The following is a 144,179-nucleotide window of genomic DNA, read 5'->3' on the forward strand; positions in this document are numbered from 1 at the left end:
TAACATTGGCACAATTCTGGATGCCACCTCTATAAAAAGGTGTCACCTCATTGAGGCATTCCACTATCAATCAACTCCCACCTAATGTGCTAGCTGGCTAGCTAGCATGACTGAACCCCAAGTAACCAAGTGATTCATCCGGTCCCGTCCCTCCCAGATGCACCAACAGTGGTCTACTCTGAAATGAATAGCTGGACTGTCACGGATCTGTGAGATAGTGACTGGGCCAAAAGTGAACCATTTGGAGAATCAGGTTTACAAAAACAGGTTTCAAGGACACTTGCCTTGCTGTAAAAATGCTGAAAATCTGCAGTTTATTCTTTTAATAAGCCACAGCCATTGGCTGCAAGTCCAACTTCCTTCCTATATTCCTCAGCCTCTAGATAAAGAGGCTCCTCTGTGCTATGAACACTTGTTTTTATATTTGTGTTTGTCTGTAATATACCAGTGAATCAAACACTGATGTGTGAGTGTTGTGCTTCCATGCTGGCTTGCTTATGTGTGTGCGTCTGTGTTGCCTCCTGTGGCTGAGAAACCAAGGGCCCCATTACTAGTTTTGCGCACACCAGCAATGGAGTGCCATCTTTCCCAGAAGGAGGTGGCGGTAGAAGTAGCAACCAAGCAGGAATGTGAGTGATGAAGGACAAGACTGTCATTCACGTTTGCAGTTCACTGGTGTACTAGAAACAGAGGTTAATATGAAAAACAGAGCTCATAGTGTTCATAGTGTAGCAAGCCCTTTATATGGATTACAGTAATGCCTCAGATAGTGCAGGGATATACTCCCCAAAAGTCAAGCACTATGTGAAACAGTCTATCAACATAGACACTGTGGTTCCAATAGGCAGGAAATGGTTACTGATGGGCCCCAGAATGCACTGGTCCCATTAGTTAGAATGGCGGTCAGTAACACCAGGAAAAATAGCACTGTAACAACTCAGCACGAAACATATCTACAATATCAGAGGTACGACTTTTACCTTCAACCTTAGCTGGTTCCATTCTATACTTTTGAGCAACTCTTTGTAAAGTGGTTTTAACTGGTAGAGTACTTTCCGGTAACATAATTATCTTAAAAGTTGTGTTCTTTGTGGTATATTGCTGCAGTCATCCATAAGGGGAACCCCAAACATACACACTGACGTCTCCCTCCCTTCATCTCTTGATTGTCACCACTAGTATCATTTAATGCTGTGCGAGAAGTCACCAATTCAAGATCAGTACTAGAGTCTGAAGTGGCCGCAAGACCATTCTAAATCTTAAATATCTTTTTAGTTTCTTGTTGGCAGAATGTGGCTTTAGAATGAGCTACATCTTTCCCATTCCTTTTACTCTAATAGTTACACTAAGCCACAACACTTCCTTACAGTGGGGTATTTCAATATATAATCTACAGAAAACATGTCTGAGCTGAATAATTAAAATACAGTAAGAATATTTGGTGAACTATACCAGTACGATAATCCAATTCACAAGATAAAGCGGAACAAGTTAAAACTATTATTCCCTTTCTCTTGCTCCTGATTTCCCCTCCCATTGTGCCTGCCTAGGTAAACAGTATGCACTAAAAAGTAAAAAAAAAAAATTTCCCATTATTTGCCTCTTGGAAGCTGAAAATTGTATTTGGGGGGAAAATGACATTGGATCCACAAAGACTGCAGTCACAGAAACAGTTTGAACTGATAGAATAGAGAAACTTTTCAAAGAATTGTGGATAAATAGAAAGAAATAGCAACGTCACACATCTCAATGCTGTTTCTTGGAAATGAAAAAGGCAACATATTAAGAGTCTTTATCGCTGTCCACTCCACCATACATGTCGGCCAACTTTTTAAACCGCGGTCCCCAATCACTGAGGTAATCATAGTCCTGGTCTCCATCTGTAGTCACCGACTCCAAGGAACTGAGGGACTCTGCCACAGAGCCATTGCCTTCGTACGCATAGGTTGCTAATGAGTCATAAGGGGGTGCTGTCGGATCTGTATCATTCTCCTTCAACCTTTGGCTAATGAAATCTCTGACATCAGTGTTATCTCGGACCACTGGAGTCCGGCGCGGCACAAAAAGTGTTTCCGGCACAATGTCTCGGCGCAATTTATTGTCTTCTATGGCTTCAGGGTTCCGCAGCGTGCCAATATCGAATGCTTGTGTGTCTTCCTCTCCGCCACCCTCGTCATTGTAACTGACAATGTTGTCGCGGATGTCCTCTTTGGAAATGATCAAAGGCTCTTTCTTCCGCTGCCGCCTCAGAGCTGCAAACAGCACTACTGTAACTGAAAAGAAAAAAAGAAAGTCGAATTGGGGGAGACAGATGGGAGGGGCAGGGAGTTAAGTTGCTGCTCCATTAGAAAAAAAAAATAAAACCTCTACTGCTTGAACTTTGTCTTTTACGAGAAGCCCTGATATATAGCATACTTCACATTCTCATGCTGTAGCCAGTCTCACTATGATCACTGTGTGAGTCAAAAATATGATAAATGTTAGGAGAAAAGAGGATTTCCAGTTTCCAGGATTTCTGAAGCACATTTTTTATCAGCAGCATTTTTTCCCCTTTACTTTTTTTCATGGCAACTATCCTTTTGAAATCGCAAATGTACTTTTCAAGGCAGACAAAGAAAAAAACAACCCTCCAGTCTTTTAAAGCGACTGATGCCAGATGTAGGGGAGAGCACCAGGATGAGGTCTCTTGTTATCTGGTGTGCTCCCTGGGGCATTTGGTGGGCTGCTGTGAGATACAGGAAGCTGGACTAGATGGGCCTATGGCCTGATCCAGTGGGGCTGTTCTTATGTTCTTATGACTGAAGTCTAATGCTGAACTCCTAAACTGCTGCTTCCCCTCAAAATTATCTTTTGTCAATATTCTGACTCCGCTTCATTATTGTAGGGATAACTAGAAATTATGCAAATGCTCAGGAAACTATTGATTTGGAGTGATTCTTGTAGTTTTCAGAAAAGAAGGATCTCCTTAACACAGACATGGAGAGTTTCAAAGGAACTGTACAAAAATTTACATTACGAAAACCACATATTGTGTTTCACTTTCTCTTATGATCATTAATATGGCTGTGTGTGACTTGATACATACAGAAGTGGCTGCAGCAATTAATTCTGAGTTAATTAATTGAGTGGGGCTCTTTGCACTGATGGGAAGTAGAAAATGGAGCATGTGGGCACAGTGCTGTGCCACCAACCTGCTGGTAGTTTAGTGGCTATAGGTTCTACCAGTCCAGTTTGACAAGGAGCACATTACATTATAAAGGGGTAGAAGTGACAACACAATGGGGAGACCTCTCAGTCGGACAGTTTTATTTGGCAACCTGAGAGTTAAATTAAAAGTTCAAGTTTGTTGCATTTTCAGATACCGAAATAGAGTATCCTAAAAATCCTTCAGTGGACTTCATGGTGGCAGCCACAAATCTTAAGAATCTTTGTGACATCAAAAACATAAACAACTTACCCCTTAGTCTGTGGAACAATATTTATTCAAATACTTTTTTTCTCTCCAAACATCTGACTCAGAACCTAATCCTATTCCCCCTGCCGCTGGTGGAATGTGTGTTTTGCCAGTGGAAGGAGGACACCAGTGCAATGTCACTTCCACTGGCAAGCAGAGTGAGGCCACCACTGCAATTGCCTCTTTGTCCGTGATGTATATGGGTAGGCGAGGTTATTCAGCCAATAAGCCAGAATAAGACAAAACAAAGCAAAACTGAAGAACTAACTAGGGATGACTTACATTGGCCAACCGGTTAATTGTTGACCAATTTAAGTTCTATCATGGACAGAACTCACAGAAAGAATTTCCATGTCACCCAATAACTACAACATGCTACTTTTTCACCACTTCTTCACCAAGGGAGCTCCAATCACTGTTCCACTAACAGAGATTGTTTTTTCAAAGGCCAAGATGCTGAGTAAGGAACGATGTGGGTAAAGCCCAAGGCCTGGATTCACAGAGCAGCACCTAAGGGCACTGGTCAAGGCCCAAAGCCCACCACTCTTCAGAGCACCCTGGAATTTCTACCAGATGACAGAAGCTAACCCTGCACATTTTGTGGCTTGTACCATGGCCATGCCAGCTCCATTTCTTGCCCTCTCCCTCTCTGATTGCTTTGTCTTATTCAGTAGACTAAGGAAAAGGAGCAGCAGCAACCACTGTTGACCATGTATTGGTCTCTCTCTCTTTGGGTCCAATGGAATGGTGATTGCTGCTATCACCAACTCCCCCTCCTTCCCTCTACCCATGCCTTTTCTTCCAATCCAATTTAGTCACAGTGAGAAGGAGATGGAGCAGATGGTGATAGCAGCACCTGCGAAGACAAAGAACAGTAGCCGTGGCCAGCACGCAGGGTGAGGGAGGAAGGTGCTCAACACATGGTGTGTGCGAGGAGGACCACTGAAGTTCTTTTGCCCTGGGCCCACCAAACGCTGGAGCCAGCCCTGATTAGCCCTCAAATGTATGTAGGAAAGTTAATCATACATGGTGGGAAAAGCTGAATCTGACTGTTAAAGATTCATCAAAGCTGCTTTGGCCGTTTTGTGATTCAGAGCATATCTACCGCAAGAACTGAAACTGTTTTAACAGTTTTTGTGAGGCTGGCTCCAGTGTATTTCTCCACAACCTCATCAAGCCACGATCTCCAGGATTCTTTGAAGGAAGCCTATTAAACAAATTGATGTATGTTTAGAATAGGCCTCCCCTAACTGAGTTTTTGGGTGTTTTTAAAATGCTTCCCTAAACACATTTTTAAATACTTGAACATGGCAAAGGAAAGCTAAACTTGAGGTTCATCTTCATTGGTACGTGAAAAACAGGAGTTCCTCTGCAGAGTCCTACTGACAAAAAAATTGAAGTGATGGATGTTGGTTCCAAGATGGAGTCACCTGGGCAAACCAACTTCATGTCCTGCCCCCAGCCTGCAGAGAATTAAAACTGAGAATTCTCTTGCAAGCTGCTGACTTTTCTTTTCAAAATTCTCTAACGTCAGTCTGGATGAGATTTCCCTGAAATAAATGAATATTCAAATCGGATTTGTGCAAATCGCTAAGTGACTTGGTGCACAGTATAACTGCGTTCTTGAGACTCGGTTTTTCTTTTAAAGTCAACTCATAAAGTAAGCCTTCCTAATGCTCCACAAAATGCTAAAATAAATACCGTCAAGTTGCTGCCTTTTTTCTTCTACCCTCAGCAGTTCTCAGTATTATCTGGGATTTTGCAATAAGTAGGCTAGTCTTTCTTGGGCTAGAAAGTGAAATTCTCCACACGGCCAAAAGCGAGCAAATAAACAAACAAAAGAGCCCACAAAAACCTTATCTGCCTTTGTGACTGCTCAAAATGGAAATTGCACTTCAATCCTCTCGGCGCCTTTGTATCACACTGTGTCGAGATTGCATATACAAAGCTTGAAAGCAGATCACAAAAAGAGACAATGATGTGGCAGCAGTTAATTGAAAACCAGCTTATGCTGCAAATTTCCTCCACTTCAGTGGTGGCTGGAAACCAAACCATTCCTGAAGTTTCTGAACCCGCGTTATGCATAACAGCCCTTCTGCACAGCCCAACAAGCTGGTCCTGAAGCTCAGGACACCTTCAACAGCACCTTCTAAGCCGAAAGGGACTGTTGCCATTTAAAACACACATGCACACACACATTGTAACAAGCCCCTACTGGATACACACTGAAGCCCTTGCATGCACCTTCAGAGCTTAGCCTAGATCTCACTGGGTAATGGTGCATTGAGTAAGGAGCAGGACCTTGGTGGCTGGTGCTAAAAGGTAGTATAGTAACTTGAGTGAGCAGCAAATGCCTTGATGCGATCAAGGAGCTGGCAAGAGCCTAGTTTGTGAGCATGTGACTACATGGACCTAACCGGGGCTTTCTACAGTTGTGTCAGTGCACACTTGCAGAATATGCTTATGATTAGCGATTCTAGGAGTTAGTGTTTTTTTGTAAGCACACGTATGTTTGTATAGTTAAAATTCAGCAGACATGTGTCTAAGGATATGACATATATGTGGTGGCTGGCTGCATATGTACATTTCAAATATGTGGTTGTTTGCTGTGGGTTCTGATTGCGATTGACATCTGAGTGACCAAGGCCAATGGGTAGAGCTGAGATGCTTGTAGCGGCTTGTGCATCAGTCAGCAATGATCAAATAGTACCTACCTCCTTATGAATTTCCAAGAAAGGGAGAAATTGTGGGAAAATGGGCAAAATGTAACATATGCTAAAGACAGCAATTCTTCCAGTGGTAATGGAAAATTGTAGTATTACATCCCTGTTTTCACACACACCCACACCCACACCCACACACACATTCCATGGGAACTACATCACCCTCGACTCATGCAAGTCCTTTACCTAGCAGTATAATGATGCAGAGGAGAATTGCAACCAGAGCTCCTGTACTAAGGCCCGTAGGGTGGATTAGTGCTTCAGCATTACAGGACAGCATTTTGCCTCTCTGGTCACAGGCACATACTCGAATCATCACAGTCTCTGTACTGCTTTGAATTGGGTAATCGTCATCTGATATGACCACAGGCAGGAGGTACACACTCATTTCGTGTCTGTTATATCTAGTTCTCCTGGTGAAGATCCCGGCTGTGTTATCTGGAAAGAAATGCCAACACATACTATAACGTATTCCTTTTGAATGCCAAAATTCAAAGCAGATGGAAGGACAAAAAAGGGGAGAAGTGTGTATACCTCTGTTGTCCTGCAGGGTAAAATTGGAGCTACTGGCTACTTCAGGGGCCAACGAGAATGCAAATTTGTGTCCGCCGAAAGAGTCATCTTTGTCAACAGCACTTAGGGTCTGTATGAGCTAAAAATGGACAGAATTATTATTATACCTTCACTTTGGAGTTTGGATTCTTTGACACCAATAACTTGTTCATATCATATCAATGAAAATGAATAATATTGGAGCAATCGGTTCACCACAGTGCCCCAAAGGAGCAACTAAACCCTCAAAATAGGGTTTGCTGAGAGTGGCTTCCATTATACAGGGAAGTGATGAGAGAAGAAGAGAAATGGCACAATCCTAAGAGCATCCTGGACTGGCGCAAGTCTCTTGTGCCAGCCCGGGAGGGTCGCAAACATGCTATAAAGCATGCTTGTGCCTTCCTCCATATAAGCTGCACCGGCGCATGGAGGTGTGCCAATCTGCGGGGGCCAGACCCAGCCTCTGTGGCTGTGGCGGCAACAGCAGATGTGTTCGCACCAGCTGACCTTGGATGGCGCAGGGGTCTGGGGAGCAGGTGGAGAGAGGAGAGGAGGTGTTTCGGGGTGGGGGGAAGGTGGATGGTGGGTGGGCGGGCCCATGGGCGGATGGGCAGGAGCAAGAGGCGGGGCCACGACCCAGCAATTATGCCGGATCCTAGCCCCTGTTCCCAGGCAGTGTGGAGTGGCTCTTGACTGCTCCATTCTGCTTGCATCTGCACCACATCATTAGGTGGCGCAGATCCAAGTAGACTTATTGGGGCTGCTAATGCTCTCCCCGGGGTTTCCCCTTGCCTTGGGCTGAGCCTCAGCCAGCCCCAAACTTGCCCTGGATATAGCGCAGACCCACCGGCCTGCCTGTTGCGGCGCAAGTTAGGATTGTGCTGCTTGTGACTTTTACTTCTTCTCCCCACGTTTCTGGGTTTTCTCCATTTGGTTCATATGTGTATAACTGCTGTGATGTGATGTGCATTTTTCCATTCTAAGGACAAAGTGCACAGATCCTCATGGAGGATCCTCATATGGGATATGCACATCTCCATGCTTCAGAGACGCTTATGAAGATGGGAGGAAAGAGAAGGTAAATTATTCTTCCTTTCTGGAAGGAAAGGAAGGGTGCTTCTCTAGAATGCCAGAAGTGGCTCTCATGTTTCCCAGTAATGCGGAGCTGCAAAAGCAAATGTGAACTGAATTCTATGCATGGATCAACTACTTTTTAACACATGTGCAAGCAGCACGTGAGAAAACAGGCATGCACATGAATGTAGACATACATATGAACACAAAACAATGATACTGTATTTCTTCCTACAGAAGCCTTTAAGTGCCTTTCTGTATTGAGATATTGACACAATGGGCCCTCCTTATCCACAGGCTTGGCATCCACCAATTGGAGCATCTGTAGATGCTGACCCCGTGTCTCAGCGGGCCTCAAAGGGCCTCCTGGACGCAACTGGAAGTAACTTCTAATTTGCACCAGTGACTTTTGGTCATGTCTGGGAGGTGTTCTGAGGTGCAGCAAGGTTGCGCGCTGCCTCCCCACATTGCAGAACACCTCCCAGATGTAACCGGAAGTTGCCACTGAGATGGAAGCGATTTCCAGTTGCATTCAGGAAGCCTTCTCAGAAGGCTGGGAGGTAAGTGTGACCTCTGGAGGGCCTGGCACAACCTCCAGGTAAGTTTTTGTGGCACTGACCTCCTGACCCTCATGGATTTCAGTATCTGCAGATTTCGGTATCTGAGTGTGTGTGTGTGTGTGTGTGCGTGTGTGTGTGTGTGTCCGTGTCCTGGAACCGATCGCATGTGGATACTGAGGCCTAACTGTACTTCAGAAAAATCATGTCATGATAATTGTCTTTATCATACTCCGATTAATACTCCTCTTTTTTTCTGGACGAGGGTTCTTTCTCAAAGGCAGCCCAGAAGTAAAGAATTATCTTGCTCCAAATCATCTAAAGGGGTGCTAGTTTGTCCCCTCTTTCTTTTCAATAAGACTGGGAGACAAGATATTAGAAGACTGTGAGGTTGTAAGGAACAGGTTGGGGTTTGTAGTTTATGTAATGGTTACTATTGAATCACATGGGGGTGTGCAGCCCCAAAAGTTGGGAGCCGCTGGAACATATCTAACATGAATGATGAGGCAAAAAAATGTTATATATATTTGGGTTCATTTAGCAAGCAGATCTTGCAGAGATTAATGATCTGATGGCCCGGTGCCAATTTACACTGCAGGTCATTTCTCCAGACTAGGAACTGATGCATCAAGAGCAGTGCTATGTGGAATGGATGCAATATTGATGTATATATTTATTTAAAAGATTTATGTCCAACCCTTCTGTCCCCATGGGAGCCACCAAATTGGCTTGCAAAAGTAATAAAACTCGTTCAGATCTACAACTAGAACAAAGAAAGATCTAGCTCACATCTAGAACAAAGGTTTAAAAACACTTTGTCAAAGTCAAAGCCAGAGAGGCGATAAACAAGTTTAAGAAGCAGGTGCACAATGCGAAATCAGTATCACACCCACTGCAAACAGAATACCAGCTGTAACCAGAAGCAATGGAGCCATACTTTGATTTCACTTCATAAAACTGTATTGGCAGCTCCGTGTAATGCAAATAGGGTTGCCAACCCTCCAGGGTTGGCCTGGAGTCACCAGGAATCAATATCCATCTCCAGGTGTCTACTGAAAATGCTCATGGAGATATTAACAGGGCCTAAAAACAGGGAAAGAAAAATCTCCAGAAACAGCTTTAGGCTTCAATCCTATAAACACTTACCTGGGAGTAAATTCCATTGAACTCAATTGGATTTACTTCTAAGTAAACATGTATAGAATTGTGCTCAAAATTCAAATTGGCAATCCTAAACGTAAATGGAAGCTCTGGAACATAATTCTGATGGACCCATTTGTATTTATTTATGGTGTGCCAATGGCATACCTGCTCAGCCTTGGCATTTTCACAGACAAAGGTTTCGTAAAACATGGCAAACTCTGGGGCGTTGTCGTTCACATCCAGGACTTTGATAAATACTGGGACCCGGCTGCTTTCCTTTGGATTGTCTGCAATGATACAAAAAGAGGCAGTTGTTTAATACTTTGTATGTTTTTGGATGAAGATTTTTTTTTTTTTTTTGAGGTTAGTGCAAGCCATCTGTGGGGCTAACGGAAGCTTTGAGTTAGGTTTAACTAACAGAATGAGTTAGGTACAATCAGAATACAGCATTGTTAATGACCAACATAGCACAGTTAGCCCTTGGCATCTACAGGGGGTTCCATTCCTGGAACCCCCGCAGATACCAAACTCCAAGATGTGGATAATGGGATCTGGGGATGGGCCCATGTTGGACCTCTGAATACACATTTCCTTTACGATGGTTTTCCCACCCTTTTTTTATAGTCTAAAGCAGGGGTGCTCAATAGGTGGATCGTGATTTACCGGTAGATCGCGAGGCAAAATGAGTAGATCGCGGAGTGCCGATCCCCCCCCCTTCAGGTGGCTCTGGGAGGAAACGCCGGGAGTAAGGCCCATGGTACTCAATGGGGCTTACTCCCAGGTAAGTGTGGCTAGGATTGCAGCCTCCCAGCCTAATCCTAGGCATGTCTACTCAGGAGTAAGTCCTGTTATACTCAGTGGGGCTCAAGGTACACCAACATACATTGTACACATAAATGTTATATGTTATGATGGCGCGAACATTGTAAAAAAAACCTCTGGTAGATCTCCGGGCCTTGCTGGGTTTCAAAGTAGCTCTTGAGCCAAAAAAGTGTGAGCACCCCTGGTCTAAAGGCTGTGAATCTGAAAGTTGCAACGTTTTAAAACCTAGCAACAGGGGAAACTTGTGAAATGGATAATCAGCATTCTCTCCTGCACCCAAGCAATCTGTCCCTGGGTGATGAGATCTATCAGGAATACCACTTTCCAATATGCTTACATCAATTCAACTTTGGACTCTTTAATGCAGCCCAACTGTCACCTGGCTCTTCTGCAAAGATGTGTTACTCTGTGGAGCAGGCAGCTCCTTCCTCGCAATGCATAATGTAAACATGCCTTTCTTAGTTATTCATGTAGCATCTATCAAGTCAGGTCTGAATTCCTAAATTTCTCTTGATCTTGGCTTTGAAGTGCTTTCTGAGGTGCGGTGGCTGTTTCACCTTTCATAGCTTTCAGGCATAGAAAATTCATCATTCAAAACAACTTCAGAACTCCCATCAGGAAGACAACTGCAGACTTCAAGACTTGAATTCCATTTCTGCTTCTGTCATTGACTTTTTGGGACTTGTGAGTAGGTCACAGAAGTCTAAATGTCAAAGAACAGTGAGGGCTCTTCACTAACTTCGTCGGGTGCTTATTTGTCAGAGCTGGAGCATGGAAAACTGCTATCCTTCAGTGAACAATTGGTATGTGGCTTGTACCATTAAAAAATACTTTGCACATGGAGCTCAGCCATCATATTACGGCACACAGCCTCACAACACAGCAGCTGATCTCTATGCAGTGGCTGGTTTCAGATGAAACATGAAACCAACAGCCCAATTCTGTTGCGCCAGTGGAAGGCATGTTTTGCTGGCATGTGCTGTCACAAAAGTGCCATAAAGCACTTTGTGACAACACAGAGAGCTGGAGCCTGCAGTACAGAGGTTGGAGACCTCTTGTGCATGCTGACATTTGTCAGGACACCAGCCGGAACAGTTAAGTCCTCTGCGTGGAGCAGAGGGAGGGAGAATTTACTAGGAAATTCCCAGGAAAGACAGAATGACTGTTAAAACTGACCCAAGTCTGCAATCTGTATATATTCTCAGCACTGCAGTTAAAAAGTATTCCACAGCAAGTTTATACTTGTACTCAAACAAAGCAGCCAACCTATCACTAGCTGCATAGCTACTTGATTAGCAAACAAGGCCTAACTGAGGTTTCCCCCAAATTCCAGCTTGGACTAAACAAGACCATGAAGTCTGCTAGCAATTGTGGCCATTTTTTTTTCCCAAAAGCAACCAACTTGTTTTTAACTTGCAATCTGAATGCCTTAAGGTTCCACCTCTGAAAATAGGCAAATAGTGCTGGATTTTGAATTAGATTTGGTTCCAGTGAAATTAAGAGCATAATCCTATGCTTGTCTACTCAGAAGTGCCTTCAATGCGGCTAACTCTTGGAAAGCAAGCCGAAGGAAGTGACTTTAAGATTGTGGCCTTTTTAATATCCTGGTCAATGGCATGCTACAAGACTGAATTTGGATGGCACATGAAAAGTGATAGAGGATTTTCATCCTCTTTCCCTTTCAGAACCTATATTCAGTCTATGCAGCTTTTCACAAATCAGCAATTCCTGTCCTAATTAACCAATGGCCAGGAGGATTTCTCCAGTCTATTTGATCTGAAAAGAGGAACGTGTTAATTCTTTTTCCGTTCAGTCTCAAAGTTGCCTCTTCATAATCTGTAGCCCGGGGAAAGAACAGGAAAAAAAACAACACACAGCCAATTTCTCAGGTTTACTTCCTCGATTAACAGCATGTAACCCAAGCATGGAGCCTGACTTCCTTTCAGTCATTCTCAGCTGGAAGGCTGCATTTGTTCCAGCAATGGCCTTTATGGACAACTTACTGATCTCAGCAGCTATTACAGTAATGTTGTGCCACAATAATGTTTCCCGGTCAAGAGGTTTGGAAGTAAATATTGAACCGTTTCCAGAATCAATGTTGAATATTCTGTCCATGTCGGTATGCCGATCTACAGAATACCTGTGGAAAAAAAAGAAACACAGGCAATTAGGGACCTATTTGCATTTCACAATTGTTTTAAATTTTACAGAGCTTTCTAGGCAGCAACAATCAGTACAGAAATTGCATTTGTTGCACTGGTACTACAAATGGCAACATCTTCATATGTTCTTGTGAAAAGACCCCTCCCCCTTTTTTGGCAGCATGCATAGTTCTGAGGCACTGTTGATGATTTCTTCCTGAGATATCATGGGGGAGGGAACATGCTGTTGTATTTTATCTTTTTTTGGCTAATTGATGATTAATGGATCTTGTGTTTTTACCTGCTCTAAGCTCTTCTGAGTATCAGAAAGGTAGACTAATAAATAGGGAACTTTACGGCATCATCGTAATGAATCTTCATAAGAATCTTCATAATGAATCATAACGAATCTTCATAAGAACAACCAAATGTTTGGCTTGTGGAATGAAGGAAGTTAAAAGTCACCTCAGGACATTCAATAGTTAATTTAAATCTCCAAAGATATGAATCAGTGTATTATTAGATTTATATAATACTTTTCAACAAAAAGTAGTTCACAAAGCAAAACAACTGGTTCCCTGTCCCCAAAGGGACAGTAAAAGAGAAAGAGAGAGAGAGAGAGATTAGCAGCAGCCATTGGAAAAGCTTCTAGAAAGGTGAGATGCTATGATCATGTGGTATCTTAGAGCTCATTCACACACTGCCATCCTAAGGACAGCACACATAGAACTCTCTTTTTGGGCACCTGGAAGGGGTGAGCAGGTTTTGTTCTTCCATAGTCAGTACAGCTAGTGAAGGCTGGGGATTCTTCACAGTGGTCCACCCTTCTCATCTGTAGTTTGATTATCTATGGATGTGACTCAACCTGGATGGCCACCAGGGACTAGAAGGACCCTGCCAGGCCCCAACAAAAAAAAGTGTCCCTTTAAAATCACAGTTTAAAAACAGCTTTTTTAAACTTTACAGAGCGGCAGGCAGGCAGTCTTCAACTATTAGAATGGCTATTTCTGGGTTGCACTGAAGTCTTTTTCCAAAAAGTAATTTTTAAACTGCAGTGTAAAAGGGATGCTTTTTATTGCGGATTTGATTATTCACAGTTTTTTGGCTTCCAAGGGGTTCCAGGAATGGGCCCTATGGATGACAAGGGCAGAGTGTATTACTTGCCTTCTCCTAGCCAGAGTATCAGGAGCCCTTTCCAAGCACTACCAGCTGGTGGGAGCACACACAGAGAGAAAGTGTATTCCAGGGAAAAAGTGAAGAAAGAGAACGGTTTCTTCCTTCTCACATTATGTATAAGTTTCAGGGTTAGTACAGAACCCAGGGTAAATTTGCAGGCCTGAATAAGGTAGGGCCTAATGTGAAGTGCTGAGTCACCAGGACTCAGGTGTAAAGTGAACTAGCTGATGAGACAGGTGATGAGCTAGCATCACGAGGCAGGGTGTGGCAGGAGGAGGAGACACCACCCATCCTGATTTGTGCACAGAGCTTTATGAGAAACTGTGAGAGCCCTCATGTGTGGGTCATTGATGGTCATGTGTGTTATATATTTTGCTGTCTCTGCTTTGTTTTGCTATGCTGCTGCTATTATTGTAAATTTGTAAATACGCACTGAAATGGTGATGGATTTCCTTGTGCCTGTGTACTCTCTACGTTGTGGGCTGTGTCCTTGAAGCTGCATTCCACTGGACAACCAGATAAGGAGCTACTCCCTCCTCGACAATAAGGGCAAGGAGCCAGCTTTGTAGTCATAAAGAGACCTCTCCAGTCACTGTTGTTATCACCTCATTCACCTGCTCATTATTATGGGGCAGGACAACTTGTAAGCATAACCAAAGGGCTGGCTCTTGCATAGAGTAGTGCTACTTCTGCTTTGACACTGCCCTTAGTACATAAAGTAGCTGGGATGTTTGCAAGTACTATGAAGACTCTCCAGAAGTAACTGATTGTCCAGGCCTCTGAAATACAGGCTGTAGAAAGTTCGATTCAACTCATTCCCCCTCTGAGGGCAAGCTGCGAAGTGGCTGCTTGAATCTTGTCGTCTTGCCCTCATGTAGGCATTGCTGCATCCCATTCTAAGCACATTGAGGGAAAGGTACGTGTGGGCTTCCTGTTGTATGCTTGCAAGCACTTGTTTGTTTTAGGGAGCTTCCATAAATATGATCTATCACCTCTAGCTAGAAGTGTTTGTTTCCAGTGAGTAAGATAGGATTACAGCTTAAGTCTTACTGAGCACAATGGGTTTGTTTCTGAGTAAAATAAATAAAACCATTTTCAGACACCTCTACCTACAGGCTGAAGTGGTAGAGCTCATTTTATCACCACAGAATTCTACCATCTAATTAATTCTGTTGCAGGCCTAAGAACATTTCCATGAGATGCTGGTCATGCAGGGCCAAGCCTGAGGTGGCAAGCTGCCCCTGCCCATGATAAGCCAGCCTCTGTTCCTCCTACTTTCCAATGTCCTAGCTTAGCACTCTCCTCCCCTCCACACTTCCTCTTTCTCCCTGTCACCCTCTTCCTTTTCTAATCCAGGGAGTGGAAGGAGGCACAGTGGAGGCAAGTAGGTGGACAGAGATGGGCGTCCCATTCCCCCCCACCCTGACTAATCTGGTGCCTGAGGCAACAGCTTCAGTTACAATCATGGACGGTCTGATCTTGTGGTCCTGTAGAGCTCCCATTAGGTTAGGACTTTACAGTAGTTCTGTAGGTGACCATTGTGACATTTGATGAATGGATTAAAGTGAATTAGGGATCATGAGAGAGTTGTTTTTTTTAACTGCGAAAGAAAAGAACTTCTGCCAGTGACCTTTTTAAAGCCTGGAACTTGAGGAGTTTGTGTTCATCAACTTCAAAGGCCGTACACTAGCAACAATTCTCATGAAATTATATGAGTTTCAAAACCTTGGACCTCAAGCTGGGGTAGCAATTAATACCTCTCAGACATACTCAAAGTTGGCAGTAGCAACACAGGATGGATTTGGCAAGTTATTCAGTGAGATTTAAGCATACATCCTTCACGTGTTCAGATAACTGGGGATTAGCGATGTTGGGTTTTCAAATTGGAGTCTGATATCCAGAAATCCAAATGTCATGGATTTAGTAGACTGTGTGTCACATTGTTATCAGAAGCAATGGCAAAAAAATCTTAATTTACAGCCTGATGCTAAACTATTTCATTTAGCGGTGGGGCGCTCAGGAAACACTGGAGATGTACATCATTTAGGCCAGTAGGCTTCAAACCACAGCCTGCGGGCCAGATTCAGAAAAAAGGCATCCCTGCGCGGTGCAGCGCTTTCTGTTCCATGCTGCAGTGACTTATCTTTCCAGCCGATCTGCTCAGAAAACTTGTGCTGGGCAGTCGCTTCCACCCAGAAATTGAGGCAGAGACTGCTGAGGTGAAGGGCAGCAGAAGCGGCTGCCCGGCATGAGGTTCTGAGCACATTGGCTGGAAAAACAAGACACTGAAGCACTGCGCAGGGATGCCTTTTTCTGAATGCAGTGGTCCATGGTTTGGAGACAACTGATTTAGGCTTTAGGGGAAGGACAGAGAATGTCCCAGCAGCAACAATACAAACTTCTCTGTAGGTCAGGGGTGTCCGAAGTTTTTGGCAGGAGGGCCACATCTTCTCTCTGACACTGTGTCGGGGGCCAGGGGAAAAAATAAATAATTTACATTTAAAATTTGAATAAATTTACATACATTTACATAAGTGATTATATTAAAGATGAACTTATATGAATGATTGAAGTTCTTGAAATAGCTCAAGGCCTGTAAAAGGCCTTGCACAAAGCAAGACTGGCCTTTCCTTTGCTGCCGTTACTGCATCACAGAGTGAAACAGCAAGCAGTGGAGGAAGCCCTCATCCTACAGCTCATGTGAGAGGTCAAACAGTCGCCCTCATGCTGAGAGCAGATGCATCAGGCCAGTACAGGCTCCAACAAATCTCCAGAGGGCCAGAGGCTCATTGGAGATGGGGGGCTCCCTGAGGGCCGCATTGAGAGGCCTCGAGGGCTGCAAGTGGCCCCAGGGCCGGGGTTTGGGCACCCCTGGTGTAGGTGTTTGGGGAGCGATGCCCTAGAGAAATGACAGTGCCCTGGCACTTCACAGGCACACTCCAGGGTGATAACAGTGAAAATCAGTGCCTGAACTTTCATCTCAAGTGGGATGGGAGCTAAGAGCTTGCTCTTCTTTTTTCTTCCCTGCAAAAGTGGAATAATGGGCAGCAGTATGTGACACCTTCCAGCAGTTTCACAGCTAAAACCAGCTCCCTCCTTTCTCTCTAGAGCCAGTGCTATCTCAGATCTGATAATCTGTAAGGTGGTGGGAGCTCGGGGGGAGAAGTCGGAAACTTCCCCTATTCCCCCACACTATCAACCAACTCTTTCCTCTTCAGAAAGCCAAAGTGCTCAAGGATTCTATCCATTTGGTCTTTCTCCTGCCAACCGACCAGAGAGGGGGCTAAGGGTCATTTGTGACCCTTCTGGGTGATGCAGTGGGGGTCCTGATCTTCATCCACCATCTGCAGGGACAGAATGAAGATAGCTTAGACCTCTTTTTGCTTGAAAGCCAACGGGATTTTAGCTAAGCTCTCATCCTTGCATTCTGCAATTTTTTTTAAGGTCTCTATTTGAATATTAATACCGATTGGGCATCCCTTATTCAAAGTGCTTGGAACCAGAATATCAGATTTCCCCATATCTTGGAATACTTGTATATACCTAATGAGATCTTGGGGGTGGGGCCCAAGTCTAAACATGAAATTCATTTACGTTTTATATATACCAGTGGTTCTCAAACTTTTTGGGAAATTTACCCCCAAAGTAAGTCTTTGCGGGGGAGGGGGGATGGCAGTGACGTGATCCCCAGGATCATGTGGCTAAGGAGGATTGTGGGGTGCTTTTACACGCTGTGGGTATGTGCAAACAGCAACAGGTGCGGAGTGCCCCACGCAGCCCTCTGTAGGGCTCCCCAAGACTTGGAATGTCAAAAAAAAAAAGCAAGCACAAACCACATCCTGGCTGCGTTCACAAACTGGAAGTAGTTTGTGTTTGCTTTTTTTCAACATCCTAAGCCTCAAGGAGCCCTGCGGAGAGATGCGTGGAACTCCACGCACCTCCTGCTGCTTGCATAAGTCCACAGTGAATAAAAGCACCTTCTGTTGCTCCCATTAGTAATGTGATCCTGGAGATCATGTTGCTGCCTCTCCTTTTTCCCTGCCCCATGAAGGGATGGGGGAAGTTTTACACCAGGGGTGCCCAAACCCCGGCCCTGGGGCCACATCCGGCCCTCGAGGCCTCTCAATGCGGCCCTCAGGAAGCCCCCAGTCTCCAATGAGCCTCTGGCCCTCCAAAGATGTGTTGGAACCCGCACTGGCCCGACGCAACTGCTCACAGTGTGAGGGCAACTGTTTGACCTCTCGCGTGAGCTGTGGGATGAGGACTCCCTCCACTGCTTGCTGTTTCACATCTGTGATGCAGCAGCGGCAGCAAAGGAAAGGCCAGCCTTGCTTTGTGCAAGGCCTTTGCTAGGCCTTGAGCTATTGCAAGACCTTCATTCATTCATATAAGTTCGTCTTTAATCTATTCATTTATGTAAACGTATGTAAATTTATTCAAATTTTAAATGTAAATTAATTCTTTTTTCCCCCGGCCCCTGACACAGTGTCAGAGAGCTGATGTGGCCCTCCTGCCTAAAACTTTGGACACCCCTGTTTTACACAAACTGGTGGGTCATAACCCACCAGTTTGAGAACTACTGCCTAATAGACTGAAGGTAATTTTATATAATATTTTAAACAATTTTGCTTGACCCATCACATGAGGTCAGATATAGAATTTTCCACTTGTGGTGTCATGTCGGCACTCAAAAAAGTTGTGGTTTCCAGAATACTTTGGATTTCAGAATTCCAGATAAGGGATGCCCAACCTGTATTACAGGAAAACAAAACTTCTTAGATTAGAAAGTTCTGATTTCTGATGGAGGAGCTCTTGCAAAATAGAAGGTTCAGCTCGACATAGCACTAATGAACTTTTCACTGTGGCTTGGCAAAATGTTAATTTTATATAATTTTTTCCTATTCAGGAAAAAAAAGAATGCATGTCAAGGTTAGGAAAGCACATTCTAATTATATCATTAACCCTGACCTAGAAGGATGCTTTTAATAGGCTACCCTGTAATTGCGTTCATTCCATTTAAATAATCCAAGGTCTCATTTGATCAAGGGCTGCTAACTCTGTTGAATTGGTGGTGACTTTGATTTACAGATCATAGCCGATTTAGAATTGAGTTGACAACATCAAACTCATTTTTACATTTTTAAATGAAATTACTGGTGCGAGTATGTCAGATTTGGGGATTTTATTCCTTCCAAATCCTGGGAAATTAAGAAGCTAGAAGGATAATAAATACATATAGATGCCAATGAAACCATATGCATAAATAATATTAAATATAAGATGGGTAGAGTGGGAATGCAAAAGTCTGAGTAGCATTTAGTCCAGGGGTGTCAAACTCGTTTTATACTGAAGGCCTAATAGCATTCATGATGCCTGCTGAGAGCTGGAAGGGCTGGAAGTGATGTCATTAGGCAGGAAGTGATGTCATTACAAAAAATAAGCACTTTTTCTCACTTAGGAACTCATTAGCTGCAAATGACAGAAGAGAAAACACACAAATCTTGATCATATTTCAAGATATGGGAGAGCCCAATTTTCATGTGGGCTGCCCTTTCAGCAGTAACATCTCAGCACTGCTCAGCAGATGAGAGCCTAAGGGTCAGATAAAAAGCTTCCACAGGACACATCCAGCCCCCAGGCCTTATATTTGACTCCCCTGATCTAGTCCATATGTTCCAGAAATTTAAATATTTTTTTTGGCAGATTGTTTTTCTGCTGTTCCTTATTTATGTTTTTAAAGAGATACATGAATTACAAATTTTTCAGAAACCAGAAAACATCTACTTGGCCCACATCCTTCAGTTTTGAGTTTCAATTTTGACATTTTTGAATCACTTTCCATAGAGCTCAATGCATTTTTCTTGTCAGCTTGTGGGGGGAGGACTTTTTCTCCATAATTTTTGGGGGCCTGTGTTCACGGGATCAGGACAATTCTGGTGGCGTTGCATTCCTCTCGGTCTGCCCTTTGAAGTGGTTTGAGGCATGATCACCTACATGTGAGTAAATGCACACATGTAGCTCAGTTTCAATTTCCGTTGGGCTCAATACATTTTCCTAGTCAACTTTCAGCATGTCAGTTTCAGTTTTGCAGCCCACCAACAATTAGGTCATGACCCACTGGTGGGTCTTGAATCATCTTTTGGGAAACACTGATATACTATCAAATGATTATGAAGTCCACTGATCAGAGACAATCACTGTACTACTGTTTGCACAATCACTTATGGAGCAAAAGAGAAAAAAAGAAGACAAGAGATCCTGATCTAGTTTGGAATTTCTGCACACCCTTTGAACATGTAGAGAATTTAGAGCAGCCATTTTCAACTTTTTTCAGCTCACAGCACACTAACAAGGCTGAAAAGTTGTCAAGGCACACTACTAGTTTTTAATTACATTATGTTACAATTAATTTAATTAATACAACTAAGGGTACAAGCCTAATCAGGTCTACCCAGAAGTAAGTCCTATTTTCTTCAATGGGGCTTACTCTCAGGAAAGTGTGGTTAGGATGGCAGCCTTACATGACAATGAAAGAAATTCCCAAGAAGCTTGGAGAGGGAGGTGTATGTGGTTTCTGGAAAGGTTTTGAAGCAGGTCTGTTCAAACTGTTATCAAGTGACATGCTCTGATATGCCAAAAAGTGTTGGCAAACAGCGATGAGACTGAGCACACAGGAGAAATAGAAATGTGCTGTGAGGGACAGTGAGGAGATGTGGCTGAAACAAGTGCAGAATTCACTGGGGTGGGGGAAGAGAGAGAGAGAGAGAATGGGAGGCACCCTCAGAACTTTGGAAGGTGGGGAAGAGGGAGGGGAGGGGCAGAAAGAGAGGGTTTAACTGCAGTTATGATGGGGGATATGTATGCAGGAGGGGAGGAGGTGGGGGGGAAGAAAAGCATCACTTGCCTGCTCATTCATTCAAGAAAGAGTGTGACCAAGCCTCTGTACGTCTACTCAGAAGTAAGCCCCATCATAGTCAATGGGGCTTACTCCTAGGTAAGTGTGGATAGGATTGTGGCCCAGTGCCCTTCCTGCCAAAACCCTGCCAGGGGAGGCAATGCAGGCAGGGTCACTTTGGGTCATTGCAGACAAGGAAAAGGGTCTCTCCAATCCTTTCCAGCCAGCTGCTTCTGGCTCCTACCTGCGTCCACCTTCAGGCTCGCTCTCACTCTCACTCCCTCCTCGCCCTCACTCCCTCCACGTTCCGCCTGCTGGGAGCTCTTCTAGGCTTCTCTAGCTGCCTGGCTGGCTGCCCAATCAGCGCTGGGGGCAGGCACCAGCAACAGCAGGAGTGTTCAAGCCCCTACGCAGCTGCTCCTTTTTCTCCTGCTGCTGTGCAAAGCTCCAAGCCGCCGCTTCTCCCATGTGCGCAGCAGCTGCTGCTGCCGCCTGACTCCTTGGATCCGCGACACACCTGAGGCAGCCTCACGGCACACTAGTGTGCCGTGTCACAGCGGTTGAAAACCGCTGATTTAGAGGTTGAACTGTGCTAAAAGATAAATGTACTATGCCAGGGTAAATGATTTATTTGTGCTTTGAAATGGACCAGTACAGCTCTTTGAACTATCACAGCAGCTTCAGCAGGTGAGATACTAGTGACCAAGTTGGATCTAAGAACACATTGAAAATCTGATCTTTTGGGAAAATACAACTTCTTTTATTTATATCCCACCTTTCTTCTATGAACTCAGGGTGCCCTACATGAGGTTCAAAAGAGGTCTCCCACTCAGGCACTAAGAAATTCCCGACCTGCTTAGCTTCAACAAGGTAGCTGCATCATGTGTATACAGACCATGCCCAGGGACACTGTAGCACTTACTGTAATGAGCAATTACTGTTCTTTCTGTAGTACTTGCTGTAAGCTTCTTTGCCAAATAGCAGGTTGCTAATCATTTTGGGGCAATTCCTTGGTATTCTCTCTCTCTGGCTGTATACAGCTGAATTTCGGGGCCTAATGGTGCCTGTGGTGGGGTGATGCAGTGAGGCAGCACTGTGACCCTTCCCTGCATCATCAAGTTGCCCCTGCACTTGTGTGCTACACCTCGCTCCCAGAAGTGCTCCGTTTTGGAGCCAAAGGGACCCTTGGGAGGGTGGGGGGGGCACCTGCAGGCAATGAGCGCCCCTCCACTGAGAGGCCAGAACCACCCAGAGTGCCATGGATGGGGGGGCATGCTACTGCCACTGCTTGCTGCCCTGGTAAGTCCTCACCCAGTGCCCCCCTTCAGTACCACCCAGGGAAAATGGCCTGGCTTGCCATACCTTAGATACGCCCATAGCTGCACATTGCAATGGAATGTGGCAATGCTGCTTGGGTCGAATATTGTCTAGCTCTCCCCTACCACAAGATTTTAAGAGGGCTGGAGTTTCAATGAAGCCAGGACTGGAAACTATCAAGTCTAATATGATGGTTGTATATCACTGTGTGAAATGAAAGCATTTATTCACCTGAATTGTAATTCAGGACCCAGGCAGGGAAGGGAAATCACCTACTAAAATGGTATTCTATTGACAAAAAGTATACGTCAGTCAATTGGCTCGTGCCAACGGCAGATTTTTACAAACTCCACACCTCAGAGACCTTCTCCTAATTGCTTTCTTAAATACAGCATCTTCGTGTTTTATGCATCTACAAGTCAAGAAGATATGTGGGCCACCAAGGGATGTGTGTTAATTTTTCCCCGCACTAAGCATTTTCATAATGATATTATGAAGTATTCTTTAATGGGAGTTCAAAGGGTTTTCAAACTGACAGTGCTCTGTGCTTAGGTTGTATTTTTTTCTTTTTCCTTTTTAAAGCTACAGTCAAGTGGAAAAAATTGAGGGTTTTCAACGTAACATCAAATGTCTGAAGGTTTCATTTCTAACTGTCAGGGAAACCTGACAAGTAAGTGACAAGTAGTACATATAATGGTCTAATTGCATCCTCCCCCAAACTCAGAGGGAAAGTCAGAGTTAGCATTTACGCTTATGATGATGTGTGGAGCTGGGGGTGGGGAGAATCACTGTCAAGATGCTGCTGCTCTCATTTCTCCTCAAAGATCTTAGCAGACACTCAGAAAAATTGCACCAGAAAAGGCTCTTGAGGATCACATCTTCCTTACAGGTGTGAATGGCAGCACAGACCCCCTAGCTTTGTTTTTCTTTCTGCGTATTATTTTACCCTGAGCATTCCTTACTTTATTTCTTGGTGTTATGTCTAGAGAAACCTAAGCACCTCTATTTGCATCCAGCACAAGCATCCTGGTTCTTGCCTATCCAGTTGTCATTTTCCTCTGTGCCCCACCTTTATGTAATTCCCACGCATCCACCCAGTCACCCCAGAAACCTCACAATTTTTCTGCAAGTGCATTGTTTTTGCTGTAGAGAGGGAGGCTTTTTCTGACCTTGCAGAACCTCAATTCCTCCATAGTTCTGCAGAGAAACTTCAGTGTTCTGCTATCCTTTATTATTTTTTTTTTGATATCACTATAAACCACACCCCTCATCATCAAAACCACAGTTCTAAGACAAGGTAGCACATATGTGCCACGCAGGAAGAACAACTCAGAGACAATCACAAAGATTGGACATAATGTGTGCAGAGGACTGTCCCACCACTTGAATATAGTCTTGGACATGCCTGAGAGATTAATAAGTGCACGGTCAGGTACATGGCTGGTACACATTATCTCTCACAGTCTGTATTTGCTAAATCATCCTTTTCTTTCCTATCCAAATTTCAGGCACAGGGTGTGAGACCTATCTGGCCTGAGTACATGACAGCGCAATCCTGTCTTTCAGTTCCGCCAGCACAGTGGTCCCTGCACTGGTGGAAGATGTTGCAAAGGTGCTATAAAGCGCTCCACAACACCTGGTGAGTAAGAGGCACCAGCAGAGTGGCCTCCGCCACACCACCAGTGCTGCCTTTAGCCCGATGGCCGCCGGCACAGGCAGGTAAGGTGCAGAGCACAGCAGGGATTGGGAAAGGGTGCGGGGAGGGTGTTTCTGGGTGGGGGAGGGCAGAACAGGGGTGGTATCAGCTGAGGCCCTGAGGCCTCTGACGTATCCTAACTCCCCTCCTGGGACAGCCAGCATTATACCAGACCACTTAAGAGTTATATAGCTGGCACTATATAGCTGGCAGAGATCCGAGTAACCCCATAAAGTTGGCTGGGGTGTTACTCTTCGTAAAGGGAAAAATATCCCCTTACCCTGAAGAGACCTCCAGCCACCTCCTAACTTGCACTACATACTGCGCAGTGTGTGCAGCCTGGTTGTGCCAGCACAGGTTAAAATTCAGCTTCCCCTCTGTCTTTTATTGGGTCAGGAGATTGACCCATCTAGCTTGGTACTGTGCACACTGGACTAGCCAAGAGTCTTTCCCAGTCATGCCAGCAGTCTGAACTGGAGATCTCTTCCATGTGCACACTATGTGCTCAACCACTAAACTACAGCTCCATCCCCAGCATGAGGCACAGTGTGACAGAGTGAAAAAGCAACTGCAGTTTGAAGGGACCTGTTTTGCTGGCTTCCTGCCCTTCTGCCCTTCTGGAGAAGTGCCACTGAACTCAATGAGACTTGAGCATTTAAACATCTGTTCTCTTGATTTTAGTGACACATAAGCATCGCCAAACTCCATCTGGATTCCCTCCTTCGTTTAGGGCTTGACCTCTTTCATTCAATCTCAGATGAACAATATCTCATTGATATCTGCATTCCAATATGCTGTTCCAAAATTTACATTTGAAAATATGTCGGAAATGTTCCCTTTACAGATACGGTTATATTTACTTCTAAGCCAATGATGTACAGGTTGAGTTTCATTATTCGAGAGGGTTCCATTTCCAGAACTCATGATGATGGCAAAAAATGCATGAAAGCAAATCAATTTAAAAAATGAAGTCCCTTTGCTCCAGTGATTTAAAGACAGCCTTGCTGACCTTTTGAAATGTACACAGAGGCAATCAGTCTCTCTGCAGGTGCTTACATAGGCTTCACTAGGAGGCAGCAATTCACCTTCACCAGGAGCCACAGTGAGGGGGAAAGAATGGAGGTTATTATCACTGCCATTTAGCTTTCTTTCACATGCTCAGGGGCAAGGGAGGGGTTTGCCTTGTGCCTGGAGAGAGAATGATTGATGGATTGTCAGCCCTCTCTCGTATTAATGAGGCTATTGTTAAAAGATTATTTTCCTTTAATTTAAAGGGTACTTCTCATCAGGTTGAGATAGAAAAATCTGTGGATAATTAGGTTATACCTGCAATCACTTGCATGACTGTCTCTCTACAACAGTAAAAAGCAATTTTTTAAACTGTGATTTTAAAGGGATGCATTTTTCCCCTTCTCCGGGATCAGCACATTCCTTCTCATTTGCAGGGGCCATTCGTGTTGAGTCAAATCCGTGTATAAAAAAAGCATTGTATAACAAGGTTGGACCTGTATATACTCTATGATAAAAGAATCGTAATGACTCATGAGGAGGTCTAGAAGTGACATCCATTTCTCTACCCAGAGGTCAGTAATAAAAACTGAAATGATTGATAGTTGGCAACCTTCAGTCTCGAAAGACTATGGTATAAGCCTACAGCACCAGGTATTCCCAGGTGGTCTCCCATCCAAATACTAACCAGGCCTGACCCTGTTTAGCTTCCAAGATCAGCTAAGATCAGGCATGTGCAAGGCAACGGTTGATATGCTTACTTTATAGGATTCTTGGCAATGTCAGGATCCTGGGCCGTTACAGCTCCTATGACCGTGTTTATGTGGACATCTTCCTTCACTTCCAGTACATATGCTGGTCTGCTGAACACTGGTGGCTCGTCTACATCTTCAACCAGAATGCGAACAGTTGCAACATCTTTGAATGGCCCAAGATACAGGAATCTGGAATCCACATGAGGGTTGGCAGCTTCCACTTTCAGAGTAAACTGTCTTTTCTTTTCAAAATCCAGAGCCTATGAGGGGAAAATATACATGTTAACGGAAAAACCGATAAAAGGTTTGCAGGATGACTTGTCATTTAAAGAGGCACTGAGATGTTTGGGGGCTCTGTTGTATGATTCCAAGCACTCCTTTTGGGGGATGTAAATGGCACTTCTCGAATATCCCTTAAGATTTTGCCATCAACTGACTGGAAGATGTTCCGTGCCAGTCTGCACAACAGGATCTGACCCTAATGAAAATGGCATATGAACCTGTGCTCAGGTTCTTGCTTCCTCTTCTCAAGTCAGACTCGGAGATGGGAGGCCTCGTGCTGTCAAATATGTGCTGAGCCTTCTGGTCTGGTCTTCAGTAATTAGTAATTGTCTGTGCTCCTGGGGTGGAGTTGTTTCCTAATATTGAATCCTAATATTGTTGTGCCAGGGCAGACCTCCCTGTGCTGGCTCCGAGTGTTGCAAATGTGCTGTAATGTGAGTTTCATGTCAACTGGCAAAAAAGCTGGGAGAAGGTGATGGGAGGGTGTTTCAGAGGTGGGGAGGGGGAGTTTCTGGGCAGGAGAGGGTGGAATGGGGGGTCTCCCTTCTGGGCCAGGCAGTTTTACAAAGGGCCACTTGGACTTTCTCCAGCTAAATAGCTGGCAGAGATCAGAGTATTCCCCTGGGGTGACTGGGGTGTTACTTAGGGTAAGGGGAAAATATCCCCTTATTTCGAGGAGACTTCCAGCTGCGTCCTAACCTGTGCTGGATATACTGCAGGCTATGTGACCAGTGCAGGTTAGAATTGGGCTGCTGATTACATAAGAATATACTAACCGAAGGCTTGTTTCACACTCAGCTCTGTCAGAAAATATGTTTGCCTTGCCAGATGATGCTGCCTTCCCACACTGTTCCTGCCATAATAGAACATTTCCGTGCAAATGAGAAAATGAATTGCTCACTTGGAATGGTCTTTCCTTTTCTCTAAAAGCATCTTATCAGAGAATGGCTTATATTTTTGAGGAAGTCATGTGTTAAATATTGGTTGTTCCTCACTAGAAAGGCAATGGAGTACGTTAAGCACAGTCAAAAGCAATCTAGTGTCACATTCAGTAAAATACTGTAATGAGAGTGCGAATTCATAGGAAGAGAGAGTAAGGAGTTTGTTAAGGAGTACTAACAGTCAGTTGATATTCTGGAACTAGCTAAAGATGCTTGCTCAATGACTTTTGATGGCTAGAAGATTTTTCTTTAAAAGCATTGATAGTTGGTGGTCACAGCTTAAGGTACACTTGGGGGGGGAGGCTGAATAAGCTATTAGCTGTTGAAGTGCTATCAATTAAAGAGAAATGGGTCTGTAACTGGCTGAAAGGAGGTGGTTTGGGAACAGGGAGGGCTTCATTTAGATGCTGTTTGCTTCTGTGGAAACTTGTTGATTTATAGACTAGCAAAATCTATCCGTGGCCTTGTCTACTCCTCCTTCCTCATTGTGTATATTTGTAAATAAAAAGATATAACAAAAATGTTACACACTTCCAATCCACTCTACTCACAAAGAAACAGACCCCTGTAAAGGTTGCCTCTGGAACTTTCACTTGCCAAGGAGCAATATCATGTCACAATTAGACTCGACTACATAGTGCAGTCTCGAGGGTATGTAAGAAACATCACAAGCACTTAGAGCGATTTAGGTGGAAAGGAGCCACCCCACATTTTATTCTTTTGGCTTTATGAAACTGGCCAGAGTCTTATTTCAGAAGCAGCGGCTAGTGTGAACAGCAATGGACTGATATCGTGATCAAGTCCCATGAGGCATTTATGTATGAACAAGTCATGACGGGTGTCATACTGATATCTACAAGGAAAAGTGCATGCTTGGAAATCTAAATAATGTCTCTTTCGGGTTGAGGAAGCTTGGGCTGATGCAGCCTGATATCTGTAACCTTATCAAGCTTGCCAGATAAGCTGCTTGTAAATGAAATTACTGGAACTCCTTCTGACAACAAAGTTGTCATATAATCAGATGATGTCCACCATGATCTAATAAGGCACTGTTCTTCAAAAAAAAAAAAAACGAAGGAGAGAGAGACAGAGAGAGATTGCACACTAATAGAATTATCAGCTGCCATTACATGGAAAACTGTAGTGACACAGGTCTCTGAAGTGCTTTTACAGACAAGATTTAATCAACATTATGTTGCATTCAAAGGTAATGTCTAGTATGCACAATGGCACAAAGACGATGATGATTTCTGGCTAGTAGTGGAGCAATTTCCTAATAATTTATTAGAAACTATATCCCTCCCAGTAATATCCCTCCCTGTATTAAGGAGGCCAAACTCCAATGTCATACAATGAATGTAATTTAATACAATTTAATTCAGCACACTTGCTGCACTACAGATGATACACCACTGTGTAGTAGTAGCAGCAGCAGCAGCAGCAGCAGCATTAGTAGTGCAGTAGCAGCATTTTCACATATTCATAAGTGCAAACAGAAAGTTAAAGACATAAGAACTCTTAAGCCCCAACAGCACCATTACTATAGTTACAGTTTATTTTTTAAAAAATCACTATAGTATCAGGTCTGGGGAAGGAAAAAAACACAAAAAACCAAAACAAAACAGGACCCAGAGATGCACTGGGTTAGAATGACTTGAAAATGATGTCATCTGGATGTGCAATAAAAAGCAAATGAACAAAAGATGGCAGAGAAAAGAGCTAGTATGGAATTGACCCTGAGCAGAAGGCGGTTATTTTCAGAAGAGGTGTACCTGGAGGGCTGGAACTGTGCTGGAGAATCAGAAGGGTAGAGCAGCTGAGTGCAGTTGTGATATCTGGGCTGTCTCTGGCCACACAAGTGCATCTGGACAGCCTTGCCAGTGAGTGACAAGGACCCTCAAGTATTGGATTGCTAAACGTATGACTGTTCTGCACTCTTTGCAGAAGACTTTGGGTATCTGGTTAACAAGGCATTAGTTAGTTTGTGAGAAGTAGAATGCATTGGCACAGAGCATGCAAAAACCACCAGCTTAAATGAAGTCCCTTACAATGCATACCTTTTTGACGGTTATGATGCCTTCTTGGGTCTCCTTGTCAGTGACGACACCAAACATTTCGGAGCCATCCCCTTCAATGATGCTGTATTCCATCTCGGCATTTTGACCCACATCGGCATCACTAGCTTTTATTCTTCCGACGGGTGCATCAGGTGGTGTGGACTCTGGTATTCTGAATTGGTAAGCACCTACAAGTAAAAAAATTGAAACTACAGGTAGACAACCAGAAGGATTTGAGAATTTTTTTCTTCCCCAAACCATGTACAGTATTTTCTTGCTATAACTATTTTCTGCCAGTGTCCACACTGGTAAAGTTAATGCTAGATTGCTGCATCTCCAGGCTGTTAGTGAGACAGCCTTCCTTCTAGTCACCTAGTGTCATAATGATATCTATATTTACATGAGATGCTGGGTGTCTACAAAGCACTCACCCTTTCTACACTTCATGTGGCCTGGTGTTACATTAAAGGATCCTTAACCTCTACATTGTCCTTTACACATGCATTGTTTATGCACCAGAAGGGTTTCCCTCTGGGTCAGTCACCGACTGCTGGCATGCAAGTGCCATGCATTTATGAGCTGGCACCTGGGTTAAGAACTCTTTCCACCTGTTAGTATGTCTACCCAGTATTAAGCCCCATTGAATTCAATAGGACTTATTCCCATTGCAGCCTTAGCCTCTGAGGTGTCAAAATGGAGACTTGGATGGAAGGTCACAGGAATCTTATTCCTTGAACCTCTGTGGGTGGTCCTGTGGCTATCAGATCCAAAGGATCAGGTGACACAAGGAGCCAATATGATGTAGCGTGGCCCTTTACACAACTATCTCCAGTTGATGGGTTAGCCCTGCGGTTTTCAAACTCTCAGGGAGTTTAAAAACCGCAGTAAGGGGGAAGGCAGCGATGTGATCCCCAGGATCGCGTTGTTAAGGGAGGCTGCAGGGACTGGGATGCCCTGTGCAAGGGTCTGCAGGGCTCCCCAGACTTCAAAAAGTGAAAGTGGAGCGATTGTGCTCCACTTCTGGTTTTGCGGAGGTGGAGTGCAATCGCTCCACTTTCACTTCTGACAAGCTGGGGAGCCCTGCATACACTTACGCAGAGCTCCCCGCACCCCAGGACCGCTGCTGCAGGAACTGGTGAGTGCATCCCAGTTCCTGAAGCCCCATTAGCAGCCACTCCACTCTGCCTCCTTGCTGCCCCCGCCCCTTAAGGGGCAGAGGCCAGGGCCTTCAGGCTGGGGCGTTGCAATGCCTCAGTTTGAAAACCACTGGATTAGCCTATGCACCTTGTTACTTTGGGGCAAAATGAGCTCCTCATCCCTGGCTAACCTGCCCTTAGGCTACCAGTCATGACAGGCATCAAGCTGCATGGAACCCGCCCTATATTGCATGCTCATCTTTTTAAAACAAGAATGGCTTCATTCTATATAGTAAACTCTTACAAGGGATTTCTCTCCCCCCTCCCACCCCTGCAATGAATTATAGTAATTTATCCTTCAGTAATAAGGAGGGGGCACATTTCTGCCAGACCAAGAGGGCAAGTGAGAAGCCTATACATGCCAACTGGGAGAATAAAATACAGTGAACTACCATTGTCCAAATGTGACATACTGACATAAAGACCTAGCAAAGCCAAAACTCTGCTTGCAAACTTGCTGCACTGCAAATGACCCAAAGGTATTGTTTTGGGGGCCTTTGATCGTTGTGTTTCTGCATCATCGTCTCACAATAAGCAAGAATTCTGTGGTCCAAGTTGAGTCATTCTCTTTAGGGCACAGAGCTGCATTTCACATTATGGCCTACTCATGTCAACAGCAGTTTCCTGCTACTCTTTCCCAGAGGCAAATGTTTGCCCTATATTGTGAGTTATACCAGAATTGGGGGGGGGGGGGAGGGAATGAAATAAAAACTTAGCATGTAAAGCTTGACATTGATTTCTACCCAGAATTGTTTCTGGGTAGAAAGCAAAACATACAGTTCTCCTGCCTTGCACTCTTTCAGAATCCAACAAGTCACTGCCTGTGGAAAGTCAGTATTTCAAGGAGAAGAGTCCTAACCTAAAAATTTTTTCTGATGTGCAAGTTTTCCACAAGCAGGGAGGGTTTTTAAATACAAATTTGTTTTGCGTTTTAAAAAACAGATAGTGGTGGCTGGATTCCATGGTACATGACAACATTTTTGAATATAGGATTGGATAAACCAACCAATACTAGATACTACTGGTGGGCCCTTTATATCTGCAGGCTCAGAATCCATGGATTTGACTCACTGAGGTTTCCGAACACATGGTGGATGGTCCCACCTGACCTCCCAGACATGACCAGAAGTACCTTCCCATGCTGCCCTATCCCTTTTCTCTCCTCAGACTATGCTAGCAGAATGGCACGTTGGTACAAGGAGAACCATAGGTCCGTGGTTCTCAAACCAGGGCGTCGTGACACTCCAGCCAGAGAGCTCTGGCCTCTGCCCCCTTAAGGCGTGGGAAAGGCAGCAACACGATCGCCAGGATCACGTCACTTTGCAGGGGTGCAGGGGCTTGGCTGGACTAATCACAACCTGCTGCAGCCTCCAGGGGGTGTGGGGAGCCCCACACCAGCCTCCACAGGGCTCCCCAACATGCGGAGACTGTGAAAATAACAATCGAGGCCCACTACAGGTTTGCAATCGTGATTGCATGTCTCTGCATGTTGGGGAGCCCTGCGGAGGCTGGTGTGGGACTCCCCGCACCCCCGGGAGGCTTCTGCAGGCTGTGGTAAGTCTCAGCAAGCCCCTACGCCCCTCCAAAGTGATGTGATCCTGGCATTTGCGTTGCTGCCTTCCCCCCTCCCCCGCAAGGACTTACAGCAGGGCTTGAACTCCCTGGGATTTTGAGAACTGCTGCCATAGGTGATTGAACTGCCTACTGGGGGGAGGAGCTAAGTAAAAATTATTTACCTCTGCTGGCTGTTCGATTGCCTCCCTCCCTGCCAATAGTGAGGGAAAGGATTGGGCAGTAACTCTTACAGAGTTCTTAATTAATAAAATAAAGTAGCCAAAAATTATTTGTGTTTATATGATGGGAAGAACACAGACTAACAGCTGAACTAAATGTTTTTCCCCTTTTAATCTCAATTGATTTCAGCATAATTTCTTTTGACCCTTTTGAATAGCCTGTTACAATAGCACAGGCACAAAGCAAAGGAGAAAGTTCCTTAGAAGTAATTGCCAATAGCCCACAGCAACAAGCTTATGTGAACTGATCAGTCTTTAATGAGAATTTAAAAAATATCACATATGTTTAAAAGTAAGAGAGTAAACTGAAAGAGCTCTCTCTTTTTTTTTTCCAAACACAAGGGGAAGGGATGAATCCAAATTTTCACCAAAGTAATCCAAATTCTGAACCAAGGATAAATGAATTTTCCACCTTGCATAAATTACAAAGGTATTTATCTTGCTTGGCACAGTTGTACTCTTCTTACCATTAGGAAGTGCAAGAAACAATGCAGGTTACCAACATTCAACGCTAACCCCTTGAAATCTTAATTGGCATCCCTTTGGAGGAATTGATGTTCAAGCACATGTGCAACTGTAAGGACTACAAACTTAAAAAAAAAAAAAAGCTCAGATTCTAGGAAGCTGAATTCTGCACTCACCATTATTGCACTAAGTGCTTCTTTCCTGCTTCCACAGATTCATGACATGCCCAGATAATAGTCTCCACCCCCCTACTTTTCATTTCCATTAGCTTTTGTTCTCTGGCTCAGAAGGTTCGGAGTATCTGACTGCAGAACCAATCACTGGGAACCAATCTCCAATAAATGATGAGTGAATAATTAAATTTTCCATACTCTGGGGAAAGCGAGGTGGGTTGTCATTGACATCAGTCAGCGTGATGTTCACTGTTGTGGTTCCCGATAATCCACCCATCTGTCCTCCCATGTCCTTGGCTTGGATGACCACTTGGTACTGCTCTCTGTTTTCTCGATCCATGTTCAGCAAAGCTGTTTTGATGATGCCTGAGAACGAGAACAATATGGACATCATTGAGGATACGCTTTTGTTTCAGATGCTTCAACTCTTAGGAAGGTGAGATCTAGTGGCGCTCTGAGGGGATCCTTTAGTGGAGCTGCAACTGTAAAATCCCCATCCAATGTTAGGTGCGTCTTCCACCTTTGCTACGTAACTCCCAATAAGGCTGAGAACCCAATCCTATGCATGTACCTACTCAGAAGTAAGTCCCATTATAGTCAAGGGGGCTTACTTCCAAGTAAGCGTGGACAGGATTGTAGTCTTGTTTAAACAAGTCTTTTCAAACTGCAGGTTTTCCAATTCGAGCATCCCCCCTGATTTCAACAGCACACTGCTGTTTTATACTGCTTGGGTGGTCTTTCACATTTTTTGTTTTCTTTGTACACCCCATTGTGTCTTAACTAGAAAAGCAGTCTAGGAACTTTTACAACACAGACAATGAATGGAAAGCTCTACCTCATACTCTTGAGAATAGTCACAGTGCATTGACGGGACATTCTCCAGCGTGAATAGAGAACTGCTTCCAAGTTGCCCCACAAAATTATAGCCTTGCCAAATTGTACCCCATCTGCTTGTCTATGACTGTCCCCCTGTCACCGTGGAGAAAGCATCACACTGTTTGCAAACACTGTGGATTCAGGCACTTCCTTCATCAACCTATTGGCTCCATGAGAAACGCTTTTATCTGATTGAAAGCTCATTGTTTTGTGCGCGGGCATGTGGGCCTGTGTTTAACCCACTTCATCCATCAGTCAAACATTTGACAGTACAGGTGAAAACAACATAGCCAGCTTCAGCAATGCTTCATTAAGGACTCAGCACCATGACATTAAATTGAAGGGAAATTCATTTAAAAAGTAGAACTGGAGCTGACTGCAGTCTCACTCCCCTCACCCTTTTGAGCTCTTTCTATGTGCTCTGCTGCATGCGATCTGTTTGATCTGCCACAGCCTAAATGCGCTCAAAAATCCAACTTTTTCAAGACATTTCCTACAGCCTTCCCTGTCCTTTATGGCAGATAAGTAACTTTAATCATAATTTTATAGCCATAAGGTTTATGCACAAGGAGAGGAGGGAAAAAAAACTTTACAGTTCACGGTTTTAAAAAGATGCAAGATTAGTTACAGACTTCTTCCCTTTTGCTTTCTTCCTTCAAATTTATCTATTAAAGCAGAGCTCAAGTTGGCTTTCGGTATGAGCTACAACAGAAGGAGAAAAAAATGCCAACTCTAATTCACATTTTAAAAAGACACCATTAGACAGGATATCTTCACATCCTCCCTTTCCCTTTGGTCCATCAAAGGAAAGTAACCGAGCTGAGCATTCCTTTTAATGGCTGAGTCCTGAATCTTCTGAGCATTTGTTTCAACTCAGTGAAACAGGGCTTTGCATTCAGACCAAACGCTGCTTATTAGGTTAAGATATTAAGGTTAAAATAATGTGTCATGTTTACAGGATGTATTGCTCTACTGGGCCTCCTGAAAGTCTGCGCCAAGTCACATGGAATCCCCCTGAAGAATTTGCCTAATATGTCTTAGCTTGACTTCACCTGTCATTTTAAATTATGGCGGTTGTCAGAGAATGACAGATTAAGGTCCTCTGACCTGACTCCGACTCGACGGAGAAATATGGCTGTCCCTGGAGAATGCTGTAGACAACTCTAGCACTGTTCCCATACGTCGGATCGTCGGCATCCGTTGCTGTGACTTGCACGACAAACGTACCTGCAATCATAAAACAGAGAAAAAATATATGCTGCCTTGCCAAAGGACATCATCATTTTAAGTTGTCAGCCAGCAGCATGTGCTCAGCACCTGGGATTTCCAACAGAGGTTCCATTCTAGGGTTGTTGTTTTTTTTTTGGGGGGGGGGGGCAAAGAGATATCAGAGGGAAGGCAAAATTCACACGGTTTGAAGAGCTGCTCTTGGATATGAGCGCATCTGATGTGGTTCCTTTTTATGTGCCTTGTAAGAACCAGACTTACTATTGTCCTCAGAGAAGAACCTCAGGAAATGCATACTCTGAAATACAAGTGTGAGGAATGCCCCTCTGCCTTCCCTTAATGGCACCTCTAGTTTCCACTTGTCTTCCCCCTTCCAATAAGAAACCTGTAGAAAAAATGTAGCAAACAAAGTAGCATTTGAGGGAACTTTTTTTGGGGGGGGGGGCAAATTTTTTTTCACATGGAATACTCTGTAGGCGAGCACATCTTGACTGGGTTTCAATTTCGGCCATGCCTGGAGAAGAAACTATGACTCAAGCATGCAACATCTGCATGAGGCTGGTTTAGATGTTACTCATCCTTACTTATACCAATGCTACACTCAACCCATGTAATAGTTCAGAGCTCCTGACCCTATGGACAGCATCCAACACATGTATCACTGCCCACCAGCACCACAACTCTCTGGCTGTGACAGGGCTGGAGTACAACTGCTGCACACGCCGGGGACTTAAGTGTGGATAAACGATACATGTGTTGCATCAGACCATATCTAAAACCTGCCCAGAAGTGTCAGAGATCAGTTCTGGCTTATATCTCCTCATGTGAAGGGAGTCTGTATAGCTTCATTCATGTCAAGAGGCACTCTTATGATGTGTATTTTATGGATTGTGTTTACTGCCTTTGAACTCTTTTTTTCCTAGGAAGCATTGGGAAGGACTACTAGAGAAATGACAGAATGGGTTTGCAGGAAGCTGGCAGCACTGTTAAGGAAAGCATGAGTAGAAGCTCTGTCAGGATACTTTCTCCACACAAACATACAGCAGGGATCAAATATCAATTAGAATTTCTTCCCAATAGCCAACACACACAAAACTTCCCTGAAAGGAATACTGTCTCCTCAACCACCTCTTTCCCTGTGAGATGTATTGTGGACAATAAACAATGTTAATAGAGACAACCACAGAATGTGATGGTTGTAAATTTAAATGAGACATTCATGGCATACAAGTCTATTGTGCCTATCGGTCATGGCAGCCAAATGGAACTTCCATGCATAGAAGCAGAAGTTTAGATACTGGAGACAAGGATGGGCCATCATCTGTTTTAAATTTAATTTATCTTTTCCCATCTGCCTTGCAGATCTGTAATGGTAGAAGAGCAGTATATAAATAAATAAATAAATAAATAAATAAATGACGCAATCCTAACCCACTTTCCAGCACTGACATAAAGGCAATGCAGCTCTGAGGTAAGGGAACAAATAATCCCTTACTTTGAGGAGGCTTCCATGAGTGCCACCAAACTGCAGGACGCAGCAAATGTCCTGTTGGCACAGCTATGCCAGCACTGTTAAGTTGGTTAGGATTTGGGCCTAAATGTCCTTGCTTGGGAACTTCTAGATGCATTTGGCTGGTCATTACTAAAAAGAGAATAGACTGTGGTCTGATCCAGGAAGGTGATTCTTATCAAAGGACATCTGCAAGTAATTGGTAAATATATGGTAGCCATCTACCAAGGGGAACTTATAGTGATGTGCATGTTATCATAGGGTAGGGTCATCTGTGTCACAATCAGTGGCATGTGCTTTACCACTAATGCTCTTCTTCACCTATGGGTCTCACTGGGTGCCAATGCATAGGTCAGTCCATTTCACCACCAGATGGTTGGCAACCTTCAGTCTCAAAAGACTATGGTATAAGCCTAGAGCACCTGGTATTCCCAAGTGGTCTCCCATCCAAGTACTAACCAGGCCTGATCCTGCTTAGCTTCCGAGGTCGGTCATTACAAACAACTTACTTCACACATGGTTGCATGCTCACCATGGTAAGTTTCCAGCTGGTAAATTATTATTTGTGCTGAATTATCATATCTTTGCTCTCATTGGGATCAGCTGGCTCAAGAGGAACCTACTCATGCCAGTTTGCCACCCATCACTGCCACCTTGGTTCTCTTACCCATTCTAGGGCTGGCCAGCCAGCCGCTTGCTCAACCTCGGCCAGAGTGCCACTGTGAAAACGCGCCCAGCAATGAGGTAAAGTACTATTGCCCTCCTCCATCTCTTTCCCTCCTTCCCTTTCTCTGCTGGATTTGAAAATAAGAAAGAAGAAGGAGTGTAATACAAGTGGAGGAAAGGAGAATGGTGGGGAAATGTTCTAACTAAAGAGTCTCTCCACCATTCTCCTCCCCTTCAATTCTTTCTCCAATCCTTCCCCTTTTGTATTTTCAAATGCAATGAAGATAGGGGTTAATGAAGAGGAAGGAGGAAGTGGCCCTTTGTGCCTTGTGCCCCAGAACAGAGCTCAGTGCTGTGTGTACCACTGTCAGGTAAGGGAACAGGGCTACAGCTGCAGGCAGCATCTGGCATCACTACCTCAGGTGCAAGAAGATCTTGGGCAGATGCAGATTCTCATTCTCCTAACTACTAGAGAGGCCAATTAATACAGTGCCTCAAGAATGCAGGGTGAGTGGATCCAAACACATGAGGAAGTCATCATAGGGAATGAGCCTCACAAATGCAAATCTAGAATCGCCCACTGCAGAACTCAGACCGGATCATGAAAACCCATCTCTGCATTGTTGACTGATCTGACACCTACCGACATCAGACATTTCTGGGACGCTGGCATTGTAAACATCCTTGGTGAACAGAGGCTCATTGTCATTGATGTCATGGATCTTAATGATGAACTCTGACTCCGGCTCCACTGGCCTTCCCGTCCTTTTGTTGATAGCCTGAGCGCGGAGCGTGTAAACAGGCTTCTCTTCCCTGTCTAGTCTCCTTGTGGCCTGTATATCTCCAGTGTTTTCATTGATAATGAAGAGATCTCCTGCTCCATCTCCTGAAAGGATGTATTTAAGTGAACCATCTCCTCTATCCTGATCAGAATGAAGCTGTGAGAGAAATAAGACATCATCAATTGGAAAATCATTCCTATGGCTGAATCTGTGCCAGTTGTGATTCATGTTTAACCACTGTTTAGTAGAACATTATACAGTGTGATCCTATACATATTTAGTCAGAAGTATGTCCCACTGTGTTCAGCAGGGCTTATCTCAGGAAAGTGTACATGGGACTGCAGCCCTATTGAGTTTATTTAATGCATTGTTAATCTCAGTCGCTTCTAGATCTTGCACCACTCAAAGCCATTTCCAGCTGGCCTAATTCTAAACTTCTTGCTCTCCAAAGAGAGTGCACTGTGATGTATCGGAACTCTACCAGCACTGACTGCTTGACTTTGTTGGCTTCCACGTTAAAACAGCAAATCCCCCTTGCAGGAACCAGCAAAACTAGTTTGCTTTATCATTAATATGTGTATTTGTTACCTAGACAACCAATCCTAGCTCTGCTTCTGCAACTTGCCTACTTATTTCCTTTAAGCATTCTGAAGAATCCTGAAATGCTCTATGGAAGTTTTCAAATTTCTGGTCAGACTGATCCATGCTTTTCATGTCTTGGCTAGACTACTAATGTTTACCCAAAAAGGTGTATGCACAGTAGAAATTCTGTTCTTCCTGCCCTAATGGCTCAACACTCAGAGTGCTAAATCCAAATCAATTACAAAGGCCTACAAAACAAAACAAACAAAAAAAACAAAACCAAAAAAAACACCATTTTTTAAATTGCCAAGGAAGTTTGAATAAATTTAGGATATTTTTGGGGTGCTAAATAAAAAAATGGCATCGGTCTTGCCCGATTGGTTCTAGTTTTGGGGGTATGGCTGAGCCACCCTATATACCCATTCAAGCAGCTTCCTCATGAGGAAGCCAATGCCATGCCATTTTTTTTTAATTCAGCACCCCAAATATACCCCAAAATAAGTCCAAGCTTTAAGATAACAAAATGTGTCTAGGCCTGTGTTGTCAATGGTTTGGAGGATGAAGTCATGTATTAGAATACATATTCTCTTTTCATGAACTCTGACTTTTGCTGTGAGGAGGTAATGATTGGTCCACATAACAAACAATGGCTATTTTCTCTTTCAACTGTCCTGAAGGAATTTCCCCATTAAAGGACAAAATGGAAGTTACCTGGAAGCTTCTTTTGGATGTGAAACAAGGAAACAAACAGCATATGAATCCTGCTGTTACAGACAAGAGCAGGGCATTTTCTGTCCTGGGGAGGACAAACCTTCAGGGGAAAGTTCCCACTCCTCCTGGCTGGTAGGTTCAGCTGGGATACATGCAGATACAGTAGCGGATCTGCCATTAACTAAATGAGGCAAATGCCCCAGGCACAGAGTCCTGCGCCCCTCTAGGACCATGCGGAAGCCTCTCTGAAGCTGCTGAAGTGGCCAGAAACTATACTTCCAGTTTGCCAGAAGCACAGTTTAAGAAGTTGGGGAAGCCTCAGGAGGCTTCTCAAATGCGATCTGAAGTTGCACGAGGCTCCGCAATGTGTTGGTGGGGGGGGGCAGAGTTGCATGTGGGGGGTAGTGGCATCTCATTGGAGGCATCATCACAGACCTTTGCCCTGGGCGCAGGACTGGGGAAGTTTGCCACTGTGCAGATACCAGAAGTCTGTTAAATAATAATTGGCAGTGTCGGAAGAGGGGCTAGCCAGCTTTTGCTGCAAAGAAAGCCATGGATGACAGTGAACATATGGCCACAAATTCCATGTGCATAAAAACTCATAGATGTGACTCACAGATGTGTTTTCCCATGGAATAACTGCACATTTGGTGTGGCCTTAGATGCTACTATTCAAAATATGTTTTGTGAAGAATGCAAAATCGTCTTCTAGGAGGAACTGAGGTACTCCAAATGCCGAAAGGGCAACCAAATGAACATTATCAAGTGCCCATTCTGTGTCAAGAAATTACCGCAATTTTTGAGATGCTTTTGAAGAAAAATAGCGAGGAAATATCTGACTTGCTCCAGCCATTTGGTAGGTGCAGATCCAAATAGCTCCACTGTTCAGGTTGGGGCTTTACTCAAGGTAAAGAAACAAACATGCCCTGACCTCAAGAAGACCTCTAGCCTGCTGCTTGTCAGTGCACGGGCCGCATGGCCCCGCTGCACCAGCACCGGTACGGCTGATGAAGTGTTTTCTTCCCCAGATCATACGTACATAAAAGCTGAACACAACATTGATCTTTTTAGCCTTCTTCCCCCCACCCCGCTTAATGTTTTCCATTTCTAAATACCAGGAAAACAAAGGAGCAAGGATCCTCTAAAAAGAAAAAGAAGAAGAAGAAGAAAGCCTTTGACAAGCAGGCTTGGAACCCCGCTTGTGAAGCAATCATCTGAAAACCCACTCAGTGCTTTGAGATTTGTCCCACTGCATTTGTCCTTGGCTCTGCACTTCATGCAGCCTTTGTGATGGTGATGGCGTTCATGCAAGGACTATTTGACCTTTTCTTACAATCCAGGATGTACCTTGACCTTGATGTGTTCACATAAAGGAATACCTGAAACCGTTCTGTAAAAACAACTTTTATGACCTTGAACCTTAATGTGTTCACATACAGGAATACCTGAAACAGTCCTATAAAAACAACCTTTAGAATGAAAGAAAAAAGGAAATCAAATCCATTAAAATCAGTGGACAAAAACCTCACTGGCCACAACTCTTAGGTTTAATCCAAAGGAAGGAGAATATCACAGTTTAAAGCAGCGATGCGACAAGCCTACACCTGACCTGCAGATCTCTTCTCCCTTTTTTTCTCCTCAGTATGCAAAAAAAAAAAAAAAAAAAAATGGTAACAAAACCTATTGTTGACTCTGCCTGCTTGAAACAGAGGACTTCCTCTTCTTAAATCAATGCAACCTAACAACAAGATCGTGTGAGGTGATAAACTGTAGGGGCCCAAGTCATAACTTGCACCATGGATTTTACAGTGTTGTAAAAGACAGCAGGTTGGCTCTGGTGATGGGACGAATTTGTGGGGACATTAGTGTGGGAGTGGCATGAGATGACACTCTGCATGACACAGAGAGATGGGAAGAGGGGGTGGTTCAGGGGAGGAAGAATTGGAGAGGTGTGCTCTACTGGTATAGCTTCATGCTAGAGGGCTCTCACTGTTCTATTGCAGTAAAACCTATAGAAGTAGGCTGTTACTTCGAGGAAAATAATAATATAATAATATACAGTATTTATATACCGCCTTTCTTGGTCTTTATTCAAGACTTTATTCAAGGTGGTTTACATAGGCAGGCTTATTAAATCCACGCAGGGATTTTTACAAATTGAAAGAAGGTTCTTTCTTTCAAGAACCACTATATTCAAGGTGTTACACTCCGATCTGGTTTAACATTCTGGCCTCCATCCTCCCACGCTCAAAGCAGATGGAATAACTCGGCTCAGCTTGTCAGCTGCTTCAAGGTCGCACGGTGCTGGTGGCCTCGAACTGGTGACCTTGTGGATGTTAATCTTCAGGCAAATGGAGGCTCTACCCTCTAGACCAGACCTCCTGCCCAATGTGCAAATGATTGTAGCCCAAGTTAATCACAATAGTTTATTCTGGATGTAACTGATACATGAACAACCATAGACAGATCTATCTCTAGATCGTGCACTAGTAATTTCTGCCACAAAGAAGTAGGGCAGACGATCCCAAGTTAACCTGTAGCTCCATAACCTCCTGCTTCTCACGTCCTTGCTTCAAGCTAGGCACTTACATCACACATGCTACAGTATGTACAGGAAGCATCTTCCAAATATTCAAGGCTGCTCAGCAGACAATCTCTTTGGATTATGGATTACTGCTCCCATCTCCAAACTCTGAATATTCTCAGAGTTATGACTTGATTAAAAATAAATGAATAAACAACGGGCAGAAAATGCTGTCACTGTTTTTTGTTTGTTTTTTTTAAGAAGAACATAATGGCTATGTTGTATCATAGCCTTCACAGTGAATTAATTTGCTTAACAACTTGGGTTTAATGAGGACTCCTTTGTGGAATCATTCATCACTCAATAAGGAAATCAGACTAAAGATGAACCGCAAATAAAGATTTTATGTAACGCCAGGCACTGTTTTATTAATTTCACTTAAATGCCATTGTTAAGTTTAATCATCTGAGTCACTTTTAACGATTCTCCACCAAATAAAAATTATCCAGCCATTTCCTCACTTGTTTTTCCTCAAAATATCTCCAGCAACAGTATTCATAAAAATGCTAGTTATCTAAAGACAAATTCCCACCTCTGGGCTTAGGCCTCGCCAAGGATGGATCTCCTGAGAAGGATTTCTGAGCTTTCATTTAGCCAGTTGCAGCATTTCCTTTTTGCAGGGGCCGCTGGTGACGGGCATCAGCAAAACCTCACTGAAGGTTGTTCTTTCACCAGTATGGTTGGCAACCTTCAATCTCGAAAGACTATGGTGTAAGCCTACAGCACCCGGTATTCCTAGGCGGTCTCCCATCCAAGTACTAACCAGGCCTGACCCTGCTTAGTTTCCAAGATCAGACAAGATCAGGAGATAGTGTTCAATTATGCTTGGGGGTGGGTATATGTTTTGCATTTCCTAAACTGTCAGTAATATGCTACATGGAACAATCCCACTCCTTCTGTGTGTAGAAAGAACAGGACATGGATTTGGCTCTGTTGGTTACCATCCTCTGTTCTACCATGGCCATCCATGCTCCCAGCATGCTGCTTTCTCAGAATCAGTTAGCAGCTGCTCACCATGCATCACATTCGTGACTTGCGGTCAGGGGAGGTAGAGCCTCACCTAATCCAACAAGTAAAAAAAAGTAAAGGACCCCAAAAAGTAAAAAAGAAAAACCATACCCCTTGCCTTTCCCAAGCTGCTCCTCCCTGCTCCAGCACACAGTCTGTTTAAAGCCGCACACACACACAACACAGAGGGAACAAGGAGAGCTGGGAATCAGCTCAGTCGCTATGGTGCCTTGCAAGGAAGAAAACAGGCAGGGACGCCTGTGCAATGAAAGCCACCAGGAAGAGCTACTTCTGTTTGCCCAATAATAATAATAATAATAATAATAATAATAATAATAATAATAATAATAATAATAATAATAATAATAATAATAATAATAATAATAAAAACAGCACTTGAGTCATCAGTTTCTGGGGAGACAATAGGAAGAGTTGCCTCCAGAAGCTTAGGTTTTGATTATGTGTGTCTTCCAATTTTTTTTTTTTTTAAGCAGGGTGGCTGTCTTCCAATCAAAAAATAGCAGGATGCCTACATCAGCAAGCTCTGGGGAGGCAGCAGGAAGTGTTGCTTCTCTTCTGTTAAAAACAGTCATGAAAAAAGCAGGAAGTCTGTGCAAATGACCACTCTGTATAGTACCAGGAGAGGCAGCTTTTTGGTTGCATCAGGGGGCCTGTGCTGAGCTCTCCTAAGCTTCAAGTAGGGGAAGAAGAGATGAGATTTTCAAAAAATGTATTTCAAGGGGGGAGGTGTGTATTGCCTTCCTGTCACTTCATGTCACTGCATCACATTCATTCAAAAGAAGGAACTCCCAGTCCTCTCACTGAAGCACTAAGTGACTGTTTCCTCCTGGGATGTAGTCCCGCTATCCCCAGAGAGACACTTAAAGAGGAGTGCAAGGCAGGGGAGTGAAACTTGGGGATTGTACAACATGACTGATTATATCATCAGCAGGAGCTCTCAGGTAACTCTAAAACTGTTTTTTCCCCCAAAGGACCTTAGCTGAAAAGAAGCATCAGGCTCAGCAAAGGCAAACTGAGATATTTGCCTAGGGGCATCTATTAATATCTAGGCCAGTGGTTCTCAAACTTTTTAGAAGCCTTAGAGCAGGGGTGTCAAACGCGTTTCATATAGAGGGCCGAATAGCATACATGATGCCTACTGAGGGCCGGAAGTGATGTCATTAGGCAGGAAGTAATGTCATTAAACAGGTCATAACAAAAAATAAGCACTTTTTCTCACTTAGGAACTCATAGCTGCAAATGACAGAAGAGAGAATATACAAATCTTGATCATATTTCAAGATATGGGAGAGTAACACCTCAGTGCTACTCAGCAGATGAGAGCCTGAGTGCCAGACAAAAAGCTTCTGCAGGCCACATCTGGCCCCCCGGCCTTATGTTTGACACCCCTGCCTTAGAGGCTGTTGACTGATTTATAAATGCCAAAGAGTATGGCTTTAATGGTGACTGGGCAGCACTGCTCTCATTCAAGTACCAGCTTATTTAACTCTTGATGCACATAGCTAATTTGCCCTGCCAGGTTTGCGAACCACCAAAAATTGGGCCACAACCCACTGGTGGGTCCTGGACCCACAATTTGAGAACCACTTGTGTAGGCCATTGCCTTTCCCAAAGGCTGCTTGAGAGACAGTATGTAGCTCATACTACACTGTGGCTACAATCCTATGCAAGTGTACCTGAGAGTAATAGGCTAGTACTGCATTCTGATTGGGGGGGGGGAGGGTAACTGCCATATTTTTTCATTCCATTTTTCAATTTATATACATTCATTTTAATAATACATTTTAATACTACAAAGGTTTGGGACGAAATAGGCTGGAGCCAGCGAAGTGCTGAGGCACATACGGTGTGCTGTGAATGGTCTGCATGTGTGATGAGGGAATTTGGAGCAGGGTAAAGTATGAGTATGAGTAAAGCCATTGGAGGATGTGAGCCCCCCACCCACCCACAAGCAGTGCGATGTGCCTTGTCAATTGTCAAAAACTGATGGTGTGCCCTGAAAATTTTCACATCATGTCAGTGTGCCATGAGACGGAAAAGACTGAAAATCACTGGGTTAGATCTTCAAATGAAGTACCTAACAAGTTTCAGATAGGAGAAAGTGTAACGAGAAGAAAAACACTTTAATGAGGAGATTGGAAGGTGATTATTTTTCCAGTATAGTTTTAGTGGGGTGTGGCATGGAAGCATGGCAATGAGAGGCGTCATGACAAGCTCCTGCACTCCAAAGTTAACCAGCATACTACTGCCCTGTCCCCTGCATGTCATGCTATTCCTGATTCTGCCAAACACAGTCAGTGAACCAGAAGCCTGGGGAAAGGCCAGTTGTGGCTTAATTCAACTGGAAACACTGGAAAGTTTTTCTTAAAGTGAATGTTCTGGCTCCGATGTAACATTTATTAAGAGATGCAGTGGCTGGGCTGCATGGTGGAAGGGGTGAGTTACATTACCAGCACCATAGCTTTCCTCGTGCTGGCAGTGAGTGCTCATGATATGGAATACAGCCACCTTGCTGAAGTTAAGCAGACTTGAGATTGAATGGGTGACTACCTGGAAACTCCACATAAGCTAAGGTATGAGGCAAAAAAAAATTTTTAATGTCCTCCCTCAGAAGCACTTCTGGTTTCAGCAAGAACTGGAATTGTGTTTCTAAGGCCTCTGGCAGCCTTCTAAATCTTGGGGAACCAGTACACAGCCTCCCCAGACCTCAGAAATGTACACCCCTGATGCCCACCAAAGTGTGGCATCCGGGGCAACTGCCCCCGCCCCTAGCTATACCACTGACCCACATATGTTGTTTTGAGTTCTGTGACAGAAAGAAGGCAAGATACAAAATAAAGAATAGTACAGAAAGCAACCCAGCACCCCAGAAATGCAATAGCTTCAGACCCAGCCTGCAAAACTGCAAGCAAGCAATTCAGTGAGATTAAGGCAGCCAAAACATATGCAGAATCACAGTAAACCAGGATGTACCTTGAATTCCAAGAGGCAATTGTACTGTTGTTGTTCTATATAGCACTGCAAAACTCCCACATCAGGACAAGCCAGGAACATATTTCCATAGTAACACTCTCATCCCAGGACCAAACAAGATATTCTAAAAGGCATAGAGCTGCTGAAGCTCTGAGACTCAGCTTTCTTTTGCTGTAGCACTGAATGTGAACACATGACCCTGGTGCCATCACATTATGCATCTCTCATCCCCTGTATCACAATCTTGGCAACAATCTGTCTCTGAGTGTAGTCCTGCCCACAGAGTGTGAAGCATATGCAGAAGAGGAAGAGAGAAGGATGAGTATACTTGTGACAAAGGGAAGATGGAGTTGTTTGCCACACTGGGCTCTGGTTGAGGGCCCATGCCAATCAGAGGGCCCACTTGCCTGGGCCCGCCCCCTGAACCCTCAGTCATGCCCAATGTGCCATCAGGGGAAGGATAGTGATGGCAGAGCTTTGCCTCCAGGACTCCCAAGTGTCAGGTGCCAGCAATGGATGGAGTCTTGGTTGAATTGCACAAAAGAGGGTGCTTCAAATATAGACCATCCCTGTGAAAAAACAGCTCAGAGATCATGTAGTGTCCATCACTGAGCATAGTCTTGGAGGTTATAAGAGGCATGAGGGCCACAGCTCAGAGTGTGCTCACCATCCAATCAGCAGTTAGAATTGCCCTGAATGTGTATATACCATCTGCCATGTTTTATAGCTTATTTGTGCAGTGCAGCTGTTTTTCTGATTCTTCAGCGATCTGATTTGTGATTTTCCACTAACAAGATACAGAACACACTGCAAACTGCTTGCAATGCTGAATGGAAGGTAGGTGACTAGCTGTCAGATTAAAATACTGGTTTACACATGACCAGATGCTGGCGTCATTTGCTCTGTTACTTTCCCAAGTAATAAGCTCATTTTGAATCAGAGATTTATAGAGTAGCAAAATAGTCTGCTACCTAGCCGGGAAGCAATTCAAGCAGGTGTGTGATGTTCGGCTTTACATAACAATATTCAGAAAATCTCACTGACTCAAAAAGCCAAAACCAAATGAACGGCTTCTTCCAAGTGACACTCAGTTTTCCTTTCAAATCAATAACATTACAGCAGGGGTTCCCCGAATGTTAATTACAATGCCTTAATGTGTCACTGCACACTCACAGAGGTGCTCTGGAATGTCCCCATGGCCCCCCACCTATTCTCCTAGGCGGCACCACCTTAGTTCTCAAAAGTTTTCATGATATCCATGATGGCAGCACCTGGCTGAACTGGGAAGAAGACGTTGCAGGGGTGCCATGACCCTGGTAAGTTTGGGAATCATTACAGGATTAGGAGATGAGTTTTGGGAGTTATAATTTCAGTATTTCAGCAGTATTCAATAGATGAACTGCTATTACTTAGTGGAGTCCTAGCAGGTCAGTTATTTATGCTGCTCTTGAGTTAAGGCCAGCTCACAATGACTGCCAGAGGTCTTGGTAGCTATTGTGAAAGCAATATCAATGATTTTTAACAAATCCCATGTTGTTCTGAATAGAAGCCTCCACTGAGAATTCTGAGGACCAAGGTAGACCTTACCAAAGCAACCAGGTATGGTCACATGGAGGGGCAAAGCTGGAGGGCAACAAACCAATGAGCAGCCAGCCTGTCTGTCTGCTACCCTCTCCAGCCGGCCACTCTGGTAGGTGCTCAGATCCTCTTCTGGCTTTCTGAGAGTGAGTCAGAAGAGGATCAGGGCAGCAGCAGTCAGTGTTCTCTGTAGTTTTTTCAGGGAGCGTGTGGAGCCTGCATGAAGTTGCATGGGGGTGACTCCAGCCCATTTGGTGATGATGTGGTGACAATCACCACAGCCCACTTGGTGACAATGATAACGTTCATTGTCATTGCCAAGCTCAGGAGTGCTGTGAATTGAGGCTCTGATTTGAGCTGTGTGGCCACGTGGCTTAAAGGGAATGCTGATGGCAGCACTCTTCTTTTTCCAGAGCTGCTGGAAGAAAGGGGAAGAAAAATGGGGAAGAAAAAAGTGATAACCCTTTCTTCTTTCTGAGCTGCTGGAGGGGCAAGGGGTAAGAAAAAACAGTTCCCAGCATGCACTACTCCTGCTCATTCAAAACAGAAGTGCTGTGAAGGGTGAAGGCTACGAGTGCAGAGCTGTAGGTAAGGAAGGGGATGGTGGCTGGGTACTCCTTCCTTTCCATCTACTCCTTATCTACAAGGAGCACTTGCTCATCCTCCCCCCCACTCATTTGCTCAGTCGCTCTCTGGTCTTATCCACTGGAGTGGGCATATGAGAACATGTGCACAGCAGTAGCAAATTTGGGAGAAATTCAAGGAGGGGGAAAGCATGATCCACCCCTGCTGAAGACCCTCTTGAACATCTACCTGACAGCAGGGGCTAAGGCAGTGGTTCCCAAATTGTGAGCAGTGGCTCCCTGGGGAGCCACGGAATCCTCACAAAAAATGTGCTGCCCTATACAACATATAGGATTGTTGCCCTAATGGGGAGCTGTGGCCAATAGCCCAGCAAGGTGAAGGAAGCTGTCAGTTAAAAAAGTTTGGAAACCACTGGACTAAGGCATACATAAAGTGATTCTTCACCTCTTCCCTCCCTGATATACAGCTAAGCCTACAAATGTCTACTCAGAAGTATGTTCTAGTGACCTATCCCAGGTAAGTGTATACAGGATTGTAGCCTTAGTAAATAAGACAAATGGAGATTCTGGAAGAGGCAGTTAGGATTTGATCTGAGAGAGACTGCACTGAAAGCTAAGGGTAGGAGCTGATGGCTAGTAGCTGTAGAAATGCTTAGCTGATGTTGCTTGCAGGAGCATGTGCTATCTCACTCCATCCAATCTGCAAAACTGTAAATTTATAAATAAAGCAAATATTTCAAAGTCACCATAAGCCTCCTGTGAGTTCTCATTTAGCGGAAACCAGAATCCGGGTTGTGTTATAGCTTCTGGGTCTTTTCACACTTGGAGGGGTGTGAACATGAAGCAGTGGCACTTGTTTCTAAAATTTCTCCATGTGCAGCTGTCAGCAAGACTTTCCTTCTATTAATCTCCTCAGCTAAAAATCAATGTTTTTCTTCTAATTTATGAACTTGGGTTAACAGGAGAAAGCTTGAACTAAATTCTCCTTGAACTAAATCACAGGAGCTTGTTCTATAACAATGCTTTCATACATAGCAAGGAATTCCCATAATAGGCATAAATAAGAATGAAACACTGTAGTGACATCATGGAAGATATTACCGAGGAGATAGGTGTGGTGTCCACAGTGCCCCTTGCTCTAAGTAAATGCAGGGTTAAAGCCCAGATGGTAGCTGGAGGGGTGCTGCACACCTGCAGCCACTAGAGGCTAAAGTGAACCTGGGAGCATATAAACAGCACCTGGAGGAACTAGTGGTGTGGGTTGTAGGAGGAGTGCAGGTTGGAGAGGAGACTGGCTTGGCCTATTGACTTTGGACTTTGACTTGGATACCCTGATGGGTTTGACTGACTTACCTGGGATCTGACCTCGGACTACAACTTGGCTTATTGGCTCTGGGCTCTGATTTGGCAACTCTCATTGATTGGACTGGTTTACTTGGAATCTGTGGACTGGAACTTGACTTTGACTTTTGCTTGCTGCACTGGTGAGTTTCACAAGGGAAACTAATCAGCCTTAAGTGGGAATGAGGCCCAGTGGATTGGGATTTGTCAGAACAAACACCAGACCTGGGTTCCCCAAGTATTCAACAACCAGAGGCATATCACTCAGTCTTGTTCCTATGGTGGGCTGAAGACAGTAGGTTAAAAAAGATATCTATATTTTGTTAATCAAGAATTTTCACAATAGGAAAAAATATATACAGGCTCTGGTTGCTTCTGGAAGGTGTTCTGAGGCCCATGGAAGCCATGTGCAGTTTCCCCAGTTCTCAGAATGCTTTTTTGAAAAACCAGAAGTTACCTTCTAAGGCCTCTTGAAAGCTAGGGAAATTGTGTGTGGCCTCTATGGGCCTTAGAATGTCTCCCAGATGGGAGCACAGCTCCCTTTGCTTCCGGACAATCAGAGGGCACTTGAGACCCACAGATTTCATCATCTGCGCATTTCAGTATTTGCAGAATCCCCATGGATAACACGGGCCCACCTGTATTTGCAGTGGCAAGCTGTACTGGCCTTGTTGCACTGCAGTGCAGGAATTTGGTTAAGATTGGGCTGTTAATCTTGAATACATCTAAGGCCTTTAAAACCTTGCTGAGAACCTTCACCTCCTCCAATCTATGTAGCCTCAGCCCTTAGAAATCTGAAATGGTGCTTCTTTCTTATTTGTTCATTTTTGCATAAAAGCCACCAGAATTGTAGAGAAACCAAGAAAAGAATATTCCACACAAAAAAAAACTTGTAGAGCTGCTAAAAGTCAACATGACACCCCAGCAACAGTAATTGTGAAATAAGTAGTAAGTAGTATGCATAATTTAAGTAACTCCTGTTTCTGGGCCATACAAGGCAAGTTAGAACTTCAGGTGGGGCCTCCATATCTGCAGATTCTGTATCCACAGATCTGAGTCAATGTGGGCTTCAGAATGACTCCAGAGGGCTTAAAGGGGCCCCTACTGCAGATTTCATTATCTGTGGTTTTCGGTATCCGCTTGGGGGTCTGAGAACAGATCCCTGGTGGATACCAAGGCCCCCACCTGTAATACAAAAAATGGCAGTGATGTACACTTGATGGTCGGTCAGGGAAATGGAATTAAAAGATGGATAGGCACAAGTTTTTGCTTTGATTACGCTTGACTCTCCTCCGCATAACTGTGAACTGCCAACATTGGAAAGTCATGTACCAATTTCCAAGACAATATTTTACCACCCCCATGGAATTTGTAAAAGCAATAACAACAAAAACCCTGAACATTATGAATGCTCTATATTCTGCATCTATCTGAGGGAGTGGGGGAAAAGAAGAGAGTTTAACCTTATTTTATTATCCAGTATATACACTTCAGTGATCAGGAATGAAAATCCAAACCTCTGCAGACTTGAAAGCCATAAAAAGCACACAAGTCATTTTCTTGCAGGAAACTGAAAAATGTTCTCTTTGCTGAAAAATTAGCATCACAACAAAAGACTATCACAGTGCATGCAAGTTATGGCCCAGTCCTATGCTCCCTCCCCCATTGATGAAGCACCACCAGAATGGCTATTGCTGCATCTTACAGTGAGAGGTAGTTGCAGAGGTCTTCTCCAAGTAAAGGAATAATTGTTCCCGTACCCAGGGGTAAGGTTCCACATTGTGTGTATGGGGGTCTACTCAGACCTGTGCTAGTTAAAAAGCCAATGCTGCCAAACCCTTCCCAGACTCAATCCACCCATCCCTCTCACCCCTCCCTGCCCAGTGTTGCCCCCTCCTTGCCCCATGGCAGCATGAGCACCTTTTATGAACGGCACTGACTGCTTACGATGGCCAGTAAGTACAGGATCGGGCTATAAAGTTCTCAAGGGCTCAGTGCAGGAGGTAGGGCAGGGAAACATTTAGGGAATCATTTGATTGTACCCTGTCTCATCCCAAATTATCTTTGTCAGTTTACAACCTGTACATCAGGGTCCTGGGACAGAATCTGAGAGCATATGAAGCAAATGCTTTGCTGATGCAAAGCAGGTGGAGCTCTGGTCAGCCACACTGAACTGTGCGAAGCACAAACATGTAGTAAATATGGGCTTGTCTCAAACCTCATTTGGTTTTCCTGCTTGACAGAATATAAAACATCACTAAAGAAAGAACTTTGCTAAATGCAAAGGCTTTTCTACTAAAACCTACTACTTGCACGATGAAGGGATCTTTTTTAAATTTTTGTATTACATGCCGACCTGCACACTTTTGTGATTTATAGTTTATTCGTTCCTTATTAATAACATAGTATGTTCAGGTGTGATTCAACTTAGAGGCATTGGCAAAAGGTCCTCATAAAGAGCCCCCTCAATTTCTACAGTTCAATTTCTTCCTGCATGGAGCAGGTAAATTACTGAGATAGAATTAATCTTAGAAATCTAGAAACCGTGACTAGCTCTCTTTGAACTTGCATGCATTAGAATTTTTTTTTTTTTTGCAGAAGTGGCACAGCTGACTGAAGGCCCAGTCCATTCCAACTTTCCAGCACTGATGTAGCCGTGCCAGTGGGACAGGTGCTGAATCCTGCAGTGGAGGAGCAGTCATGTCGGCTTCATCAAGTTAAGGCAATGTTTGTTCCTTTACCTAGGGTCTGCATTATGGTTGCATCAGAGCTGGAAAGTTGGATAGGATGGGGCCCTCAGCCTTCCAAGGCCTCAAGGAAAATGATTAATAACACTATGGTCATGTCACACATTACTATTTGCCTACATGATGATAACCACCCCTAACCCCGTCTCCCCAGTTAGGAAATCCCAGTTCCAGCACTTATAGCACTGTCTTGCTTGGTTCCATCCAAAGTGCAATGGTGGAAGAATATAGGAACCCAATGGATGCCTTGTTGACAGGGGGTAAAGCCTTACTGGCTGTCTCCAGGAGGTCATGCCCGGCAAATATATGGTAGTCCCATTGTCTCCTCTAAATTAATTACCCACACACTGAGTGGATGAGTTCTGCAGCACCTGCTGCAGGTGTGTCTACCTGATATTGTTTTACATAAAGTGGTTCAGCTTAACCCAAGCCTCACTGTCTCACATGTTTTTTTTTTTTGGGGGGGGGGGCGGGGCGTGGAGATAGTGGTGCATGAACAAATCAACATGTGAGGTTTGGTATATATTTTGTGCCACAGCCACTCAGATTAGTTGTACAGTGGATACTCAATCAATATACCCCCCAATCACTTTTTGTTCACTATGCTAAACTATTCTAATTCACTAATTAGAATTTTATTCTCTATTCTTCTTTTGTCTTTTCCCCCCAAATATTTTTTTGGGTTGACCATGTTGATTTCATCTAAGCTTGCTTCTAATTTCTTTTCTCTGTCCTGTAATCTCTTCTTGTATCTTTCTCCATTTTTGGTTTGACTTACTGCCTTTCATCTCTCTCTTTCATTTCTTGTTCAATGCAGTCTTCTGATATTTGTCAGAAGAAATATTTAAAAATATTTATTTATCATTTTGAATATTAGATCTGATTGTGTATTTGGTCCAAGTTCTTCATCATCTTTAAAATTTCTTTGCTGGCTTTATGACACTATTTCATGAACATATTTACCAATTAGCTGATGACTGCCACAAATTTTAATAAAATTAAAATAAACTTGAAAAAAATATGTAGTAATAATTGGTACCAATGTAACATTTAATCACAGTGGATTGTCCACTCACTTTTCAGTGACAGGGAACTGGTTTGGACACAAAGTAGCAAAACATTAAGAAATAAGATTAAGGAACTATGAAATTTAGGAAGAGTAAATTAGATTCATATTAAGAGGTCACATGGTAATCAATCCTTGAGTCACGTAGTTGTCAATACCATAAGATTGTCTAAAGGAGCACACAGATTACTGGAGGGCTCATGTGCCTGGAGCAACTCATACCCTGTCCCACATGCACACCAAATGAACCTCAGCCAAGGCACAAATTCTACTGTGTCTCTGTGCTGGTGGAGTGAGTGCTCTGCCAGTGCAGACTGTCACAAACTTGCTGTAAAGCACATTGCCAAAGAGTTGTAGTGCTGGCAGGAAGGCATGTGCCGTGTTGCCAGTGCAGAACCCAGTGCATTTCAAAGCAGGTAAGCTCTATGCCCAAAAGAGGGGAGGCAGGGGAAGGGCGAAACAAAGTGAGGGAGGGAAGGAGGGGAAGGGGTGGGATGGGCAGGCCCTGCAAAGGGGTGGGATCGGTAGTGCTGGTGCATGCCATAACCTATTCCCCTTCTTGGGTCAGATCTGCCAACATAGCTCCACCTGGACTGGTGCTGCAATTTAGCAGGCGCAGGTCCAAGCAGACCCATTGTAGCAGCTGGGACCCGTTGCAGTGGCTTGATTTAATATCCCCTTAACTTGAGGAGACCTCCAGACTGCAAAATTCCGCTGCAGGGTACAGCGCAAGCTGTGCTGCATCAGCATGGGAAAATTTCAGCAGGATTGGGCTGTTCATGTTGGAATGCAGAGCACATCATCTTGCAATGATTTTAACTAACAAGGCAGATTCATACAGCAGAAGGCAGCCCCAGTTTATACTTTGTTTGGAAAATGGACTTGTACCCCTCCCTTCCATCCTAATCCAAATGAGTGCAAGATGCGTGGGCAATATGAATTTTTCTTTTGCCATTTCCATTCCTTGATGCCAATACAGTCATTGTCTTCTTTTTTTGCCAGCATGTTTATTATTTGGGGAAAAGATGAGCTTTAGAAGGGAGAGTGCTCTTGGATATGCTTTGTTCAAATTACCGTGTCTGGAGAGAAGGAGGCTCTCTCATGACCAAATACTGAGTATCTCTGGTGTATAGTATAGTCAAATTGGACCACTTGTTGAGAGTGCAGTGACCTCAGAGTTCCTCTTTTGTGGAAAATAGGCCTAAACACATGAAGAGAATGCCCATGTTCTCTACACCATGGCAGATTGACCCCAGTGAGCATCAGTTGCCTCAAGGGGAAAAACACTCTTAAGGATGAACTATAAATAAAGAGAAACCTCTGGCCTAAAAATCCACAACTGTTTTCACTAGGAAGTAGTTGAATAAAATATCACGTCCTTTCAGCAGTAAGTAACAGATGCTCACTACTCCTTGATGGATGCATTTGAAAGCCAGCACTCATCTTTTCCTTATTGACAAAGGTGACCCGGTGGAAGGCTGATTGCTTGATGCTGGCAGTCATATAGACATATGCACAACTCATATAAGGAGGAGTTTTACTGCATGGGTTTCATTCAAACCAGGCCCTATCATCCCACAACAACCTTGTGAGTTAGACTATGCTGAGAGATAATTACTGGCCCAAAGACTTCATGACTGAGTAAGGAATTGAACCAAGATCTGCCAAGATCTATTCTCAACATTTGAACCATTATACAATGCTTAGGTTGCAATCCTATTCACATATACCTAGAAGTAAGCCACATTGCCTTTAATGGGAATCAGTCTGAGTAGACTTGCACAGGATTGAGCTTGTAGGCTCGTTTATAAGAACATAAGAACAGCCCCACTGGATCAGCCCATAGGCCCATCTAGTCCAGCTTCCTGTATCTCACAGCGGCCCACCAAATGCCCCAGGGAGCACACCAGATAACAAGAGACCTCATCCTGGTGCCCTCCCCTACATCTGGCATTCTGACTTAACCCATTCCTAAAATCAGGAGGTTGCGCATACTCATCATGGCTTGTACCCCATAATGGATTTTTCCTCCAGAAACTCGTCCAATCCCCTTTTAAAGGCGTCTAGGCTAGACGCCAGCACCACATCCTGTGGCAAGGAGTTCCACAGACCGACCACGCGCTGAGTAAAGAAATATTTTCTTTTGTCTGTCCTAACCCGCCCAACACTCAATTTTAGTGGATGTCCCCTGGTTCTGGTATAATGTGAAAGTGTAAAGAGCATCTCCCTATCCACTCTGTCCATCCCCTGCATAATTTTGTATGTCTCAATCATGTCCCCCCTCAGGCGTCTCTTTTCTAGGCTGAAGAGGCCCAAACGCCGTAGCCTTTCCTCATAAGGAAGGTGCCCCAGCCCCGTAATCATCTTAGTCGCTCTCTTTTGCACCTTTTCCATTTCCACTATGTCTTTTTTGAGATGCGGCGACCAGAACTGGACACAATACTCCAGGTGTGGCCTTTCCATCGATTTGTACAACGGCATTATAATACTAGCCATTTTGTTCTCAATACCCTTCCTAATGATCCCAAGCATAGAATTGGCCTTCTTCACTGCCGCCGCACATTGGGTCGACACTTTCATCGACCTGTCCACCACCACCCCAAGATCTCTCTCCTGATCTGTCACAGACAGCTCAGAACCCATCAGCCTATATCTAAAGTTTTGATTTTTTGTCCCAATGTGCATGACTTTACACTTACTGACATTGAAGCGCATCTGCCATTTTGCTGCCCATTCTGCCAGTCTGGAGAGATCCTTCTGGAGCCCCTCACAATCACTTCTGGTCTTTACCACTCGGAAAAGTTTGGTGTCGTCTGCAAACTTAGCCACTTCACTGCTCAACCCTGTCTCCAGGTCATTTATGAAGAGGTTGAAAAGCACCGGTCCCAGGACAGATCCTTGGGGCACACGCTTTTCACCTCTCTCCATTGTGAAAATTGCCCATTGACACCCACTCTCTGCTTCCTGGCCTCCAACCAGTTCTCAATCCACGAGAGGACCTGTCCTCTAATTCCCTGACTGTGGAGTTTTTTCAGTAGCCTTTGGTGAGGGACCGTGTCAAACGCCTTCTGAAAGTCCAGATATATAATGTCCACGGGTTCTCCTGCATCCACATGCCTGTTGACCTTTTCAAAGAATTCTATAAGGTTCGTGAGGCAAGACTTACCCTTACAGAAGCCATGCTGACTCTCCCTCAGCAAGGCCTGTTCGTCTATGTGTTTTGAGATCCTATCTTTGATGAGGCATTCCACCATCTTACCCGGTATGGATGTTAGGCTGACCGGCCTATAGTTTCCCGGGTCCCCCCTCTTTCCCTTTTTAAAAATAGGCGTGACATTTGCTATCCTCCAATCTTCTGGCACCATGGCCGTTTTGAGGGACAAGTTGCATACCTTAGTCAAGAGATCTGCAACTTCATTCTTCAATTCCTTAATAACCCTTGGGTGGATGCCATCAGGGCCCGGTGACTTATTGATCTTTAATTTATCAATGAGGTCTGAAACATCTTCTCTTTTAACCTCTATCTGACTTAACTCCTCAGTCAGGAGGGGCCGTTCGGGCAGCGGTATCTGCCCGAGGTCTTCTGCCGCGAAGACAGATGCAAAGAACTCATTTAATTTCTCTGCCATCTCTAAGTCTCCTTTTATCTCCCCTTTCCCTCCCTCACCATCCAGAGGGCCAACCGCTTCTCTGGCGGGTTTCCTGCTTCTAACGTATTTGAAGAAGCTTTTATTGTTCCCCTTAATGTTGCTGGCCATGCATTCCTCATAGTCTCACTTGGCCTCCCATATCACCTTCTTACATTTCTTTTGCCACAGTTTATGTTCCTTTTTATTCTCCTCATTAGGGCAAGACTTCCATTTACCGAAGGAAGCTTCCTTGCCCTTCACAGCCTCTCTAACTTGGCTCGTTAGCCATGCGGGCACCCTCCTGGATTTAGTGGAACTCTTCTTTCTTTGCGGTATACACCTCTGCTGGGCCTCTATTACTGTTGTTTTAAGCAGCCTCCATGCACTCTGGAGAGATTGGACTCTTTTTACCCTCCCTTTCAACCTCCTTCTAACCAGCCTCCTCATTTGAGGGAAGTCCGCCCGTCGGAAGTCAAGGGTTTTTGTTAGAGATTTGCCTGGTATTCTTCCCCCAACGTGCACGTCAAAACGGATCGCAGCATGATCACTGTTCCCCAATGGCTCAGTAACGTTTACATCTCTAACCAGGTCCTGCGTACCGCACAAAATTAAATCCAGAGTCACCTGTCCTCTGGTGGGCTCCGTGACTAGCTGATCTAAGCCACAGTCATTTAGCACGTCAAGAAATCCGGTTTCCTTATCGTGACCAGAACACAAATTGACCCAGTCAATATGAGGATAATTGAAGTCCCCCATGATTACAACCCTGTCCCTCCTTGTCACCTCCCTGATCTGTTTCCTCATTTCAAGGTCCCCATCAGATTTCTGGTCTGGAGGACGATAGCACACCCCCAGTATTACATCGCTGCACAAGCCTGGTAATTTAACCCACAGAGATTCTACGGTGGAGTCGGACCCACCTTCAATCTCTACTTTGCTGGATTCTATCCCTTCCTTAACATAAAGGGCCACCCCACCTCCAACACGCCCCTGCCTGTCCCTCCTGTAGAGTTTATAGCCTGGGATTGCGGTATCCCACTGATTCTCCGCATTCCACCAGGTTTCCGTTATGCCCACTATGTCAATATTTTCCCTTGTCACCAGACATTCCAGTTCTCCCACCTTTGCTCGTAGACTTCGGGCATTCGCATAAAAGCATTTATACACGGAATGCCCCAGGATGGGCTGCTTATTCGCTCCTTTGTCCCCGCCTCCTCTCATTGTGCCAAACCGTCTATCACATCCCATCACCCTACCTTTCCCAATTTCTTCTCCTACCCTGCCTTTGTCTTGTTGTTCTCTAACCTCCCCATCCTCATCCCATAGGGATGAGGAGTCCCGAACCGGATGCCCCTCGGCTCCTGTCGGCCTTCCCCCAGGGATCAGTTTAAAAGCTGCTCTGCCACCTTTTTAATGTTATGCGCCAGCAGTCTGGTTCCATTCTGGTTCAAATGGAGCCCGTCCCTCTTGTACAGGCCCCGCTTGTCCCAAAACGTTCCCCAGTGCCTAACGAATCTAAACCCCTCCTCCCTACACCACCGTCTCATCCACGCATTGAGACCCCTGATCTCCGCCTGCCTAGCTGGCCCTGCGCGTGGAACAGATAGCACTTCAGAGAACGCTACCTTTGAGGTCCTGGCTTTCAGCTTCCTGCCAAAAAGCCTAAATTTGGCCTCCAGGACCTCCCAGCTACACTTGCCCACGTCGTTGGTGCCGACATGCACCACAGCCGCTACCTCTCCCCCAGCACTGTCTACTAGCCTGTCTAGACGAGAAGTGATGTCCGCAACCTTCACACCAGGCAGGCAAGTCACCATGCGGTCCTCACATCCTCACATTATGATTTTGTTTTGGTAAAAAGGTTGCCCTGAGGATAAAATTACACACAGCATTAAGCCCAGGCTTAAGTGTCACTATTTTTTCTGGAGAAGGCCAGATCGAGATTGGGAGCACAACATATGGGAAGGGGGATTAAGCCCCCTTGTGCTCTTTCTTGTTAAAGAAATCCACCAAGGGTTAGAGGCAATCTAACCCTGAAGCAGATATTTAAGCAAATAACCATGGTAAAGAGGGGGAGATAATTTTCAGCATATTGATGTCTTAGGAGGACAGTGTTAACAGGATTAGACCCCTTCCCTGAATACCATGGTGCCAATTCAAAAAATACAAAAAAATAAGCATTTTCTATTTCTTGCTTTAAGATTGTCTCTTGATATTTTAATATAATGTGCAGTATGGCCCTGTGTATGACACTGAAAAATCTTGCAAGGTTGAGAGCCGATTCACACATTTTGCAGGACAGCAAGTGGTAGAATTATGGATTGTACCACATCAGGTTAGCATTTATTTATTTTTCACATTTTTATACCGCCCTTCCTCCAAAGAGCTCAAGTTGGTGTACACAGCTGCTCCCCTCCTCTTGTCCTCACAACCACCCTGTGAGGTAGATGAGGCTGAGAGAAAGTGACTGGCCCAAGGTCACCCAGGAAGCTTCATGGCTGAGGGGGGATTCGAACCTGGATCTTCCAGGTCTAAGTCCACCTCCCAAACCACTACACCACCCAGACTCTCCTTCATCACCCTAGCACGGGGGTGGGTGGGTTTGCACTGTGTCGGGGGCAAGGTGAAAAAATTAATTTACATTTCAAATTTAAATAAATTTACATCAATGAATACATTAGGGTCGGAACTTATATGAATGAATGAATTTTACTGAGCTTATTTATAATACACAAGAACTATAATACAGGTATGTAGAACCACATGAGAACTATGAACCATTTGCCATACACCTCTTGCACAGTGAAAACATAGAAGCCAAGCCAGAAACACATGGAGACATAAGCTGTTTAGCGGCAATGGGGAGGGCGGTTAAATAATACCCAAAGAAAAGCAGAAAGCACATGAAGTCTATAAAAGGCCTTGCTCTAACTTGGACAGCAGCTCGTGTCTGGCAGTCGCAATGGGCCAGAGGTTTATTAGAGACTGGGGGTTCCCTGTGGGCCAGACTGGGGGTCCCTGAGGGCCACAAATGGCCTGCGAGCCAGGGTTTGCCCTACATTAAAACAGAGAAGAGAGAGGATGCTGGATTTCCCTGTTATTTGATGGAAGAGAAGAGATATGTCTACCACCCTAGTAGGGTTACCAACTGATGGAAGTTATTCCTGGGGATTTTGTTTTCCAACATTATATAATGTTATTCTGGAGTATCCTGGGATACAGCCTGGCATGACATAATGTCACGTCATGCAGGGCTTTGCCAGTTCCACCCGGGCACGGAGGTTCTCAAATCTGCACCAGCAAAATAGCTGGCGCAGACTTGAAAGCCCCATTGCGGGACTTGCAGCTTTCCTTGAGGAAGGGGATAAAAGTCCCCTTCCCCTGAGGAGACTGCCAATGGCCCCAGCGATACTACTGGATACAGCAGTAACCATTGGACTGTTAGTTATGAGACGCAGCCTTCACCTGACCCCACTACCAGCCATTGAGGAACCTGGAAATAAAAACCAGAAAAAAACCTCAGCATTTATCTTCCTATATTTACACAAGCTTGCAAACTGCAGAAGCTCAGCTCCTTGCAGGGCAGTTAGAAGCTATCTGATTTTTGAACAGTCTCAGGGTTTGAGGCAATTTGTAATCTGATCTTTCCGTCACCTGGGTTTTTACTGAAGACTCTGTGGGACCCAGCAGAAATCCGGTCCCGACCCACAGTCTGAGAAGCACTAGTTTACTGTATTTTGATCTGCACAATAATAATAATAATAATAATACAGGTATTTCTTGGTCTTTGTTCAAGACTTTATTCAAGGCAGTTTACATAGGCAGGCTTATTTAAATCCCCGTAGGGATTTTTACAAATGAAAGAAGGTTCTATTTTTCAAGAACCACAACATTCAGATGTTTCTCTCTGATCTGGTCGCACATTCTGGCCTCCATCCTCCCACGCTCAGAGCAGATGGAATAGCTCGACTTCAGCTTGTCAGCTGCTTCAAGGTCACACGGTGCCGGTGGCCTCAAACTGGCGACCTTGTGGATGTTATCTTCAGGCAAATGGAGGCTCTACCCTCTAGACCAGACCTCCTGCCCAACCTGTCCTGCACAACCCTGTCCTTTGTGAGATGAAACATTTTTAAAAAGGGAAACTTTAAAAAGGGATGTTTCGTGCCTCAGAAACCAGAGTAAGCAATTGCAGGGCAAACAAAAGCAGCAGGAAGAGAAGAGCAATCAACCTGGTGGGGCTGCTTGGGCTAAGGTAGTGATTCCTGGCACAGGCCTATAAGAATATCCCCATTTTCAGATGTGCAATAATGGAGGATATGTAGTTATTACCTGCAAGGAGCTGCCTGCAAGGCCTGGTTGCATCAGAGGCTACTCCTCCTGTTTCATTTCTTTATTTGGTTCTTAAGAAATAAACTCCTTTTTCCCTTGCATGGTTTGTTCCTGATGTGCTGTAGCAGTTTGTTCATATGAATCTGTAAATTGTTGCATATTTTCTCTTTGGCTATTTTTAAAGGGATAAATAATATTCAGATTGTGAACAATTCAGAATGAATGGCATCTCCAATGCATTTGATTTTGATAAATGTGATTCATTAGTATACAGCATCTGGGTCTCTACAGAAAGTCTATGCATTCTCAAAAAATAGTATTTTAGCATCTGGAAATCTGGCACTTTTATTTCAAAATAAGCTTCTGTGGACTTAAAATGACATAGGGCGCAATCCTAACCAGCAGTTATGCCAGTATAGGTGGCCCTGGAGGGTCGCAAACGTGCCGTAAAGCACGTTTGCGCCTCCTTAGGTGGGAGCTGCATCGGCGCATTCAGATGTGCCAACGTGCAGACGGAGGCAGAAGCCTCTGCCACGGCTCCCGCGCCGCCACTTGTGTCGGTGCGAGCACACCGACATAAGCAGCAAAGGTAGGCGTGTGGGGGCGTGGGGTGGGGGCAGGAGAGGGCGTTACTAGGCAGGGGGAGGGTGGGCCCAGGGGCAGGCATGCAGGGAGCTGGGGGCGGGGCTGGGACCTGGCAGTTATGCTGGTTCCCAACCCCCGTCCCTGGGGCTAGCGAAGCGGCTTCAACCGCTCTGCTCTCCTCTGACTTGTGCCACCTCCGGAGGTGGCACAGGTTCGAGGAGACCCATAGGGGTGCACAGCCCTTACCCACGGGTAAGGGGAAGAGCTTCCCCTTGCCCGTGGCTGATCCACTGCTCCCTGCAATCCCGCGTTGGATGCCGCGCAAGCCTCCTGGCTTGCCTGCTCCAGCACGGGTTAGGATTGCGCCCATAATCAATGTGTTAGTTTCAAGGCTGAAATCCTATGCAGTGAACTCAGTGAGACTTACTTTTGAGTAGACACCTAGGACTGCACTGAAAAGTAACTGTCTTCAGAGGGGTAGCTGCATTAAAGTGTAATCGTAGGCATGTCTACTAAGAATCATTTGCCAAAATGAAAATTCAATGAATATGAATTGAATTGAATGGGACATAACCCCAAATAAATTACGTCCCATTAATCCTAATCCTGTTCTTCCCCTCTCCCCCGGCAATGCAGCGGCACCAAAATGGCTATTGCCACATCCTGCAGGGGACAGTTGCAGAGGTCTCCTCTGGGTAAGGGAATAATTGTTATCTGGGGGTAAGCCTCCTAGGTGTGTGGAGGGGTCAGGCAGATCTGTACTAGCCAATTCACTAGCACGGGTCCGCGTGGACCTGTGCCACAGAATTGGGGCCGGGAAGGGGGTTTGGATATGGTGATCACTGCTGCTGAATCCACCCCCTTTCTGGACCTAATCTGCCATCCCCCTGCCCCCATCGCTGCCTTGTATTGCCCTCCCCCACCCCATTATGCTCTCCTGCCACCCCTCCCCCACCCTCTTACATTCAGCAGTGGAAGCTTCAAATTTGCTAGCATGGGCAGGAAGACTCCGGTTACTACTACTAAATGCATAATACGACTAAACCTGCTATTACAGAGGGTGGCCCTCTGTGCTCCCCTGCTAGCTGTGCTCCCTGCTCCCCTGACCTCCAGAGGGTCTTCTGAGCCCTGCAGAGGGTGTGCGTGTCCACCCACAGCCTCTGCAGGGTTCAGAATGGCCATTTAGGTAAAGAAAAGTCACTACCAGTTTTTTTTGTAGAACCAGAAGTGATGTTTATTTCCAGATTTACAAAAAAAACTGGAAGTGACTTTTTTTTTGGCCTAAATGGTCATTCTGAGGCCTGCAAAAGCTGAGGACAGACACATGCAGCCTCTGCAGGGCTCAGAAGACCCTTCAGAGGAGAGGGTAGCTGAGTGGGTGGGGGGTGTCCCTGGTATCTGTGGATTCAGCTAACTGTGTGGGATACCAGGACATGCCTGTATTATTATTATTATTATTATTATTATTATTATTATTATTATTATTATTATTATTATTATTATTATTTATTATACTTGAAAGGAGCTTGAAATGACCTAACAGAAGAGAATGGAGAAAAGTTGCTGTCACAAGATATTACTGAAGAAGATGGTTGGTTTACTGATCATTTCTAGCTTGCCTGGGGGGGAGCCCTAAAGAAACGGATCAATATTAAGGAGATATGTTCCTAATTTGAGGAGCTGAGTTTGATGCATCTCACAACTTGTATTTCTTTGTCCCTAGTCTTCTTCTGGGCTCCATCTTTGATTTTCTTATTCAGATGCTTTTAAAGCTTGCTCCCACTTCACCCTGAGGCCACTGACTTTTCAGCTGTCTATCATTTCAAAAGTTACCTTTGCTCTGTTAGGATGGATTGAAAGTGCAGTGAACTTCCATCAATGTCAGTGATTTGAGAGTAAGAAAAGGATACAGGAAGTCAAGCAAGTGCATATGTTGAACAATGGAAACAATGGAAACAAAGGGAGACAAGGAAAGTCAAGTGATGGTGCATAGAATATTAACAGCAGGAATCAAAGAACTGGAGCCCCAGGCTTTTCTCCCTTGCTACCTTCAAAGAAAGCTGGGCATTCAGTCTGCCAAAGCAAAAGGACTGCAGCACATCTGATGTGCTTGTGAGCATGAGAAAGTAGGAAGATCCTTCTTGGAGAGAAGACCACCTGCTACAATACTTCTTCAAACAAATATTAGCACAATGTCCATCTTGGAGGCAGTTATGCTCTTCCCAGGGGTTACTACTGGAAGCCAACTCATGAGTAGAGGACAGGTTTTATCCTCACCAGGTGTTCCCTACTGCAGTCGTTCTTTTTTTTTTTTCCTATTGAAATCACTCACTTATACTGGAGACTTCATTGGGATTGATGATGCTGATGATCTGTAATCTGGCAGTACGAGAGCCCCAAAACATATTACACATTTAGTACGTGCCTATATTCTAGGCCAGTGATTTTCAACCTGTTTTGTCTCATACCACACTGAGAAGGTACTAAAAGTGTCAAGGCACAACATCAGTTTTTTGACAATTGAAAAGGCACACAGCACTGCTGGTGGGGAGCTCACATCTCCCAATGGCCCTACTAATAAATGACCCTTCCCCAAACTCCTGCAGCACACCTGTAGACTGTTCATGGCACACCGGTGTGCCACGACACAGTGGTTGAAATGGCTGTTCTATGCACTAAAAAACCGTAACATTTAAATACGTTTTCAGATATGAAACGTTGAGCATTGTCTGATCAAGCTTTCTGTTTGATCAGCTGAGGCTCCCTGTAGCCTTTGCGCATACAAGGAAAATGCCTGTTTTCGGGTCTTTGTGTGCCAGGAGGTCCTGAGCTAATCAGTCAATGGAGTCTGGAGAGAATTCATCATGTCTGACAGCAGAAGGTCAGATCCCTGACTTGGTTCCTCCCATGTTGTGTGGCTCTGTAGTTCTGAGAGACTGATTTGGTGAACAGTAGTGAAACTGTAGTAGTGAAACGGTGAAAGTAGTGAAAGCAGTATAGTAGTGAAAGGGCAATACACTGAATGAGATGAACTCAGTACACTTCAGCACCCTTTCTTCAGGCTGGCGATTCTGACATTGCTACAGAACCAGCTTCTGTATTATTAAGTCCCTGGGAAAGATGCTTCTGAAGGAGGGAATATTTGTTATGCCTGCAGCAATCCTTTTAAAATGTATGCTTTATTTGGCCCAGAAGGCTAGTTCCATTTATTCCAGAATTTAACAGAATAAAATAGGGACAGTCCTGCATATGTGCAGGGGTGTGGAGTCTGGGACTCCAAAGAAGGTAGTGTCAAAAACATTGACTAGAAGTACACTACCAGCAGAAAGGAAACAATACTGTTATCATTAGGAGATAACAATAAACTCATGGTGAGCAGGTAAGTTGAAGTGACTCAAGTAGTTGAGCTATGCCACAGGGTAAGTAAAAAAAAACAGAGCACACAAGGTGCTTTTAAAATCAGATTCCTGCCTTTCACTTTCTGTGTGAGACTGGAGCACCTCTGCATTTATTCCCAAAAGAAATCTATATACCGTGTGTGTATGTGTGTATGTGTGTGTGTGTGTGTATATATATATATATATATATATATATATATATATACTATAGACAGAAATCTATATACAGATAGTAAGTCATTGGTTAAAAAAAATATCCTTAGTACGCAATGACTGGAATGAACTCTTTGTACACATAATAAAGCCTTCATATTCCAGAATACTCCATATTTATATGACCTCATCCATACAGAAGACAATGCAAAATGCAAAGGACGTTCCTTGATACATCAAACTCTGTCAAACAATCTAGGTGGCTCCAGTAATTCAGTCAAGTCACTGGGAAAGAAAACAATCCAAATCTTTCTAATTGATGTGAATAATCTCTTCCTGAGTCCAGTTATACTTCTCTTCTATTTTCTGATTTATGTAGAGAAGCTAGCCTTCTTACATAAAGGTGAACACATAAAGGGCAATGCTTGGAGGTTTTCTGATTGCCCAGTCAAATAGCAGGTCTCTTCACCCTGTCCTCTGACTTGAGGGGCTGGCCTGCAGTCAGCCCCAAACTTGCACTGCATACAGGCCGGTCTGCCTGTTCCAGCACAAGTTAGGATTGCTTTGCCCATTACTTTATTTGCAAAAACCAGAGGTGACTTTTCAAGGCCCTTAGAAGGACTTTTTAGGGTCAGGGCGCTTTTAAAGCTCATTTCTGGAAAATTGGAAGTGATGTTAAAGGCTTTCCAGGAGCCTCAGAATGCCTTCAGAGGGTTGGAGGAGGTCCCCGGTGGGGGTCACTCAGCTGGGACGAGATAGCATTCTGTGGTCCTGGCCCTGGGCGGCACAGGATCCAGGATCACAACTGGACTGAAGGTGGGATACGTGTATATTCTTGCACATGCTTACACCTTCCTTCTTCCTCTTTCAGCTGTTGACCAGATCTGTTGACCAGCAGCAGGCAAAAAGAGTAAAGGCAGTTCTCCTTCGATGCTCATGGCAGGCACAAACCCTGTCTCTGCCAACTAGACATAAAGAAGGATGTTTATTTAAATTTATTCACAGGCACTTATTTCCTAACTTTCTGCCCCCGAAGAGTCACACAAAGTGGCTCACGTCACTTTGAAAGCAATTAAAAGAGCATGAAACCACCAAAAACAGCAGCCAAAAATAGTCAACAGCATTTCTACCTCTTGATGCCAAAAGCCTCAGTGAATAGAAATGTTTTGAAAGCTTTCATTCTCCACACAGGTTTCATCAGCAGAGAAAGGGCATTCTCAGGGTAACTGAAAACTCTGCCTTCGTTCTTCCCCCTACCACCTTGGGTGCCTGTCACTGCCTCTTGAAACTACAATTTCTGCTGCACCACCTCCTAAAGTTTCACAAGTTTTTCTTAATGTGTCTTCGGGCGCAATCCTAACCCCTTATGTTAGTGCTTTCCAGCACTGGCATAGCGGTGCCAAGGGGACATGTGCTGCATCCTGCAGTTGGGTGTCACTCACGGAGGCCTCCTCAAAGTAAGGGAACGTTTGTTCCCTTACCTCAGAGCTGCATTGCCCTTATGTCAGTGCTGGGATAGGATTGTGCCCTTATTTAGAGGGACAGTGCTGCTGTTTGTATACGTGGGCATCCTGAGTACATTGCACGTGAATGTGAATTAGTAAAAAGGACGACCCCCCCCCCAAAAAACCCACAAACAAAATACACAACACCACAAAACATCAGGTTTTTCAAGGGAAAATAATCAGTCTCAGAAGAGAGCTATGACTGTCTTGGTTAATTCGGGATGCTTAGAGGGTGTTTCAAAGGATGTTGGAAGGCTTTCTGCTCTGGTGAGGAACTTCTTGCAGCATGTAATCTCCAGAGGACTGGTTTCATGAGGAGACACATATAGTTCAAGCCTGTTCAAACTCTTACAGCCCAATCATATCTAACCCCCCACTCCGAAGCAGCCACGTGCTGCATTCTGTGAAGGGGGCAGTCACAGCAGTCTTCTCGAGGGAATTGTAGTTCCCTTTCCCCAGAAAAAGCCTCCACTGCCACAATGGGTTTCCTTAGATCTGCACCAGCTCTTTTGCTGGTGCAAGCCCAAGGAGAATAAGGGAGAGGGAAGGGGACAGGGAATGAGGTTAAGATCCAGGGCAGACCTGTGACACTGAGATCTGCCCCCTCCCTGTCCTGTGGTGGGAGATAGGATTGGGCCATAAGGCTTGGCCTCCAAGAAAGCCTGACCTGAGACTGAACAAAAGGGAGTTCACAAATAGTGATGCCCCAAGAAGCTCCCTGGATGGGACGCCTCCAAAGTCAGGTGGGCATCTGAGCTGTGGTGTGAGTGTCAGGTAACTCAGGTGTCCTTTTGTGTGAGTTATGAGTAAGAATCAGGCAGTGTGAGCTGTAGATACTAGAAGAACCAGTGAGAGAAGTAAGATTTGATCTGGGAGAAACTGCAATGGTAGCTAAGAAGAGCTTGACAGTGAGCAGCAGATATACTTAGAACACACAGGTAGTTGATTTTGCTTGTTGGAGCATGCTACCTAATTCCATTTTAGTGCTGAGGTTTGTATATTTGTAAATACAGTAAAGAAAATTTCATAAGAAACGGAATATTGTACAAGACAGTACAAAGTCTCGGATGCACTCACTCATTCAATGGAAGCCCAAACCTAGATTGTGCTCTAGTTCCTGGTGAGGCTGCACAATGCAGCAATGCATACTGATTACAGCAGGACTGACTGCCAGCATACAAGTTATCTGCAATTACTAAAGAGTTGAGTGGGTGTCAATCTAGTATTTTTAAAATGACTGCAGTCAAGTGAACCAGGCCAGATACTAATAAGCAAATTAAAGATGGCTTAAGTCCACCTTCTGTCAGTATGATTCAGACACATTTTCATAAAAAGGTATTTATGTACATTTCACATATTCTGTGAGCTCTGTCATTGACTGCCAGTCTCCTATTCAAGGTTGATCCAAGGCTGATTCTGCTTAGCATCCTCAGGCAGGGCAACAGCTCAACCTCCAGACCACACCTCCTGCCCAACTTTATGTAAAGTTATGAGAGAATATTCTAGAACAGTGGTTCCCAACATTTTTTCACTTGCATACCCCTTAGCTGTCCATTTCCATAAATTACCCTTCATATTAGCCCAGCAAGGCATTCTAATGCCAGCACCACAAGGCATTCTAATACAGACCTGCCTTTTTCCACAATTATTCAATTCTTTTTCAAGTACCCCAAATGTCCTAGCAAGTACCCCTGGGGGTATATGTACCACAGGTTGGGAACCACTGTTCTAGAATCTTGTTCTTGTTGGTCCTTATTTTGCATACTAAAGGAGAGGTGTTTTCCACAAAGAGCCAAAAAAACCACAAAAAAAACCCCACTCTTCTTGCCTTGGTTTGCACAGGCTTTATTCTGAGAAACTTCACAGTGAACAAACAGTTTTGGATTAGAGTTCTTTCTTGCTTTTCAAACAGGTAGATGCATGTGGTTCTTTTCTCCTTTCACAGTGAGAGTCAAATAGGAGTTACAGAACTTTAAACTGATTGGGTGATCTTGGACATTGTGGGTCCTGCTAAATGAGTGTCTTCACTTATAGTAATTTAATTTTCTAATTCTATTTTCAATCTAATCACTTTCTTCTGTCAATATATTAACTTGTTTCAACACTTCAGTGCATGTATTCTGGATTGATGGTATACAATGACACTGGAAAATGCTCTGCCCCTCCCCCCACACATAGAAGGTGTCTCAAGAAAATGTAATCACACTTTATATTGTCAAATTTATTATGCTCTATTTCACATATCTGAATATTTCACATGTATATTTCATGTATATATGTATATTACAGAAACAGTTGCTTGACCCAGTTAATTAGCTAATGAATGAGACCATGATCTGGAAATGTTATCCACGGGTATCTATATACCACTGACATTGTTGACTTAGAGATCTGCTGACATTCACCAATGTGTGTGCTGGGATGTGAGTTCCACACATTTTTTCAATTGCCTCCCTTAGATGTTTGAGTGCTGCATGATTCATACAGTGAAGTATGTATAAATCAGAGCTCATTAAAATGTTTGTAATTTTTTTTAGACATCCTGTGTGTGAAATTTTTTTAAAAGAAAATTCTAATCAAGTATTTATTTATTTATGTTAGAGTCCTTACCAAATATCATAACCTCTGAATTGGAAAAAAAGATACCTTCAGGTAAGAATGTTACTATTTCCATCAATAACTCGGGTAAGCAGTTAAAGTTTACAAGACAGTTTGACTAATTCAAGCCCAGAAGTCTCCTAGGTTAGTAACAACTGTCAGCATAATGAAATATGGTTATTCCAAGATATAAACTCTATAGAAATTGCAGGGTGCGTGGGTAATATTGGAGCTGATGTAAGTCTGTACATGGAAGAGGGCACAGATTTGTTCTCTGCTGCCCCAGAGTGTAGGATTAGATCCTAATGGGCTTAAGCTCCAAGAGGGAAGATCTTGGCTGAAAATCAAGAAAGTTTTCTTAATAAGAAAGGTTCAATGATGGAACCCATTGATGACTGAAGGAAGTGTGGGTTCTCCTTCGCAGGTGGTCTTTGAGCAGAGACTTGACAAGCACTTTTTGGAGAAGCTCTAGAGAGGATTTTCCTACTTCAAACATTGGGTTGGACTCAATGGTCTTTGAAGGCTCCTTCCAACTCTAAGATTCTATTTCCTATGTCTCAAGTATATCTAGTTCCTTTCATGCTGATCTCAGCTGTGAAAAACTATTCTCCCCATGATCCCTTTTGTTTATCTTCCAATTCCTGGATTTTCCTCACTATTCAGTTCTTTAACTTCTCTCCTTTTTTAATTCTTATAAATAGCCGCTAACATACGAGGGTTGCCCAGAAAGTAATGCACCACATTTTTTTTCTTCAACAATTATTTATTGAACACAATGAAACTTACACACAAGAAAGAATGATGTTTCTTCTACACTCCCTATTTTTCCACGTAATCTCCGTCCAGTTCTATGGCCTTCCTCCAGCGAGACACAAGGGCATGTATGCCCTGTTGGTACCACTCCTTGTTCTGGTCACGAAGCCATTTCTGCACTGTGCAAATCACCTCTTCGTCATCCTCAAAATGTCTTCCGTGAATGGCATCCTTTAATGGCCCAAACAAGTGGAAGTCTGAGGGAGCTAGGTCAGGGCTGTAGGGTGGATGGAGTAACACAGTCCAACCCTGTTTAGTGATGTGTTCCGAAGTCCTCAAACTTGTGTGAGGCCGAGCGTTATCATGTTGAATCAAACATTCACATGGGTTGTTATGGCGCCAAAGTTGCTGGAAGCGCTTCTTGAGTTTGGTTAATGTCTTCACATAAGCTTCAGAATTAATGGTTCTGCCTCTTGGCATCAATGAGTATGACGCCCTCACAGTCCCAAAACACAGTGATCGTGACCTTACCGGCGGAAGCAGTTGCTTTGAATTTTTTCTTCTGTGGAGATTGAGGATGACGCCATTCCATCGACTGTCATTTTGTTTCGGGCTCAAAATGGTGAACCCAGGTTTCATCACCTGTCACAATCCTGGACAAGAACGCTTCCCCCTCATCTTCAAAACGTTTCAGCAACTCAGAAGAAATGTTTTTTCTGAGAGATTTGTGGTCCACCGTAAGACAGCGCGGAACCCATCGTGCACACACTTTTGAGTAATCAAGAGCACGGATGATTGCATCCACACTTCCTTTGCTGATTGACAGCTTCAGCGCCAACTGCCTAGTCGTTATGCGTCAGTCCTCGCGAATGAGCACATCAGCAAGCTGCGTCTTGTCAGGTGTGACAGCCGGGGATGGCCGCCCCGAATGCTGCAAATCTTGGAGCTCTGCCGAACCGCCTTCTAATGGCCTCACCCTCTGTGCCCAGCGACCAACCGTACTTCTGTCGACTGCAGATTCTCCATAAACTGTACACAAACGTTTGTGAATGTTCCCAACAGTTTCTTTCTCCGCAATGAGAAATTCAATGATGACACGCTGCTTGTAACGTACATCACTTACAGATGCCATTTTGAAACACTGCTGCAGCTACGCTATCTGTCTGAAGAAAACAAAAATTTGTGTGCGCACTCCTGAAAATTCAAATAATGTATATCTAAAGTTTCGCATTCGTACCATTACTGTAGGCTGAGAAAAAAATATGTGGTGCATTACTTTCTGGGCGACCCTCGTACAATTAACTCTAATGACAATTTAAATGCATCCCCTAAGACTTCATAGTTTCTAACTGAGCCATTATTGTGCCTGAAATAGTGTCTCTTCCCATCTTTTGACTTTGTAAGTTGATCCTTTAAAACTGCTGAATCTAGTCTCCATCTTTCCCAAATACATCTATTGAAATTCTTTCATGTACAATAGGGCAGGGAATCCTTTTGCATGATTCTTTTTCCGCAGAGCCTTTTATTAATATAAGTGTTGACATATGAATATAGTCTATTCTTGCAAATGACATGCCTTTTTAAGTAATATGTATATTCTCTTTCCTGATTTTTTAAAAATATCCAAATATCATGTATTCTCAAATGTTTCAGCCATTGTTTAATTTTCTCTGGTATTCCATTATTGATTGCACAAGCCTGACCTCTTGATTTTTCCAGTGCAGCATTCCCCACCTTATTTAAATCTTCTTCCATCAGCAGTTCTCTTTCCTGAAACGCCTCCATCTTCTGAGCCAAATTCTTACAAATCAAACTAGCCCAGTTCATATACATTTAAATGCAGTGCATATGCCATTTATTATATGTATCATTGTCTGGCCTCATTTTCTCTTTACCCTTATATCAATTTCTATCTTTATTTGCCTTCTTCAATTCCCACTGCAGCTTTTCTGAAATCAAAACAGATGTACCTTTAGTTTTCACACTTGCCACTGCATGTGTCTAAAAAACATCTTTGTTGAGATTCGCTCCTTCTCCATACAGATAATCGGAAAAAGAATCCCATTTATTCTTCATTTCTTTCTCTCAATTTAATTGTCAAAAACTGGAACTTTCTGTGGACAGGGAGACAGCTTGAGGTTACTGTTTTGTTTGTTCCCTTACCCCAGGGATGCTCAATACGTTGATCACGATCTACCGGTCGATCGCGAGGCAAAATGAGTCGATCGCAGGCTTCTCTCCCGTCCACGCATCCCTGGGAGTGAGCCCCGTTGACTCTACTGGGGCTGACTCGTGAGTAGACCTGGAGAGGAGCCGCTGGCAGGCTTCTCTCCCATCCAGGCATCCCTGGGAGTGAGCCCCGTCCTGGGAGTGAGCTCCCTGGGAGTGACACATCCCTGGGAGTGAGCTCCTGTCCACGCATCCCTGGGAGTGAGCCCTGTCCTGGGAGTGAGCTCCTGTCCACACATCCCTGGGAGTGAGCCCTGTTGACTCTACTGGGGCTGACTTACCTTTCCCCTATTTTTGCACTGGTATGTATGGAGATCTGCCCCCCCCCCCAACTTCCATCTGTTGGTTCTGTGTGCAAGGGGTTTTGCACTGGTCTTGCTGTGATGTCTATATAGAGATCTTCCCTCCCCCACACCTTTCCCCTGTTTTTGCACTGGTCTGTATAGAGATCTGTTCCCCCCACTTGTATTGGAATCGAGGAAGATCTGGTGAGGAGGTAGATGTGGTGTCAGCAGTGGCCCCTTTAAGGGTAAAGCCTGGGCATCCAGCAGAGGGTGCTGCACAGCTGCAGCCACTTGAAGGCAACAGGGCCCCCAGGGATATAAGAGCACCTGAGGCAGGAAGGGCTCCACTTATTTATGTGAGTCAGCCTTTTCCTACATGAAGATCATTAAGTCCAAGTACCGTTCCACTATGACTGATGAACATTTGGAAGTGTGCTTGAGGCTGGCTGTCAGCAGCTACAGTCCGGGCTATGCATCCTTGGCTGATTCACTTCAGTGCAAGTCATCAAAGTAAACTCAAGTAATTACAAAAATGTTTATAGTTAATTATGTTGTGTTGTGCAATATTGGCTCATGCGGTTATGCAAGGTACACCAACATACATTGTACACATAAATGTTATATGTTATGATGGTGCGAACATTGTAAAAAAACTCTGGTAGATCTCCGGGCCTTGCTGGGTTTCAAAGTAGCTCTCGAGCCAAAAAAGTGTGAGCACCCCTGCCTTAACCCATGTCAAGACCCAGCAACCACTATGAGGGCACAATCCTAACCAACGTTCCAGCAGCAAGGTAAAGGCAATGCAGCTTACAGGTAAGGGAACAAACATTCCCTTAACTTGAGGGGGCCTCCATGACTGCCCTCCAACTGCAAGATGCAGCACATGCCCAATTGGAACAGCTGTCAGAGCTGGTAAGTTGGTTAGGATTTGGACCAGAGTCTACTTGGAACTGCACACTGTTCAATTGCTGGCACATAACCGACTAACCACTTGTAGGACTTTTTGGCCTGGGATGGGGATAGGATCTGGCAGCAGCCTCCGTTGCTGTCCCTGCCCCTCCCAGGCCTAAACCACCCCTCTTCCCATCTGCCCCCACTGTTTTGCCCCTCCTTGTCTTTCCCCTGCTCCACCCCACCCTCCTCCCACCTGGAATGCCCCCATGCTGCTTGACAGCAAACTCACCACTGACTGTTCCCAGGGCTTCTCTGACCGGTGCAGAGACCCAGCACCTGCCCATGCTGGCCTCTGCACTGCGCCTCCCTCGTTCAGGCTGTTGCAAAGTGCTTTACAGCCCTTTTGCAAAGGTTGTCTCTGTGGCAGTTTGCACAAGATCAGTACTGCAGGAGCATGGGATCAAATCCTAAGTCTCTAATAAGAGTTGGATAATGCTGAATCTTTTTCCCCAGAACTTGCACCTGCTTCTCTTTCTCCTGATGTTCTTTTATTTCTCTTCCTAACTTGTCAATTTGTCCAGAAAGCTGTTTTATATTCTTCTCAGTTCTTCTCCTACTTTTTTATCTCTCTCTGCCATTTTCCTACCCAGCTCTTATATCCCATTCCTTTAGGATCTTGTCTAGTCTCTTCAAACATTTTTTGTTATCTCTCCTTGAACAACATTTATTTTTTAGTAAATAAATCTCATATGTTCTTTATAAATCTGTACAGGAATTTCTATCCACTTCTTCCTCTTCCTCTCTTTGATCACTCTTCTTGGAATTCTTCTATACCCCACTATTTCTTTAAAAAAAGGACACTATATGTGATGCTTGGTTTTTCACTGTCCATTAATTTTATACCTTTATATCTTTTTACATATACACTCCATAGCAATATAATTACCTCAAATACTTTCCAAATTTTCTGCCTCTATACCTCAACAACTCCTTCAAATCAATATTTGCAGATAACCTTCCTTTTCCCCCTGTTCTTTTAAAGCATTGCTTACATTGTAACATTCCTTCTCCAATTCATTAATTAGAATATATCAATGAATTATGTTCCTCAGATGGTACAGAAATCAGATGATACAGAAATTCATTAATCAGTTCATTCAGGTTCATCAAAGTCCTTTAAATCAATTAGTTGAGCAATTCATCCATTTCTCTTAAGCCAATTCATCCAAAAATTCAAAAGTTTCTCATTATTCAAGTTATCAGTAAGTTGAGCAGTTTGAGCTATATTTTTCCGTAATGTAATCCATTCTTTAAACCTGTTTCTTGGATAAGTAACTTCTCATATCAGTATTTCCTTAGATGTGAGTCTCATCTCCCACTAAACAGAGCTTTCATTCTTTATCAAAGATAAATATATATATATATTTCATAGTCAGAGTTTGCCTTTCCAAAATGGCACTTTTTCCAAAGCACTCCTACTGAAGTGCTACTTTCCTGAGTGCTATTTTCCTACTAAAGCACTCAATTGTACCATTCATTATCCATGGTCTTGCTATTTGCTGGAGCAACACATGAGAGTGACAAGCCCCTCTGGGTTGTGCCCTCTGGTGGACCTGTCCCTAGGTCACCACACCCAGAGTACTTGGTCAGGGAAATCCATCTGGCTAGTTTTCAATAGAGAACAGGAAGTGGCTTTCAAGTGAGTTTTTTTACTATTATGGAAGCTTGGGAAGCCCTGCAAATGCATCTGCAGGGCTCAGGGCTGCCTGCACCCCCCTGAGGCTGGCACTCCATTTGGTAGTAGGAACTATCCCCCCCCCCCCCGCAGCAGCACAATCCTGGGCACACGCATGATCCTGGGATTCCCCCCCCCCCCACACACACACACTGTGCTCCCAACTCCCTTGTAGGAGTTTGGGAAGCACTGGTTTAAACTTGTGCTTCCCAAACACATTCCATATTCATCCCAAACACAACCATATTCTACAACCTTGGTTGATTTGTTCCAAAGCAGTGTTTGTTTCCCAAGTAGAATGTCATCTAATCCACCTTACTGATTTTGAACTGAGAGGTTTAGGATTTTACTAATAAGGATTAAGGACCCACCCCCCCAAAAAACCAAAACCCTAGTCAATTTATGTTAAAATTATTTATGTAAGTTGATTGTTGTTGGTAACTTTCACCATTTAATTATTCAATAAAAACTTATTGTTGACTCTGCTATAATCAATGAGACATTTGCATTCTGCACTCTCATTCTCACACTTCAGCCATATCCAATAATACATGAGTTTGTCGTATATGCCTCATGGTTAATTTTTCAATTACAAGGATGTGAGCCACTCTGACACCCCAGAACACATGGAAAGCCAGTTGTGAAACGCTCATGGCCATGGAATCAATGACATTTATATAATGTGTCCTTTCCATACTTTGCAAAATAAAGTGCCATTCACACTCAGATAAATGACTTCTGAAATAACTTTAGGGTCTTCCACATTTCTTTGCTTCATCCTTGCAGTCAATCTGGAATCTTTCCCCCCATCCTTTAGTAATATGACGCTTATAGTGTATTGAAGTAAAACCTGTGCTAAGAAGGATAGAGCATAAAGGAAAATTATAAGGTGGAAAATGTTGATGTACCTTAAGCAGGAGATAGGAGCACATGGGAGAGAACTGTGTTAGGGACAACATTCAGAACTTTCTGTTTTTCTTTTCTTTTTCAGATCTGCTCTCAAGGAGGCAAGCCACAGTGCTTTAGAATCACACACATACATGATCATCAGATGATGACTTCCATGAGAAAATATAGGCAGAGCCTATTTATTTAAGTGTTAGTTCTGTTCCGTGACTCAGAGCGATTAAGAACTCGTTGTGCTAAATTCCATAGAGTTATGCAAGTACACTGAAGCCTGACACTTCCGGATGGAAGGAAACTAAGGCAGCTGTTATCAATCCCCTCCCCTCCGTACTCAGCCCTCCCCATTGCCAGCTGCCTGGCTTCTTTCACATGGGATGCTGATCTTTTAAGAGTCCAGCCCTATGCATTTCTACTCAGAAGTAAGCCCCATTGTAGTCAATGGGGCTTACTCCCAGGAAAGTATGGAGAGGATTGTAGGCTAAATCTCATGCTTTGCTTGTTGCGAAGGCTTGCTTGTGATAGTCTGCACCATGGGGGGGGGGTTTGCTTGTGTCAGTGATTGCCTGCACCATCTCAATGGGGGCAGATTTGGCAAACACTCCCTGGGTTTTTTAAAGCAATCCACTCTGTTGCTACCACACCTGCCCCTGTGTGAGTGAGTGAGTGAGTGAGTGAGAGCAAGAGAGCGAGCTCCACCTTGCTGCATGTGTTCTGGCTACAGAGATTTTCAGGCTCCCCTTCCCCTCTTCAGCCTCTTTGCTGGCTCAGGGGCCCCAGGAGTGTTACTGTTCCTTTGCAAGGGGAACTTCTTCCAGGGCTATTTCCCTGCCCTTTTTGCAGTGTTTTGGGCTGCCTGGAAAGGGAGCTAGACGCCAGCGCAAAGGTGTGTGTGACTTTGGGGATGTGACCCCACCCCATTCGCATTGAGACAAATCCGAAGATAAAAAAATCCGTGGATAAATAGGTTGCACCTGTATGCCATCACAGTTCTGACACCACCAATAGAATGTTTACATTCTCCATTGCTACTTGCAACACTTCAGTGAAGTCAGTTCACACATTCAGCTGCATGTTATCAGTTGTGCAGTATTCTTGTGGAATTTGGCAGGTTATTAATTCAATTGGTCTTGCATAATAAGGGTATAGCAAACACACAGGACTGATCTGCAAGGCTAAAATCTTGGAACACCATTCATGTGTTCATCTTTCTAGAAACACAGCAATTACAACATCCCTGATAAAATATGGAAATTATGAAACAAGCAGCCCAAAGAACATGAAAAAGCTTTGGGGTTCACACAGCTAGATGATGAACACTGAACATCATCTTGTCAGTTCTTAGCCTTGTGTCTGTCTGCAAGAGGAATCTTGCAGCACCTACAAAAGAGGTCAAAGTGTGCCCAAGCACTGCAGCGTTCAGCTGTGGCTAGTAGTATTCATAACCAAATTGCTTTACTGTTGCAGCTCCCTGGGAATGCAGATAGATTCCCGATTTACTGTAGCATGACTTTTCCTAAATTATAGTGCAGGCAGACATACAAAAACATGCATGCATAAGGTGAAGGACAAACCAAGATAATATGGTACAAATGTAAATAACTGAAACACAAGATGACATCCTAGTTAGTTGAAGAAATCAGTGTTTGCTAGAACACTAAACTGTTGCTTAACCACAACAAACATCATCATGCAAAGTTATTCTTATTACCTAACTACATTTAGTAGTAGTAACACAGCCCTACTGTGTAATTTGTTGTGTTAATCTAAATTTCTAATTCTTTCAGTGCTGTGATTTGTAAATGGGTCCCGTTCCTCCAGACGTACACTTTGGGGGTCTTCACTTGCTCCGTTCACATAATCATACCGGCAATCTGCCAGTTTCAGACTGCAGTACCTCTTTGCTTTCATACTTTCCCAGCCATTCACCCATGTGTCAAATCTACCCATGGCTGAGCAGCTGATTGGCAAGTATGAGAAGTGACCATCTTCTCCAAAGGAAACAGTCAAAGCCCTGTGGAGAGAGATCGCACTAGGTGCACCATAGGTCAAGGTACCTCTGAGACTGAAGACATTTTGTCAACCAAGTCTGTGAGGTCAGGTTAAGCCAAGAACTGCTCAGACAGGTGTTGGATCTCAAAAGAACACCACGTTCTTTCTGTGTATTTTTGTTCTCTGTGACAGTTACAGCCCCAGAAATAATACTGCCTTTTTGTTGGAATCCATTTTGTTCTTCCCTAATTGTTGCAGTGGTGCTGCCTGTTATTTTTTCCTCAATTCTAAAAGACTTATTGAAGAGGGGCTCCCATCCTTCGCAGACTTAACACAAAGCAAAGTCTTTTACAACTAGACCCTCCGTTGTCTCCTTGGTCTGTGGTACTTGAGGGTTCTTCACTTTATGCTATTATAGCTTTGTAAGTATTAAACATACTACCAACAAGTAAATGAATTTGGTAACCAGTACTGTAAAATAATAAAGCAGGAAAAAAGAGTTATAGAACTAGTTGAAATTAGCTAAGAATGGTATATTTTAAATGATAGTGGAGGCTCACCTTTCCAATCCTGAGCTGCCCGGTACCCAGAGGAGTAGCAGCACTGAAACAGCTGCTGCTGCATTGAATGGCAGCCAGGGAGTTGCCACCAGCTCCCCGGGGAAGGGTCTACTCAATGGGGTTACTATTTAGCTGGCGCAGAGTAGAGCAGCTCCATGCTGAGCTGGGAGTTTTGATGCAGGGTTCTGGATGTGGTGGAGCAGAGCTCTGGCATTCCCACCCCCTCCCTCCCTTGCCCTGCCTTCCTCCTACCCTCCCTCTTCCCCGGAATGCCCCCCGCCCCAACTCACCTCTCTGCCGCCTGAGTGATTAGCTCTGGGTGGCATGCGACAGGCCTCCAGCTGGTGCTGGCTTAGCATGAACTGGCAGTGAGTTGGTGCCAGTGCTGACCCAGTTGTGAGTCTCACAGGTGTGCCTTACAGCACATTTGTGACCCTCAGTGCAGGCTGGCGCTGAGAGATCTGAATCTGGCCCTGAGTCTGCATTACCAGTAGTGCTTGGCGGACATCAGATAGGGGGAGTCAAGAATGAGAAAGCACCATCCTAAATCCCAGAGGGTGACACTACAGAAATTCTATTTCTGTAGATTTCACAGAATCTAATAACATCAGGTTCTTCTACCAAGAACCCCATGGCATGAGACTTTACTACATTATACTTCCAAACTAAAAGAAAACTAATGAATTGTCCAGTTAATATGCTCTCATTTGAGAGCCCATCTCAGATAGGATTATTCTTGCTTTTGCAGGCTTTGCAATGCCCTCGCCCTAAGTATAGCCGCTGCACTGCACTGCACTTGGAAGGCTTCACGCGTGCTGCAATGAGTATGCTGAGTTCATATCTCCACTAGCATCTCCACTTATTTCAGTCAAGGGAGCAGATCTACATGTGGAAAAGAGCTGCATCATCCACAGCTAATCACTGGATCAGACTGCAATTAAAAGTAAATCCACACACAATCCTATACATCTATGCAAAGAATTGAATCTCATGGGAGTCATGGAGGCATGAAACATAAATCACCTAAAATGGGCATCAGCTCCACTCCTAACGATAACCAAAAGTTTCACTCAGGGGCATCATGTCCAATAGAAGAGGGGAACAATATTTTGTCCCACCCAAGAGAAAATGGATATATATATATATATATATATATATATATATATATATATATATATATATATATATATATATATATATATATGGTGCCAACCTCTTTGTCTTACATGAGAGCAAGTCCAATCGATTTCAGCAGAACTTCTGTATAAAGGGTGTAGGACTGAAACACAAGTCTTGTAGATGTGACTTCATAGCAGTACCAATCACCCTTGCAAGCAATTTCACAATTGTTATTAAACCTACAAAACATGTACAAACCTAATTTATTTTATTTACTTAAAATATTTATATCCCACCTGCCCATGGAAGTGACCAAGGTAACCCTCAAAACATGATTTTAAAACCAGTTAAACCACAGTAGTAACTGAACATCAATTCCTACAACAGTCATTAATGGTATAAAAAACAAACCAACCAGAATCTACTGCCTCAAGATTACCAATTTGGAGACAATTCTTACAACAGGGGAAACTGATTCAAGTGGAAACTTCTAAAGAGATCCCAATTTAAATCCTTGCCACATTTTGATCAGAGTATTGCCTGAATTATGCTATACCTAAATATGGATCCTAACAGGAGGCTACAATAAGCCATGCATAGATTAAAGTGCTTCTCAAACTTAAGCTGAACTTCAAGACTTCTAAGGTGTATGACAGCAACCCCTAAAAACAAAACCAGCAACATTTGGCTTGCTTCTAGAGAACATGGTAGCCAAGTCGCAAATCATACTAGTATACACAGTCCCTTTGTAATAGATGGCCTTGTGTGACTAAGCATACATCAGTATTTTCTGGATTTACAGGTCTCTAATCTGACAATTAATATTTACAACCTTAAATACATTTGCTGACTCACTTGAAAAAAATGGGAATCTTTCACCTATTAAATCTCCAAAGCACTGAATAATGTATTCTGCTAAAATGTCCTTAGCAAGACAAATTCATAAATGGTGTAAATCAATGTTTGAAATTAAGGGACAAATGTGACTTTTTGATGCTGCAGGTTCAGCATGACAATTTTTTTTTTTAATGCAACTAGATGGCTTTCCTTGTTGAAGGCAAAAAAGCTCCAATTGCAGATTTTTACCCTAAACATGTATGGTGGTTGTTATGTAAAACATTTTTTACTGCATTTTCTGAGTTGTTAGTGCAGCTGCTGAACTGCGCTTGGGTAATTCCCTCATTGGAATTATTTATCAGAAGATTTTGACTAGAGACAACCTTTGTAATGACACACCATGACGTTTTGAACCTCCATTATGAGACATTTCCCAAAGTTTTAAAATTAGAGGTGCTAAAAAACACACTACCTTGCCAACATATTGATAGTCAGAGCCGGTGTACTCCTCCAAGAGAAAGAACTGATTCCACATCCAGCTTCTTTTGGAACGATGCAGCTCTTTCCTGTTATTTCTAGATAGATCCAAAACCTTTATGTTCTCTGGGAAGCCACTAGTCCTTTTGGATAATGGAGTGGAAGAACTTTGGTGGGGATGACCAACCCAGAAGAGGATCCAGAAGCAATGATAAGTTCTCATCATGGCAGTACAAAAACAAGGTTGAAGTGGTGATTTCTTTCTCCACTTTAATGTAAACGGATTTTTCGTACTGAAGTCAGTCTCATTCCTACTTCCTTGCTTAATGCTCTTGGCTTAGGTCTCTGTGGGTATCTGAAATGGAGGGAAAAAAGAAAATTTATCATACATTTACAGAATACATTCAATGTCACAGTAAATATGTCAAAAAAGTAGATGTAATTGCCACAAAAAGTATCCTATGAGGCTTTCATTCCTTAAGTGCCGCAAGTGGCCATTTACATAAATTGAATGCAACATCTATGTTGAGTAGGAGGAATAATAGCACTATTTATTTTTGCTCTTTATTCCACTTAATTAAAAATACTAATTTGGCCAGCTCAATTAAGTCCTTTGGCTTTTTAATATTTGTACTCTGCGATCCCATTTATTATGCCAAAATAATTTGTGCTTGTCAATAACAGCATTTTTAACTGTGGTGATTAAGGACTACGTGGTATACATCCAGGATTCTCTTCAAGTGTGGAAAACCATCCATTGTGTAATTTTGCATATTTCTCAATGAGGCATGTAGAGTTAGGACCAGTATATCCTAATCAGTGGACCATGGAAATCTGTTTGCTTCCCCATTTCAGCTGGCTGATGACACTGGGGAGCAAATGGAAACACCAACTATTTGTGTAACAATAGATACTGTTAGAAGTTCCCTAACTGCAGGGTTGAATTGTGGCTGCATTGGCACGGAAAAGTTGGATAGGATTGGGCCCTTTGATGTCATTTCCATGTGCAGGTGATGGTTTTGGGTTGTGACAATAGCCATCTTGAGTCAACAAGAGCCAGTGTGCTTTTATGCATCCTTAACCCCCGACCTTAGAGTAAACATGTATACCACATGGTGGTACCAATTTGTACCACCCCTTCCTTCAGACATACATATTCCTCTCAAGGATCAAACTCTGGAAAAATAATCTCACAAGTATACAGCAGAAGTCAGTTGTAGACAAAGTTAAAGTGCCTCACCCTGGAATGATCTGCAACTATTTTACCTTTTCGTTTGTTTAAATAAGGCAACAGGTGATGGATAAATAAACAACATGTGATGCCTTAAAAAAATAAAGTCTGCCTAAAGCATGGGAAAAGGGCAAACAGATTCAGTTTGCTGGCATGTACATCAGTCATTCAAACTGCTAAGCCAGGCTCACACCACAGCTGAAGAATCAGCAGCACGTCTTTTTTTTAATATTATGTTTGCCTTCAACCTTAATACCACTTGTTTTTTATGAGAAATGATTTTAGCAGTGAGATAATATGTGGATTTTTTTCACTCATGGAATTAACATCAACAAATAAGTCCCTGAGAGCAAACATCCAGCAGCAATAGTGACAAAGGAACATTAGGTAAACTATCATTCTTTTAATGCGTTGCAATATCAGGCGGTACAAGACTGAAACCTCTTTTACTTGTCACCTTTGTTGCATTAAATAATGTTCAACAAAAAGAAATACAAAGGATGCTTTTTGATTCTGACATGTGGAGACTTCATGGAGACCCAAGCATGCAAATAAATGTGCTAAACTATTTTTTTCACACTAATGAGACTTTCATGAAAAATAAAACAAAATCCAATTCTGTTATAATTGGAGGGAATGGTATGTAGTCTGGCTGAGGATAAAATTAAACCATATATCTCATCTGATAAGCTGGAACAAGAGAGGTGACTGAAAATATGCACTCAAAAGCACAGATTAGCAAATTATGCTGGTCTAACAGCAGGAGTTGGTCAAAAATACCCTCAAGCAACCTCACCAGCATAAGTAATTTTTTGCATTCTCTTCATTCTGCATCCCTTCCTTTCTCTTTATATTCTTTTAACATGATAGGATGAAAAGACTACATACCATTCCCCTCAATTATACAATAATACTTAGCATTTATATAGCTCTTCCCTATGTCCTTAATGTAGATTACTTGGGTGTGTAATCCTTACACCAACTCAACCTGCTTCTGGAGTTCTCACTAGACTCCAAGAGTTTGAAACTTAAAACAGAACAAAATGAAAAGGGTGAAAAAAATCCAAATGTTTGTCCTTCCTAGGGAATCCATGGGTTAAGAGAGTAGAGGGAAGATTCACAGAGAGGCATCACTCCTCCTGGGAGTGGAAGGCACTGTTGGGAGAGAATAAGAACTACAGGCAGTGTCTGTCTTACATAAGTGCTCTGGTCTTTCAATTATTTTTATGTAACTCGAGACGTTTGCTGTTTTTCTATAATGAAAGCTCAGATTGCTCCCAGCATGCTCTGCATCTCCTCTTTTGCTTAAATTGCTCACACACAGCAGAGGAAGGGGCATGTTCACTGTGCTCTGAAATGCTGCCATCTCATGCCTTCCTCTGCACTGCCCAACAGTTCCGCAGGCTCCCACTCTGAGGGTCCAATCCTATGCACCTTTCTAGTACCTATGCTGGATGCAGCCCTGAAGTAAGGGCACCAGTGGCTCCCAGACCATAAAGGGCTTTAAAGGTAACAACAGCACCTTGAATTGGGACCGGAAATGAATGGGAAGCCAGAGCACCCACTGGAGCAGTGGCCCAACAGAGTCCAACTGCCGAGCCTCAGCAACAACAAAGGTTGTCACGTTCTGCACTAACTGCAACTTCTGACTCATCTGCAAGGGCAGCCCCCTGGACAGCATATTACAGTAATCTAACCAAAATGACATTGACGTGTGGACCACAATGGCCACATCTGACTAACTCAGGTACAGCCACAGCTGTCACACCAGTTTGGTTTGTTGCTGCATCCATTTTCTTAATATTAAAAAAAATTCTGCCGAACAAATGAATGAATACAAATCTTTTTTTTAGAAAGGAAAACATAAATCTCTCCACAAAGAGCCAGCACATCAGTAGCTTCCTCCCTCCCCTAGCAAGTCACACAAATCTAGTTCCTCAATTCAACAATGTTCTGAGTATGAAAACTCAGCATTTACTTGGAGAGTGGCTTGTCAGATAGGTTCAGTAGCAATTCCCCAGCATTTGATATCAAACTGGCCCACAGCAGTGAGTGGGCACCTAATGCTGTGAAAAGAGTCACTGTGCGATTAAATACGCAGTGTTGAAAGGGATGGAATGAATGAAGGTGGTACCAGGGGAGGGCAGCTCTCACTACACGGTATGCTATTAACATGCTCTGGGTTCATTCACCTGTCGCCAGGTAGCTTCCAGTCTCCCTTGAGATGGTACGTTTGATACGTTCTATTTAAACCGATACAGGGCAAGTTGTTTCAAAACGGAACAGTCGGCCTCCCAGGATGTTGGAAACTTTCCTTTTCACCATCCGTCTTTCTTTCATTCCTTTTTTTTTTTTAAGCTCAGCAGCCCGCTTTGGCAACTGCATAAAAGGGGGTGGCTGCAGAGCATGAATTCCACAGGTGAGTTAATTAGTGCTGCGATCGTTTGCAGCCCTGGCAAGCCGCCAGCGAACAGCGTGCTTGTCATTATGTTTGCTCGGAGTGCAGATGTAAAGTGACTGATGATGGGTTAGTTCTCGCTCTGTGCTCCCGGCGCCTTCTGATTGGGGAGGAAGGGTCTGTGGGTACGGAGCAGAACATATGAACCAACCTATTATTCTGTCATTAGTACAGGCTGGATGTATCGGGACAAGGGGGGGGGTCAAAATGGCCCCATCCCTGGCTTCTCCATCATCCATTTGCTTTTCATTACCTCCTCGGATGAAACCTGCAGTGAGACATTATCCCTGCACTAGGTCCCTTCAGCATGCTGGGAAGAGCCCAGGAAGATGGAGAGGCTGGTCATTTAAAGAAACAGCCCTCGAAATGTCAATGGCTGGGAAACAATTAGTCCTCTGGGGGGAGCTTTGCTACACTTCAAATCCACTATTTTTCACAGCTCTGATGTCACAGGAGAGGTTTTATAGCAGCTCCGGTTGAAATATGGCTCACGAGGATAAGATCACAGCTGTTAAACACAGCTTTTTAATGCCTCCTCAGCTGGAATATGCTACAGATAACCACAGCAGAGGATGCTCCCTATCTTCCTGTGGTATCCACATCTTGTCAGAACCATCAGGAGCATCACACAGCCAAGCACTTCGAAGAGAGAGACCTGCAGGGTGGAATGCATGCTAAATCTGAGGCTCTTTCCCTTGAATGCCCCACGATCAACATCAAAGGGTCTATTTAGTCCTGGAAATTGCAGGACAATAGAATCATTCTGTAATATTTGACTAACCACCAATTTGCATCTCAGGTGAGAAGGGAAATGGAGCATTGCAAGGTGACTCACAGAGGAGCAAAGTATTTGTAAGGTGCCCAGTTATAAGGGCAGGGCAGCCGGACTTCTAATAGTTATACAGAAGAGGAGATTCTGGTGGGTTCAGCTGTTTTACTTCTAAGCATGACAATGTTCTCTTCTATATAACTATTAAATTTACAAGAGCCCCGTCTTCCTCTGCAACTGGTTGCTGTAAGGAGAGAGGGGGAGAGGAATTCAAAAATAGGTTTCAATCTATAAAGTTGCAAGTCACAGGGAAAACATATTTTTCACCAGAATCGTTGCACTCATGAATCGATCAATTCATGAGGGAACAAAGGAGATGCAAGTTGGATTTAAAAAAATAAATTCTCAACCGAAAGAATAGTGGGGTGTATGTGTGCGTGAGTATAGGCACAATAAGTTGCCCAAAGACTTTGGGTTGCCTCTAGCTTTAGAGCAGCTGTGTCCAAACTTTTTGGCACGAGGGCCTCGTAATCTCTCTGACACTGTGCAGAGGCCCAGGGGAAAAAAGAATTTATTTACATTTAAAATTTGAATAAATGGCCATTACGGCATTTGCTGTTCACCTCCAAAAGGTTTCAGAACTAGGTGTGTTTTTATGAGGGAGAGGTTGTCAGCTGTTCTCTTCCAGTGTAACTGGTTAATATAAAAATGGGACCAGGATCCATAGGAATATGCTAATCCCCTAGGTAAATATCTGCTTGGATCTCATATTCATTTGAAGCCTTCAGAAGCCCATCCTATCTTCTCTCCTCAAATCATGACTCCTTAATTTCCTGGACTAAAAATGTAGCATTAGCACACTGACATAGGGCACTCCTGGGCAGATGTGGTGTCTCTTTACAGGAAAATGAACTCCAACTTAGGAAAAAAGACAATGCCTACCTATATGTTGTCTGGATGCCTTAGCTCACTCTGCCAGGAGACACTGGGAAACATTTAGAAGGGACAAAGTGTAAACTGTATACAGCATAAGTAGCCCCCCTGTATCTGTGGGGGATATGTTCCACAGATGCCTGAAACCATGGATAGTGGTGAACCCTATATTAGGATAGTAGCAAAGTCCCTTGAGGTAGCAGCAAGAAAGGGAGAAACAGGTGCTTGATAAAGAGCCTCAGCCTTGGCTTGATTGAGCAACACTTGTACATGTTTAGAGTGGTGCCTCCCACCACAAGTCCTGCTCAACAAGCCATTTATAAGTTTAAGGAATATGGTGCACTTCAAAGGGCAGTGCTGGTGGGCTGGGGAGGGAGGAAGCAGAGGGGAGGAATTTTTTTTTTAAGTCTTTTCAATCTGCAGATAACTGAAGCCGCAGAAACTGAGTTCATACGGATGGGATGGGGGGAGCTACTGGAATTCCAAATGTGCTGGCTGAATTTGCTGGAAGGCACTCAAAAGAGCATGAAAAGAGATTATGGAGGTAAAAAGTAATAGCTAAGTAGCAAAAAAGACTAAGTAAGACATTTCCAAATGCTGTTTTCCTATGTACCATGTTTCTTATTGCTTTGGAGGACAGTTTGAGTAATTTCTCCATCTCAGAGCCTGATGATGCCTGGTAGTGCAGAACTATCCATAATGAACTTGGTTTAAAACAGCAAATCAGCAGCTCTGAAGTAGCTTTCAAATTAGTCTCTTATAAGCAGTCACATTGAAAGCCTTCTACTATTTTCCATATCGTGAACTAGCTTTTTCAGTAACTTTTTTCTTTGTTTTCCTCTACTTTTTTCCATCTTCTTTCAGTGAAACATTTCTTTCTACCTAACAGTCAAGTGTAGAGAAAATGCAATAAAAATACATAAAAAAGGGAAATTTGATGAAAGTTCAACCATTTTTGGTGTTGGGATTGGGAAAAGATTTCATTACATATGCTCTTATTATCCAGTGTTAGATTACAAGTCCTTTTAGCAGTGATTCCCAGACTGAAACATGGCTCTCCAGGGAGCCGCAGTAACCAGCCAGGGGAGCCGTGTAATCCTCATGGAAACCCACCACCCAATGCAATGTATAAGATTGTAGCCCTAATGGGAAGCTGCCGCCAATGGCCCAGCAGGTCAAGGGAGCTGCCAGTCAAAAACGTTGGGGAAACCACTGCCTTATAAGAAGGAAATTGTCCAGCAAGGGAGGTCCATCAGCTTGAAGGAGTCCTTTTTGCCAGGGGATAGGCCAGGAGGAGTCACAAAGGAAGCCTCTATAGCACTCGGGTAAGCTAGAGTGCTGATAGCCCACTGCATGGAGATCTAGCTTGGAAACCAGGCAAGATTTGAGCCCAACTTAGGAAGTTTGCTATAACTAATATTATATTCACTTTTTGTATGACTAGTCAGGAAAAAAAAGAGGCTCCACAACTGACCAGTCTACATATCCTATTCTACCCAGAATGGTTTTCAACATAAATGATGGGGCTACCTCTCTTTTGATTCATACTTTTTACAGCCCAATCCTAATTTGCGCTGGAACAGGCCGGCCGGTGGGCCTGCACTGTGTTATCCAGCACAGGTTTTGAGCTGCTTGTGGGTCAGATGGAGGCAAGGGGAGGCGTTTCCCCTTACCCTGGGGAGAGCCACAGCAGCCCCAATGGCTGTATTCAGATCTGCGCCCCCTAAAGAGGAGGTGCAAATCCGAGCAGCCCAGGACTGCCAAGGACCACCTGAGAATGTCTAGGATCCAGCATAAGTGCCAGATTCTGGATCCGCCTCCTGTTCCCCATCCCTGTGAATGACTGCCACCCACCCTCCCCTGCCCCAAAACACCTCCCTCCTGCCTGCTCTTCACTGTCCTCATACCTCCCAGAACCCAGCTGAGCTTGGCCAAAACAAACCCGCCATCCCCGGGACCTACATCAGTGCAGGGAGGCCAGCACTTTACAGCACTTTCGTGACAATGTTGGGCAGGTGCAAGGGACCTGCACTGGCTCAAGGACACCTCTGGATTGTGCCCTTAGCTAAGTGCTTGACTACCTCAGAAGACATTTGAAATCAGTCCATAATTATTTGTTCTGGCCCTTTGAAGGTATGAGTGAATCATTATTTATTGTGAAGGTGTATTCATTTCTCAAACTCCCCAGCACAGAGGTAACAAAAGGAAAGTTTTTTTTGTTAGTACTTCATATATATAGTACTTCAGTGCTTCTCACACATTTAGCACCAGGACCCACTTTTTAGAATGAGAATCTGTCAGGACCCACCGGAAGTGACATCAACAAGCAGGAAATTTTTTAACAATCTGTAGCGGTCCTAAACACAGTTCTTGGGTTACTGACCTCAATTCCTTTTCAGAAAGACAGGAGGAAAGACTGGATGGGGTGGGGAGTGCTCAGTGCCTTCATAACAACCAACCAACAACCAACATTGGTTATCAATAATTCCCCACTTTATTAACAATAATATGTTGTTACCCCCACATTCATAACCCATAAAAAGCCCATTGAGACAAATACCAGAGAAGCATATTAACATCCACAGGTTCCAAACTATTCTCCTAGCTAAGATGATGATGCTTCTTCCTCTTTCCCCCTTTTCTTTATACTCCAACTAATTCTTTATAATCCAGGGCTGTTCTTATGTAACTAATCAACTACCCACATCCCTCCCTTCAATAATCCCAGCCTTACACCATAATAACCACAACTTCACAAACCCAGTCAAGATCTTAAAGGACCAGTACATTACATGCCCCCCCTTTCAAAAAGATGGTTTGAAGGTTAACCACCTTCAACCATCTTTATTACCCTCTCACTTCATTACCATATAAACTGGGAAAGTCCTACTGTTCTTCGTACATGTCTTCACCACTCCAAATACGGGACAGAGCATCAGCTAATATATTCTGGGACGCTTTCAAATGAGAGATGTCAAAATCATAGTCCTGAAGACTTAATGCCCAGCAGATAATCCGCTGATTATCTTTGGCCTTGGCCAAAAAGACCAATGGGGAGTGATCAGTCTGAAGTTCGAACCGAGTACTCAAAAGATAGGGCCGAAGTTGTAATAATCCCCACACTACTGCAAGACATTCCAACTCCCCCACTGCATACCGCGTTTCCCTTGGCAAAAGCTTACAGCTTAAATATGCCACTGGATGTAAATCCCCATTTCCGGATTGCTGCAATAAAACTACCCCCAGCCCTGTCTGACTAGCATCAGTTTGCACAATAAACTTTTGACTAAAATCTTGTGCCTTCAAAATAGGTGCTTCTACCAAACTCCTTTTCAAGGCATCAAAAGCCTGCTGGCACGTTTCTGTCCACTTAACCTGTAACCGCAGATGTTTACGGCACAGATCTGTTAAGGGCATGGCCAAAGTAGAAAAATGGAGGATAAACCTTCTATAATAAGATGCCAACCCCAAAAAAACTCTGAACTTGCTTCTTTGTTTTAGGGACTTGCCAACTCAAAACACTTTCCACTTTAGCTGACAGAGATTGCAACATCTGTCACATGACCTTGCAAAAGTTTTACTGGGGCTCCTGGTGTCTTATTAAAATTCTCCTTATCTCTGTTCAACAATCTTGGACAATCCCTTCTTAAATGTCCAAGTTCATGACACTGAAAACACCTTAAGTTACTTACTGCTCCTGAAGCAGTAAATACTTTGTGGCCAGGATTAGATTTATTGGGCCCAAGTGTAATAAAGTCCTTATTTACCAACCACAGTTGCTGCTGTTCAGCTTCTCCTCCTATCAACTGGGAACTTCCTGAAGATGAAAAAAATCTACTTGACCCCGTTTTTCCTTCCTGGCCTCTCGGGCCAAGATTTCATCTGCGAAACAGGTTGCTTCCAATGCTGTTTGGGGTTTCCTTTCAGCCACCCAGTTGACCACTTCAGCTGGCAAATAGGAAAACAAATGTTCTTTTAAAATCAATTCTCTTACTTCTCCCAAGGTTTTAACTTCTACTGCCTCCAACCAAGTCTGGAATAACCGCTCAAGCCTTACTTGAAACATAGTAAAAGTTTCCTGGGCTTGTATTTGTGCTTCTTGTTATCTTCTCCTGGCCATTTCTGCAGATATTGCAAATCGCCAAATTTGTTAATTTCTTAAAAAACCTATAATTACTAGCAAATTGTTCTGGCAAAGCAGAAAGCAAAAGGCCCAGATCTGAATTAATAACTTGCGAACGCAAGACCTGACAGTACATAGTCTCTGGAATTCCTTGCTCCACACAGACACTCCTGTTCAAAGGCATTAAAAAATGACAGCACATCTCCCCCACTCTCATTTTTGGGAAACACTTCCCATTTAAACTGATTGCCCCATTTACGTTGTTCTCTATTCAAATGCATTTCCAATGTACGATGTTGTAATTCATTCATGCGCATTAACTCACGAGTAGATGGTTCTGTACTTCTCCTTTGGCCTTTGGTGCCCAACTGTTGTGGGGATGTCATTGAAGTTGGTAAATCCAAGAATGCAACCTCCTCTTCTTCCTCTGAAAACTCCATCATCCCTCCTTCCGCTCCTCTTACACTCTGGGCAACAGGTTCATCTTTTCTCTTCCTTTCTTCTTCTTTCCTTTGCAAGACTTGTCTCCCACATCCAATATTCAATTCATACTGAAATGAATGCTCTCCAAACTCCTCAAAATTGGCTGATGTTTCTTCTCTCAACGAACATGTCTGCCATACAGGGCCTAAATTCTCAGCGGTGATTGCTTTAGTAGAAGTTGATTTACTGTCTTCATTCTTCTCTCTTTCTTGTTTTTCCCGCAATTTTGCCCTAGTTATCATCTTTACTAATTCTGCTTTTGCAGAACTTATACACAATCTGTCACAGTGAATAATATGCTTCTCTCAACCTTTCATATAATCATTCAATGAAGGAACTAGAATCACTCAATCCCGACACTGCCAACCATGTAGCTGTCCTAAACCCACTTCCTGGGTTACTGACCTTAACTCCTTTTCAGAAAGATTGGATGGAGTGGGGAGTGCTCAGTGCCTTCATAACAAACAACCAACATGGGTTATCAATAATTCCCCACTTTATTAACAATAATATGTTACCCCCACATTCATAACCCATAAAAAGCCCATTTAGACAAATACCAGAGAAGCGTATTAACATTCACAGGTTCCAAACCATTCTCCTCGCTAAGATGATGATGCTTCTTCCTCTTTTCCCCTTTTCTTTATATTCCAACTAATCAACTACCCACATCCCTCCCTTCAATAATCCCAGCCTTAAACCAGCTGAGCATAATAACCACAAGTTCACAAACCCAGTCAAGATCTTAAAGGGCCAGTACATTACACAATCCAAGGCTGCAATCCTACCCGCACTTACCCAGGAGTAGTCCCCTTTACTATCATTGTTCAAAGACTATACATGGTAGCTTGATCAAAGTACAGGTCTGTAACATTCCTGCAAATGCAGTCACATACCATGGTAGCATCAAGTCTAATATATTAAAAATAAAATATTGAAGTGAATGGGGACCCACCTGAAATTGGCCCATGACCCACCCAGTTTGTCCCTACCCACAGTTTGAGAAACACTGTAGTACTTAATTGAATATTTCATCTAGAATTGTTTAAAGTGGGGAAAGTTAGAAGGGCACTGCTCATTAGCAAGTCATGTCTGAAGTGTAATAATGGGCAATTTAAAATTTTAATTTGTTAGCAATTTCTCAGCAAGTCCCTATGTATAAATATGGTTTGTGATGTGTATGACTTTTCGCTCACAGTGGGGTTCTGATAGAGTGGGTGAAATGAGAAATATCTAACAGGATTTGGATTCAGTCACTAATTTGACATTGTTTCCACTAGAGCCATCTTGAGCTGCAATTCTATACACACTTGCATGGGAGTATGATCAATGAGACATAGGGCCCAACTCACCGCCGGCGCACACTGTTGCAAATGTGCTGTAAGGCACATTTGTGGGCATTAGCATCGGAGCTGGCCCAGTGCAAGCCTGCACTGGGACAGCACTGATTGGAGGCTGGTGGTCCACCACCCAGTGCTCTCACACAGCACTGGGTGATGGAGAGATGAGTCAGGGTGGGGGGAGGCAGGGAGAAGGCATTCTGGGACAGGCAGAAGGTGGGGGGAAGGCATGGTGAGGGAGGGAGTGGGGCAGGAGAGAGCGGGAATCCCATGTTGGTCCTTGCGGTCTAACACAAGGCGTTCTTACTCTGCACCAGCTAAACAGCTGACGCAGAGTCAAGTAGCCCCACTGTGGAGCTGCCTCCCTTACTCAGGGGAAGGGGCCAAATGACCCATTGTCCCAAGGAGCTGCCTCCAGCTGCCCACTGCACTCAGGATGCCATGGCAGCCATTTTAGTGCCGCAGCAGCCATTTTGGCACCAGGAAGCTCAGGATTGGGCTGTTACTTCTCAATTTAATGCAACTTACTTCTGAGTATATATCTGGATTAGAACCAGATAGGGATGGGAACTCAGGTCAGGTGACTCAAGTCCAAGTTGTGAAAATCAGTGTTTTCCACAAGCATGGAGACTTGAGAGTCACCTGCACCAATGACCTGGGTTTTGACTTGAGTCTGAGGCCACTTGATTTGGCACTGGTCTGGTCCCCCACACATGTGCACTGGAGTCTGCCTATGCCTGGGTGTACTTGCTTACTTTTTCATGGCATGAAAGACCTTGTGGAGCTATTATTCAGACTGGGCGAGCAGCAGCCAGGAGGCAGGGAAGGGTTAATGTTTTGCTTTTGCATAGGGTAGGAGGCAGGAGCAGGTTTTCTTGCCCATCTCCAAAGGAACCGATGGTCATTGGATGAAGGATGGGCGGTCTGTTTTTTTTCTTTGGATGAGGGAGAGCAGAAGGAAGAACCCAAAGGGGATCTTGCCTTGGAATTGGTTAGAGAAACCCAGGGAGGGGGAGGAGGCAATTCACACTGATCACACTTTCCAATCACATGGCTGGCTCTTGTGTGCTCCAGTAGTGCAGCTAGCGGGGGTGCAAAGCACTAAATTTTGCAGGAAGCTTCATCGTGGCTTGCAATGTGTTGCAAGGAACCTCACCACAGGTGTGCAAATGGACCCCTCCCCTTAAGAGCAGGGGAGGCAGGTGAGGCAGAACCACCTTATTGTAGTCCATGGAATAGCACCACAGCTAACCCACCTGCTTACACCGGAGGAAGCTTTCCTTATATCCAGGAAAATGGGTGTATAAAGAGCCTCTTCAGGTGTAAGGAGAGCTTCCTCAGGTGTAAACAGGCAGGGTAGCTGCAATGCTTTTCCATGGACACAACAGGGCTGCGCCTGACTTGCCTGAAACTATATATGCATCAGATATCCACTACCTTATTGCTACAAGAGTTGTAATAGTGTTCCAGCACAAAAGCAGCTAGATGCTGCTATCATTTTTATGGCTTAAATCTTGGTTCTTTCCCAGCCTTTACCCAAGGCACTCAAAGTTTCATATATGGGATGTCCCATTTTATCTTCACAGCATGGCAATTTTGATTGAGACATAAATCCCATGGTCACCCCACAGCTGAGTGGGAAAGACGCAGTCCTTCTCTCCAATAAAAGGAGACGGCCAGAATTCATTTGGACTGCATTGTCTGAGCACTAGTATGCTGAGCTGCAAAGCAACTATAAGCAAGAAAAACCCTATTCCTTATACCCAAAAGCTGTATTATAAAGTCAAAATGCAGAGGAGGGCCTGATTTATACAGGTGGGAGTTAGCTTTGCAAATGGCAGCCAAACTGGCTTAAAGGACAATTTCAGAGACCAGTCACAAATTTGCAGTCCAATCCTAATGGAACTGCCCCCCAATGCAGCCATGCTAATGAAGTGTGCTCTGTATCCTGCAAATGAGGCAGCCCAGAGGACTCCTCCAGGCAACATTTGTTCCCTTATTTCAGGGCAAGCTTCCACTGTCTCAATGGTTCTCTTCAGATCTATGCCAGCTATTTTGCCCAAGCTTGCATAAGGCAGAGGGAAGGGGAGAGGAATGTGGGTTAGTGTCCTGGTGCATGTTGGTCTCTCCCCCTTCCACCTGCTCCCCTCCCTGCCATAAATTCCTCCATGCCCCCCTCCCTGCTCCTTTGTTCACTCTTGCCCTCATCCCCTTATGTTCACTGCCAAAGGTAGCCAGCTGTAGCAGCAGTGTGGCCCCAAAATGGCTTCCAATGGCACACCACGTGCACCACTATAGGGCCATTTACAACAGCAGAACAGTGTTCTGCTGAGATGAAGAGCTGCATAGCCCTAGTTAGGTCAGGCTGTTGGTCCATCTTTCTGACGTCCTCTCCACAGGTCTGGTAGTGGGAATGCAAAAGGCTTAGTACTTAGCAAATAAGTGTGTAAGGTGCAAAGGAAATAAGTCCAAGAGGAGGATTATATTATTGGTGGGGACTGGCATATTGACTACGTACTGATTGCTCACATCACAGAGACACCCTCTATTTCAAGCAGGGAAAAGCAACGCTACTCCAATGCGGTTCTTTGGAATCCCCAGCGTGTATACAGTGCTGAAACAGAGACACCCACGCTGGCTTGGTCATGTCATGAGAATGGGCGATGGTCAGATCCCGAAGGATCTCCTCTATGGAGAACTTGTGCAGGGAAAGCGCCCTGTGGGTAGACCACAGCTGCGCTACAAGAATATCTGCAAGAGGGATCTGAAAGCCTTAGGAATGAACCTCAACAGATGGGAAACCTTGGCCTCTGAGCGTTCTGCTTGGAGGCAGGCTGTGCAGCATGGCCTTTCCCAGTTTGAAGAGACACTTTGCCAACAGACTGAGCCAAAGAGCCAAAGAAGGAAGGCCCATAGTCAGGGAGACAGACCAGGGACACACTATACTTGCTCCCAGTGTGGAAAGGATTGTCACTCCCGAATTGGCCACTTCAGCCACACTAGATGCTGTGCCAGAACCACCATTCAGAGCGTGGTACCATAGTCTTTCGAGAATGAAGGCTGCCAACAACAAGATTGCTCACATCACAGACACCCTGTATTTCAAGCAGGGAAAAGCAATGCTACCCCAATGCAGTTCTTTCTTCCAGGTGAAAGTTTCATCTGAAGCAAACACAGACTATTACTTTCTCCTTCCTCTCAGTTTTCAGATGCTAACTCTCCAGCTCCTGCCAGCAATGTACTCCAGGAGATGAAGGCAGACAGGCAGAATTTCAGAGGCATGGGACATCATTATCGAAGATGCATCCTGAATTGGTGAGAGACATCTGCTCTGTTTTGTAGCCACACATGCCTGCTTAAGTTCTTCATGATGATTGAAAAACAGGATATAAACGCTAACTGCCAAAAAAAATGTCCAGGCTCAGCCTCATCAATGAATGAACAAGACAAAGTGAAGCTATGTTTATATAGAACTTTCCAATGGATGAGAGAGCAAAGAACTCACAATAATGCAATAAGGAAGAATACTAATCTGAACATGAATACCAATAGACTAGACTGAGCAAGGTAATTTTCCATTACCTTTATGCTGGGTAGATGACTGACTGAACACATTTTCAGGGCACATCAACATGTAAGTAGAGAGCTGTAAATTGCATGATCCTGGGTAGTGTTTCTGCAATGAGCTCTTTGCAGGTAGGCCATTTCCTCTGCGTGGGTCCCAGCCAAACACACAACATTTCTGCAGGGTCATAAAGATGCCACTGAAGTGAATTCTGTGGCAGAAGCAGGGCCTCGCTCATTGTGAATCAGGAGCAATATGCTTTTAAATTGTCCCTTCTGTCAGGACTCACATTGCACAGTAAACGTCCAAAGAATTCCACTTATAAATTGTGTTTTCACCTGCTGTGCAGGTAATGGCTATTTTAAACTGTGCTTAGGGACAGTAAAAAAAGAAAGAAAATCTACTCCAACTGTACTACATATGGCAGCCGTAGAAAGGAATAAGGGAGATGAATCAAGTGAATTTGATTTTATTCCTATTGTTGCAAATCATACAAACACTGCATTATAGATTCTGAAAGGCATGGAATGAGGCCTGTTTATTCTCTGTCTTCTGGGAAGATCCCTCAACCTGGTATTCATATCAACTCACACACTCCCTGCAACCTGATTCCTTAGAACACTTTTTGAACATGTTAAAAAGCAAATCAAGACAACAACAAAAGACCAGGCTTCAAAGCACAATGCAACTGGTCCTCCATGTCCAATAGGACTCAGTTCATGAGAGCCCTGGAGGCCTGCTTTCAGAGCAGAAATGTTGAAAATCCCATTGGCACAAACATGCCCTGTGGTATGCCCAAAGTAAATCTTTAGAGCCCAGCGTCATGCTTTTAAATGGATGCTGGGATTCTTATGGTGCTAACAAGAACCTGGAGCCACAGTGCCCTGGTAAGCACAGTCTTTGCTTTCTCACAATATTGCTGAGTTTTAAAGAAGAAAGCCCAGGTGTTGAGTTTCGTCAACATTAACACTGAAGCAGGGGAAGATTCTCTGTCTCTTTTTCTTTTGTATGCTCCAGGCCAGTTTATGATGGAGAAATACTAAAGCTTATTTAATGCTGCTTTTTACTAGTCAACGATTTTAAGCTGACTGTAACGTGGAAGAACTTTGGCAGTTACTCAAGGGCTAAAATAAGCTCCAGAGGTTGAGGCCAGCATCAAATGTAAGAACTGCAAATCCATTTTAAACGTAGAGATGTTATTATCAAGTGTGAAGAGCTTTGCAGTTGCGCCCAGTGTGTAATTTGCTGGGGAAATCTTCTTAGTTTTGTTTGGTGAGTGGGATAAAAATGAGACAGATAACTGATGTATGCACTTTTTTCCTATAATGGTGGGATGTGCGGGAAAAGAAAAAAAAATAGAAGAGGGCAATTCTGAAAGATGAGTTGACAACCTATTTTATTGTTTCGTGTCTCATCAGATTTTCATAATTCTTTTCTAAACTCTTCTAAATTCTTTTCCTTTTCTAAAGTAGCATTGCTGAAAATTCTTTCCTAAATTTAGTATTTGGCATTTCAAAAGACTGGGCATTTTATTAAACTGAAAAGTTGTAAGTTAAAGTAAATTTTTCACAGTCAGGTTAATCTGGAAAGGTTTCAGTGATGGGAGTCGAGAATCTGTGTGCTCTGTTCTTCCCAGCACTCATGAAGGGAGAGAGGCAGGAATCTTTAGAGATGAGCAAACACCCCAAGGACAATTCTAAAAGATTCAGAAAGGAACAATTTTTTTTTTTTTCCCAAAAAAATCAGAAAAAATTTGGTTCCTTATCAGGAACTCTTTCTGACAGACTCCCCTGGGGAAGTGGGAAAGGGAGAAAGAACAACCCAGAGGGTCACTCATAGTTGATTATCTTCCCCCCTCTTCCCAGGGGGCACCCTTTAAGATAACCGGAAGTAGCCAGTAGATGGTCTCTTTAAGAGGCTTCACGCTCCAAAACTGAAGGAGTTGGGGGAAAAGGTCCTTCATGGGGTTTGGTCTTTCTTCCACAACCCCCTCCCAGTTTTCCAGGAATGTCCCATCAAGAATCCCTATTCAGCCCCAATTTCATGTAATGGAGCCACAGAGCGCCATTGCATTAAATAGGAAGTGAATTGGCAATTCTTTTCCAGTCAGCTTTTCAGCTAGGATGGAAAAGAATTCAGGGGGCTGGAAAAGCTCACCTCTCTTTGGAGGCAAACTTTAATGAGTCCCTGAAATTGGACTCTGAGTATGGCATGGGAGAATTGTGCTGATATCTCCAGTACCATGTGCTGACGAGCTATGCGGAACGGTGCCATTTTTGCACATCCTCACTCTGGCTGAAAAAATAAGGTTGTAGCACCTTCCCTACGGGAAAGGATAAAGAGGTTAAGGTTTTTCAGCTGAGAAAACTGGTTGTAGTGCAGAACATGACAGCAGCTAATAAGAACATGAACTTTGCAAATCGTGACTGGAAGGAAAACATTTCTATCTCCCACATTATATTATGTAATGTCCATACTGCTCATAAGCACTATTAACTTTTGCAATTCACTGCTGATTTCTCTGCTCCTCCCTGTCACCCTTTTCAAAGGGCAGAGACAGCCAGCTGCAGCAGACAACGCTTGTGGTGGAGATAAGCATGGACCAGTGGCAGACCACCACCACTGTGAGTGTGGGGAGAGTGAGCATGTCTTCCACTCCCCCAAGCTGGTGGAGATAGCACAGGGTGAGTGAACATGGTGTGCTAGTGTAACCCCACCCCCTCATTGTTTTTAAATGGGGCAGCACCAGAGCAGGTCAAGTCCAAGGGCCACAAACTTGATCAGACCAACTTAGTGGTGCTTTCAGCCTATACTAAGGACATAGGATGCAAAGTCATGCCCCACTTTTCCTTGCACTCCTTTTTCATCCAAGAATCATGGGAAGCCAGGCAATTCCCAGTAAGGTGGCAATGCAGCTTGCTGCCAACAATCTGTCTGGGTCCAAGTCTTCTTCCTTCCCTCTTTTGTAGAAGAGGAAGCAAGGCAGGTGGTTTAAGATAGGCTCTGAGGCTACACTGATTCTCTCTTGCTCCAAGGGAACTTGAAGCTGATTCTCTTCATGCAGGCATGTGTGAACAAGAGGCTTATAGACATGACGATCACAGTTATAGCTTTGTTACAGACTGGGAGACAGAGTGCTGCATCTGGACAATGAAGATCATCCTGGTTCAAATTCTTACTTAGGCATAAAGCTCACTCATTAGTTGGCCTTAGTCAAGCTGCTTTTTTTTAGCTCAATCAACTTCACAAGGTTTATGTGAGGATGAAGTGCGGATGAACAAACAGTGGTTATTGTTCTTGTGGGAATGGGGAAGATCTGCAGGAGGACTAACACGGTGGCATACTTAGGCTGTGGTGCTGGGGTGGCCTATCCCCTCCCCTGCATTGCACTGGAGGTTTGCTGAGCACTCCACTGGGGGTGGTGGTTGCACAGTGCTTGCCGTCCAAGTGTTTGGAGCACTGAGTAGATTATTAAAGGGCCTTCTCGCCTGCCTAAATCTCCATTTGGCACCAAATTTAAGCCATTTTGGAATCAGGAAGTGGTGATGTGATAACATGGCAAGTAACGTGACGGCATCGTTTGTGTCTCTCCGCCCTGGGTGCCGGCCCGCCAGTCAACATTACTGAACTAACACGAGCGTTTGTGTCAATGTGTAAAAACTAATTTAGGACTCTGGCATCATTGATGAGGTTAACCAAAACTTTAAATCCTGAGTTAATGTGCGTTTCAGTTACAATAAAAGAGCAGTTAAGATCCAACAGCCTTCTCCAGTTTCACTACCTTTTTCTCTACCTCTGTGTAGGATAATGCTTTTCAGGATAACATTATTGCATTTTAAATTATTTTTATTTTTTCTTTGCTTGCCCACGAAAGGTCAGCAATAGAATGGGAGGTGGAAACCTGCCCACCCCCCCACCCCCCAATTAAATAAATAATTTACAATTGAATAAATCTCTGGTCTTTGGTTTCTTCTTACGCTGGCTTTTCAACTTTTAATGTATAGGGTTGATCTTTTGTTTCCGCTACCAAACCACATTAAAGTGTAATGAGAAAATCTTTAGAAGGAAGGTTGGAGCAAATACCAACATATTACTCTCGCCAATTGTAATTCTCCCCACCTTACTTTCAACGATAGCTGCTTTCTGGCATGGAATTGATTTCATATAAGTTGCTTGGGTTTTGTACTCCTGTAATTAGACTCATGCTATATATGCAAATTTTTCAAACCCAATAACACGTGAAATTCAATGCAGGAGCTGTAATGTGAGCAAAAAAGAAAAAAGAAACGAAACACGAGGATGATGCAACTGCTGCAGTAGAACAATTTGGTACAAGGAACGTTAACTAGTCACATGATCTTCTGAGCAAAAGCTATCTTTCAGACTTGTTCTGAGATTGTCCAGGTCCAATCTTGGCTCCTCTGTTTGACCTACAAACTGGCTTACTGGATCAGACCCTTGGTAGAGCCTAAGAGACACCACTGGGAGTTTATAGGCAGAGCATAAGGGTCATTCACTGTTGGTTATCGCTTGTATCTGGACCTAGGACTGCTAACTTTTTACCAGCCCTTGCTCCTGTGCCTATAACAGTAGCTGCATCTGCATATCTTACAAGCAGACAATAATGTTTACCATGTTCAGCAAACTGAGAGTAAACTTGTAACTCAGCAGTAGAGCGCTGAATATGTTCTGCCTAGAGAAGGATTCTTGGCATCTTCAGATAGGGCTGGGAAAGACCTTCCTCCAATGTGAAACCAAAGAGAATTGTCCATTCACTCAGTGCTCTTGGATGAACCAATGATCTGACCCAGTATTTGGCAACTACCTATACAATCAAGGGGCTTCAACTCTATTTACCTGAACCACAATCCATCTACCCACCATCTGCCATGCTGTTCTACATAGTGATACACCAGAACATCATCTCTGATTGCTCTGTAGTCACAGAGACAATTCTTCAGATAATGCCCTGCCCTGTATCTCACCAATGGATAGGATGCAGTGTGCCAAGAGGAGGTTTGGGACCGGTTGTCTGGCTTAGGTTAAAAAAAAAAAAAAAAAAAAGGAAATGAGTGAGAAATGTAAGAGAAACCAAAGTCTTCCCTTTTGCATTTCCTACTAGATTTAAACCCTTCTGCAGGACAGATCCATTTCTTTGCCCTTTTCAGTGTGAAATCTGTACAGACGTTAGGAAGGCAAGAGGTAGAAGAAATAAGAATGGCAAAGTGCTTTGTATGTTGTGAAATTCTTTCTCTATATGAAAGATGTTAGTAATAATAACCTGTTCTGAGACTTTGGGGGCTGGGCAGGCTATAAATCTGAATAAAACACTTCTAACTTAATTTTTTTTTAACTCAAACACAACGCTGTCTGATAAACCGAACTTCTGGAATAACATTCTTTTTACCTACTATCCACACAAAGTCTGTGGCTCCTTCAAACATTTACTCCTGTTGACAGAGATTTCGAACTGTTTGGGAGAGGGCGGAAAGGGTAAGGGTTGATTACCCCTAAAGTAACACTTCATCTTATGAAGAGCATTGGGGAAGCCCCTAAAACAGGAGTATTGGGTTGAGTTTCTCTTTCTCCTCTAGACAGTACTCTGCACTTGAGATAATACAACCATCGCACTGGACATTTCCATCACCATCTCACTTCGTGACACTGGCTGGTGCAGCTGGGGATGGAGAAACAATGGGGGTAGACCATAATGAGATGCCAACAATTGTACTGCCCATTACCAAGGGGGAATGAGAGAAGTAGGCATGGGACAACAGTTTTGGTCAGTAGCCCCAATGCTTTATAATGTGCGATTGTCCCTAGGCGCTCATTTATCTCACTAAATGAACATATAAAGCTACCTTAGAGTTAGAGCATTTGTCTCTGAGAGAAGACTTTCCCATCATCTGCTACGCAATTCTTTTTTAAGTGACAATACCAGGAGACAAACCTGGGATCTTCTTATATACAAAGTGTGTGCTTTACTAATGAACTGTAATCCCTCTAGACCAGTGATTTTCAACCTTTTTCATCTCAGGGCACACTGGCAAGGCGCTAAAAACGGCAAGGCACACTATCAGTTTTTTGACAAGGCACACTGTGCTGTCAATGCGGGGCTCACATCCCCCAATGGCCCTACTAATAAGTGACCCTCTCTCAAATTCCCATGGCACACCTGGGGACCATTCACGGTACACCAGTGTGCCACGGCACAGTGGTTGAAAATGGCTGCTCTAGACACTGTCTCTAGACACACCCTCTGTGCCCCTCGACCCACCATCTACATCAATAGCTTTAACATTTCTTGGACCCAAAACTTGCCTTTAAACTATTCCCCCATAGGGCCTACTTTTTAGTTGCTGAGTTTGTATTTCTCCCCTCTTTTTTATTCCTCTTACCACGTTCGTATTTTTCTTCTCCTGCACTCTCCTCCTAATTCTATGCTAGTGTTTCTCATGTGACCCATTTGAGGTCAGAGCACAACCTTGTTTAAGGTCTCAACCCACCAACTGAAGATCAATGCTTGTTCTAAGCACTGCTTGGGTGTACCTGCATGCTGCAGACCTCTGTGCATGAGGTCACTACAAAGAGGCCTGTCTGCATTCGGTGCATACTCTGCGGAGGTTTTTGATAACAGCTGGAGAGACTGCTGCAGTGCAATCAATCTCAAAATTGCTGGAGAAAGAAATAAACTTTAAAAACTCTTTTAGAAGCCCACAGTGGAGCATACCTTTTAAAATGTCTGTAACTGGCTCTGAGCCAGCCCTGCTGACAGCAAATGGACTAAAATTTCCTTAGGTGTCACCTACTGGTCTATTTTAGAATAAGAACTGTGACGTTTTTGGCTGGCATTTTGAAAGGGGGTCTTGTCTTCCTAGAGGTTTCAGATCAATTGCTTGCTTTTTAATGTTATTTTAAGAAAAACGTCCCAGAATTCAGTGCTTCAACCCAATTCAGAGTCTAATTTCTAAATTCAATTCTAAACTGAAACCAAAAGCTGCTGGGCTTGAAGCCTTTCCCACCAGCCTGGCATGCTTGGGGTGATTGTGGTTCCTCTCTGGTTAAGGAAATACAAGCATCCTTCCCATATACATGGGGGATAAGTTCTTGCTGCTACCGCAGATTCCAGAAACCGTGGATAATAGCGAACTCTACAAGAAGTAGTTCACAAATCCCATCCATTGCAGAAATCACTTACCTTGGTCTGACTGCAGCCCTCCTGTTACTTCCTCCTCTGTCTCTCTGTGGTCTCTGCTGCTGCAAATGCTAACAGGAAGCCGTAAGAGCTAATTCCTAGCATTGCGTTGTTTTCAGCCCTCCAACTCACTTCCTATGAGCGCTTCCTGCTTCCTGTTAGCATTTTCAACAGCACAGAGAGACAGCAACAGCAAAGCTGCAATCAGACAAAGACAAGTCGTTTGCTTGATGGGGGAATTTGCGAACCGTGGATAAGTGAAACTATGGATACAGGAACCGTGGATACATGGAGACACCTGTAAGTACAAAAGCATCCTTTTCATTAGTCTGAGCCCTGGTATCAAAGGTCATCACAACCCTGTCTGTAGAGAAGCATATAATGCCAATTATAGCTCCATGCCAACGTCTGGTTGCGCAAAGGAACTACCTGCATATGAGTGTCTGAGGCTATCTCTATTAACATCTGAGAGCCCACCTGAGCCTATATTGCCATGGTCTCCTCACAAAACCTGTCAGTGGCTGCACAATTGTATCCCCTGGTATCCTTGATTAGTTGCTGTACTTTTTTATCAGCTTTAGAGACTGCAGGAAGTAAGAGAAGGTGACTCATAAATTCTCTTTCAACTAATTGTATTTTGCGTTGTCAGTTAAAAGATTGACGTTATTTCAGACTGGAATATCTATTCACCTCAACTCACTATTGTTATCCGCTGTGTTTGAGCCAATTAAGGAATACAGTGGGAAGAAGATTTCCTTCAGAATGTATGGTGAAAGAAAGAAGAATTTCAGACACCAACCATTAATGGGTTCCACAACTTGACAATGCAAGACAACTGTCAGTTAGAATTTATGTACTATGACCCTCCACCCAAAGTTCAGTGAGGCTCCAAAGTGCATGTGAGTATCCAAGCCTGCTAGGTCTTGTCTATCCACTCATGGTCAAGAAATATTCTGGCACATTCAGCAGGATTATGAGCATGGGTACCTCTCAGAACTGAAGTAAACAGCAAAACCCAACCAAACTGGCAACATTCCCTTTTGCCATGGAAGCTGAACTGTGAATATTCTGACCGTCTGTTCCCTAAACAGTTAGAATATTCATGAGCATTCCATGTCATCACACCCACAGAGCCAATCAGGATTAAAGGTCCCCCTGCCTTGCAAGTACAATACAATAGAGATCACTTGCCCCACACATACACTTTCTGCAAGCAGTATTAGCTTGCTTAAACATTCTGTCCCATGGGTGGTCCTGCCTCCATAGAGCATTTTGTTTGTACAGTTTGCTGAAGGTATGAGCAGACTCAGAGATAATGATTTCAAGGTCATTTTCTGAACAAAAACGATTTCTCTGTGTCATTCAGTTAAGGGTAAATGTTACCTTCATTTCTCAGAATATATCCTGCGTCGATATTCTGTAATGTTTATTTTTCTCAGGTCACAGTTTAATCAATCTATTTTTAAAAGTCACTTAATTAACTCTACTATTTTTAATCTGTTGACAGTAGATGCATATACATGACATTCACCTACACGTTGCAGGTGACAACTTTCCTGTTAATCATACACGTTTGTTTCTTGTTCTGCTCTATGTGTGGGTTTGTTTGCTAGTGTACAATTCTAAAATAACAAGCTTAAATACAGTCCTTTGTCTACCATTTGCAGCTGATAGCATGAAACATAACTGATGGGTTATTCATAAAATCTGTTTTACGCTTCAGGCAGCTGCCAGAGGCTCCTCAGGAGAAGGGAACTGTTGTCCCCTTCTTCCGGATAAAGTGAGTAACCCCACAATGGGGCTATTCGATTCCACGTCGACCCAAAGGTTGGCACAGAATCAAGAACCTCCGTGCCGGGTGGCCAGCCCGACATGTAGGCTCTGGATCTGGTGGAGTGAAGCTCCACTGGTCCTGCTTCCCTCCTGCCCCACTCCCTTCCCTGGAACACCTCTTCCCAACCCTCTCCCCACTCTCCCTCCACCTCCCCTCGCCCCAGAACACCTCCACCTCGCCTCCCTCCACGCCTCCACCTACCTCACCACTGCTCAGCAGTCCGCATGATCGCCGAGTAGTGGAGCTCTGGTGCTTGCCTGGCGGTAGCCCAGCACCAACCAGCACTGGGCTACCATCAGCAGAGCACCATCTCCAGGGTTCACAAACGTTCCTTACGGCACGTTTGCAACAGTGTGCACCAGCGGTGAACTGGCACACTAAGCTCAGGATTGGTCTCTAAGTTCCCTCATCAAATGGAAACAGGTCTGGACCACATGGCTAGCAAAGCCCTGTAAATAGGGAGTTGTATCCAAAGGAATTTAGTCATGACCAAGTGCATTGCAAATAATTTAAGTGCCCTTGATCACAATGGAAATTAGGCTTGTGTGCACCAAATCCTATCTATTTCCTAAGCCACTCCGCACATTTTCTCTCCTTGGACTTACAAAGCAAAATGAAAGGTGTAGGTCCAAGAAGACCCATAGGTAATCAGGTAGCCTACTGTGTTTTTACAGCACAATCCTGTACTTGGAGGCGCTGTCAGGTGCAGTGGTACCAAAATGGCTACCATTTGTATCCTGCAACACCACCAGAGCAGCCAGAGGTCTCCTCAGGGTAAGGGGACTTTTGTCCCCTTCTCCCAAGGAAAGCCCCAGGTGCCGCAGTGGGGCTTCTCAAGTCTACACTGGCTATTTTGCCTCCATGGGTGCTTTGCAGCATAACAGGGTGGATGGGATATGACGGAGCAGGTCTGCTGGTCCCACCCACCTCTCAGGCTGGTTCCTCCCCCCACCCTGCCCTGCCCTCCCCCCTACTCCAGAACACCTCCCCCTGCTTCTAACACCCTTACTGTCGCCCGGAGCTCTTACCTTGCTCTGGGTGGCGTCTGTCTGGTGCTGGTCCCAGCACTGGCAGTCCATCCTCTCTGAGAGTTGTGGACGTGCCTTATGGCATGTTTGTGACACCCAGCACTGGTATGTGCTGGTGCCCACCTCACATAGGATTGGACTCTAACTAGGCAAAAAAGTAGCCCACTAATATATATATATATATATATATATATATATATATATATATATATATATATATATATATATATATATTCATTTACCTCCTGCTGCCTGCCCAATCTCCTCCCCCTCCCCCACCCCATTGGATGCAGCATGATCTCTGATAGCATGGCTGCATTGGCATCCATGGTGGGAGATAGGATTGAACAGTCAGATAAAACAGGATAGTTAAGTTACTTCATCTTGGGAGTAAGTCCCATAGAAACTAATGGGACTTACTTCTGAGTAGGAAAGCACAGGATTGTACTTCTAGTCATGTTAACAAATAGGAACCTTTTCACCAGTGGTATACTTGAAAATACCACAGATTGAGAACATAACACAGGGGAAGGGCTTTGCCTTTGTTTTCTCTTTGTGAGCCTTCTCATCTGGCTCTTTGGCTGCTATTGTAAACAGAACACAGATAAAATCTGCACAGAACGTGTACAAGTTACATGTAGGGCGGAGGTTTTCATACTGGAACATTGCGACGCCCCAGCCTGAGGGCCCTGGACTCTTTCCCCTTAAGGGGCGGAGGCAGCCAGGTCACTGCCTTCCCCCCACCCCCGTTGCCTCGCCTCCACCCCAGCAAGGACTTACTGCAGGTTTCAAACTCCTGGAGAGTTTGAAAACTGCAGATGTAGGGAGTCTCAAACTAGCATTTGGAGAAAGTTGTAGTCTAGATGAGGCTGAACAAGCTGAACCAGAATCCACGTAAGACAGAGGTCCTGTGGGCTGCGGATTCTCCTAAGCAGATTGGATACAATGACATTCTTCTTAAAAAAACTGAGTATGCCACTTGAGGGTGCAATTAGATCTCCAGCTAGCCCTAGATATATTGGTGGCAGCTACAGCCAGAAGTATTTTTGCTTGGGTTTGGTGCACACAACCATCTCACACACCTGCCATCAGTGACTCATGCAATTGTTACATCCAGGCTTGACTAGTGCAATATATTTAACTGGCTTTAAGTGTTGCAAGTTGCTTGGTTTCAATTGGGATATAAATAATAAATAAAAATTATTATCCTCATTACTCCAAATGTGCTTTGACATATTTTCCTTACAGCAGCACAACGGTACTTTAATATTATGCATGTACAGATTTCATGCCCTTAGTACTGTGGTTTTCAAACTCCCAGGGAGTTTGAAAGCTGCAGTAAGTTCTTGCGGGGGAAGGGGGAGGCAGTGGGGGCGGGGGAGAGGCAGCGGTGCGATCCCCAGGATCGTGTCTCTCAGGGGGGCTGCAGGGGCTTGGATACATTTACCAGAGCCTCCTGCAGCCTCCCAGGGGTAGGGGGAGCACTGCGTGGCTGTCTGCAGGGCTCCCCGATGCTTCAAAAATGAAAGTGGAGCAATCATGCTCTGCTTCCGGTTAGTGGAAGTGGAGCGCGGTCACTTCACTTTCACTTGCGGCTCATGCTGCTGGGGATCATGCCGCTGCCTCCTCCCTCCCTCCTGTCCGCCCCTGCCCCTTAAAGGGAAACAGACCAGGGCCCACCGGCTGGGTGTCGTGACGCCCCAGTCTGAAAAGCCCTGCCTTAATACGTCACGCCATTCCAGGCCTCTCTGTGTCCCCTGAATGACAGCACCATTTCATCAACCCCCTGATAGTCTGTTCTCTGAAATCCAGAAAAAAGGCCAAGGATGAGGACTGAAGGTGGCAAGTCCAGAACCTGCAGGCAACAGAATAAGCACTCTTCTGAGGCTGTGAAACATTTGCTTGGTGCGTTTCTATTGCTTCCTAAAGCACAGCTCTTGCGCTTTGTGACGAGAGATTACACGTTGAGTGCTATTGAGCCTGCCATGGCTCTCTACAGTGTACAATTATGATAAAGCTGCCTGTTTCACTCAGGCACTTCTGTAATGGAGAAGGAGAGAATCATTCAATAGCCAAGTCAATAGCACTGAAATTCACTCAGTTTCCAGCTCAAACGAAACCCATGATTCTCTCGCAGAATACGGACTGACTGAGGATACTGCACAGCTACAGTATGCCTGAGATTTTGCTTCTGTCACTCTACCAATCTAAATGCACTGAACGAAGTCCACAGTTGCACATAAGGAAATCAATCAGTACAAGCCCTGTACAAAGGTACAGTACAAGAAAGAGTTGCCGGTTGCATCTCCGTGTACCATGGGGCTTTTGTCGTCAGATGAGGAGGCCTGAGAAACTCGAGATCTCACAGCAGATGCTCTGGTTTTGAGAGGAACTAGACCAGTTAAAATTTAATTGCTTTACACACTCCTCACTCCTAAGAACTACAGCAGACCAGACTACAACACATGGGAAAAAATATAGTGGAGTTCCATCATACACGTATTTAACTTACACGATTTCAGCATTACACACTCAACAAAGAAAACTAACCATTTTAGTGCAGGTGGTTTTGCTTGCCATTGAATGAGGATATGTCCCAGAGTCAGTATGAGCCAGGAGATGTGAACCTACAGTTCCCTCAGTCAGTCTCAGTCCCCACATGGTTCTCACAGTGGTTAAAGATACATATTGACTACAGGTGGGGACTCCATATCCACAAATCTTGTATCTGAGGATCTGCATTGAGTTAGACTCAGGTCCCACTTGCACCACCAAAGGCGACTGGAGCTGTGCTCTGGTTGCCTCCAGAGGGCTTTCTGAAGCCCACAAATTCCACGCATGTCTGCCCACGGCCTCTGCGGGTTTCAGAATGGCTCAGAGAGGCAAAAAAAAGCCTGGTTTCCCCTCAGGAAACCAGAGGTGATATTTGTATGCCTTTTAAGGCATTCTGAGGCCTGGGGAAGCTTTCGGAGGAGGGTATTAAAAAGCGGAGGGGGCTGAAAGTGGTGTGATGTGTTTTTATTCCAAATTAATATTTTAATCAATTTTAAAAGCATTTTTATCAAGTGTACTCACTGTCATATAGGTGGTATATATGTGTTTTATGCTTGTGGCTGTCAGCAGACAGTCACAGGAATAAAACATATCACACACACCTGAAGAGCACAACTACATAGTCAACTACTTGAATTAAACTTACAGGAGCCATTTAAGAATTGCATGCCACTTGTATGAACAGCTACAATGAACCTAATGCTGCCAAACACAAACAAATTAAAACATTGAGAAGATAGCAACTTGAACCAACAGAATTGAACTTGGCATTGAATTGCTATGGAAACAAATTGGTTTTAAAGTGCATGCCAACCATGCAAAGTACTATTAAACATTTGCTTAGTCATTAGTAAATGCAACCATGTAGCTCAGTGTTATATTCCTTAGGGTTCAATACATTTATCAGCTTGGAGGGAGGGACCTTTAGTGTTTTGGGGGCTGTGTCTGCCAGATAGGGTCCATTCTGGTGGCGTTGGATTCCTCTCAGCCTGCCCTTTTCAATGGACCAAGGCATGGTTGCCAACTCACAAGTAAACACACGCTGTAGTTCGGTTTCACTTACCATAGGGCTCCATGCATTTTCCTTGAGAGCTTCTGAGCACACTCAGAAGACTACTGCCAGTTAAAGCAACAGAGCTCTGTAGGAGTTAGGGGTTTAGAAACACAGATGGAAGCACTCAGGATGATTCACAGACTCTCTGCAGTCACTTTAATAGGTACACGTCAGTGTTAGCTGATATCATGTTTTATCATTTTATAAGCCCAATTTCATGTTATAGTGGTGTTATTTTGTTTTTACCATTTGAGTCTGCCTCTACCAATGACTCTCTGATGTAACACTGATGATGTGCACACATGACACCAATGACATGACGTTAGGATGCCACTCCATGAGTGATACTGTGTGAGGTTTCCCATAGATGCTGGGGGCATTACTGAGAAGGCCTGCACCAGCATTAGTGGGAAGACTGTGCTGGCATGGCATTGCCTGGATGGGCTTAGGATATTATTAACGTTAAACCAGCATCCGTGCACCACCCGCATGGTATCTAAAACAGGACTGGGTTTTAGAGTTGCCTTCCCAAATGCTAAGATGCATAATCTCTGGTGAATGTTGCAAACCATCATGGCAGCCTAGGGCCCACTTAGCACAGGAGCACACATTTCCTGTTCATAATTCAAGGGTTGCAGCGACATGTCTGAATAATCTGTCACAAATCAATCACCACAGGCAGAATTTTCAGATCACTTCCCTTTGTCTCAAAGACAAGGGAGGCAGTTCACATGTTCAGCTGAGAATCATTAAGAGTTGACAGTATAATCAAATGCCTTTGGGAACCAGCCATCCATGCTGCGTTCATCCCTGCCGATTTGTGCAAGGGCAGGGACCAAACACAAAAATGATGATACAACTACGTATTTTATAACATAGCTCTGCAAATGAGCCTTTACAGATTTCACAGTTATTTGAGGATATTCCTCCATTCCTTCAGCTGGTTTCTTTGATTTTATACTACCTTCAGGCTGCTGGAAACCCCATAGAGCTCCAATAAGAAAGTCACCGAGGGCAATGTTGTTTGCTAGGTTGTAATGCCAAGTGCATCCTGGCTCCTTAGTTGGTGCAGGTGTTTGGGCAGAAAACGTAAAATTAAATCCTGCTATGCCTGCCTTTCGGTTTTGAAAGAGCGTCTTCCACCGAAACAAATAGAACAGTGGCTTTCGGTGGCTGATTGCCTCTCGGGAAGCACAGCCCGTGACAGCAATCTTTGAAATATGTCCGCGAGCGGAGTCCTCCTTTCCCTCTTCTGAAGTGCTCTGGCAGATTAAAAACAGTGGGACAGAGCGGGGAGAAGTTGCCAAGTACTTACTGTAATGACGCTGGAATGAGGAGATCACATGCGGCGACGAACATTGCTACAGTTCACGACCTTGCCTGGCACACATGGTGCTGATTATACCACAGAGTCAAGCCGATGTGAAGGAAAATTGAGCTGCATCTCTTCACAACTCCTCTTTGGTAAATGGGGGATTATGACACTTTTAGAGGAGGAAGAACACAAACACACGCACACATGTCAGTGTGAAGTTGGAATAGTGATGGATTTTTTTATTATTAAATTCCAACTGTGGCAAACATGACTAATGATTGTGGCAGGCTGCAACCTACGAAGAATACTTGGGTTAATTGGAGCCAAGGGGGCAGAGGTGCTTAGGAAGTAATTGCGGAGTGTGTGTTCATGTATATATGTGGCACGTTCCTATACTACTGCTAATTTTTCTATTTATTCAGCTCCCCCAAACAGAGCATGAAGAAAGAGAGAAATGCAACAGAAAACAAGGAAAGGGTGAAATTATGTACCTTGGGAGATGGAGCTGCACAGTGGATAGGGGAGGAGATGTATTACCAGTATCAAGCCAAAGCGAATGTACTAAAGCTTTGTAGAAGTAGGTCCCTTCAAACAATTTTCCCTGAGTTCAATGACACAGGATATTCGAAAACGTATGAAAGAGTAGACACACCTGTATGTGCATCCAATGGACCATTTTCATTGCCTTTGAAATCTAGGTGTTCGTGGGCAAACAGCGAGAGAGAGGTTTCATGTTCATGCCTTTCTTCTGGCTTCCAGGAGGCATGTTGGAAAACAGGATATTGAACTAGATCAGGAGTCTCCAAATTTCTCGGCACGAAGGCTGCATCGTGTGTCTGACACAGTGTCAAGGGCCGGAAAAACAAATAAATAATAAATACATGAAGGACTGATGTGCTGAGAGTTTGATTTAATACAAATGGGTGGGGGTGGAAGGAGGAGAGGCGCAGAGGGAAAGGGGGAAATGGATTTTGAAAAAGCAACAAACAACCCACAATGCAAATCTCCAACTTTTTGGTCTCAATTTCTGATCCATTTTAAGTTAAACAAACGTTATATTTATATTCCAGGTCTCTCAGCATTGGTGTATATCTCATTCAGCCACTAGAGGTCCTGAATGATGGAATAATTTTTCCGTTACATTGCATTGCATTCAGCACCTCTAGAGGCTGAATGAGGGATATACTGGATATATATTCCATTCAGCTACTAGAGGTGCTGAATGCAATGCAATGGAAAAATTTCTTTCCATTACATTGTATTACATTCAGCACTTCCAGGAGCTGAACTCCGTACAGGCAAGTGCATCTTTCGAGTTATTTTTAGCCCTGAGACGCTGAGAAACCTCAGGGTCTGGATAAAATCCTCCTGAGGGCCAGATTTGGCCCTTGGGCCAGAGTATTGAGACCCCTGAGCTAGATGGACCCCTTCTGGAAGGACAGGGTAGGATGATTACATTCACATATTCCTTTTTTCTTTTAATTGGTTTAGCATCATAATAAGAGACACTACAGCTTGTTCATGCAGTTATTTATTATTATTATTATTTATTATTATTATTTATTATTATTATTAATATTATTAGCACTGTATCCTGTACATGGCCATACACTCTAGCACAACCACTATTTTTATGCATACGCTATATTTGAGTGGTTCATAGCATTTTGTGTGTCCTGGCACATTCTGTTTGAGAGTCCTCCATGCATTATCATTTCTCCTCCAGGACTCAGAAACACAACTCTTTGAAACTTTATTTGCTGCAGAACTAGGGGAATAACAAATTAAATAGCCTATGGGAAAGAAACTGCCATAGCTTGAGGATAATTTCATGCTTCTTTTATGTATCATATTGCAAACTGTGCTAGAGTAGCATGACCAAGTGATGCATGGTGCCCATTTGAACTTGCTGCATGCATTTGCTACCTTCCTGTACCGAGCACAGGATTGTGTTTCTAGCAAGCTGCCAATCGTACATAACTTACAGCCCTATCCTAACCAACTTTCTAGCAGCAATGTGGCAGTGGGGCATGTGCTGTACTCTATGGTAGGGGGCAGTCAAAGAGGTCTCCTCAAGGTAAGGCAACATTTGTTCCCGTACCTCTGGGCTCCACAGTGATTGCACTGGTGCTGGAAAGTTGGATAGGACTGGGCTGTAAAAGGTGGGTTTTGGTGGTGTGGAAAAGAAGACATGCATGGTACTCCTTATTTGTTCCCTGAGCGGAATTCCCTGTGCCAAAAATTCAAAGAAAGGCTCACTGTCAGGTGGCTGACACATACTTGATGCTCATGGTAATAAACACTTAGCACTGGTGGTAATGGCATGCACCACATCCTACCCCCTCCATTCATATCTTCCCCGCACCTTTTCTTTTCCTCGGATTTGCTCCAGTTAAAGAGCTGGTGTAGATCTGAAGAGACACATTGGCAAGCAAGAGGCTTATGGAGGATTAAGGGGAAATAATTCCTCTTTCCCCTTTCAGGCTGCCTGATCTCCCCACTACCACCACCACCACCAGATACAGCATCCACCCTTTTGGCTTTGGGGGGATAGGATAGAACAGGGCTGTTTTTTAAAACTGAGGTAATTTTTATAATATTTTGAATGCCACGTAGTCTGATATCCTAATTAAAAACCTATTTTATCTATTGTAAAAAAAATTGCCTCTGGATTTAAATAATCTGTACCTATGCACATTTAAAATACATAATCTGCAAGTAAAGACACTTAGGCCGCAGTCCTAACCAAATTTCCAGCACTGACATAAGGGCAATGCAACTCCGAGGTAAGGGAACAAACATTGCCTTACTTTGAGGAGACCTCCATGACTGTCCCCCAACGGCCGGATGCAACACAAGCCCCACTGCCAGTGGGGCTTATGTTGCATCCTGCCGTTGGGGGACAGTACTAGAAAGTGGGTTAGGACTGTGACCTTAAAGTTTGTTGTATTATATACTACTGGTAAACAAAATGTGTGTGTGTGTGTGTGTGTGTGTGTGTGTGTGTGTGTGTGTGTGTGTAACAAATGCTTAGAAGGCTAAGAGGAAAGTCCATATAGAATCATGGAAGCTGATAATTACTGTTTTTGTGTTTTTAAAAAAATTATTAACTAAGGAAATGGCTGACAGCGCAAGTCTGATCTTGCTCAACCCTACTTGACCATGACATGCTACTTTTTGTCCATGCAAACTGATAGAATTGTTAAACTGTAGAGAAGACAAAATCTTGCAGAAGAAGGTTCAGACAGGACCCTGCCAAAGAAAATCTTGCCTCAGAAACTTTTTACAACTCTTTAGGGATGTCAATAAACATGTGTATAAGTACACAGGTATCATATACCTGGACTGACACAAAACTTTCTTCAAAATTGCTTACTAAATAAAACTTAGCAAAGAACAAAGGGGATTAGTCTTCTCCTGGATCAGCGATTGTTCAAAAGTAAGGGTAGGAATTTCAGGACAATTTTCACAATGAATTGAATGAAACAGAAAGAGGATTTCTAGAACCTCGTCTAGGATACACCTTAACATCTTTGGGGTTTCCCCCCCTCTATTTCCTAGAAAAATCTATCACACATGATTCTTAACTTAAAATACTTGCCCCTTCAAAATCTGGTGATAGCTATTAGAAAGTTTTTAAGAAAAAGGTCAGGATGCCTGGTCTGCCAGCCAGTGCTGCTGATGAAATTTCATTTTCTTTAACAAGATACCTCTGATTCTAAACCTGTCAATGGGAGCAAGCAACAGGAAGTAGACCCATATTATTCCTTCCTAAAGAGCTGGCTCTCCACTGTGGGAGACAGAATGCTGGACTAGATAGACCCTGAGGTGATCCAGCAGAGCTCTTTGCATACAAAACTTGGCTAATTTCCTTTATGCATCTTTCTTCTGCGTTCTCCCACTGCAGCTTGGCCTCACTCATAGAGCACATGGATTTAAGAGGAGGAAAAAAGGTGCAAACATTAGATAACAGAACCTAGGACACCTTTTCAAGTAAAGTGTAAAACAAGGTGTAAGTTGCAGGCTTGCCTGCGACTCTTCTACTTTTGGAATTCATCAGCAAGGTATACAAGAAACTCTGCATCCTGAAAAGAAGGAATAACTATTGCTTTTCACTAGGTCAAATCAGTATCCACTTGAGGGAGCTCCAGACTTTCCAAGCTTTTTGCGTACTTAAGAGAAATCTCATCATTAAAGGTGGCAATCTGTTGGTTGGCTTCTCTGAAACCAGAGGCTACGAGAAATGCTTCGGTTTCACAAATAATTTCAGGGTGGATGAGAAATAAAAACCAGTCTCAACAGCCAAAGAATATATCCAATATTTGAGACATAATGCAAATGGATAGTTCTCATGGCTTTCTGATTATATATTTAATGCCAGACAAAAAGGCTTTTGAAAACTTCAGACAACTCAGCTGGAAACACAAAAAATTAGCATGGAGTGAAACATTTGTGGAGCTTTATTCTACTTAAGATGCATCATTTTCCTGTCATAGGACACCAAGGCCAATTAACCATTTCCAATTAAACAGACTCACAGCCAATCTCACGCCTCTAGAAATAGCTGTTGAATCATAATGTCTACATTTCTCAATGCAGAAAGGTTGACCTTTGGTGGAGAGATAGGTAATTTCAAGAGGAAAACACAATGAATGCTACTAAGCCATGAAAAAGCAGACGCTATGCGAAGTGAAGTGTGCCGGAATGGTCCATTTTAGTTATGACACAACTAGGAAACAGCCAAATAGTTTAACTGCAAACACTGTGGGAAACTTACACTTCCTAATTTGGTAATATTTAAAACTTTTGCGGGGCATTCAGGATTTGATTAACACAGTTCTGCATTGCCTTAGTCTTCGTGCTCATTTTATTAAAGGAGGAAAGAGAAAACTTTGCTTAATATTGAAAGCACTTGATTTAAATTAAGCTTTGAAGTTGATACCTTGTAGTGATAATTGGATAAGGAAGACATTAGAATTTATACCTCTTGCAGGATAAAGGTGGGCCAATTCAAACGTCCTTGGAAGATAGATTACGGTATTCTTCCTTTGTATGGACTTATTTCCTATCTGTTCCTGGGGTTCAGAGAGGGCTTCTCATATATATTTATAAACTGGCAATGATAAGAGAGAGAAAGGAAATGAAGATGAAAAAGAAGAGGGGAAAATGCATTTCTGCTCCAGAAGTTTAGGTATCACATGAAACTATGTTCTAATTGGGTTTAGCATGATGTGCCCCCCCCCGTGTGCACCATTGATTCAAAGTTCCAAAAAAAAAATGGAATCTGTTATGACACATAACATGAGCAAATCTCAGTTTGTTCTAACCACAGTTTGTGAACAATATGAAACAAGGATTGAAGATGGAGTGTGCAAGCCCGAGCCATGTAATTGTCACACTAAACCATGGTTCTGTCCGATTGACCACAGATTTCCTTAGAAAATTCACCTGACCCAGTGAATTCTATTCAATCGACTGCTAGCAAACATTTGGGACACTATAATTCCTGCACTTAACCTCCCAGATATTGTTATATATGTGTCCTTTATATAGTTGCACTGCATCATGGATGTTTTAGCTTACATTTCCAATGAGTGAGCCTCCTGCGCTCCTGCCAGTTGCTGCAGTGTGTTTAAAATGGCTGCCAGCAGTGCGCTATTCATGCCACAGGAAACCATTTACAACAGTGGGGCTCTGTTCCACTATTATAAATTCCTCTCCCCAGCAGTCCAATCCTGGATAGGATCATTACCTAACTGTTAGTCCCACAGCGGTATACAGATACCTCCCCAAATTACCCTGACTCACTGTTTAGTCTGATGCTCTTTAGTCAAATAGTTAGTGTAAATGAAGGTTCCTTGGGAGACATGTATAGTTTCAAGATGTACAAATTGCTTTTCCCATGGCCCTCCTAAAGTGTATTTTCCAAGGGTTGAAATGAGCATACACAGATCTGCCTGACAGTAATTCAGACCATCACTCCACCTAGAACAGTAACGTAATAACATAACTCTGACTGGCTGCAGTTCTTCAAGATCACAGGCAGAGTTACCTTTTTCAAGACTGCCTCTCCAAGTTCCTTTAACTGGAGACAGTAAGGACTGAACATGGAGCCATTTGCATGCAAAACATGTTTTCTGCCACTGAAATGTATCTACAAACTAAAAGTGATTGTAAAAATACCAGCATACATGGCTCCACTCAATCAGAAAACTACAGGAGACCATGACCTACCTATACTTTGAGTTGATTCTAACTTTTAGGAAAGGTCTTAGACCAGTGTTTCTCAAACTTGAGAAGTTGAGTTCATTAAAAACTGAAATGGTGCCAAGAGATTAATTTGACAACACGTTGAGTTTTACTAGAGCACACAAAATATAAGTTGCATGGTATCAAATGAAAAGTGCTGTTGCTATAGAGTGCAATATTGCATCAGGAATTGGTTGTGGTCCAATAAATGTGAAAAATTGGTATTACTGAGTTTGGAACATAAAACATCCCCTATGACCCCAAAGTCATGTAAGCGACTGTGCTATTGGAATTTTTTTTTAAAATTTTTTTAAGAGTCAACAGAATAGGATACATTTTTCAGTCTGGTGTATATATAAATATACAAAACATTTCAAAAGTCAATTTTAAATTAATTATAATTAAAGTGGTTAGGTCTGAAATCTTAAACACACTTCCCTTGAAGTAAGCCTCAATGAACACAGTGGGTCTACCTTCTGAGTAGACATACATAGGATTGTGCTGTAGGTTACTCAGAGCCCAATCCTGGGCTCGACGTGCTGGCTTACTGCCAACGCGCACTTTTGCAAACGTGTCATAAGTCACATCTGCGAGTCCTAACACTGGGCCAGCGTCCATGTTACCCACAGTGCTGGCCGGGCACCTGGCCTCCGCTGCTTGGCGGCTGCACGGACCACCAAGCTGTGGTAAGGGAAGTGGGGGCAGGGGGGAAGCGGGGAGGAGGGGTTCTGGGGAGGGGGTGGCAAGGAGAGGATGGGGAGGAGGGATGCTGGGGGGAGGGAGTGGGGAGGGAGGAAGGTGGGTCCAGTGGAGCTCCAATCCACCGGATCCAGAGTGTTTGTGCGGGGCTTGGTGCCCTACACGAATGCTCTTCCTTGAGTAGCGCCATTGCGGGGCTACTTCCCTTACCCGGGTGAAGGGTACAAAAGGTCCCTTCTCCCAAGGTGCTGCCCGTGGCCTCAATGGGTGTGCTGGATGCGGCAGCGGCTGTTTTCGGTGCCGCCGCAGCCACATGCCACGAGAGCGTAGGATTGGGCTGTTAGTCTTCTATCATTAAACAAACAATCTCTGAAATGGAAAAGCAGATATTTGCTGCAGGGGGCCAGAAGGAACAGTTGGCATTCAGTATTTCCTCATGTGTCAGCATTACAGCAGAGCTGCATTTGCCCTCCAAATGCTAACATCAATGTACAGCTTATTAGAAGGTTATAAATTGGCTGGGGTATGAGAAATGGAAGCATCATAATGCTTGTCACTAGCAGTGTTACAGGCACTAACCAATCAATGCTGACAACCCACACAGCCACATTTTACACAGAACTCACACTAGCAACCAAAATCCTAGCTGGAAATAACAAATTGTGATTTCCAGGGTGCAAAAATATAGTGGCTTGTGCTTATAAGAAGATTTTGAAGAAACATTGTTGAAGGCGGCATCACATACTCCCTAGAAGCAGCAAAACAGGAGACAAAGAATTGCTTGCAATTCCATCAGCTTTTTGAACTGAAGTGGGGGGACACACACATGTATTTCCCCCATAATGAGACGTATATCCTCATGTCTCCACACCAGGAGAATGTGCAGGAAATATGCACATCCCCAGTTCTTTCTGGAAGCAGAAGGAGAAGTACCGGTCACATTTCTTCTGATACTACATCTTTGGAGCAGGAAAAACAACCCTGTAAATGAGTAAGTTGTACATTTCCTGCATGAAAAAACCCCAATCATCCAGAAAGGCCCTTAGTTATATTTAGGCTTGAATAGTTTTGATCTTTGATCTTTAATTTTAAGAGGCTGCATGTGATCGTTTGAGAAGTTTTAGTTTAATTGGACACACAAGTCAATCATAATGATATAGTTTAACAGTATAAGAGGCCACAGATCTATACCAAAGACGTTCTTTTGTACGGTCAGGTTATGAAATGTTGACCTGCGAAAAACCAGAGTTGATTATATTTGATGGAAATCCTATCAGCACACTTAATTCATAATAAAAAAGCACCAAATGCTTACATCACATGCTGCTGCAAAATATCTACAGAAGCTCAAACTACTACACGTTTTTCATATTTTGGATATCTAGCCAGAGCAAATAGCCATGGTTCAATACTGAGCATATGCTCAGCATTCAGAAGATTTCCGGTTTTAACCCTAACCACAGGAGCTTCACCAAAGACCCTGGAAGCTACTTATAGGAAACTGTACTGCATTAGATGAATTACAGTCTTCATTTGCTCATTATATGGTTTGGAAACACATCTGGAAGTCTCAACACCTGAATGTTAAATCAGATTTCTGGATTGGAAAAGGAACTGAGGAGGACCCACACTTCCTATTTCCAAGTGTCACCGACAGCCATATCCAAGCCTAGATCTGGAGGGTGTATTCAGGCCTCTGAGGTAAATTATTTGTACTAGAGTCTAAAGTGCAGCAAGGACATGTTACCATAAACACCAGGGAAAAGCAGAAGGCTAGACTTCAAATATTTATACTCAGCTTGGTCAGTAGTGAAGTGGGGAGGGGAGCTGTAAGTGCCATACGGCTCCAAAATTCACAGTGTAAACCACTCTCCCTTGCTAATCGGGGCCATTCCGAGGAGCTAGAGCAGGGGTCGCCAAACCTTTTGGCCAGAGGGTCGCATCAAATATCTGGCGTGGTGTTGAGGGCCAGAAAAAAATTTAAACATAAAATTTAAATAAATAAATGAGAGATAGATGAGTGAACAAATGAATGAATGGTCTCATTCATTCAACCACTCTGGCCCTCGGAACACCCTCCAGACACAAGCAGAGCACAGCTCTGGTCATGTTCAGTTGAATGGGCCAGAGGCTTTCAGGGGACAAGAGGCTGGCGGTCGGCCGCATCTGGCCCCCAGACCGGGGTTTGAAGACTCCTGAGCTACAGCAACACAGACGTGACTCCACCGCGTTGCTTTCACCCCCCCCCCCCCAGATAGGCTCTGAGAGCAAAGGGGAGGAACATCTTACATGGCGAGTTTCAGCTCCACCCCTCTGGCTCCACTACTGAGTTTGGCCAATCCAGAGCTATCTTATCCCCTGCCAGTCACAGGGACCCTGTTCCATTCTGTGACCTAATAGAGTTCTGAAGACAAATTTAAATGTAACACAGGTAGGCAAGAAGAACAGACCTGTTCTTCTAGCACTTGCACTAGGCACTTCATCTATCCAGCATCTTTAAGCGAAGCCCTTGGCTGGTCCTCATGCCATGATAGCGCACAAGGGCAATGCTTGTCTGGGTTAATGAACTGTAGGAGGCTAACTGCAGTCATAGCAATGGTACTTAATATTTGAACGGGGTATTTGCATGCAGAGCATGTCACGTGTATGACTTTGATGTAATCCTTACAACAACTCTGTAAGTTAGGCACTTATTGCAGCTGAGGCGCTGAGGCTGAGAAGAAATTAATTGCCTAAAATCACAGACCAAGTTCATGACAGAGGTAGACGTAAGGGCCCAATCTATCTAATATTCCAGTGCCAGTGCAGTCATGCCAACGGGGCACGTGTAGCATTCTGCAGTATGGGGGCAGTCATGGAGGCCTTCTCAAGGAAAGGGAATGCATTGCAGCTGCATCAGTCTTGGAAAGTTGGATAGGATTGGGCCCTAAGCCAAGCAACTCCTGATTGACAACTCAATCAAGCCCAATCCTAACCAGTGCTGGCGCAACGGAGCAACATGGCCCATGCCGTATCCAGTGCTAGAACTGGGCAGGCTGGAGGTCTCCTTGAAGAAAGGAGACATTTGTTTCCTTCCTGTCAGTGCTCCTTACTCTAAAGTCACAGCAGGTATGCTTTACAGTACATTTGCAATGGCTAGCACCAGCACAGCCACCACTGCACCCACACTGTGCTACATTAGTATTGCACTCTCAGGGCCAAATCCGATCCACCTTTCCAGCCCTGGTGTAGACATGCCAGTGGGGTGTACACTGCATCTTGGGGTGAGAAGGTAGTTATGGAGGCCTCCCCAAGGTAAGGGAACATTTGTTTGCATTTGCTTGGGGGAATGCTAACACCCCAGAGGGGCGTTAAACATTTGTGTGCCTCCAGGTGCCCAATCTCTTAGCTACGCCACTGCTGACCACATTGTCACAAGGCTCCTGGTTCAAGCTCTGCGAAAGCCCTAAGCAAAAGCATGCCAATAACCTACTACAGGTATAACACCATTGGAAAGAAGTTGCGTAAATAAAAATCAAGCATATTCTTGCTATTACCCTAAGCCCTCATTTACACCATCAGGACTTTTAACAGTTTATCTGTTTGTCAAAAGACAAGTTTAAATATTTTGCTTAACTTTGTGTGCACCCCAATTATAACAGCCACACTGCTGAATATATGTTTCCAGTGCTGTGAAGAAAAGCATGCTGATCCAATCTGTTTCTTACTTTATTTCTGACTCGTCAGTGTTTTTCCATTTGTAATTATTTTGGTTTGCAGCTCATGTTTTCCTTTCAGTGTGGGGCTCTCCCCCACCCCTTCCTTTACACTTGTTCTACTTGAAAACTGTTCAGCTTCACATGCAGATGGTCTTCTGATCACAGTTTGTTCCCCCCCCCCTTCTCTTCCTTCCTATGTTGAACAGCATATTTTATTTTATTTTCTCATTGGGTTTTCTATTTTGGATTCAGTGTATTGCTACCCTGCTGCATTGTGGATGTAAACACCTCCTGCTTCTTTTCATTCTTTTTCAGGATTGTACGTGTGTGTGCACGTGCGTGTGTGTGTGCGCGTGTGCGCACGCGTGTGTGCGTGTGTGCGTGTGTGTGTGAGAGATAGTCAGCTAGAAGGCAGGTTCTCAAACAGTTTTTTCATTGCTGGTCTTTCCAACTAAATATAAATAAAACTGTTTATATTATTTATTTTCACACTTTATACCATCCTTCCTCCAAGGAACTCATGGGGAGATGAACATAAGTTCCTAACCTCCTTTTGTACTCACAACAACCCTGTGAGGTAGATGAGGCTGAGATATAGTGACTGGCCCAAGGTCACCGAGGAAGCTTCATACCTGAGGGGGGATTTGAACCTGGCACTCCCAGGTCTAAGTGCAACTCCAGGACCACTACATCATCCTGTTTAAATCTCCTACAAAGTCAAAAGAGACAAGGGGCCAGTTTGGACAATACTGTGCTGACTGACCCCTTTCTAAATGACAAAGGACATGAAAGCACTGTGAAAACGCACTATCCTGTATTTGGGCATTACCACTAAATTGCATTGGTGGGACGATGGTTTAGATGTAGTTGTGGACTTCCCCAGCTCTGCACCCGGGACAAAGATCCGCAATGGTGCACCCCTGTGAGATGCCACCGCCCTCCTCCACAAGCGAATCTGCCCCTCCCACTCACTGCAATGAAACTTGATACACTGCAAATGAAATGAAACTTTGATACACTGCAAAGATTATCACACGACTCCAGGATGAACCTGGAAAGCCTCCTGAGGCTTCCCTGCAGTCTTAAACTGTGCTTCCAGCAAACTGGAGTAACAGTTTCCGACTGTGTCGGGAGCATCTGTAAGGCTTCTGTGTGGTCCTAGAGGCGTGTAGGCTCTGCACCTGGGGCATTTGCCCCTTTCTGTTAATGGCAGGTCCACTACTGTTTAGAAAAACTTTACCTGTGTGATTAAGCATTGCACTTTAGTATGAGAGAAGGGGACAAGACATTGGGGGGTTATGGCAAGGCTGGCCCATTCATGAGGCCAACTGAAGCAGATTGGTATGCAGTACCCAACTCTGTCTATTTGCCTTCACTGCTCCTCCTTTTCCCTCTACTGGCTGGACTAGAAAAGGAAGGGGGACAGAGGAAGAGGAAATGTGGAGGGGAGGAAAGTGCCAGCCTACAACACTGGACAATGGGAGGAGAGGAGGCTGGCACATCATCAGGTAAGAGAGGTAGCATTAGACATATGGACACAGGCATTACGAATTCTTGGACTGTCTCACCTCCACTGCATGGACAAAGTGCCAGTCAGCAACGTACCATCCAAGGTAGCCAGAGGAGAACACAAGCAGTTCACCTGACAATCCTCAATGAATTATTATTCTTCATTTATTTACACAGTATTTTTCTTGTAAGAATCAGATATGTGACCTATTCTATGTAATAAAATATGAAAAATGTACAAACCAGTATCATCTAAGCCAATTCCTTAGCCCAGTGTAATCAAACTGTGGGTCAGGACCCACTAGGTGGGTCACAAGCCAATTTCAGGTGGGCCCCCATTCATTTCAATATTTTATTTTTAATATATTAGACTTGATGCCAGCATGGTATGTGACTGCATTTGGTGAAATAGCACACATCTGTACTGAATTAAAATTAAATTAATTTAATTAAGCAGGATAATTAAAAAATTTTCCTGCTTGGTGATGTCACTGCTGGTCATGACATCATTTCCAGCGGGTCCTGAAAAATTATCATTCTAAAAAGTGGGTCCAGGTGCTAAAAGTTTGAGTACCACTGGCTTAGCCAATCAGTGCATATGAACTTCTATCATTTATGCAGAAGATTTTTCCCACAACAGTAAGTTAGGGCCCTAAATGGGAGAGGGTGACAGCTTGGAAATACAAGAGATACATAAATGGACAATAAGAAGGAGCTTGCATTACAACCCTACACTGAAGTACAAAGACTGTCATTTTAATTCCAGTGCTGCTGGTCCACTGGGGGGGGGGGGGAACTGGCTGTAGTAATGTAGAGAAAAAGTGTATCATTTGGTTCTCATAACCACAAGATATTAATTAATGTGATTTCATTTTGCGCTATGATTTAAAGCAGCATATATTTTACACAATATTAAAACACAGTTTGATCCTCAAAGCACCATCATTAATGGGAATGAGGACTCTTGCCAGCCAGCAGACCAGACTGAATGTGAAACTGATTAATAATGGATTGGACTAGGATGGTCTATTAAATTATTTGGTCTATAAATGCACTCTTGTTTATCAAGGTGTCCCTAACATGTAATTGACAGATGGTGATCATGAATCAGTTCACTGAATGATGAGGGAAACTGCCAGATTTTCTCTAGCTATGGCCTGCTATCAGAAATGCAGCTGAATGGAAGTTGGTCCTCACCCCCAATTTCTGCTTTGTATATCGGATATTTCATTGTGATGGCAGCCTAAGTTTATTTTGGAAGAGTACAAATTAGACTTAAGTTGAGATAGTTAGGGTGTCAAAGATCAGACAGACAGAACAGGATCCCAATAGTTGTAATAAAGAATAAGTATGAAGTCCAAATGGTCTTAGTGGTATACCAGAGGGAAAGAGACAGAAGCTTATTGATACTCAAGAATTTGTTTCTCATAGAGAGTTGGGAATGTGGTTGAGTAGAGACCAGGAATTCCATGCAGCCACACAGGACTGGCCCATGCATGAAACCAACTAAAGCAGTAGCCTCAGGCAGCATACTGGCAGCCTCTGTCTCCACCACTTACCTCCACTGGGCTGTCAAATTACCTGGAAAAGGAGGGTGTAGCATTTGGCATACTGCTTCAGGTACTAGGAGGTCTGGGGTCAGCCCTGGGGCCAGTTGCTTTTTCCAGGTTAAATAAATGAGAGCCACCTCTTTCAAAGATGCACCATTGCCCAGTTAACAGGAGTTATTGCAACCTTGGCAGTATGTGAGTTGGCTCAGACCACCTATTTTGTGAATTAATTAGGTTTGTTGTGATGACAGTCAGCTCTTGTGCTAAACAATTCTTGTTAATTCTCTTTCATTTAAAATAAACAAACCAGAATTGCAGCCCAATCCTATTGGGTGCTCTCATTGCTGAAAGACGGGTGTTCCAGCAGTGGAACAAACTTCATGGTGTTGTAAATGCAATTCTGGAAGCATGCAGAGCTGCATACTTCCAGGCCACCACCAGAAAGACATTGTGGCAGTTAAGAGGAGCCCTGCCAATGTTGCTAAGTTGGCAAGGTGGGTGGAATGGGACCAGGGCTGTGTCAGAGGTGGCACCTAGGGCGAGCAGCTTGCACTAGATGCTAACCCCTCTGGAGTCAGCCTAAGGAGCTGGCCCAGATCAGAGGAAACCCACTGGTTTCCCTTAAACTCACTGGAAACCCCTTATTCCATATTCCATTTTCTCTTGCCTGGAAACCCCTTATTCCATTTTCTCTTGCCTCTCCCAATCGACCCCTCTCCCCTAGCATGCATCACATCCTGTTTCGGCATGGCTGCATTATATGGCAGGGGCAAGGATAGGTCTGGGCTGTTACTATAGATATTAATGTTGATCTGATGTTTGATGTTAATCAAGTGACAGTTCCCAAAATGCCATTTATTGCCACCAGCCAACAAGACAATTATATCTGTGCATATGCAACACCTATAGCTGGATGAAGAATCTCATTCATCGTACAGTGGTGTTAACATTATGTTCTGGTTTTGGTTGCTGGCTCTGGTGAACTAAATTGTTCTTACTGGATGCTGTGCAAGCAGCCTTGAAGAACCCTTAAATGGGACTGAAATGTGGCACATAAATGTACAATAAATCCATCTTTTTTTACTTATGATTTTTGCTATCTTTCCATACCACTCTTCCTTTAAGGCACCCAGGGCAGCAAACAGGTTACTCCCCCCCCCACACACACACACACCATGCCATTTAATCCTTACAACAGCCCTGTGAATACATTAGGCTGATAATGCACACTACATGTTATGTAGTGACTTCAAGGTCACCCTCTGAGTTTCATGTTTGAGTAAAGATTGGAACATTTGGTCAACACTCTGCCACATTTCAATGTTTAGTACAATGCTGCTAAATGATGTTAAGGCTCGAAACAAACTCAGTGCCATTATCCAACCTATCCGAACCACTGAGATCAGTCAAAATCTTCTTAGACACTAGCTGATGACTAAAAGGTGCATATGGATGATTACATGCTGTTTACGATACACTCCACACTGTCCCCAAAATGTCTGCCTGCAAAATTCAGAGCATATTGTTTCATTTTCACCTATTATATTTCAGCCAGAAGTTTAGAGACAACAAACCAAAACCAGAGCAACAACAATATGTTCATATTTCCTCAGGCAATAGAGTTCAGTACTTGATAAGAAAAGGAGAAAAGGCTCTTTCGGGCTCTGCTACAGCCTGCATGCATTCAGCTGTGTACAGAACTTTGTAAACATAATTCTTAACTCAAAGCTGATTGTGACTGAATAGGTCGCTGAAGTACTATTTCTGTGTATGTTGTCCTGCTTTGCAGGAAGCCATTCATTCCTTTCCTCTGTGAACAGGCACACTTTACCAATAGTGCTTTACAGAATTTAAAGCCCACTGTGATGATGGGATTTTCTTCTCAGCGGGTGTAAGAGCATTTTTCCCTGTGTTACAAAGCACCTGAACTTTTGTATCTGTGTTGTGTTCCTGTTCTAAGAGGTAGTGAATTAATGACCCTCTCTGAAGCAGAGCAACATACGTACAAATCCTGCTTTTACTTCTAAGGAAATATATCAGGAATAACTGGAGAATTAACAAGGAAAGTTTCTCCTAGTGGTTAGTGCTCAGTGTACCCCTTCCTGCTCTTTGCTCCCCAGATGTACTGGGTCACCAGCTAAATGGGGGGGGGGGGGTTTACTGGTTGATCTATCTACTGCCACCAACCCAGGCTACAGAAACCAGTAGATAGCATCTATCTGGGAAAAACCACCCTTCTCAGGATAGCACAGAACCCCATGAGTAGTAGTAGTACTACTCCCATGGTTTTTGTTTAAAATCAAATTGTGTTTAAAATCAAATTAAGGCTTTTGCAATGCAAGCTTTCCAGGCTTGGATCATACAACCTCCACAGTTTTATATCTTACTGTGCCCATAGAATTGGGAAGTCTTAAATCAGTGTCAAACATAAGGCCCGTGGCCCAAATCAGGTCCCTAGAAGCAATTTATCCAGCCCCTAATATAATTGGGTACTCCCAGCATGATAATTGGGCTCTCTCATATCTTGAAAATATGAACAAGATTTCCACATTTTCTCTTCTGTGATTTGAGGTAATGAGTTTCTGTGTGAGAACAAAGTGTTTACTTCTTGCCATCATCTGCTTAATGATGTCACCTCCTGCTTAATGATGTCACTTTTGGCCCTCAGCAGGTACCATGAATGCTAACTTTGACCCTCTGTATGAAATGAGTTTGACACCTCTGCCTTAAATCCCTTTAGTAATACGATAGTGCCAAGGAAAACCTTTTTATGATACTTTCAGCTTAACAGCAACCCAACAGATCCTGTTTCAATTGCAAAGAAACTGTGACATTTTAGCAAGAGCAATCCTGGCTTTGCATGCAGTACATGGGCGTACTGACTGGAAAGGGGGGGGGAATGTTGGTATGCTGTGACCTGTCTCTTTAGTTGTCCAAGCCAAGGTGACACCAGTATTTTGAATGCTGAAAAATGGCAGCCAACTTAGCAGGTGTTTCTAGTTTGTGACCGTGGATGGCAACAGGAGAGGACCAAAGGTGTGTGAGGGATAAAACAGAGAGAAGATTGCCACGACAGTATGTATGAGAGAGAATACTAACAGGTAAACATAAATATGCTATTCAAATGGCTTTTAAACAATACTGCTGTAATTTCTAACAATGCCACTTTAAGAGACTTTTTAAAATGGCAGCCTTTCTTTCCCCCTTCTTCTCCCACAGTCAGCTGCCAATTGACAGCACCATGGGAAATGCAGGAATAGCTACCTAGAAACTGTTCACAAGGAGAGTTTTAGAGGCTATTAATGAGTAGCATAGCAGTCTTTACAAGCCCTTTTTAAACTCCAGATTACTCTTCAGTTTACTTTCAACTGTGCTACACAGAAAAAAAACCCAACATTTTCAATTCATCATATTTGCATCTACTCTTACACCAAGGGGCTCAGGTTGATTTATTTGCATGTTTTTTATCTGCATAAAAATCCCACTAATGTTTCAGCTGCGCACTCCTTTGAGCACTGCTGGAAGTGCTTTTACAGCAGTTGTAAAAGAGGTAATGCTGGTGGAATGCTTGTTTCACCAGCACTACAGAGCCCATAGGATTGGGCTGTTAATCATTTCTATCACATGCCAAATTTCAGTCAAACTTTCAATTTCCAATTGGCTACCACATTTATCTTAGCTAGATAAACAGGATAAATGGCAGATCCCTGGTCACAGTTCTCCACTTCCCCATGGGTCAGCAGTTCCCAAATGGTATGCCTGGAACTCAACCAGTTTTTGGTGGTTTGCGAAACTCACAGGGCAGATTAGGCTGTGTGCATCAAGGGTTAAACAAACTGCTACTTGGAGCGGGGGCACTGCTGCCCAATCACCATTATAGTCTTAGCATTTATAAATCAGGCAACAGTCTCCAGAGCCTCTAAAAAGTTTGGGAAGGGTCAGTGGATCCCATGGAAGATCATATCCTTCACCTTTTATGAAAATTAAATTGCATCAATTTAAAGTATTCAGAATAGGTAGCATCCTATCTCTTCTTATGAAGCCACAGCTAATTGTTAACATCTTGGAGCACTGGCCACACATGCAGTCACAGCACATATTTCATAGCTGTGGGCACAGAATATCTGACAACAGCAAAAGCTCCTCATTTCTCAAACTAGCTGGTTTTGATTCTGCAGGGTACAGCGAAGATGTGACTGAACTGAAAAATTCTGAAATGCAGCAAAACAAAACAAAAAATTGTCCCCAAATTGTCTTTAGCCTTGCTGCAGCAATCGACCAGATGACAAAGAGAGCAGCAGAATACCAAGGGAGCTGGATTTGTGCAGCTTATTGTCAAGTTTGGAATGTGCTGCAGTGTGAGAAAAACACAGCACAGCAACAAAAACTTTGGAGTACAAGGATCTGAAAACTCTGGCCCAGTTTCTGCTCTCAGCGCCATCCATGCAATCCCAAGAAGCAAATGGGATTGTACGTGTGCAACTGAGGACACAATTTCGCCTGAAGATATCTCCAGGCACAATTCTTGACCTCCACACACTTTCCCCAAGGCATTTTTTATGTGCTGCCTCACTCTCTAGTTTTTGTTGTTGTTTTTTAAACACTTTCAAATGTGGGCTTCAGCTTTTATCCCATGAACCAAACTGAAACAGATTTTCTAAGAGAGGGACGGCAAGGAGCTACTTTTCTCCTTGATGCTTTCGGCACACATATCAGTATCGCCCTTGGGGAGAGGTTAAAGGAACTGGAAGGCCTTGCACTGTCATACACACAAATCAGCATTCTGCCAAACAAGCCTAACCAAGCAGTCCGTGTCTCTCACGTGGTCTCCCAACATTCCCACAAGAGCGTGGCGGGCCTGTCAGTATATCACAGTCTGGCAAATACTGTGTAGCAGTTCTGAACTGGCATTACCATATAACAGGAGTGGCCAAATCATGGCTCACAAGTCAAATGTGAGTTTGAAATATAATGTGTGACTCATGGAAATATGTTGGCTCAGCTCCTTTTTGTGTCACGTTTAATATAAAAGGTAAATAAAATATTTCAAACTTTAAAAATTACAGGCGTGTCCCTTTCAGGTCTGCTTACCACATGATGAATGGGGCTTTTTTTCTTCCTTTGCTACCCCAATTAGCAGCATGTTTTGACAGAGGAGTTCTCAAACAAGGGACGAAGCACTGGCAGCCAAGATGTTTGCCCAGCCCAAATGGTCTGACGCCAAGTCCATCTCCCATATGCTAATACATATGCCCTTTTTTTCTCTCTTGGGTTGGCAATGGGAAGAACTATAATGATCCAGGCGGACCAATTCTGCCTAGGCAGCTCAGAGCCCAATCCTGTGCTCAGCAGCATGGCCATAAGGCACGTTTGCGAGCCTCACCACTGGGCTCCTGCCTGTGTTAGCCCAGTGCCGGCCGGTGCTAGGCTAGCACAGGGCGTTCACCCAGCTTCCGCGGCTTGGCAGACTCCCGGACCATCAAGCCATGGTACGGTAAGCAGGGGCAGGGACGGGGGCGGGGAGGAGCCGTTCCGGGGAGAGGCTGGCAGAGGGCGGAGAGAGGGCGGGGGGAGGCGTGCCGGGGGGAGGGAGGGAGGCAGGTCCGCGGAGCTCTGCTCTGCAAGATCCAAGGCGTTCATGGAGGGCTCCGTGCCCTACACGAGCACCTTTACCGCCAACCTTTTGGTCGGTGGTAAAGTGAGTCGCCTCATTGTGGGGCTGCTTACCTTACCTGGGAAAAGGGGACAGAAGTCCCCTTCTTCTGAGGCGCCTCCCGCGGTAGCCCGGGGCACGCAGGATCCGGCGACAGCCCTTCTCGGTGCCGCCAAGCCTGGACGCCCCAGGCAGCTCAGGATTGGGCTGCCCGGCTGTTACCTCCTTAGACCAGCAATTTTCAATTTTTTCCAACTCATGGCACACTGACAAGGCACAAAAATTTTCAGGGCACTCTATCAGTTTTTTGACTACAAGGCACACCATGCTGCCAGCAGGGGCTTACATTCCCAATGGCTCTGCTAATAAATTACCCTCTTCCAAACTCCCATGGCACACCTGCAGGCCATTTGTGGCACACCAATGTCCCATGGCACACTGGTTGAAAGTCACTTATGTGTTGCTTGGCTTACTTGCTTGGAACATTTGTTCTCAGAATCACAGCAAGATATGGTCAATACGACCTTAAGCTCAAGTGTCCTGTTTGTGAAGGCATTAAAAGTATACGCAGCATCCGTGCCTCCTCTAGCAGTCTCCCATTGCTGCTAGATAAATATTAAGGTATACCCCTTTATCTCTCCAATTCAAGATTAACCCATACCGTTTTATCTGATTGCTCCATTTTTTCTAATCACAGGTCAGCTGTTAGAAAAAGAAAATATACCTTTAGTTAACATGCACAAAAATGAACAAGCAAATTTTATGAGCTACAAACTCATCTTCTTTGCTCTTTGTTCAAATGGTATGAATCCTTTGTTTAAATCCCTGGGAGGGCATACATCTGTGTTTCTCTTTCCGACACCCACTTGCTTTTCTTTGAGCTCTCATTTGTTTGTATCCTCTTCTGTTGGAGATTAATTGTCCAGTACTGGACAAGCAGAAAGAGATGAAGTCACAATTGATTAGCTCCCAATAGAAGGAGGAAGCTAACAACAAAAAAAATATTTAGATTACTTTTGCAGGGTTTAATTATTGTTGGTGCAATGCTGCCTTTTGCGAGACCCAAAACAGTGAAAAGTCATATCATGCCCCTGGTGACCAGGGTCACACTTTATTTCACAATAGGCATCAAAAACAAGAGATATGCCACATTAATATTAATATTTACATACTGCTTTTCAACAGAAAGTAGTTCACAAAGGGGTTTATATATAAAAATAAATCAATAAACGGTTCCAAAGGATTCATAATCTCAAAAAAGATCCAGAAGGGGCATCAGTAACAGCCACTAGAAAAGATGCCACATTAGGGTAAAGAGGAACAGTTGCTCTCCCTCTGCTACATATAAGAGGATACCACTTTAAAAAGTGCCTCTATGGTTACATTCACTGTGCCAAATTTATCTAGTTGGTTAAGTGATCAAGCCTGCATAAGTATCAGCTACTGAAGCCTCCATAGCCAAATCCAGCCCCCTGAAGATATTGGTTGGCCATGCCACAGACAAAAGTAATGTGTGGAAGGAATATGTGCCATAATAGCAGGACAACAGCTGGTTTATTTCAGCTCAATCAGGGAACAGGTTTGTCCGTCATCCACCCCCCAAGCCCCCTTATTCACTGAAAAATATTATCTGGTTAATATCTGGATCAGCCCTTCCATTTACAATTTTTTGTCTCAATGTATAGGACTAGCCCTGCTTCTTCCTTGTTAAGAGGAATGGTCCTTCTTCTTACAAGTAGTTGCTGATCAAGGACAGAATCCTACTAACCTCTTCGGATGAGATCAGAGAACAGAGGCCAAAATGAAGCAGAGGAGAGAACTAAAACAATTTTAAATTACTGGCGCTAGAAACCCAGATCAGAAATGGTTTTTCCTATGTGTGTGTTTCATGTCTGCTTTGAAGATGGATCAGTCACTGGTAGGCCATGAATCTAGCATTTAAAATGTAAAGCCCCCCAAGCTCATGACAATGCTAAGCTGTTGATTAAAAGGGAAGCCACGGAGTGAAATAAAAAAGTCAAGAGTTCAAGCAGAGTTGCAGCAAGAAATGCCAATACTGAAATACTAGCATTTCCTTTGAAATGTATTTTAGTGTTGCACTTACTAAAGACAGTGAGAACCCAGAGGACCCTCCACTGTGAAAAAAATTATAAGCTTTCTTATTGCAGACCAGATAAGTTACCAAACCCAAGCAAGAAATCCCTGATCACTTTAACTACCCATTTAAAATAAATGGGCATTTTAAAATAAACCCTGGATCCAGTGAAGATTGGATTAAGAACGGAAATTAAGAATGGAATGTTTATAAGTATCACTGTCACTTTCTAAGATTGTAAACCTGGAAGTGTCCTTAAATGTTTATAGTAGTTAGAAAACAAATTACTATGTTATAATCCTTGGTAATCTCTAAGGTGGGCTACCATAATGTACCATACCATAACTGTTCTGAAGGCAGGGAGAAGGCATTTTGGGGTGGGGGAGGATGGAAAGGGAAAAGGAATAGGAATAGGTCCAGGGCAGGGTGGACTCAGTGGTGGCAGCACATACCGTATCCTAAATCTCTTCTGGCCAGCCTGGCATTACCCTGGGCGTCCCAGATTCGCACCAGCTAAATAGCTGGAGCAGGTCCAAGTAGACTCATAGGGCAGGCTGGGGCATTACTCTGGGTAAGGGGGAAAATATTCCCTGACCCCAAGGTGACCTCCAACCTGCTCCTAACTTGTGTTGGATACAGTGCAGCTCATGTGGCTTAGCTGTACTGGCACAGGTTAGGATTGCACGCTATGCTTCATAGACCGGACTCCCATAAAAATACAGGTTGAGCCTATTTATCAGCGGATTTTCCATCCGAAGATGTGGCTCAACGTGGGTCCTCCAGACCCATGTTGAGCCAGACTTGGCTCAACCTAAACCCTCCAAAGGCTACCGGAGTTCCTCTCTATAGGGCTTTCTGAAGGCCACAGAGGCTACGTGAGGCCTCTGTGTGCATCAGAATGCCTCCTAGAGGCAAAAAAAAGTAACTTCCAGTTTTTTTCTGAACACGCACGGCTGACACATGCAGTATCTGCAGGCTTCAAAGGTGACAGGAGCTCTTCTCTGGTAGCCTTCAGAGGGTTTAAAGGGACTAAAACAGTGGTTTTTGGTATCCGTGGTTTTTGGTATCCATGGGGGTTCTGAGAACAGATCCCTCACACTTACCACCTGCAGAATATAGAATTACAGACTTAAGAACAATACTTGATTGTACACCACCTTGAGAATCAGAAAGGTGGTACAGGTGCAACCTATTTATCCACCTATTTATCCAGATTTTTTAATCTGCAGATTTGTCTCAACAAGAATGAGTTGGGGGAACTGAAAGTCACACACACCTTTGTCTCCTTTGCCCTGCGCTGGCCTCTGCTCCATTTCCAGGCAGCCCAAAACACTGCAGAAAGCCGGGCAGCTGGCAACGGGGAAGGCTGAGTACGTCGGAGGGGAGGGAATTGATAACAGCTGCCTTAGTTTCCTTCCATCCGGAAGTGTCAGGCTGTAGCGTATTTGTGTAACTATGGAACTTAGCACAACGTGTTTTTTGTTAATCGCATCGAGTCAGGGAACGGAACTAATGCGGATAAATAGGCTCCACCTGTATATACATCTTTTTAAAATAAATAAATAAATAAATAAATAGTCTTACTTGGTCAGACCAAAGTCTATCTACAATTCTGACAACATCCATACATCGTCCTCTGAGATGCTTACCATTAGGGTATTCAATGTGATGGATAATCCCTGCTGATTGTCCCCAGCATTTCAAAATTTGAGTTATACTTTCTCTGAACATGAAAGTTCCACTTAGCCATCATGCCTAGTAACCTTCAATAGACCAATAATTGGAGGTTTGAAATATTTGTGTGGATCGTCATTGCAAAAGCCACCAAGAACAGTAATAATAAACTTTGCTAAGATTTCATTTTTATAAAAGCCCTCCCAGATGCAAATTGAGATTTAAATATCAAAATGATAGGCTTCTGTTAATCCTGCTTGTGGAGACATAAATTGTTAATCGTGCTCTGTGCACTGTGGTTTAATACCAACTTTAATAAAATTGTTGCCTAGAGCTAAAAGACAGTTGGGATTCTGTCTCTTAAAAGTTTGGTTGCCCCATTCACATGTTCATAGCCGTGGGCTGTCAGGCTGCCATTGATATCAACCCCTTTGAAATATGCTCATTTTGAAGATATTCTAAATTATTAAATACCTTATTAGGGAAAAGATTAGCTGGGGGAAAAAGGGGGAAAAATGGATGGGAAACAGAAGGAGGAAAATGGAGGGAATATTATTTACACAAAATGATAGTCATACCGTTGATATAAAAGTGATAATCCATAATCCATAATTCATTTTAAGAAATGAACCCATCATTTTGCATCACAGTGTGTGACAAATTGCTACTGTTTGAGCTACCCAGCAATAAATTACCCAGAACCGTTTCTGTCATGGTACAAACTTCTTTGTGCCTTCAAAAAGCAATGTCACCACAAGGTTACCCTCTTATTGTTCCATAGGACTGCTCTATCACACACACCATCGTGCAATTCCATCATATATTCCAATGAGAACAATAGAAAGGTTTCACCGTGTGACAAAAATGATGAATATTATTTTAAAAAAAGGAAGTTGTTCAGAAAATTGAAGAAAAAGGTGTCTCTTTTCTTTGATTCCTTAATAATACTTGTCAGTCAGGTGATCTTTGCATTTAAAACACACACACACACACACACACACACACACACACACACAAACCTCAAGAGATACCGTTTTCTCAACTACAATATCTTTTTTACATGTCTGCCTGGAGCTGCTTGTTAGCATGTTAATTGTTCAGTTTAATATGCAAGACAAAGCCTGCTCGGTGCTTTGAAGTGCTTATTCATGATGTCATGGATATTAGCGTATATTTCTTAATTATAAATCAGAACAATCTCTATTTCAGCTCCTTCCCACCAATTCTGCTTTTAGTAGCAGTGACTAGTGTCTCAAAACAAGATAATCATTTTGCCACACAAAGATTCCCCCGTAAAAAAAAAAAAAGTAAGGATTTTAATTTTTGCTTTAATTCAATGACAAATCGGAGCTGCAGTTTGTGTTAAACTAGCAGTGCAAGCCTCATATCAGCATGAAGCAAAGCATCACTCTTTAATTAATAGTAAGTTTCCATATAGATGGCAAGTTTTCTATCACTCTGTCTCCTCTAATATCTCACTACAGACTCCTCATCAGGTTAATCTCACTTTCTGCAGAAACTAAATTTTGGTTTGCTGTAACTCACATGGTCTTGGCATTGAAGTGGAGTCATTCATTCATTTACTCAATGGGGTGACTTCCAGATGAGGAAATATTTGCATTTGGCCAGTGCAATTGTTGCTAACGGGGAATTCAGATGACAGGTTTTTTTGTTTTGTTTTTTTGCTTTTTTAAATACAAAGAGCACTTCTGTTGCTTTATTTTCCAAGCAAAAATGTGCAATATGGAGTTGCTTGGAAAATGTGATTTCTTGCCCAAGTTAGTACTTTCAGAACATGTACAATACGGAATATCAGGGGCTCCTATTGTTCCCACAATGTCACTGACAGCCCAATCCTACTAAGGACTGGGCTGGCATGTGGACACCTTTGTCACAAAATGGTCGCTGACAACGCACACCATCGGCATTGGCGTTCATTTTGGAAGCACTGCTACATGGCACTGGGAGATGGCAGCACACCCAGTCTATCAGCAGACTGCCAGCCACCTGCTGGAGCAAGTAAACCAGCAGCAGGGGCAAGAAGCGGGTATGATGGGGCAGGGAGGGGTGTGCTGGGGCAGATCCAGCAGCAATGGCCACACCAGATCCTATTCCCTTTTCAGCAACCTCTCCACTCCTTTGTCTCGCCAGATTTGCACCAGTAATTTTGCTGGCTCAGGTGTGAGAAGATCCATTGCAGGTCAGGAGGTTTGCAGAGGTGCAAGGTGATTGAAATCCCCTTTTCACCTCTGAAGCCGCCCCATCCATCCTCCCCTGGATACAGTGCACCCATTTTTGACATGGCTGCACCAGTAGAGAAGGGGAAGGATGGGGCTCTAAATTTTAAGTGATGCTTCTGCTATCCTCAGTACCTCCAGTTTTTATCTTGCTTTCCATTTTTTAAAAATGCACTATTTCTTGCCTTGTTCCTAAACAGGAGCGCACCCACATGTGCATTAAGGAGGAAACACACACACACCCCTTTTGCAGCCACCAAGTGCAGACAAGCAGTGGCTATTTCATTCCCACAGTTTTAGAGTTTTCACCTCCAAAGGTAGCAGCATCTACTCTCCTCCCCTTTCAGCTCAGAGGGTCAACTATCATATGAGAGACTAAATACTTTGTAGTTTCCACTGAGTCAGGGTCACCCCAACTATAATGTTAGCAATCTATTTTTCCTGTGGTTGACTTGAAGCAGCCCCCACCAACCCCCACGCCATTTGGTGTCCCTAAGTCAGGAAAGTTCTCCTTCTTTGGTCTGGGATACAGGAAGAAACTGGCATTCGGTCACTTTAATTGAATATTGCATTTTATATTCTGTTTCTTTTATTGATGAAAGGTGGTGGAAGAGGAGGCCTTGTTGATTACCAGGACCACTTGGGATTTGCTAGGTTAGGAGATCTAAAAACACACACAACTCTTTATTGATTAAAAATAAACAAGCTATTAATTATGCAGAGATTGAGATCTGGCACACTGGGGCGAGGAGGGGGGTGAATTTCTAAATAGGGTTGCCAGGTCTTAGGATGTGATCGGAAGATTGAGGATTTGTGCCTGCTTTTCAGGTCTCTAGGGGGAAAGTGTAAAATTTCAGGGCAAGGGCTCAGAATCAAAGGGGCAAATGGTCAAAGGAACAAATGATTTTCTGCTTGGCTTGAGAAGTTTTGTCTTCCCTTCTTGACTTAGTTTTCTTCACATGCCCTGGATGTTTTTTGTTTGTTTCTTTCTTGCTCTCTTGCAGCTAACCACTCTAGTGCTCTACATTTGCTATATAATACAAACACTTATTGTAAATAATACAATATATACTATAATACTATGTAATACATAACACTTATTGTGTGGGTAGTTGGGTGTGTGTCTGATGATCAGTGATTTGCAACCAATGTGCCGAGGCAAATTGGTATGCCACAAAGGGTCTTCAGGTGTGCAGCAGGAGTTTGGGGGCGGGTCATTTATTAGTAGGTCCATTGTGGATGTGAGCCTCCCCCACCCCACTGGCAGCATAGTGTGTCTTTGTAATTGTCAAAAAAACTGATGTGACCCCTGAACATTTTTGTGCCTTGTCAGTGTGTCACAAGATTAAAAGGGTTGAAAAGCACTGCTCATGATGTATGTGGCATGTTTACATAGTGAGCTCAGACATGAGATGAAGTGACGTGGGCTGCCCCAGGCAGATGGGGGCAGGCACTAACTTGTGCACACCAGCCACCTCCACAGTTGACTTAACTCGTCTGTTTACCCCCTCGCTAGACCCCATTGTCCTTTACCTCTTCCCCTTCACTTTGCCGCCCTGTGGTTTAAAAATAGCATGGCAGAGCAGGATGGAATAAGGAAGCTGAGAGAAGCACTGCCCCACTTCTGCCAAGCTAACCACTGTCACTGTTGTCATCATCATTTCATCAGAAGCAGGGGGGCAAGTTTACCTGCCCATTTTGCACACAGGGCTGGCAGTAATAATGTGGAAATAGCACCAGCAGTCCCAGGATTGGGACAGACCTGCATGTTCACATGCCGACAAAGAAATATCAACAGCTAATCAATTTGGAAGGGGCCAGGCATTGTCTCTATTTGTCATCTCTGCAGCAACCTTCTGAAACTATTAATTTTTGACAGCAACTGGGACAGGCCAGCCCTAAATGTTTTATTTTGTATTGCATTACTGTAATTGCATTTCCTTAAATGGCCTCACATATTGACAGAATTTCAACTGGTGGACTTTTTTCACCATGGAGACATACTGAGGGCTTCAACTGCTGAAGTTCTGATTGCTTTGCAGATGTAAATGGCAGAGAAGCCCTTCCACCAGAAAGTAATAATCCTTTTATATCCTCTGAAAGGAATAACTTGAAAAGGTATCCCCTAACCCAGGGGTGCTCAATAGGTGGATCGCGATCTACCGGTAGATCGTGAGGCATAATGAGTAGATCGCAGAGTGCCAACCCCCCCCTTCAGGTGCCTCTGGGAGGAAACGCCGGGAGTAAGGCCCATTGTACTCAATGGGGCTTACTTCCAGGTAAGTGTGGCTAGGATTGCAGCCTCACAGCCTAATCCTAGGCATGTCTACTCAGGAGTAAGTCCTGTTATACTCAGTGGGGCTCAAGGTACACCAACATACATTGTACACATAAATGTTATATGTTATGATGGCGCGAACATTGTAAAAAAAACTCTGGTAGATCTCCGGGCCTTGCTGGGTTTCAAAGTAGCTCTCGAGCCAAAAAAGTGTGAGCACCCCTGCCCTAACCTGTTTGCCAAACCTGTATTTTAGCAGCCTAGCTGAACAAAAAAGATAAATCAGAACTAACTAAAGATACTGTTTCCTAGAAAAAAGTAAATGCACCCAGGCTGCCAATGGCTGACATAGGCAGGGCTAATTTCTGTATTCACTGGGCCAGATCTGTTGCCTTAACTCCCGTTCAGGGACCAAAAATGTATTTTGCCACATAAACCAAACCCCTTATTCAGAGAAGTTTCACTAAAAGTTGGGCCATATCACAGTGATGGCTTCCCAGCTCTGGGGTACACATGCTCTGATATTAACTCTACAACCAAATATTTACATACTACAGGTGCAGCCTATTTATCCACAGATTTGTCTCAACGCAAATGGGGTGTGGGAACCAAAAGTCACCCACACCTTTGCCTCCTTTGCCCTGCACTGGCATCTCCCTTTCCAGGCAGCCCAAAACACTGCAAAAAGGCTCGCCTCGCCCAGGCAGGGAAATAGCCCTGGAAGAGGTTCCCCTTGCAAAGGAACAGTAACACTCCTGGAGCCCCTGAGCCAGCAAAGAGGCTGAAGAGGGGAAGTTAATCGTGCCAAGTCACAGAACGGAACTAACGTGGATAAATAGGCTCCACCTGTACAATCATAATCAAAAAGAGCATTAAAATAAGGAATGTTTTATCCTTTATAACTTAAAAACATTTTTTTTTAATTTCATGTAAAAATCATAGACAAATTTCTCATGTCTCCATTGAAATTTAGGAGGGTTTTAGGGAAAAAAAATTGCCTCTGGAACAAAATTGGATGAATGGGCTACCTGTTGGTCATCTGTCATACAACCCCGAGTGTGTTCCTGGGCCTTTAAGACCCACATGGCTGGGAGGGAGTTGCTTAGTGTGGCTTGTTTAGTCACAGGACAGCAGAGAGGAAAGACCATGACATTTCTGAATTTCTCTGAGACAAAAGCAAAGCTCTTAAAAGGCATAGAAACCTCTTCTGGGGCAGTCACTCGCAAACTGGACCCACACAAGGGAAGTATGCAGGAAGGGAGAGCTACCAAGAGAAAAGATGAAGGACCACCTACACTGAAAATATCCTCCCAGGCCAAGTAGCCCACATTCCTTTTTATAACTCTCTTGTTAGCTCAGGAGGAATACTGTGTACCATTCAGACACGTCCAAGACGTAAAACTCCCACCAGGTCATCAATTCCAAGCAGTCTGTGGTGCCATAATGGCCAGGCTCCCGGCAATGCAGTGTTTCCACTGTCCTTTCTGAAGCAGCGGTTCCCGACGGACTGAACGTTAAGAGCTGCTCGTTTATGAGCTCAGACTCAGGGGAGGTGGTTTCCAAAGACTCATGCGGCACAGAAATCCCTCCATGCAACCGGCAGCCTGTTTGCTGTTTCTATTCCCTAGGTGGCACCATAGATTAAGTAGCCTCTTTATGTTCCGACCAACAGGAGAGATGTCCTGAGCCTTTGCAGGTGGTTGGTGAGTTGAGTGTTGGGCAATAAAACCTGCAGCTTAAAATACTGAATGCACCTGGAAGGCACCGGTGAGGTTTGTCTTGTTAAATTTAAATATTCCCAAGTTGTCCTGCTCAGTTGAAAAGTGCGACATAGACACTTGCCCAAACTGAATGAGCAATGAATGAGCTGTCATGATAAACAATGCCTGCTGTGTTTTAAGAGTGTTCAGTGAAAGTTTGGCGTAATAATAGATCACCTGGAAATTAGGGGGAACTGTTGTATTTTAACTCTGCATGCTTGTGGCAATCAGCACACAAACAGTGACTTTGCAATAACCAGCCTGATGAAATTACAACCAGTTACTGGGCAGGGGGGGAAGGAAACTCTGATATCCTTAGAGGGAATACAATATGGAATAGAGTACATTTAATGAACAAGGATAGCCAACCTTTTTCCTGGCCTGTCCCAACAAGGGGTCATTTAGGGAGAACAGGGAGCCTATCCACAATTATTGCTTGGGAATAGCAATATCTCTGTGCATGAAAACATAATAAATGCTCTTAAAATGAGCTCTTTTTTGCAACTTCACCTTAAATATATTGAGGATGACTGCCTGGCTTCATACAAACCTGTCAGAGCCCTATGTCCAAGGTCTGCTCTGGGGCTCACCATTACATGAACACTGTTTGTGGACACCAGAGATAGATCCTTCTTTGTAGCAGCACCTCAAGTTTGGAATGCCCTCCCTAGAGAAATTTGACTGGTGCTCTCTCTCTCTCTCTCTCTCTCTCTCTCTCTCTCTCTCTCTCTCTCTCTCTGCTTGTATTTGAATGAACAGGAAATTTTTGTTCAAGGCCTTGTTTCAGAAATTCAAATGTGATGGGAGACAAGTAGAAAATTTGCACTGTAAAGTTCCCTTGTCACACAGAAGTTAGGCTTTAGGTCATGTACTTGTAATTGCATTTCTTCATAATATCCCTTGTTATTCTTGCCTCTCCCTTTCATTCCCTTCCTTTCTTGTCTCTGCCTATTTTGCTTATACCCTACTGTAAAGTACAGCAATGGCTATCTTAATACTACATCATAATCATCATCTTTACAGACCATCTTAACCCCACAACTAGTGTGGTTTGTGGTGATGTGTAGTTAGTATGTGGCAATGAACGGTCACGGTTAGTTTGGCATATGTGAAGAGCCACTGGGCAATCAACATGGGCAGAATCTTCCAATGAACCTAGGGATGCCCATGGTTTGAGGAGGCTGATCTTGACCTCCAAAGCAAGCATACAGAAGCAGTGTGTGCTGCTTCACAAGACAAAGGCCATGCAGGTAGTAAGAGGGAGAGGAGGACAAGATGAGGGTTAACAGGAGGACTAGGGAGGACCAGGCAGCTGGAAACTGCTGCTGTGGCAGAGAGGGGTTGCAGGGGGAGAGAGCAAAACGATTTCAAGGTTGGACTCCTGGGTACAAACCCAGGCTACAGGACTCATTCTTACCTACTACTCTTAGGTCTAAAGAAGGAAGAGAAGGACTCAGGGAGCCATATTGTGGGGAAGGAATGAATAGGTATTCACCAATATGTTTGTACTGGTTTACTAAGCAGCCTAAGGAAAGAGTAGCAACCAAGTTTCACATCTACAGAGTGTTAATTTCTAGTCGAGTTCCATGAATCCTTGGGGAGATCTCCCCATGGGATGTTGTGGACAGAGTCCCACCCAACTCTTTTCTTACTAGGTGACATTTCCAAAAACCAGTGTGGGGGGTTTCATTTTGAACCAGAGAATGAATGGCACCCTACAAAGCAAAGCACACTAAGGTGCAGGCTACAATGCTTTGTAAAATTATACCCTTGCTTATGAAGCATTCGTCAAGGAGATGTATGGGCAGGAACCAATTTTGACCTCTGATCTCTTGCCATCCTGAATTATCTTCTGCGGAGCTGAACACACCTACACTGCGATCCTAAACACGTCTACTCAAAAGTTAAGTCTCATTATGCTGAACGGGAATTACTCCCAGGTAAATGTGTATAGGACTGCACTATGAATAATCCCTGATTACAGTGAGATAAGGCTGTGACTCTTGAAATGCCAAGTGGGGGATACCAGGCAGAGCTCCAGAGCCTGTGGCTACCAGGAAAGGCTGAGCCACTGTGTTTCTCTAGCTCTTTTCCAAATTAAGCACTGGAGAAAAGGAAGTTATTTGCCATGACAATCATTATAGGAAAGCAACACGACATGACAGGAAAGGAATTCCTTTGGGCAGAGGAAAGGGGAGAACGCCATGCTGCAAAATGAGAAAGGCCAGAACAGGTAAAAAGGTATCTTTCCATGGGATTCGCTAGAGTTGTTTACAACCTGCTACAAGCCTTTTCGTATTTTGCTTTCATACTTAGACCTGGTGAACTTCAAAAAATTTGCAATAAATGTTTTACCGCTATAGTCACTAAATAAATGATAGAAGTATTTACCCATTCAGTACACCTCTCATTATGAGAACACTATCTCAAAAATGCTCTATAAGCTTCCTGTCCTGGGGGCAAAGCTTCCTTTTCAGATTTCAGTATGCAGCAGAGGCAAAATTTAACAGGAAGCGAGAGATTTTCTGAAAAATATAAAGGGCTACTTTGGGATATAGACAATCCCAGGATGACCTCTGTGGGGAACAACTGGCAAATTGGAGGTGAATCTGAATGACTCTGAGTCCAATCCTAAGCATGCCTACTCAGCATGCCTACCCCATTATAGTCAATGGGGTTTATGCCCAGTTAAGTAAGGATAGGATTGCAGCCTGTGTCAATTTAAGGGTACTTAAATGATGCTGAAAGTCCATGCTTTCCCAACTCAGATAAATTTTTCCTGCTGTTTGCTACACTATACTATGTCCGCTCAGAAAGTGTGGCAAAGGAGCTCGCAGCAGATGCCCCAAAAAGCAACAACTGCCCACAGCCACACTTCCAGCATTCTCTTTCTCCACCAGCAGTATATAGTAACAGCTAAATGTGGCACCCTTTCTTGGAGTTCTGCCCTTGTGAAGCCTCCCAGCAAGCTGTTATCCTGCTTTTCATCAATCACTTTGAAAGTCTGCCTTAAGCTGCCTTGGGACTATTTAGTTAAAGGTGGCTTCGACATGAATGAATAACATGAATAAATGAATGAAATATTCCAAACTGAAAAAGAATGTTCTATAAAATGTAACATTAATGGGGTATCGTAAATATACTGTGCACTTTGCAGCCCATTTTGCATGCCTGTCTTCGTTGTGCCCGAGGCAAGAGCTCCCAATTGCACCACCTTAGTTATACTACTGGACTTAAACACCTTCCCTCTGGAAGCCTCCAAGAACCAGTACTCCAGAAATATGTTGTTTTTTCCCCCCTGCATTCAGCTGTACTCTGAATCAGGAAGTAATTCTCAGAATCCAATCACCATCCATGGAATCCATTGCTTCCTCTCTTTCTTTTACTGGTCAACATCAATAAATAAGAAACATAACTATTCCCAGTGGTGTAGCTAAGGCATCTAGCACCCAGGGTCCAAGAATTGTAACACCCCCATAACAACCCCCTCCAAATGTTAACACTCCAAATACAACATCTTAGAGGCCTCTGAAAGGCACTTTCGGTTTTCACCAAGAACTGGAAGTGCCTTTCGGAGGTCTCTAAGATACCCCCTCAAAGCTTGGTACCCAAGACAATGTACCCCCCTGCCCCTCTTAGCTATGCCACTGACTGTACCCTCTTAGTTATACACACTTTCTAATGTTTGAATTAAACATTACTCTTACTGCAGCATCACTGGTCCCTCTGAGACAGAAATATTGACAGTCGGTTCAATCGGAGCCCTTGTTGCTTGCTAACCATTTACTGCTTGTTAACTGTTAACTGCAGTTTTGTCACTGGTAAAGTAGAAAGTTCTACAAAGTGTTACATTCTTCATCTGCAGCTTTGTATGCAACACTGTTGGCACCAGCCATAAGCAAATAAGCTTTGCAAGGGAGCTGATTTGTTGGTTTTAAAGCAGAGCTCCTTGGATGCATTTGTTATGAGTTAACTTCAAACAGCTAAGATCTGCAAGAGTTTGGCTGGTACTGGAACTGACAAACAAGGTAAAAAAAAAAAATCACCTTCCCCTCCCTCAACATGCCTATGAGTTAGTGTTTCAATTGAGCAATAAACCCTGAGTGTCAAATTCTTTCCTGCTCTGATTTGTGCACATTACAGGTGCTGGATGAGCTGAATCTACCAATTAACATCAAAGAGTAATTTAGCTAGTCATTCCAGATTTAGATTTAGCCACTAATTCTATAATAAGAATAAAAAGAATAATTTGGAAGGAAGTGGAGGTTTGCAGTTCTCCCATCGTGCACAGACTGAGTGGAGAAAAAGATCCTATCAAACAGGATCGTAAGACTTTAAGGCCCAAATCCTAACCCACTTTCCAGCACTGGTATAGCAGTGCCGATGGGATGTGTGCAGCATCCTACAGTTGGGGGACACTCATCGAGGCCTCCTCAAGGT

General features: G+C 43.8%; 1 protein-coding gene across 3 annotated transcripts; it reads right to left on the reverse strand.

Annotated features, from left to right (window-relative positions):
• Nucleotides 1–1,782: 1,782 nt before the first annotated feature.
• Nucleotides 1,783–80,682, reverse strand: LOC136649280 (cadherin-6). Of its 3 annotated transcripts, none has more exons than XM_066625792.1 (11): nucleotides 80,452–80,682; nucleotides 37,143–37,437; nucleotides 34,204–34,323; nucleotides 32,419–32,586; nucleotides 28,594–28,781; nucleotides 25,320–25,573; nucleotides 12,329–12,465; nucleotides 9,669–9,790; nucleotides 6,712–6,829; nucleotides 6,364–6,615; nucleotides 1,783–2,267 (listed from the first exon to the last, which is right to left on the reverse strand). In XM_066625792.1, the coding sequence occupies exons 1-11, from the start codon at nucleotides 80,680–80,682 to the stop codon at nucleotides 1,783–1,785; spliced, it is 2,370 nt and encodes a 789-aa protein (XP_066481889.1). The 3 variants fall into 3 exon arrangements, with proteins under 3 accessions (XP_066481889.1, XP_066481888.1, XP_066481890.1); XM_066625791.1 differs by having other exon boundaries at nucleotides 1,783–2,273; XM_066625793.1 differs by lacking the exon at nucleotides 34,204–34,323 and having other exon boundaries at nucleotides 1,783–2,273.
• Between the last annotated feature and the right edge of the window lie 63,497 nt (nucleotides 80,683–144,179).

This window comes from Tiliqua scincoides, chromosome 4 (genome assembly GCF_035046505.1).
Source record: "Tiliqua scincoides isolate rTilSci1 chromosome 4, rTilSci1.hap2, whole genome shotgun sequence".
In the NCBI taxonomy this organism is placed as follows: Eukaryota; Metazoa; Chordata; class Lepidosauria; order Squamata; family Scincidae; genus Tiliqua; species Tiliqua scincoides.

Bases quoted from the DNA above. Each gene is read 5' to 3' on its own strand.
- LOC136649280 (XM_066625791.1), bottom strand. From the start codon at position 80,682: ATGATGAGAACTTATCATTGCTTCTGGATCCTCTTCTGGGTTGGTCAT. The intron at 9,791-12,328 runs GTAAGTTGTCCA...GTATCATTGCAG, and splicing joins TGTAATAGCTGCTGAGATCA to ACAATCCAAAGGAAAGCAGC. The intron at 2,274-6,363 runs GTAAAGGACTTG...TTTTCTTTTCAG, and splicing joins CTGCATCATTATACTGCTAG to TTACAGTAGTGCTGTTTGCA.